General features: G+C 39.9%; 15 protein-coding genes and 1 pseudogene across 19 annotated transcripts in view; 8 read left to right on the top strand and 8 right to left on the bottom strand.

Annotated features, from left to right (window-relative positions):
- Positions 1-20,609: 20,609 nt before the first annotated feature.
- Positions 20,610-27,894, top strand: LOC102706206 (cadmium/zinc-transporting ATPase HMA2). The gene is made up of 10 exons (XM_006656379.3): positions 20,610-20,782; positions 20,923-21,137; positions 22,062-22,325; positions 23,689-23,786; positions 24,283-24,538; positions 24,645-24,782; positions 24,881-25,208; positions 25,279-25,481; positions 25,748-25,944; positions 26,038-27,894. The coding sequence occupies exons 2-10, from the start codon at positions 20,942-20,944 to the stop codon at positions 27,490-27,492; spliced, it is 3,135 nt and encodes a 1,044-aa protein (XP_006656442.1). The 5' UTR covers positions 20,610-20,782; positions 20,923-20,941; the 3' UTR covers positions 27,493-27,894.
- A 2,390-nt stretch (positions 27,895-30,284) lies between these two features.
- On the top strand, positions 30,285-35,532 carry LOC102705923 (glycosyltransferase BC10-like). The gene is made up of 11 exons (XM_006656378.3): positions 30,285-30,445; positions 31,612-32,024; positions 32,305-32,403; positions 33,022-33,122; positions 33,197-33,268; positions 33,388-33,478; positions 33,679-33,759; positions 34,277-34,336; positions 34,416-34,538; positions 34,658-34,696; positions 34,952-35,532. Exons 2-11 carry the CDS (start codon positions 31,701-31,703, stop codon positions 35,078-35,080), a joined length of 1,119 nt encoding a protein of 372 aa, XP_006656441.1. The 5' UTR covers positions 30,285-30,445; positions 31,612-31,700; the 3' UTR covers positions 35,081-35,532.
- Positions 35,533-43,695: 8,163 nt separating this feature from the next.
- Positions 43,696-44,665, top strand: LOC102704071. The gene has a single exon (XM_040525463.1). It carries the CDS (start codon positions 43,885-43,887, stop codon positions 44,488-44,490), a length of 606 nt encoding a protein of 201 aa, XP_040381397.1. The 5' UTR covers positions 43,696-43,884; the 3' UTR covers positions 44,491-44,665.
- Positions 44,666-48,576: 3,911 nt separating this feature from the next.
- On the bottom strand, positions 48,577-50,227 carry LOC102705639 (pentatricopeptide repeat-containing protein At4g38010-like). Its single transcript, XM_006656377.2, has one exon. The coding sequence runs from the start codon at positions 50,225-50,227 to the stop codon at positions 48,821-48,823; it is 1,407 nt and encodes a 468-aa protein (XP_006656440.1). The 3' UTR covers positions 48,577-48,820.
- Positions 50,228-50,952: 725 nt separating this feature from the next.
- Positions 50,953-56,759, bottom strand: LOC102705354 (subtilisin-like protease SBT2.6). Its single transcript, XM_040525530.1, has 11 exons — positions 56,542-56,759; positions 55,523-55,730; positions 54,924-55,068; positions 54,445-54,839; positions 54,162-54,257; positions 53,853-53,925; positions 53,336-53,621; positions 52,736-53,061; positions 52,124-52,391; positions 51,676-51,957; positions 50,953-51,570 (listed from the first exon to the last, which is right to left on the bottom strand). The coding sequence occupies exons 2-11, from the start codon at positions 55,696-55,698 to the stop codon at positions 51,155-51,157; spliced, it is 2,463 nt and encodes an 820-aa protein (XP_040381464.1). The 5' UTR covers positions 55,699-55,730; positions 56,542-56,759; the 3' UTR covers positions 50,953-51,154.
- Positions 56,760-59,973: 3,214 nt separating this feature from the next.
- Positions 59,974-68,183, top strand: LOC102705083 (26S proteasome non-ATPase regulatory subunit 2 homolog A-like). Its single transcript, XM_006656376.3, has 25 exons — positions 59,974-60,259; positions 60,392-60,492; positions 61,053-61,173; positions 61,259-61,318; positions 61,540-61,607; positions 62,115-62,157; positions 62,573-62,638; positions 62,805-62,843; positions 62,957-63,039; positions 63,142-63,253; positions 63,327-63,404; positions 63,554-63,712; positions 63,817-63,924; positions 63,989-64,093; positions 64,179-64,319; positions 64,403-64,507; positions 64,604-64,825; positions 66,019-66,132; positions 66,227-66,442; positions 66,797-66,856; positions 66,938-67,051; positions 67,155-67,240; positions 67,327-67,435; positions 67,519-67,697; positions 67,776-68,183. The coding sequence occupies exons 1-25, from the start codon at positions 60,119-60,121 to the stop codon at positions 67,846-67,848; spliced, it is 2,703 nt and encodes a 900-aa protein (XP_006656439.2). The 5' UTR covers positions 59,974-60,118; the 3' UTR covers positions 67,849-68,183.
- A 646-nt stretch (positions 68,184-68,829) lies between these two features.
- On the bottom strand, positions 68,830-72,485 carry LOC102703790 (putative clathrin assembly protein At5g57200). Its single transcript, XM_006657238.2, has 14 exons — positions 72,323-72,485; positions 72,125-72,222; positions 71,914-72,058; positions 71,563-71,687; positions 71,327-71,419; positions 71,205-71,255; positions 71,031-71,096; positions 70,863-70,928; positions 70,668-70,748; positions 70,503-70,583; positions 69,863-70,033; positions 69,693-69,768; positions 69,470-69,597; positions 68,830-69,341 (listed from the first exon to the last, which is right to left on the bottom strand). Exons 1-14 carry the CDS (start codon positions 72,483-72,485, stop codon positions 69,042-69,044), a joined length of 1,644 nt encoding a protein of 547 aa, XP_006657301.1. The 3' UTR covers positions 68,830-69,041.
- A 1,551-nt stretch (positions 72,486-74,036) lies between these two features.
- LOC102703505 (probable aminodeoxychorismate synthase, chloroplastic) lies at positions 74,037-80,303 on the bottom strand. Its single transcript, XM_006657237.3, has 13 exons — positions 79,849-80,303; positions 79,585-79,716; positions 79,406-79,473; positions 79,213-79,277; positions 78,974-79,040; positions 78,603-78,872; positions 78,378-78,518; positions 78,025-78,276; positions 77,518-77,597; positions 77,319-77,412; positions 76,800-76,882; positions 75,213-75,881; positions 74,037-75,116 (listed from the first exon to the last, which is right to left on the bottom strand). The coding sequence occupies exons 1-13, from the start codon at positions 80,078-80,080 to the stop codon at positions 74,585-74,587; spliced, it is 2,685 nt and encodes an 894-aa protein (XP_006657300.3). The 5' UTR covers positions 80,081-80,303; the 3' UTR covers positions 74,037-74,584.
- Positions 80,304-82,884: 2,581 nt separating this feature from the next.
- LOC107304503 (protein CHLOROPLAST IMPORT APPARATUS 2-like) lies at positions 82,885-91,021 on the bottom strand. Of its 5 annotated transcripts, none has more exons than XM_040525012.1 (7): positions 90,754-91,021; positions 89,348-89,466; positions 89,122-89,262; positions 88,923-89,003; positions 84,385-86,903; positions 83,299-83,472; positions 82,885-83,185 (listed from the first exon to the last, which is right to left on the bottom strand). In XM_040525012.1, exons 5-7 carry the CDS (start codon positions 85,546-85,548, stop codon positions 83,114-83,116), a joined length of 1,410 nt encoding a protein of 469 aa, XP_040380946.1. In that variant the 5' UTR covers positions 85,549-86,903; positions 88,923-89,003; positions 89,122-89,262; positions 89,348-89,466; positions 90,754-91,021; the 3' UTR covers positions 82,885-83,113. The 5 variants fall into 5 exon arrangements, with proteins under 5 accessions (XP_040380946.1, XP_040380942.1, XP_040380944.1 ...); XM_040525008.1 differs by having other exon boundaries at positions 88,923-88,993; XM_040525010.1 differs by having other exon boundaries at positions 84,385-86,371; positions 88,923-88,993.
- Positions 91,022-91,888: 867 nt separating this feature from the next.
- LOC102704815 (macrophage migration inhibitory factor homolog) lies at positions 91,889-92,965 on the top strand. The gene is made up of 3 exons (XM_006656375.2): positions 91,889-92,120; positions 92,269-92,469; positions 92,674-92,965. The coding sequence occupies exons 1-3, from the start codon at positions 92,010-92,012 to the stop codon at positions 92,707-92,709; spliced, it is 348 nt and encodes a 115-aa protein (XP_006656438.1). The 5' UTR covers positions 91,889-92,009; the 3' UTR covers positions 92,710-92,965.
- A 168-nt stretch (positions 92,966-93,133) lies between these two features.
- On the bottom strand, positions 93,134-97,063 carry LOC102704530 (mitogen-activated protein kinase 4). The gene is made up of 3 exons (XM_006656374.3): positions 96,723-97,063; positions 95,425-95,853; positions 93,134-94,154 (listed from the first exon to the last, which is right to left on the bottom strand). Exons 2-3 carry the CDS (start codon positions 95,845-95,847, stop codon positions 93,468-93,470), a joined length of 1,110 nt encoding a protein of 369 aa, XP_006656437.1. The 5' UTR covers positions 95,848-95,853; positions 96,723-97,063; the 3' UTR covers positions 93,134-93,467.
- A 4,757-nt stretch (positions 97,064-101,820) lies between these two features.
- LOC102702951 lies at positions 101,821-103,935 on the bottom strand (annotated as a pseudogene).
- A 2,648-nt stretch (positions 103,936-106,583) lies between these two features.
- LOC102704253 (probable inactive purple acid phosphatase 28) lies at positions 106,584-109,228 on the top strand. The gene is made up of 4 exons (XM_006656373.3): positions 106,584-106,897; positions 106,996-107,146; positions 107,817-108,208; positions 108,498-109,228. Exons 1-4 carry the CDS (start codon positions 106,694-106,696, stop codon positions 108,918-108,920), a joined length of 1,170 nt encoding a protein of 389 aa, XP_006656436.2. The 5' UTR covers positions 106,584-106,693; the 3' UTR covers positions 108,921-109,228.
- A 903-nt stretch (positions 109,229-110,131) lies between these two features.
- Positions 110,132-111,430, bottom strand: LOC102702671 (acyl transferase 15-like). The gene has a single exon (XM_006657234.1). The coding sequence runs from the start codon at positions 111,428-111,430 to the stop codon at positions 110,132-110,134; it is 1,299 nt and encodes a 432-aa protein (XP_006657297.1).
- Positions 111,431-115,016: 3,586 nt separating this feature from the next.
- On the top strand, positions 115,017-119,475 carry LOC102702390 (GATA transcription factor 20-like). Its single transcript, XM_015837911.2, has 7 exons — positions 115,017-115,560; positions 115,668-115,754; positions 115,866-115,978; positions 116,426-116,554; positions 116,920-117,025; positions 117,943-118,011; positions 119,069-119,475. Exons 1-7 carry the CDS (start codon positions 115,111-115,113, stop codon positions 119,147-119,149), a joined length of 1,035 nt encoding a protein of 344 aa, XP_015693397.2. The 5' UTR covers positions 115,017-115,110; the 3' UTR covers positions 119,150-119,475.
- Positions 119,476-121,058: 1,583 nt separating this feature from the next.
- The window catches only part of LOC102702110 (serrate RNA effector molecule-like), a 7,173-nt gene continuing 5,905 nt past the window's right edge, over positions 121,059-122,326 (top strand). Inside the window, exons 1-2 of the mRNA XM_015838208.2 lie at positions 121,059-121,567; positions 121,680-121,765. Of these exons, the coding sequence (XP_015693694.2) occupies positions 121,164-121,567; positions 121,680-121,765 (490 nt within the window). The 5' untranslated portion in view covers positions 121,059-121,163. The remainder of the gene's footprint in view (positions 121,568-121,679; positions 121,766-122,326) is intronic.

Below are 122,326 nucleotides of genomic sequence, written 5' to 3'. Positions count from 1 at the left end.
GCACATATAGATTAACATTATTACATAGATAAATCATGACATGAAAGATGTACAACTAACAAACCATCTCGTATGGATATCATTTATACGAAAACACTAAAATCGAAACCACAAAACATAATTGAAACGTAGTGATGACTCTGAATTGGGTTCTGAACTAGATCATGCATTGAAGTATATGCATCGTTGTTGCCCGAAGAGTTCTACATAAACCTAGTGATTTATATTAGCATTTGCGCATGTACGAAGAGCCCAATTTGATAGACCATTTAAGCATACATCGTGTGCGTGCACCCTCCGTCATAGTTAAAAAAAAAAAACGGACTGAAGCGGTGGTTGGACTGAAAAAAAACCAAAACCGATGATCGGTTATGCTCAAGGATCGTCACTGTAATTGAACCAGTAAAAAAAAAACTAGTGAACCAACGTGTTTTTGGGTGAACCACACGCCACCCCAACTTCCCATGTGTTATCCTCACGTAGAGTCTTGATCAGATATAGAGAGCCACTGCTTTGCAGTAGTTGCTGCCACCACAATGTCTCATTCCTCCCCAAAACTAACCCTACTTACATATGGGCTCCGGTAGCCCATAATGCATATTATTGCGAATGCACCACTACATAATATAAACACATGCATGCATGATCACAAGTGCATGTGTAGTGTGCCTGCATGATTTTGACTGATCTAGTGACTGACTGACTGACTGATTGATTGATATAATTTTCAGGTGTTCCTTGCTCTAGGTAGATCATGGCAGATAGAACCAAACCATCTCTGTGTTCACTGTTCCCTTCCCTGTCGATGCCGTCGATGATCCATGATCTCCACTTCCTTCTCCTCGTCATCGTCGCTTTCCCCCTTTTTCTTTTTCTCCTTCTTTTCCTAGTTCATCTTTTTTGATTTCTTCTTTGCCCAACTAGCTTGCTTGCTTCAGTATTCATTGAACCATTCACATTTGTTCTAGTGTAGACACATAAAAGGCTCTCTCTTTTCTTTCCTCTTTTTTGATCAATTCTTCTTTGAGAGATGCATACATAAAGCTCTCTCTATTCTATCTAGATCTAGTACCTGTTATTAATCTAAGTATGCAGTCTCCATCACTTTTATCTTGCACAAACGTCTTGTACTAACCATTCTACCATTCTGATCTTCTTACATATTTTGCATGCGTGTGATTAATTAACCTGCCGACTAGTTATTCTCATGATGTAAACAGACTAGATAATCACTAGCAGCTAGCAGCACTAAGAATATTATGTCACCAATCTGTTTATTTGCTGGAGGATGTATGTATGTAGTAATAATGCATGCATGGATGCAGATGTGTGCCTTCCATATATATGACAACAAAACCCAGGAATTCTGGAAATTGGTTTGTTTTTCCTTTTGCCGGTAATGCTGGAAAATTTGTCAAACACTCAAAAAGCTTTCAGCATGCTCACCACAAGTTCACATCTAATAGGTACAGATTCCCAACCGACCACAGGCTACAAAAGGGCCCAGAGAAATCTCATCTCCTAAGATTCACTGCTGAAAGCTAATATGCAAAACTGTAAAAATCTGAATTTTATTGGCAATCGCATGAATGCTTTTCACAAGGGAATAAAAAGCTGAATTTTATTGGCACCAGAATTAGTTGCAGGGCAGTCAGCATTAAGCCCCACTGCAGATTGGAATCAAGGAGAGGGGTAGCTATAGCTTACAGATGAGCCCACCCTGAATCACATCCAAATCTCACAGTGCTTTCACCAGCACAATGAGATTATTCTTCCATCGATTTCTTCGCATTAGTGTAATTAATTGCTCCGGGATGGTGAACAACATAGATATAGAGGTTTTACTCATAAATTAATTATTTTGGGTTGGCTCATTCGTTTTACTACGGTTTATATCAGCCATAACTCAAATGACTAGAATAGATGGTAATTTACCATGGTTTGCATTTTTGTGATTAAACTTTAGTATATTCTCATATATGAGGGCTAATCCATTTTGTACCTATAGAGTATTGTAGTTGTGCACGTTGTAAACGATGTTCTATCTTTTTAGTGAGGTTTTAAAGTTCATGTCTGCTAGCCTCTGCATGCATCTATATATGTACTATGTACTGTGTATATATATATATATGCAGGGCAGTTAGTGCGATCTGTTATTTGATTGATATGATGGAGACCTTTCACACCATAGTTAACAATTTTAATTAATTACTATATATATATATTAACTTTTTTGTCTGATCTCACAAAGTAGCAGATTACCAAGCATATGAAAGCAGCTTCGACCAATGTATCCTTCTCCTTTGGGAACATGGAAAAATGGGGAAGAAATGAGTGGTGGAAGCATGAACTTTTTAAGGCAGCTGATATAAAGATTAATTTCACTAATAATCTATTGCATACTGTTGTGAGTGCAGACCACTTTTGATCCTGCAGTTAGCACTATACTCTGAAAGTGGTCACCATTAGCTGATACTCAATCTCTTCTGCTTGTTAGCATTAGCTCATTGGACTGAGATATATCTAGTACTACTCATGTACTAGCACTAATCGAATGATAATAATCTTTATTACTAATTTGCTTCCAGTGAGATCGACTCATCTGATGTCACATCAGATGGCCATTGGTCAATGCAATATTTCCCAAAATGCATGCCTTCAATGTGCTAGGACCTAATTAGTCCATTGTCTGAATATATAGGAGATTAGGCTCCTATCATGTCAAATTACTTAAATTAAGATAAAGAAAAAGTACTTGGATCCACTGAACTCTTCAGAAAGTTTGATTATTTCATCCATGCATCAAATTGTGGGAAACATTCAATTAAGCCTCAACTTTCAATGCCGTTTGCTTTACAGCATGAGACGAAAACCACTCTTTCTGAAGCTTGCAGGGATGGACAATGGAATTTATCTGATAATGCAGAATAAAGCAGGCTTAAGTCAAAGAACAATTTTTCTTCAAAATGAAAGAATAATGCTATACGGAATAAAAAGTTCTTACTAAACTCTTTAGATCCTGAAAGCTTTATTAAACTCAGTCAATTACATCAGAGTGATAAAACAAATTAACTGAGCTCACCCTTGGCATGTGCATACATGATGCGCACAGCCAAAAATGGGTACACTACAACAAAACATTGCATGGGCGTAAAGATCGATGATTATCAATGACTAAAACCGCCCCCTGCTCGTGCGTAAGACTGTAAAACATTCAAAAGTCACCCAATCCAAACGTTGAGACACCATTGCAATGGTGCCCCGCAACCCCTGTCTATAAAGAATTTGTGGATAAAACTCTTAACTCTTACAAACAAAAAGATCTTAGCCATTTGATATAGGTGCCCGTCTTTTGGCTTTTCAAGGAATAAGCGAAACAATATATCTACAAATGAAAAAATAATATATGAATAAAAGTTATATATATATATATATACACAGAGAGAGACTAGCTACGGTAAGTTGCAATTTACGGGGTGGCTCCGTGAGTCGGGGTCTAAAAACATATCAAATCATCTCTAAATTTTGATTTATATGGCTCACTAGATTATTTGTATCAAAATCTTGTAGCACACATATTTTTTTATTTTTGGAGGTTTTTAAGTATTTTTTTGAGATTTTTAAAAGTGACTGTACTTTATTAATAAAATAATCAATGTGTTACGTATCACTTTTAAAAATCTCAAATCAATGTGTTATATATGTTCTTAGCAATCTAAAATAAAAATTTGAAAAACAAATTATGTTAAAACCCCCAAAATTAACTCCAAAATTTAGGATTAAAAATTTAAATTTTGGCATATGAGTATAAGCATAAGTGAAAAGATGAGTACGCTAGTCAGATGATACTTATTGAAAATCAAGATGCAACCGCAATTTGCCACATTAAATTTTTAAAGAGTTTGTACGATTTTTTTGCATGTGTGTCATTTTGCGAAACAAAACATGTACTGAACATTTTATAATGCAAATTAATCTAATTTCGTGCAAATTATCGGCAGCTTTCTGACAAGAACTAGAGGTGATAATTAGGCCACATGCATGTGCATGGTTGGTCCTTTCAGATTACCTGACGGTGGATTTGCCGGCCTAACTGAATAAGTATATATGCATAAGGCAGATGGAGATGATGCCTCCAATCAAATTAAATCCAACTTAAGAAGAAAAAGTTAGCTAGTACTAGTCCAACACACACTCCACTTAATCTGTACGTTCATATCATCATGTGAAATTATCCTTGTCATTTGGATCTTGTCACACTCTGTCAGACTTCCACCATGATCCATGTCTGAATATTGGATGCCCTTTTATATAGCTCAAGCTGTCACCCTGATTGTCCATTTATGCTTAGCTAGCTACCTAGATCAAAATATCAGATTCATTTCCTTTACTGATATACGAGTATATCTCATCTAGCCATGATTAATTTTTGTATTTTGCATTGACAGAAAGGCACTGGGTCGATCGAGCCCATGTCTGAATGATCGAATGCAACGCTCAAATCATCCTGCACTGACACCTGCTCTTCTTTCTGTTTATGTCGTGGCAAAATGCTTGCCGATTAAAGTGTAGTGGAATGGATGATTGGGTTAATTATTGATAGTTAATCTTGATGTGTATTGCGTGATGAGCAATTGACCTCAGTGATCGATCGATTGGCCGCTGAAATCTCTGAACAATATTATTGTCTCTGTTCAATGAACCTCGAAAGAAAAACTGCTAGTATTAGTTAATGAGAAACTTTAAGTTTTTCCATTGATACAGGCAATAATTAACCTTCTCTTATCATACAGGCAATAATTAACAAAGAGTACATAACTTGGATTTCATCAGGTCTTATTTAAGAAAAAAGTTGAAGCAAATGGGATGCAGGTATGCACAGATCATGGAGAGTATCTCCCAACTACTCTTAGCAACATGCAAATCTGATTGTCCACGTGCACACGATCATGTATGCTGCACTTTTTTTTAATTGATTATTATTATTGGAGCTGCCTAGAGCTTTGGAGATCAATAAATTATTGTCTGGCCAGCAGTTTTAGTTACTAGTTAATTAGCACAGTATGTACTAATTAATGTACGATCAAATCTCTTTGATTAGTTGTTGCCTGTCCTGGCAGAATCGTCGACAGCTCGACGCTTTATTCCTTGGACAGAACAACCAAGCAAATGTTTTGATATTTTTCTATATATTTTCAAAAATGTAGGGGATGTTTTAATAGACTGATAATACGATACTCCTTCCGTTTTTCTTAATACAACTTCTTTGGATCGATAGAAATGATATGAAAAATGATTGTTAAAGGAGAAGTAATCAATCTTTCTCCTAAAAATCATATATATCATTTGTAACAATCCAAAGATTCCATCTAACAGCAGCAAGCAGGGCAACTCTAATTCCTACTTGTTTGTTACCAGCTCTTCTTAGCACTAACCAATGAAAATGTTCAACATTAGAAGGAATCATACTCCAAGGAAACTAAATCAATAGATACAAGGATATGTAAAGTAGTACGGGACTGAAGAAATTAACAAAAGGGGAATTAATTAACTCTCCTTATAACTAATTAGCCAGTGCTACCAAATTTATAAAGTGCAAGTGCATAAAAAGACTAAAAAAAGATCAGAGATGTACCTTCGTAACTGTTTGCGAGTTCAACTTTTTTTCTATTAGTTTAACTATTCATCTTAATCAAAATACTTATGTAATTATGGTTCATTTTTATTGTAATTAATGTTTCATTAAATATATTTTAATTATAACCTATTATATATATACATATTTAAAAAAGAATAAGAAGAAATGTCAAACGTTTAGAGAAAAAAAGATCAATGGCATTATCTATTAAAAAGATCAACGACATTATCTATTAAAATACACAGATAAAGTACGTGCAACGACCCACAAATCATCAACTTAAAAATTCGCTGTACACGTGGAGAAACAAAATACAAATCTCCGGTGAATAATAGTAATATACATAGACCTGCTGTTTGAACACTAATCTGAGCACGCGTTTGTCGTCTTCGTTTCTCCACGTAATATATGTATAGATCAAATTTCGAGCTGATATTTTTATGGTAAAACATATATATTACGATATTTCACGTACGCCTTAGAATCTTTCCATCATTTTTTTTGGTCTTTTGTTCGGATGTACTCTTTGAGTTTGATAACACTACTTGAGATTCTCTTCTTGTGAGTTCAAAAAAAAAAAAAGAGATTCTCTTCTTAGGTGGCATGCATATGCATACTTGTGGCACGTACAAATGTACACGTCGTTTTCTTCAGGTCTCAGACTCCTCCAGAGATGAATATACGTGTAGACCACACCCAGAATATTTTATTAGTCAAATATTTTAGGTTAATTAATAACTTATGCAACTTTATATATGTACCATGCATGTGTCACTCATGCAGAGAGCTAGCTATCAACTCTGTAAGTAATTAGTACGTGGCCACAGCAAAATGCTTCCGGTGAAAAGTTGCACCGGCCACCGCGGCGTGTACGTACTTACGGCGTCGTGTCACCGGAGCTAGCTAGCTGAAAGCATTCGCAGCGCCTTATCCGAATTTAATTATTCATATTATTATTTAAATGACCAAAAAATATTTTTTTTATTCATATCAGTTATCGTCCCAACAAAACCTCCGTATTACGTGCTCTCAATATATTTTATTAATATGCAGTAACGATTCTGACCCCTCGATGATTTTGCAAACCCTGGACTAAACACATATTTTGAGGGTTATGTTCTTATAAAGAGAAATTTTACTGAAAAATTGTAGAGATGTCAATCTTTTCGATATAAAATTTTGATATCTTTATTATATATCTAGTATTTGAAAAATTCTTAGATTACTGCATTCTTAGACTATTGAGCTAGATTATTTGTATTATCTGAAAAACATGTTAGCCCTCTATACCTTTTAGACCGTGTTTTTTCCACTTTGGGTTACTGTATTATTAGATTATTGAGTTATAAAGTCAAAATTTAATTTTACTTTAGATTTGATTTTAATGTTTTTTCGCTAAAGTTTATTTCCAGCACTGGTTTTTATATCACTAGGAATACATATATAAATTTTTTATTCATAAGTTATTTTTTATTTATAAATATACCGTTTATATTATTACGAGATGACGGTGGATAGGGGATATCATGGTGACGGGTAATTATTTTAAAGTATATAAGGGGTATAGGTATTTCGCCACACCATAGTCTAAAATGATACTATTTAAAAAACCTTAAAATCAATTTTAAACTTAAGAATAAAAATTAAAATTTTACTCGCTTATAAGTATAAAGCGAAATAAAAAACATGCGACGTGAGTCTATGGCCCACCACCTTTATTGAAACCAGGGATCAGCACGGCGAAACCCCCAGGGCATTGCTCACGTCGCGATCAAGTGCACTCTTCCAGCTGCTCACCGGAGACGACGACGACGATTCTTCAGCCGGCCGGAAACTTCCATCCTCGTGCCCAGCTCACGGTCGTCGTTCCGGCAGGAAATCCAGCAGCTGAGAGAGCTAGACGCAGACAGGCGCAGCTCCGGCGACATGGCGGCGGCCGACCTTGAAGATCAGAGGAATCTAACTGACTGAATGGTCAATAATAATCCATGCAAGCGTTCATCGGATCGGATAGAGCTTAATTTAATTTAATTCCGACAGGTAGCGTGCGTGCGTTCGTGCTCTGACCGATGACCGTCAACATCACCGGGGTCTGGTGCAGCTCTACGACTGTGTTATTTAGCTCAGCTTATTATCAACTTTGTCCTTAGATTTTTGTGTGCGCCTTTTCTGCGTAGTTACGAACCATCTTTTCGTTTATGTTCTTTTCTTGTAATCTAAAATTTAAATTTAAATTTTAAATTTAGAGTTTATTTGAGGACTTTTTTATTGCAGTTTGTTTTTGAGTCTTAGATTTTAGCTCGCTAAGAACACATATATACATTTGCAAGCACGGTTACTATTTCATTTTGGCAATAACTAACATGCATGCACATATATGGTGATAATTAAAATCGAGCAATCAGACAGCTAGTTCGTCAGATTAGGCTTGAAAGCGTGCAGCTGCAGCTGTAGACAAACCGAAAACGAAGAAAGCGAAACAATTAATTAGCATCGTCGTCGTCCGTCCAAAGTACTCAAAGCCATCAGAATAGCAGGTCAAGGACTCAAGTCTGAACAAATTACGTCCTTGTCAGTTCTGAACACAAATTTAGTTCCATCTCCCGACAGCATCTAAGAGCTAGTCTAGCATAAGACATCACAAAATATGCCGGCTGCGATCGGAGTCTGATCTCCGGTTAATTATATATTCCGTAAGTCTTCTCGTTCTTTTCGTTTGTGATTATACTCATAAAATTTCGAGTTTTTAGATTTTAGGGGGGTTTAACTTATTTTATTTTCTATCATTGGCTTTCAGATAGCTAAGATAAGAGCAGTTTTACTTAAAAATAACATTATATTTACAACGTAAGCCAAACAGTCACCCACTGATTTCAGCAATTTTTCTTATAATAGGTTAAAAACCCGGTCGGTCTCTATTCAACATCAATGTATTACAGAGTTAACATTTCAACATCTAGGTTGATACATCTAGATTTTGTTTGGAAGAACAGCATGGGATGCATGCATTCGGCTAGCCCATGTATCGATCGAGCTCCAGTGCTCCATAGAAATTGATCACTACGTTCTACGTCGATCGGTCCAAGAGAATCAGGCAGCAGCAGCTAGTCAAATTAGGCTTGAAATTTAGCCAAACTGAAAACAAAGAAAGTGACTATATAATATTGCCTGCTTTCAGGATTCGTTCAAAACAGAGCTTCAGATGGCCTGTTGTCTAAAGGAGGATTTAATTAGACGTAAAATGGTACTCACCTTTTCGCTTTTCGCTTCTGCTTCTGCTTATAATCTAAAATCTAAAATTTTAAATTTAGAACTGATTTTGAGATTTTCTTATTTATTTTTCACCATTTGCTTTTACTCGCTAAGAGCACGTATATAAATGACTTTAATCGCTAAGAGCACGTATATAAATGATTTTTCACAAATTATTTATTATCTATACATATGTTGTTTCTTTTTTCGTTTGAAAAACCAAGTGACGACCCTGAAGTATATATAGCTCGTCAAACCACACTTAGCTTTTGAGGCTTGTATACAAGTAGAATTAATTTTCCCCAGCTTTGTCGTATCTTATACTCCGTACCACATTTGCATCTAAACTCTTTCAAAAAATTTTGTTTACTCCGTCTAATATATTTCAGCCGGCCGGCCTTGTGCCGTCGTTATTTCTAAAAGAAAAAAACAAAGCAAAGCAAAGCAAAACAATTAACATAGTCGTCGTCGTCGTCAGTCCAACGCGAAGTCATCAAAGAGAATAGCAAGTCTCGAGTCTGAGCAAGGCTCCGTTTAGTTCCAAAATTTTTTGGGAGACGATTACATCGGACATTTGACCGGCTGCCAGAAAGAGTTTTTGGATATGAACGAAAAAGCGAATTTTACAGCTCGGCTGGAAACCGGGAGACGAATCTTTTAAACCTAATTAAGCCGTCATTAGCACATGTTGGTTACTGTAGCACCTATGACAAATCATGGACTAATTAGGCTCAACAGATTCGTCTCAAGATTTTTCTCATAACTGTGCAATTAGTTTTTTCTTTTATTTATACTTAATGCTTCATTTAAATGTAAAAAATTTGATGCGATGATTTTAAGAAAACTTTTTGGGAAATAAAAAATGGCCCAAATTACGTGTCCCTGTCAGCCCTGAAGACGAATTTAATTAATTCTTTATTGCCACGTGTGCTTCGCCGGAGTCTCCAAAACATTTCAGCAATTTTTCTCATAGTAGGTTAAAACCCGGTCTATGTTCAACATATACATAGCCAACATTTCAATCCCTAGATTGATACATCTAGCTACCGCGCTGGAGAAAACTTTATATTCTCTTTTTTTTACTTAACACTGTTGATTTTTATACGAATGATCGTTGTCTTGTTCAAATTTTCTGTGGAAATATATAAAATTATAAGTTATGTTTAAAGTGTCTTTAGTAATAAATCAAATCATAACAAAATAATTAATAACAATATATTATTTTTATAAGACGAATGAATGATAAAAAGAGAGGAGGGAGTATTAATTAATTCTGGGTGGCACAAACTAAATCTTTCCAAGATATTATATATTATATAATATAGATAGTTGCATCCAAGCAAAATCAACAAAACGAATTATTGATGACATCGAACCATAGGGGTTTATTTATATATGCGATTAGTCTTGTCGAGAATTTTCTTACAAAATAAGAACATGAAAAATGCTATAATGTTAAAACAATATTAATCTAGCCAATCTTAATTATCTATGCTTGCAATATGGTTGAAATATAATATAAGTGTTTCAGGATGGTTTCTATTGGTGATAGTAATCAATTCTAGATCGTATTACGTAATCCAAAAATATAAGAAAATACGAATTATTTTCGAGATATTATGATTGAGGTGATGGATCAAGGAAAGTACCATATGTGTCAAACGATTAATGTCCTCGACCACCATCCTAGGATATCCGTCTGAATAATAATCCTAAAATAAGTTTTCTATGATCTATTTAGGATATTAAAAAACTTATTTTAGGAATGAACCCCTTGAAGGCGCCAACCCTAACGGCGCCCCAGTTGGACATGACGGTCCCGTTGCTAGTATTTTTTAGACGCCGTATACTCACCTTTGGGGCCCATTTAGCACAACTCTAGCTCTTAACTTTAACTTGGAGCTAGAGTCATGCCAAACGGTATATATTCCTTTTTTTAAGCAGAGTTAGCATAATTGCTCCAAAAAAAATAAACTATAAGTGCGGAGCTGGATTTTTATTGCTCCACTGCATCTCAATAGACCTACTACTTTCTAATTTATTGATATAATTACATAAAACTATTACTCACCTACCAATAAAACCACATGTATTACTGTCAACCTACCTCCTATCATCTATTTTAGAAGTTTTGTAATTGCATGCACAATTATTTTACTTAGAAGATAAAAAGATCATCAATGACAATACCACTAGCGAATGCAAATTGAATGAAATATCATCAAAAAAGAGCCTTTTTCTTTAAAATATCATCGTCATTAGGTTTCCGTCAATTCCGCCCAGTTAGCCCAATCAAAATACATAGAATAACGTCAAGCCTTATTTGTAATAACAAATTTGCAAGCCTCGATCGATGGCTAACCAAGTGGCTCAATGGTTCCAGCATCGATCCCGGGTGACGATGGCAGGAGAGGGCAAATCCAATATCCTTTACATAGTTCAGAGGGGTATTGTCTTTTGACAAAACTTAACGGATGGTTTTTAACGGAAACCTAATATAATTGGTATTTCTATGACAAAGTTCATGTAAGATGATATTTTATGAAACTCGCACTGATCAATGTTATTTTTTGGAATATTGGTACGTGTCAATGACATTTAATTTCTTAAGTTCTCTCTATTTCATTTGGGAAGAACAACATGGATGCGTGCAATCATTCACCTAGATCATGTATCAATCGAGCTTCATTGCTCCATGGAAACTGAATTATTAGATTTTTATGTCCTCTCATGAATTATAAAAGCATCTAGCTAGCTTAGCATATGACATCATAACTATACTGGCTGCGTCGGAGTCTCTCCAATTAACCATGCATTTCAGCATTTCGATCTTTATTATAAATCCGGTCAATATACTCAAAATAAATGTACCACATGGCTAACATTTCAGCATCTAGATTGATACATCTAGCTACCCCTTCGTCAGAGAAAGATAATTTTAATTCTGAGTTGCATCCAAGTAAAGCAACAAAATGAATTGGGCATGGCATCCAACCAAGGGTTTGTTTATGCGATGTTTTCTCGCGAGTCGTTTATAAAATGAGAATATAAAAAAGGTCATAGTGTTAAAAAAAATATTAAGCTAGCTAGTCCTATCTACAAATGCATATGGTTGTAATATGGTTGAATAGAAGCTTTTTACAATGGTCTATATAGGTGGTATATGAATGAGTTTAGACTGTTTGTCTTTTCGAAATATATAGATTGTACCCCCTCAATCCAAAATGTGAGAACATATGAAGTATTTGGAAGACATTAAGGTTGAAGTAATGGATAGTTCTGATTAATTTGATGAGATAGTAAAGTACCTGGAGACACTAATAAGGATGACTATGATTGGTTGAGCTAATGAGTGTGTGATTATGTGTTTACATTTTTCAACAAATTTTAAACACTGGATCTCCTTATATTTCCGGCCGGACACAGTGAGTATCTATTTACACTATAACGTACCTTAACTTTTGGTAATAGGATTTTTTTTCTATATAATGATAGTTCAACTCAAACCAACGATAGTTCAACAACGCCCTTCGGCGATCTGGTGACCCTGAGACGAGGGTTCATTTCTACGATTACTTTCCTAAAGAGTTTATTTGTGAAATACAAATATAAAATGTACATATAGTTGTAACTATGGTTGTAATAGAAGTGTGTTAAAGACGTTTGAGTTTATCATAAATTAATTATTTGAAGATTTTACTCAAATATCTAGAAATACATAATAACATCTGCAACATTAAAATAGTCATGTTAAATTCATCATTCAATAAATCTTCACTTATTATCGTTGGCGGCACACTAAGAAACCCATATATGACCCGCTTGCGAAAATTAAATTTCAAACTAATACATATGTACATCTAACTTTTTATATGAAATTGGATATATAAAGATAAAAAGTTATATAAAAATTGCAGGTCTTGACGAGATTTAAAACTTTGTAGTCGATAGATTTTTCATTTTTGAGATTTATTGTATACATGACCAAAAATTCACTATAACATTTTTCACAAATATGAAATCTAGGTTTCAAATAACCTCTAATGAAGATGTGCTCTATATGAGCTCAACCAAATCTACAACTTTATAATTGATTATATTTTTATTTAAAATCATTTACAAGCATTGAGCCGCAGCTTCCATGAGCTCACCTTGGTCATCCCTCATGCAGCACATGCAGCACTTCTCTGTTCCTTCGATTAAAAAAACGCCATCTACATTTAGTTTATGAGTCACTTTCTAATATGAAATTAAAAAATAGTTATATAAATTATGCATTTTACATGCACAATTAATTATTTCATTTGGGAAGAACAACGACATGGATCGATGCATCATTCGATCAGCTTGTTCATGTATCGATCAAGCTCCAGTGCTCCATGGAAAATGATGAAGTAGGTCGATTGGTCCAAACTCAAAAGAGACTTGAATCAGGAAAGCACATGCATGCAGAGAGCCATAGCCAAATCGGAAACAAACGCTCGTCTATTTTCGATCTTAAATTTAGAATTAATTTTAATTTTTAATTATAGTTTATTTTATCATTGTCTTTTAGATCAATAAGAGCAGTTTTATATAAATTTTATTTACAAATTATATTTTTCAATATATTTTTTGTTTTTTTTTTCTAAATAAGCCAAACATCGCCGTCGGTATAGTAGTCAAACGCAAATTAAGTCTGATGACTTAACGAATTGCTAACTACGTACGTGTCGTTGTCGTCAGCCCTGAAAGATGTATTAATTGATCTTTTATTAAGTTTTTATTATTCCCTCTCGTGAGTCTCGACAGAATCTAGGTAGGTACGTAGCTTAATTAGCATATGACTTCATAAACTAACACACCGGCTTCGTTCGTCGGAGATTTCGTCTTACCTCTGCATTTCAGCATCTCTGATTCGTCAAATTAAACAAAGCATAAAATAATTACGAGTTGTTATAAACAAAAGATTATATATATATGTAGTATGCAGCTAGTTAATTTCATCCAAGCGAAACAACAAAATAAATCAGGGGCTCAATTAATCAAACACACTGATCAGCAATAGGATGCTGCTGAGTCAAGAGCACGTTCTTTGTTGTAATTAGTTTTCTTAGGAATTTCTTCATAAAATGAGAATATAGAAATGGCAATATGGCTGCACTGTAGTTATAATTGAGATACGTGTATTACACTATGGTCTCTGCTAGTAAGTAATAATCAATCTAGCTATAATATGTTTTTTCTATTAATCCAATATGTCAGCATATATCTATTTCTGCTGTCACATAAAATGCTGTTAGCATAATAAGCACGAACACCTTATTAATATAAATCATTGACGGAGATATTGCTCCCACTAATAATGATATTAATATTAATAGTAAAATACTAATGAGTAGAGACCACCCTATATTTTTTTGTAAAAGTTATTATCTAGCCTTGACTTTTAGATCGCTAAGAATACATATATAAAATTTTTATTCACAAACTATTTTTCATTTGCAAAACTTTTTCCACGAAAAAGTCAAATAACCACCCCTTTATTTTCTTGAGATAAAGCTAAATCATTTGACTGAACTCTGGCACTTAAAAAAAAGATAAATCTCGGAGTTGACCCCCGACAAAAGAGGGTATGTACTGATCACTGTAGCTAGAGAGAATTATGCATGGAATTAAATTTCGTGTGTCCGGGAGGAGCGAAAGCGACTTTTAATTTCTTGCATCAAAAACTTCTTTTCATTACGGTAAAGGCACTATACACAAGTACTTACTGTTATGTACACTCAATGGAACCACTAATTTTTCTTTAGTCATGCAACTGTCATATATACCCACAATTTTATAGAAATTTTGTTATGTTTCAAATAGTACATCGATCAAGGAACTTAGGCCGCATTTGGCGGATGGACATCTCTCTTTATTTTTATTCGTACGAACACTCTTCAAACGGTTAAACGGTGTATTTTTAAAAACCTTTTATAGAAAAATTGTTTTAAAATTATATTAATCTATTTTATAATTTTTTATAATTAATAATTAATTAATCATATACTAATCCATTACATATATTTTGTGGGTTAATATCACCCTATACCCAACGCGGCCTTACTCGTGGACCGTAAAATCACTCCTGTTTTAAACCACAAAATATCAAACCTTGATTAAATTAATTTGATCAGATCCCTGGTGATTTCAGTCGAGCGAGGCAGGCAAAAGGCTCAGATTATTTGACATGACACGATGATATCCAATGCAGCAAGCAATAAGCATGTGCTGCAAATTTTATTATATTAAAATACCTCTCCAATTAATTAATTAAATGTGTGTGCTTGCTTGCATATAAAATAGTTGCATATATCTTGCATGTGTGCATGGGCAGTTTCAGGCGATGCAAGTGGTCAACACTGGATCGAACAGCCAATCTTGACCAGCTGTTAGTACTGTTAGATCCATGCATGCATATATCCATGCACCAACTTTATTTTCATATATCAATCAATCGATGTTTATACGATTAATCTGCATTGATCAACCTCTGTTATTTGATCATGCTAAATTTCTCTTGATCGAATCCTGCCTATATATGTGTCTCTATCCTATCTCTATCCTAGCACGTTGAATTAATTGGAATACATTTCTACGTTTAGGAAAGGGAAATGGTCTAACAACGTACTGATGATAACATTAGGAAAGGCGCGGCTTGCTACATTTTTGACACCGTTTAATTTTTTCAATATAGGTTGACCGCTCGTTTTATTTTTTTTAAAAAAATGGCCATTTGTGTAAAAATCTAGGTAACTATTAATTATGTTTTCACGATTTATTTATCGTCAAAAGTATTTAAACATGATTATGTAATTTTATATTTTTTAAAAAAAATTAAATAATACAAATGGATAAACGTAAATCGAAAAGCCACATGTGTTAAATAAGAAAAAAAATGAAGAGAATATTTCTCGAATGTCAAAATCGTAGGCTAGATATTACATATCCAAGAAGTAATCAACACCATATATATGACTCCTAGCCTCCAATAAAAAAATATTTTGTTAGAATTTACAGCAAAACCCCTACCGCATTTTATTGATTGATAGCAGTCACATACACGCATCACAATAAGCTTATGTAATTAAGGATGAACCAATGAAATTAAAGATGAACTCTATGGATCGATATAAAATTATTTTAATCAATAAATTGGTTTTTTCCTTTTAAGTTAATGGTTACATTGCTGACGGAGGAGTGAAGGGGATGGGGACATATTTATCCTTGTAAGCCGAAATTTATTTAAGATTTTTTTATTAGCTTATTTTTTATTTTTAGATCACTAAGGGAAGGTGCAAGGGTGATTATTAGCCGACTCTCTTCATTGCCACATAAGCAAATATAATGACACAAAGAAAAAAAGGTTGTTATGTATGAAAACGGATTAGAGTCGACTCTTAGCATTTATTTAAGAAAACTTTGTTGCAATGGGGTAAGCTAAAAGAAAATAAGAGTAATAAAAAATATTTTGTTATATTAATGAAGAAAACATACCTAATTCTATCTTTGTACATATATATAAGATAAGTTAGTATTGCTGATTGCGGACATTACTATGCTCATGTTTGAACCTGCCTAAAAACATGTACGTAGAAGTTTTTAAATTAATTAAGCGAAACGATGACATGGCGAGTTTTCCTTTTTTTTTACGGGACTGACAATTAATACACGTAGAGCCCAGAAAATAATACTCCCCTCTATTTGTTTTGTTAGAAGTTGGTTAGTTCAGCGTCGTATGGAGGGAGTAGTAACTCTGGGTGAAAACGCTCACCTAATTAATTTAATTATTAGTCTCTCACCAACTACGTAATTAAGGCTACGTACACAGATGCTGGAGTGGACGAAGGCGTCTCCAAGTTGGGCTCGTGCATGTTTGGTCCACGTTGGCGCATGCCATGCCATGCAGATGCAGATCGAGCGGCCCTCGCCTCTGACCGACCGGTCAAAGCGCATCACGCACCGTACGTGTGCGCACGTGGGAGAAAACCCAGCCGTCGGATCAGATCGATCGATCGATCGATTCTTCCCAGCTCCTTCGCGTTTCACTGTTGGATCGTGTCCTCTTCCGCTCGCTTCATTCTCGTCGCCTTCTCTGCTCTCGTGTGTGCCCCCGTACTCCTACGTCCTGCCTATCATTTCGTCGTTGCTGCCGTCGCCACCGCTCTCGTGAAATAAAATTAAACCGATTCATTATGTTATTTTATCTATTTTATATGTTTATTATTATCGTCGTTTTGTTTTTTTTTAAAATGAGTCTCCTCCAATGCACTACCCTCTCTGACGCAGATCGCTGACCTGTGGCCCCTGGATATATTTTTCTAATTCTCTTCGTAGTTGTTTTCTAGCAAGTCAAACTTATTTAAATTTAATTAACTTTATTTTTTACATAACAGATTTGTTTTACGGTTTAGCCTTGACTTGAGAAAAGGCACGGTCACTTATTACGAAGATAACATAGGTAAGATCTCCAACGCTAAAAAATATATATATTATAAAAATATATATATTGAACGTTACATTCAATGAAATTAATATGGTGATAGAGCGATGTTGGCTACCTTTTATTCAATAAACTTACATCATCATCTTTCTGCTTTTGTTTGTTTGTGCTCATAAACCATTTTTTTAAAAAATATTTAATCTTAAATTTAGAGTTGAATTTAGGTTTTTTTTCCATTGTGATTTATTTTTGAGCATTTAATTTTAGATTGCTAAGAATATATATATATATATAATATTTATTTCTAAATTATATTTATTTACAAATACGTTGTTTCACTTGTCCCCTCCAAAAGTCAAACGATCGATAACCAAACATTTAAAATGTTTCGACTACAGATGGAGTAGAGGTGTGTCTAACTGCTTTCATCATCTATTTATGGCTATCGCCGTTGTTCTTGTCCATCCGTGATCTACTGTAACAGTGGACAAATGTTAGTACGACCGTGAATTAAACAGTCACACTCAGATCCTAATTAAGTGTGAATGATTCATTCAAGAAGGATCCTATTGTTATGATTGAGTTGAAAAAAAAACAACTTGGTTAGAAGTTATTTTGTTTAATTTGGAAATATTTTTTTCTTCTGTGCGTGAATTATATGATTTTGTTTTCTCCCTTCATCCCTTGGATATAAATGAGTAAAGAAAGTTTCTTAGACTAAATGTCAAAATCCCTAGAAGTTTATGTGGAAAAATATAGGAATAATATATATAACAGAAACTAGGTTGACTATATATATATATATATATATATATATATATATATATATATATATATATATATATATGTATTAAGAAAAATATAAACATACAAATTCGTTTTGACGAAATTTTATATATAGTTAGTTTTGGTATACACTGACACGACGCCATAGAAAAAGGAAATGGACGGACAATAGATAGTCTGGTTGTACACACCGACACCATAGAAAAAGAAACAAACACATATATTCGTCTTGCCAAGAATTTAGACGTACTGGGGTAGTCTATACGTACACCCTAGATGGTCGACCAACTGAGCTAACGTCAGTTTTCAGAAACTTTGGAAGTGAAAGCACAGTGATAACTATATTAGATTTTACCATACAATTTAGAAACTAAGATCAAATTCCTAATATTGTGTAGTTTATAACTTGATCTACCATAGTTCCATCCCTATTTAGGCTGGTCGATGGTATACAAAATATAATAATTTTATTATGCTACATAGGATATGTGATATGTAGTACAAGGGTTGGCTAATTAGCGCGCGCAGATTTCAGTCCCAGAGGGCATACACATATGCACCGGATCTTTTAATTTCAGCTCAAAACTTTTAACCCAAAATTTAAAATTTCAATCTTAAATTCATAAATTTTAACCTAAATTCAAAATTCAAACTTTTAGCTCAAAATTAAAAATATTCACAAGTGAAACTTTCAACCGCCTTTACTTGAAATTTTCAACCCAAAATTTGAACTTTCAACTCAATTTATTATTATTAAATTAAATAATTAACCATATAGTGATTATGATTTGTATTAATGATGCTAACCAACACGTACACCTCTGCGTACACGACTTTATGAGCCGGCCTGCGTGTGCCCATCATCAGTCACCCGGCCGGGATAGTACGTATGCTAATTCTGAAACTAATTGCTTTGTATTAGAAGTGACATAGTAAGATAGGTACGCCTACGTTGACATCCTAAATACCTCTGCTAGCTGCTTGTTAAAGATTCTCTAAGAAAGTTATAAGAAATAAATATATTTCCAGTTGCAACCTTATTTGTGCTGGCCAAGGGCTTCTATACGATTTGTATGCCATCACAAAATTACGTGGGAAAAACCATTAGATACATGCAAAAAAAAATTTATTTCTAGACATACCTGGTTAAGAACTTTCATGTCAGTTTAAGAAATAGACATCTACGTCATAACGATAGAGATGATAAACTGCGCTGATTAATTACTTATGACGAGCCTGATAGGCATAGGATCTGTGTATTAAATTTAATTTTTTAGCTTGTGCAAAATTACGTGAGAAAATCCATTAATTAGGTGTAAAATCTATTTTGCCCCTAGATATGCATAGTTCAAAGAACAAATTATGCCAATGTATATGGACATAGTTATAGTACATTATGCATTATGCTTATAGTTAGCTTATAGCATACTATTTTATTTTGGTCTAAGCAAGTTATAAGAAACAAATATCCCCACTTACAACATTTGAGATAGCCACGGACGTCTATTACATACATGAGCCTAGGAGTTATATGATTTGTATGGAAATTAAAATTGGTCATCGCAAAATTACGCGGGAAAAACCGTTAGATACATACAAAACCTGTTTTTTATGTGCAGATATACGTTGTCAAGAACTTTTATGTCAAATATTCATGTCTAACACAAGAGGTGATAATAAATGTCGATTACTTATTACGAGCCATGTAGGCATACTACTCGTATATTAAATTTAAATTTTCAGCGTGCGCAAAATTACGTGGGAAAAACCGTTAGATACATGCAAAACCTTTTTTAATAACACAAGAGGGGATAATAAACGTTGATTACTTATTACGAGCCATGTAGGCATACTCGTATATTAAATATAAATTTTTAGCGTGCGCAAAATTACGCGGAAAAATCCGTTAGATATGTGTAAATTCTATTTTGCCTCCTAGATACTCATAATTAAAAGAGAAAACCAACTATGGCGATGTATGTGGACGTAGTTCCGGCATACGCGTGTACGTCTAACCGCGATTTTATCCCCATGATTCAGGGCCCAAAAAGAACCGAAAAAAAAGTAGGGTTAGCCTGCGACGTGTGCCTGACACGACACGTGGACGGGTGAGATGCGCCGTTGGCAAGAAGAAGAAACGCGTGTACAACAACACCATGAAAGGAGGAGAGGGGGTTAAACCGTGATCCCATCTCCGAATCCCCCTGCTAATCTATCGTGGAGTAATTTGGTTTCGTTTTAGCCAAAAAAAATACTAAATTGCTACTAATCAAGCACGCATCTTTTTTGGCGTTAATAATCTCTTGTGTATTAGTACTGTTGTTAAGATGGGTGAGGTGAGGTGTGGTGATGATCGCGGGTGAGGTGGTTTCCTCGTCACCGTCCACATCGCGCCGATGCGTGCCGAGTGTCACCCCGCCCCCGAATCCTCTCGATAAATACTCGGCCTCCTCCCCCCCTCCTCCTCCCGAATCCCGACGAGGACAACCCGTCATCCTCCTCCTCCTCCTCCTCCTCCTCCCTTCGCTCAGCTTCCTCCACTGATTCTTCAGAGAGACAGAGTGAGAGAGAGAGATTCTTGATCTTGATCTTATTTGAGTTGGGTTGGATTGGATTGGATCGATTTGATCTCGCAGTAGGTGAGTGAGGGTGGATGGGAGAACTGAATCAGTTGGCTGGCTGAGACACGCACGGAAAGATTGCTGCCCGGCGTCGTGTTGGTCGGTCGGTCACTTGTTGTTTGTTCTTGATGATGATGGCGATGGTGGTGGTGGTGCAGGTTTTTTGGGGCGGGAGAGATGGGGGACGCGACGGCGGGGGGCAAGTACCAGAAGAGCTACTTCGACGTGCTGGGGATTTGCTGCCCGTCGGAGGTGCCGCTCGTCGAGAAGCTGCTGCAGCCGCTGGAGGGGGTCCAGAAGGTCACCGTGATCGTGCCGTCGAGGACCGTCATCGTCGTCCACGACGCCGCCGCCGTCTCCCAAGCCCAAATCGGTGAGCACCCACACACACGCACACACGAAAAGAAAAAAAAAAGAACGCCCTTTTTTTTTACTGCTTTTCTTCTCCTCACACTCTTTTCTTGCTTTCCGTGCGGATTTTTCTCGCTTTTGTGGTTATAATTCTCCCCCATTTTCTGACGACTCCGGTGCCGTGTGATCAAATGATTTGACTGGGATTGGGGCCAGACGGATGGGGGAGTCTCGATCGCCTTCTTCATTGATTAGATTAGTATGAAAAAAAATCGATTTTTCCTCATCGAGAGGACTACTACTTGTTGTTCATTGAACCTTGATGATACTTGTCGGTCTTTCTGGTTTATAATTCTCTACAATTTTTTTTTTTGCTCACGGCAAGGAGGAACGTATATCAACATAACACGTTCACGCAAAGATCATTCCTTTTTTTCCCGTTCTGTTCTTGCAGTTTCTGACTTGTTATGATCCTATCTGTTTTTTTGTTCTTTGTCAATAAATTTCTAATCGATTATGCAACGAGCCAGCCAGCCCAGCAAAGCTGGTGTCATGCGTGCGTGCATTCGTTTGTTTTCTTGGTTCATGACTGGGGACCACTTTCCATATCAGAAATAAGTGCAAAAATTCATATTTTGTGAAAATATAGAACTTGCTAGCGACAAGAGAACCGTCTCCCGCCAGTCACTACAATGCTATGACAGCAGAGAGCCGTCACATACACCGCGATACGATTCGATGTATCTCTTGACTTATTACATGTGACCTCAGCATCCCGAAATCCTGCTAATTTTGCTGTACTCTATCACGGGAATTATGGAACGCCCTGTACACAAGCTGTTACAGTCAATGAAATTGTCGGTCTATCTCTGTTTCTTGCAGCTATATTTTAGTATTTTAGCATGGCAAGATATGGAAGCTTAATTTTGGTCTTTGCCGTTTTCAGTCAAGGCACTGAACCAGGCGCGGCTGGAGGCGTCGGTGCGGGCTTACGGGACTGGCTCGGAGAAGATCACCAACAAATGGCCAAGCCCGTATGTTCTTCTCTGTGGAGTTCTTCTGGTTGTGTCGCTGTTCGAGCATTTCTGGCACCCGCTCAAGTGGTTTGCGCTGGGAGCGGCGGCCGCCGGCTTGCCGCCGATCTTGCTGAGGAGCTTTGCTGCTATCCGGAGGCTCACCCTGGATGTCAACATACTCATGCTGATTGCTGGTAAGAACAAGCTGTTATTCATCTTGTGACATAAATGCATAATGATGCTAACAAGCTATCACTCATCTTGTGACATAAATACATAATGATGCTTCCTATTATTGCTACCTCTGACGATCGAAGAACGGTAGACCCTACCCTTCGGTCTTTCAGAGATAACCGAATTATGGAATTTTAAATAAGCTTCCTTCTGGTGGACTAATGCATTTCGGCTTGTAGCAGAACTTGCTTTCTCTCTTTAATGAAAAAGCATAGCTCCAGCCATACTTTTTGAAAAGAAATAAACTTTTTAATAATGTCCTATGGTAGCAAACATATATACAATTAAGTGTATCCTTCAATTGAATGTGTAATTGAAATAAGAGAAGATATCATTATCACAGCTTAATATTATTAGAGCAAACGGTTTTAGCTGTTGATGGTTTGAAGCACATTTCTTTCAGTATGCTTGTTCCTTTTTTTTTTGCCATATTATTCTTTTATGCATTAGAAGATATCAACGCAGCACCCACTTTGGGTTAAATTTTAAACCATGGATTGAAGTTGTAGGATTACTGATACTTGTTCTGCCAGTTTGACACTAATGGGTTGTGAAAAAAGGACAGAAACAAGTGGCTTCTCAAGGACCAATATAGTGGGTGATTAGTGGGAGGGTGGAAGCAGAAATCCATCTCTCAAAAGTTTATGTCTCACTTGCATAAGCTTTTCCCTTCATTTTTCTTTTCTAGAGGGACCCCCACTTTCCACTGCATCAAAAGGATATGTTTCTGTGATGCTAATATACGTGCTAAATGAACAATTCTGCTTCTTTTCCTCCATGTGGTGATGTCACTTCAGATAGGGCATCTGATTCCTTATAGAACAAGCAACACATTTCGAATCAAGTAGCCAAATATTTCGAATCATTCTTTCTAGACTAATTCCATGGCATTGAGATAGCTATGTTCCGATATGTATATGGGGTGCATAAGCGAATCATCATAAGAAAAAAGAAAATACCTTGTTTCAAAAAGAAGAAAAGAATAGGAAGATTTGGAAAATATAATTGGAAAGCGCATATAATGTTCTATATGAGATAGAAGTGAAGTGAAATCGTGGAGTTCTGTTGGTAGTAGTAAGAAAAAGGCAAGTCGCATATGTGAATATCTTTTTTTTTTTTACAAATATTGTCATGGGTCATGATTTTTCTATCTTTTTGGCACTACCTTCTTATCTTGGATGACCCATACTATCTTGCTAGCACCAATTTGTATATCCTCTCCTATGTGCTATTAAATTCAGGCAATTTTGGTAGGAGATGGATGACGACGCACAACTCAGAGTTCCATATGTTGATACCTACCAACTTTTTTTTTTGGTGCAGTTGCTGGAGCAATAGCTCTCAAGGACTATTCTGAGGCTGGCTTCATTGTCTTCCTCTTCACTACAGCTGAATGGCTTGAGACCAGAGCAAGCCACAAGGTATATGCCCAGCTCTTTGTGCTATTTTATTTTACTTCACAAGGCATGTTTGATTGCTGAGGTCATGACAAACCCACTGACAAGAGAAGGATCTATTGTTTTTGTGACGTGTCACATCTATGGGCACATATTCACGCATTGCAACATACAAGGTCTATAGATATGGATGTGCGCTAGCCCCACTGATTGATGGTAACTGGTTATATAAACAGAATCAGGCCCACGTTGCTGATTATATCACCAGTCATCACCATTTTTGCATACTTCCACCCCAAATTTGCCAAGGAAAAGACACATAAAACTTTTGTATCTAGTCGACTCAAAAACATGCATCTACACTCACACACTCACAGCGTGTATACTTATATGATCTAGAAAGAAAATTGTATCTACTAAAAGCAATATAGTCTTCAAAAGGCAATACTAATTAGCATGCATGTGTTACATTTGTTTTCTTTAATTAATCACTATAATTAAATGTTCATTTGGCATGCAGGCCACTGCTGGGATGTCGGCTCTAATGAGCATGACACCACAAAAGGCTGTTCTGGCAGAGACTGGGGAGGTGGTTGCGGCCCGGGATGTGAAGGTCAATACAATAATAGCTGTCAAGGCAGGGGAAGTCATTCCCATCGATGGTGTTGTTGTTGATGGGCGTAGTGAGGTCGACGAGAGCACCCTCACGGGCGAGTCCTTCCCAGTGTCCAAGCAGCCAGACTCCGAGGTCTGGGCTGGCACACTGAACATTGATGGTAATATATGATGAAATGTCACATGATTTGATCACCCTCATATATGCTTAAAAAGTTAAGGTGTGTTATTGATCCTGGTGGTAATTCTGTATTGGTGATGTCTCAGGTTACATTGCTGTGAGGACGACTGCTATGGCTGACAACTCTGCAGTGGCCAAAATGGCAAGGCTGGTTGAAGAAGCACAAAACAGTAGATCCAATACACAGAGGGTGATCGACACTTGTGCTAAGTACTACACACCTGGTAAGCTAAATAAAGGAGTAGGCTTTTTAGCAAATATTTAGACACTGAAAAATTCGATCAAGTGGGTTTCTTACTGTTCTGTTTGTTGGCATGTGTAGCGGTCGTTGTCATGTCAGGATCAGTAGCAGCAATCCCTGCAATAGTGAAAGTACATAACCTCAAACACTGGTTCCAGTTGGCTCTAGTTCTTCTTGTGAGCGCTTGTCCATGTGCATTGGTACTGTCCACACCCATTGCCACCTTCTGTGCGCTACTGAGGGCCGCAAGAACAGGGCTACTCATCAAAGGAGGGGATGTCCTGGAATCCTTGGCTAGCATCAAAGTTGCTGCTTTTGACAAAACTGGTACTATTACAAGAGGAGAGTTCAGTGTTGAGGAGTTCCAGGTAGTTGGTGAACATGTTACAATGCAACAACTTCTTTACTGGTGAGTGGTGTTGAAACTTTCACTTAAATTTTCTTCTTGTGTATTGCATCTAATTATATGAATATCACAGGGTCTCGAGCATTGAGAGTAGATCAAGTCACCCCATGGCAGCTGTCCTGGTTGATTATTCTCAATCAAAATCCGTGGAACCAAAGTCAGACAATGTTACTGAATTCCAAATTTATCCTGGTGAGGGGATATATGGTGAAATCGATGGGTCAGGCGTATATATTGGGAACAAAAGAATTTTGTCAAGAGCTTCCTGCGAAACAGGTTGGTGAAATCAAAAGGCTTCCAAAATGTGGTAGAACAATGTGTGATGGTTTATGGCTAGTTGCTGTAATTTGATGTTAAATAAGAAAAATGTCACTCCCACAGTAAATATTCCTTTTTCTGCCTCGTGAATGTTAAGTAGCAGTAGCCATTGTGAATTGATGTTTTGCTTCAAATTGTTTAGGCAAAAAATCGATTGTTGAAATATCCTTTTAAGCAGTCTTTTTTTTTTGAAGTCTTATGTTTTTCTTTTTAATTTGTTCTAGTTCCGGACATGAAAGATATGAAAGGAGTTACCGTTGGATATGTGGTCTGTAACAATGAGTTGATTGGGGTATTCACTCTCTCCGATTCCTGCCGGACTGGATCTGCTGAAGCCATCAAGGAGCTAAGATCACTGGGCATTAAGTCAGTGATGCTTACAGGTGATAGCACTGCCGCTGCCACATATGCACAGAACCAGGTAAACTAATTTCCAGAGTGAATGACGTTTTTTTAATTTTAGTGCGGTTTTGCATGTTACAGCTTCTAATTTTACTATTTTTCTTTCTGGCAGCTGGGAAATATCCTTTCTGAGGTTCATGCTGAACTTCTTCCTGAAGACAAAGTGAGACTTGTTGGTGAACTCAAGGAAAAAGATGGCCCTACACTGATGATTGGTGATGGCATGAATGATGCCCCAGCATTGGCTAAAGCTGATGTTGGAGTCTCTATGGGTGTATCTGGTTCAGCTGTTGCAATGGAGACAAGCCACATTACTCTGATGTCAAATGACATCCGCAGGATTCCAAAGGCTGTCCGGCTGGCAAGGAGGACACACCGGACAATCATCGTGAACATCGTATTCTCGGTGATTACGAAGCTTGCAATTGTTGGACTTGCATTTGCCGGACATCCTCTTATCTGGGCAGCTGTCCTTGCCGATGTTGGCACATGCTTGCTGGTGATCATGTACAGCATGCTGTTGCTGAGAGAGAAAGACAGTGGAAAGGCAAAGAAGGGCTGTGCTTCTCATCATGCATCTGCAAAGAAGTGCTGTTCTTCTTCTCATCATGGATCTCACGCAAAGAAAAATCACGGTACTTCCCACCACTGCTCAGATGGTCCGTGCAAATCAGCAGTCAGCTGCAAAGATTCGTCTGCTGCTAAGCATGCTTGCCATGATCACCACCATGAGCACAACCATTCTGAAGCGCCAGTCCACAAGCATTCTTCAAAGCAGCATGATTGCCATGACCATGACCATGACCATGGACATGGCCATGACCACTCCACAGAGACGAGCAATGTGCATGGCACCAAGAAACACGATTGCCATGGCCATGAGCATAGCCATGCTCTGCCTCCCACCAGTGATCATGCTTGCCATGGCCATGAACATAGCCACCATGAAGAACACGGTGTTTTGCACTCTACTGGCGAGCATGCTTGCCACGAGCATGAGCATGTCCATTGTGATGAGCCAATCGGCTCTCACTCTGCTGGTGAGCATGGTTGCCACGACCATGAGGTTCATGAGCATCATTGCTGCGATGAACAGCAAACTCAGCACACTGAAGATATGCACCCCTGCCATGACCATAAGCATGACAACGTGATCGAGGAAGTGAAGGACTGTCATGCTGAACTGCCCCACCACCACAGCCATTGCTGCCATGAACCCCATGACCAGGCCAAGAATGCTGCCGATTCAGTCCAAGAGCATAAGATATCAATCATTGAACCATCCGACCATCATGAGCATCATCAGCATGAGCATCAGCACAGCAAAGATCACAAAGAGGCCGGCGATTGTGGACATCATCAGAAGGCGAAAGACTGCGTTCCACACCCAACTGACTGCAGCATCAAGGGGTGCGGGAGCAAAGGTAAAGACACTGCTTGCTCAAGCTTGCAGAAGGATCATGCCAGACAGGCCAGCCAGTGCTGCAGGAGCTACGTGAAGTGCAACCGGCCCAGGAGATGCTGCAGCCACAACATTGTGAAGCTGCCTGAGATCGTAGTGGAGTAATAAATAGGATTGAGCTATATGCACAGGTATCAGCAACGATGGTAACCTCATCGGCATAAGGTAGAAAATCCGATGCTATGCGTTTTGCTGTTGCTTAAGAAATGCAGTAGAAGTATGGATTTTGACGGAGCAGGTGTTTGAATCAGTAATCGTAATCTGTTTTCTGTTTCTTTTTTTTTCTGTTTTGCCGGCTGATTGTGCATCTCATGTAAGATTATGAGAAGGTGCAGGTAATCTGCCATTTCTGGGAGTCATAGTTGGTTCTTGGACTAGTCTGCCTCTGAACTAAAAGATGTGCAGCTAATGCATACCAATTCCAAATTAGGGTTTAAAAGAGATTATGTGCTTGTATATTACCCGTGTTTTGAATCAATAGGGATTAAATTTTCCCACTTTGTTTCTTGTTCTGTGGCTGACATGGTACTTCTGCTGGTAGCTAGAGTTTTGCAGTTCCAGTCTAACCTGGGATTGTGATGCACTGATGTCAATACTAAACTACTTCCTATACTAGCTAGCTAAGAGCAATTTTGAGTACTAAGAGGCACCACCTTTCAGAAGATACTAATTTTATATAGAAAACAGTGGTACCTCGTATCTTCTCAAGGATTGGAAAAATGCTCACTAGCTAAATGTCTATACGCTGAAATGGGCAGGTTGAATATTATGTGTTTTTCCTTTTCATAGCTTACAAATGAACAGTATATGTTAGCTGATAGTTACATGTATCACTGTTAAGTTCAGAAGAAAAATGTATCTGTTTAATAGCCTTCATGTGTCAAACTTGATGGCCCCACATGTGCGTTGGTGAACGGTGACATATTCACTGTTTAACACCACTATTTGAGTTCTTTGAAGGAGTATAGAGGGGCATTGATCGATTTTGCTCTACTGGATAGAACACTTAAGGGTGTGATTGTTTGTTTCTTAAAAGCGAAACAATATATTTATAGATAAAAATAATTTGTTAATAAAAATTTTCTACATGTGTTTTTACTGATCGAAGAACCAAGAAAAAAAACCTATAATAGAAAAATCTAAAAGTCTAATTCAAATTTGGAGCCATGAGAAACGAAAATATACAGCTCGTGGGTAGAGGCGAAATTCTGTTTTGTACAGAGACTCCTTTTGACTATCTCTCAGCATGATGGCAACATCGAAGTCGACAGATTGTTCAAGAGAAGTTCGGTAGTATAACCAACTACTGGCTACCATTGATATTTATCAATAGTCAATTTATATCATAGTTATCTATAAAACAAAACATTAGTACATAGTCCTACATATCATACACTCTCTATTTTAAAATCCATTTTGAAATCCATGTACAGCTAACTATAAATTAGTAGTCAATCTCTCTTCTATCTAACTTATATATCTAACTTATAGCCTGCTACTGTACCTGCCAACAACATTCAGGTGGGGATTATCATCTGCAAAGAAGCAAGAATTTTCCGAGACATGGCGAAGGCTGGGCAACAGTACACCTTTCACCAAGATTATTATTTGTTCCCTCTAGCTTGGCGATAGGCCACATAGCAATATGTCCATGTGTCCCTGATCTTTGTACATTCTCTTTCAACCCTAGTGAGAATTCGGTTGACCTTCTTTGGCCGGGTCGGCAAAAAAATCGATAGTGAAAATATGTGCATTTTGCTTTGTGTCGTCAAAATTTGCATATATTTTTTTAAGAACCTTAAAAGGGATTTAACTAAACAAATCTAGACCCCATGTCCTATCAATATTAGAGTGATTACGCAAAACGAGTTATCTCATTTGTTAATTAAGTATCAGCTCACATTAATTTAAAAATTAAAGTAATATGATTTTCAGAGTAACGTTTAGATAGAATCTCTTTTAAACAAAACATACGGTTTAGCAGTCTAAAAAGTGGGTGAAGGGAAAATTTGAGTAATTTCATTCAATCGCTAGCTAATGAACGGTGCCTTGGTTGATATGCTGAGCAACCAGGCAGAAAATTGGTGTGAAGCAGCTAAAAATAAATTAAAGCCTAATAAGAATTAATACCTCCGTTGTAAAACATAAGGGTCTTTTCGGTTTGAGGATTTTCAAAAGGAAAAATAGAGAAATTGAACCGTTTTCTTTAAAAATCCTATAAAATTCTTGTGATCCGAAGAAACCCTAAGTATTTCTAAGCTTAGTAGAAGAAGGAGATGTCAACAGATTCTCTTTTAGTTACTTTAGTAGTCACTTTTTAAATTTAAATTGACATAATTTTCTTTCTAAGCATCTGATTGACACTGTAATTATCTAAATAATTAAAATCATAAAAACCATAAAAATACTTATATTATAGTAAAATTTGATTTCAATATATATATATATATATATATATATATATATATATATATATATATATATATATATATATATATATATCGATTACGGTAGAATCGTAGCAAGTGCATCTCGGTTTGCCAATACTAAGACAAAACAAAGAAAAAAAATACAAAACTGGTGAGGCGAGCAGCTTCAATGATTGCGCTGCTCCCTCACCTCAACTTGGCGAGCTGCACCTCCCATCAACCGACGCGTATACACTGCACCGGTGATGGCCGCCGGCCGGCAATGGACGCCGGCGGCGAGGTGCCGCTCCGACGAGGCCCTGAACGAGAGACGTGCCAGTCTGCAAAAGCTACCGATGCAAATTGGCAAAACTACTTACTGTACTTACTAAATTAGGGACTAAAATGAAAATGAAAAGGACAGCTGATACGAGCGGTAATTCGGGTGCTTAAGCGCAAAAGGTGTAGCTCCTGTCTCTTCTCCTTCACTACCTTTACACCTCACTCCTCGCATCATTCATTCAGTCTCGGTGCTCCTCCTCCAAATCTTTTTTTCTTTTTCTCACTCCTGTTCCTCCTGCACACCGGCTAGATCTCGCCAAGAACTCGGTAACCCGAAGCCTCGGCGAGATCCAGCATCCGCGACGAAGGTTAGAGTGATTCTTCTTGCTGTGTTTTGCTCTTGCTTGCTACCCATGTCAACAGTTCGGTTTCAGAAATGCTTTTGTCTCTTTTTTTTCCTTTCTTTCTTCTTTCTGGGATAGGTTTTTCGCTGGGTTTTGCTGGCCGCGGCGATGGAAAGGAGGGATTTTTAGCTTCCGTGTCTAGGGTTGTCGTGGCTTCATGTTCTTGTGGGGATTCGCGATTTGGAGTGTTGTTTATCTTTTGGGGCGGTTTGGTTTGACAGGAAGGGGAAAGAAGCGGTTTTTGTTCTGTTCTTGAAACTATTAGGTGTTGTAGTGGCGGATTCTTCCTTTTAAGTATTTCTTTCGGGTATTATTTGCACTTTAGCTGCTCAGAAGTACGGGAATTTAGTGTTTTCTCTGTAAATGCTTAGAATCATCAAGTGGTTTTAGAGCTTTGTTGCTATACATTCCAGAGTAAATAGGGGGAAAAAAGTGAGATTTTGGGTTTGCGTTCTGCTTAGATTGGATAGTTAGTTCGAACGAACCGGAGTTCGATTGGTGATAATTGGCGAGGTTTTAGGGGTTTAAGGGGTTGCTTGTCATGTGGGGACAGAAATGTGGGATAATTATCTGAACACGCAGGCAGCGTGCACACTATTATTCAAATGGGCAAGTTACATATGTTTTGTGAGGTCATGTCAACCAGCTAGAAACAAAACAAAGTTTGTTTGTTATATGGTATAATAAGATATAGCAACAACAAAAGATTTCGTCCTTGCTATGGTTAGTCTGTCAACTTTAGATCTTCAACTTTTCCTTCGGAGTTGTGAGTGCAATGCTCAGCTAGAGCATTAGTCGATTGTCATTGACAGTTTAGGCATATATTTTCTTCCTTTTCGCCTATGGAATATTATCTGGTCAGAAAACAATGGCTTGCATCCTAGTCATATATGAATCGCCTTAAGTGCTGTAAAATAACCTTATTGTTCCATTATCAAGCATTTGCCCATAATTTCCATTGGAAGAAAGATGGTGATGTTAACCAATTTCTGAGTTTGCATCATTTTAAGATTAAAACCATTTCACTATGTATATATTTCCCTTGTCATGTGGTCCAGATTGTCAACCAGAATATGAAACTGTTGATTGAAAGCATTAAACTGCAATTTCTCCGTCCCCATCTTTTTCAGGTTTGGGGGGTTCTTGAGCATTTCTGCCAGAAGAGTGACCCTGGATGATTGCATAAACGAAGCCTGCTGAATGCAGATTGCGAAGTATCATGGCACCGCGCAACAGGACTTCAACTAGAAGACCTCTCTGGATTGTCATCTTGATTGCTTTTGTTTGTGCAGTAGCCATTGGAGTCTACCTTTATACGCCCCAGAATTACACACCTTGTTACTTGGTATCATCAAATTCTTGTAGTTCCCGGCCTCCTCCAGAACCTGCTAGGGTTTACACTGATGATGAGATTGCTGCTCGTGTTGTCATAAGAGATATCATTTTGGCACAGCCAGTTCAGTCAAAGAATCCAAAAATTGCATTCATGTTCTTGACACCCAGTTCATTGCCTTTTGAGAAGCTTTGGGAAAAATTCTTCATGGTATGATATTTATGCTATTGTAACAATAGCTAAACGAATCTCTGGCCAATCTTAATTGCACTTTTTCTACATGTTTATGGTTGGCCTTGCATTATGTAATGATAAAAGTAATAATGAATATTAATTTCTTCTTGTCAGGAATTAATGGATTATTAATTTTTGTTCACATTTTATTTTCTGAAAGAACTTCATGCCAATCTCATGAAAGTTCTAGGATATGCTCACTTGCTGAGGTGCATGTGGAAGGATACTGAATCCAGATACTTGGGTGTACTTTCAGGGGCATGAAGACAGATACACCATATATGTACATGCATCAAGAGAAAGGCCTGTTCATGCAAGTCCAATATTCAATGGCAGGGATATTCGAAGTGAAAAGGTAATTTACCAGAATTAATTTATCTTTTTAGACAAATGAAGCTTTTGTTGATCTCATATGATTACAGGTGATACAACCACACCAAGACCACTCCCAACATTTGCATAGCTAAGATACACACAACCAAAAACACTAGACGCACAATTTGACATTTATTATAAATAAGAGCAGAACCTAGCTAAGAAAAAATCCTCAAACTAGACTGACATCCATGTTGCTGGGTAAAAAACTATATTTTCTCACATTCTCTATAGTACAATTTCCCCTGAAAAATAGTGGTGTTTTCTATGTGCTTCTGTTATTAGTTGTATCCTTAGTCTGCAAAAACTGCTTACTGGCTGATAGGATTAGTGTCAGATCCAGGCTTAGATATTCCTTCTGAATGGGTTTCCCTGGAAAACACCCGGTTGGTTCATTTCTGTTCCAGTCTGAAACCAAATTCAATTGTCTAACTTTCATTGTGATTTCGTGGAATCTTCATATAGGTATAATAAAACATCTAATAGCAAGTACGTTTTAAAGAGCACCAAAAGAATGCCAGAATAAGGAGCACTGAGCTCCTTTTATCCATTGGGGAGAACTGATTTCCAACAGTAACAGGAAAGACTTCTCTTGTAGGTAACCTGGGGCACCATTTCAATGATTGATGCAGAGAGGAGGCTCTTGGCTAATGCACTACAAGATCCTGATAATCAGCATTTTGTCTTGCTCTCTGAGAGGTCAATGATTTCCTTTTGTTCTTATCATTAATTGTATCTTAGATCCCTATCCTAATACTTTGTTCTCATTACAGCTGTGTACCACTTCATAACTTCGATTATGTATATAGTTATCTTATGGAAACAAACATCAGCTTTGTTGACTGGTAAGTGAACGCACTTAAGCCCTGAAGGTTATTTTACATGTACATAGATAGGGAATTTATTCATGATTGCTAACAAACCTCATACTTTCACCACCGACTTACCTACTATTTTTCTTCAGTTTTGATGATCCTGGTCCACATGGAGCTGGTAGATATTCTGACCATATGCTACCTGAAATTGTTAAGAAAGATTGGAGAAAAGGTGCACAGGTGATAATTTTATATGCATCATTTTTCCATAAATGGAATCATATGGTTGCAAGAATATTGTCTTGCCTTTTCATTTTCTTCCATTTTACAAAATTTTAAAGCGACTGCCATCAGTTTCTATAATCTCAGTACTACTTTCAAGAATTGTTATATTGTCATACAGTCAACCAAACGTTTTCTGATATGTTTTCCCCTTGCAGTGGTTCACTGTGAAACGTCAGCATGCAGTTCTTATTCTTTCTGACTTCCTTTACTATGCAAAGTTTAAGCGCTACTGTAAGGTAACAGAGCATTCTGATGGGTAAACTGAATTTAAAAGGTGCTGTTAGGTCTCAGACATAGTTATTGTTTTTCGTGAGAATTAGCTTGCTGTACGACCTTAGGAGTATAAGCTATTATGTATAGATTATTAACACATGCATCACTATATTGATTTAATACAAACGAGTGAATGCATTGTGCAAAATCTCCACCCTTCCATAGCAGCTGTGACTTTTACTAGGCCACTTGCTCTGTCCTTGTGATTTTTCCTCACCAAAAACTTGTAGAGAACCCCACTTTTTTTTTGCATACCATGCAGCACTGTGTGTGGTCTGGCACCGGTAAACCATAACGAGTGCAAATCCCCTTACAGCATTCTTACATTTACACAGGAGTTTGACTTGTACCATTATTATGTCTAATCAATTACGATGACCAATGGAATGCATTGATTCATTTTTCTATATGTTTATGGCCACTAAACTACTGTTGTTTCCTGATTTGTATTTCACTGATCTTGTGGTTGCACTTTGGCAGCCTGGAAATGAGTGGCATAACTGCTATTCTGATGAACACTATTTGCCAACCCTCTTTAACGTAAGCACTCAAATACTCCTAAATAATATTTCAGTTGTTTTTACATCCCAGCAATATCAGGCTATTGTTGTGCCTGCAGATGGTTGATCCAACTGGAATTGCAAATTGGTCAGTGACGCATGTTGATTGGTCTGAAGGAAAATGGCATCCTAAAGCTTACAGGGCTGTTGACACAAGCTTTGAACTGCTTAAGAATATCTCAGTGAGCTCTGATATACTTTTACACATAAAAGAGGGCATCATTTATGCTTATTTCATTTTAGTCGACTTGTGTAAAATCTGCGCTTGATATTTGTCTAATTAATTATGAAATTCTTGCAGTCCATTGATGAGAGTATTCATGTTTCAAGCAATGCAAAGGTAGAGTTATTTGATCATTTCCTCTCTTTGCTTTCTAATAAAAATTTCTTCAGATTCGTTGTATGAACATGTTTTTCTTCACCGCATATTTGATATTTCACATGTTCCTAGTTAGATTAACTTGAAATGCTCAGCTCAGGTTACTGAATGGCTTAATAAATTTCTTAGCCAACATTGTCTTCACAAATCAAATATATTGCTTCACATTTCGCAAGTTATTTGAGGAGAGGAATTTAACAAACTATGATCTTGCAGCACCACGTGCAGAGAAGACCATGCCTATGGAACGGCATGAAGAGGCCTTGCTACCTTTTCGCACGGAAGTTCTATCCCGAGGCCCTTGACAATCTGATGAACATCTTCTCGAACTTCACCATCATCTAAAGGGAATGAGCCATCAAGAATCATCCCCCTGATCGGTTGCATTTAACACTACTTGCTTCATTGCTGAGGAAAATCAGAAACCCAAAGGGACTTACACTTGCTGGAATTGTTTTTGTAAGCTCTCTTGGAAGCTGGAATGGCAAAATTGATTTTCCTCTTTTTGTGACGATGTTACATGCCTTGCTGCTGTTGAAAGAGCTGTCAGGTTCGTTCCCCAGTTTGCTGTTCAGAGCAATTGATGTTTTGTTCATAATGAACTGAGGAGAAGCTGAGAAATCATGAGCAATTCATGCATACGATTTCTCCGTTGACACCAGACAAGAGCGGGAAAACATTTTAGTGCTCTAGTATGCATTATTCTTCTGCTGTAATCCCTCTGTTTTATATTTCATATTATAAGGCACCATTCCTTGGCAAGGGAAAAAAAAAAAAGCTCCCTCAGTTTACTGTGAGCCTGCTTTGTAAATTGCTAAACATTAAATTTTATATCTAAAAGTTGCTTTAGAAAAATCATATTAATCCAGTTTTAAAGTTTATAATAACTTAATACTTAGGATAAACCTAAAATAACTTATAATATGAAACGAATTGAGTAGTACATATGTAAGCATTTTTTTACGCAATATAAAGAGTAGTTTGAAAGCATTATAATATAAATAGGTAGGATGATAGATTCACTGTAATAAAATGCATGTCGGCATTGTCCAATCTACAATATAATGTTGTCATCCTCATTTCCTGTCGCTGCCGGACTAACCAACAAGCTCTCCAAATGTTCGTGTAACTTGTATGTGTGTACTACACAAATTGGACAAGCAGTAGTACTGTACTAACATAGTTGGTATCAACAAGTTTCAGGTCAGAGAGATCGTTGCATACTTGCATTATATATATATATATACATACTTTCATGAATGTTAGTCAAGAACGAACGAATTGCAATTGTAGATTGAAAGGGACGTATGTACTGAACCTCCAAGGACTATGGCCCAGAGTGATTTTAGATTATCTAGCAAATTATTGACATGGATTATCTTTATGACTATAAGGATAAATTAAATATTTCGATGAATAAACAAAACAAATGATTAAACAAGTGTCTAATGCGGTAGAAAGAAAGTTTTTTCTTTGGAAAAAAACGTATTGTTCAAAGCATAGCATAAATAATATGTTTACCTGTATAATTCTTAAAAAACTCATGGGTGATCGTTTAACTTTTTTATGAAAGAAGTCAAATTACATATTTGTAAATGAAAAATATTTTATGAATAAAATGTTTATATATGTGTTCTTATCGATCTAAAAATCTAAAAGTCAAGGTTAAAAAATAAAATACGATAAAAAAACTCTAAATTTAACTTTAAATTTAAGACTTAAATTTTAAATTTTAGTTTATAAGCATAAAAAAAAGAATCAAACTGGCCCCAGTTGTGCTCTGCCGCTGATGGTTTTGAGCGGCACGTATACAAACTCGAAGGAATTGACGGACTCATTCCAATGATACGTCAAGAACACGCGGTTGCAGAAATTGTTTCAGGAAGATGAGATGAAATCAGTAGCAGCAGAAGTACTTACGGCATCCATTGCTTATCAGATTATCATTAACCACACATACGAAACAAGATACTAGTTCGTTAGTGTATGATTAGTTGAATATTAAAAATTACAAATTTGTTGAAAATCGACTAATATAATTTTATATAAGAAACTTCTATATGTTTCTTATTAGCTTCTAGCTGAAGCCTATTAGTCTCACGTGGAACTATAGATCAATTAAAAATTAACTGTTACAAATTTTATAAAATAGATTTATTTGAGTTCTTCGAAAAATATTTATACACATTTTTTTTACATAAACCATGTTGTTTAGCAGCTTGGAAAGAGTGGAAAACCAGTTCATCAGCATTGGAAGCTTTCAGTCAAGCCAACCCTGTGCAAGTGCGGTTAGTTTCCAAAATTTTTTGAAAAAGATGTCACATCGATGTGTATAATGACATATTTAAAGTATTAAACGTAGTCTAATTATAAAATAAATTTTAGATTCTGTCTTGAAACCGCGAGACAAATTTTTTTAAGTCTAATTAATTCATCATTAGCACATATTAGTTAGTATAGCACTTATGGCTAATCATATACTAATTAGGCTCAAAAGATTAGTCTCATGATTTTTTTATAACTGTGTAATTAGTTTTATGTTTATATATATTTAATGTTTTATTTAGATGTCTAAAGATTTGAGTTTGTATATTTTCACACAAGAGTTCAGCTGGTGCCACTGACTTCTCTTAATGAGTCAAAACTACCCCTCTTAGACAAAAGGCTCAAGTTTGTCAAAATTATACGCCCTGAGACAAAGACAAGTATTCATATATGAATGATGTGTCCAGTTAGCTATTCCGTAAAAAAATGATTTGTACGGAATGGGTAGCTGGACAATTAATGATTTGGGATAACTATTGAAGAATCAAAATGAATGAATTCATTATTATAAAACTAAAAGTTAGATTTAAAATTGTATTCCATAAATTTATAAGAAAAACGTTTTTTAAACAAAATCATATCATTTACAAGTTTACAAAGGGTATATAACAATTCATCCTTAAGCAGAGCAGAAAAGAACATAGAACCGCTCACGACGACGACGATGATGATATTTACGGGATATCTCCTATTAATACAACATCGGTCAAAAAGTTTGTCTGGCCGTTCAAAAAGATACACTGGTACGTCCGTAAAATATCTACTGTTTGTGGATCAGTTTATGTGTATACATGCCCGCGAAATTTTCCAATTATCTCCATGCCATCACCATCATTATTTCCCGTCCCGGCCTAATCTACAAATTCTCCGATATATATTCATGAATGTACATAAGCACTCGATGCAAGTTGGAACTGGCAATAGTACTGTACTGTTTGATATTATCAACGAGACTACTGAGGTGCCCACGGCATATTTACAAACAAAAAATTTTATATACGTGTTGTTAACGATCTAAAAGATCACACAAAAAATAAACTATGATGAAAAATCTTAAAATCAGCTCTAAATTTAAAGTTAAAAATTTAAATTTTAGCTTATTAGTATAAACATAAGCGAAAAGACGATGACGAATTTCTCTGCTGATTAAAGTGAGCTATTGGGCATCGTCGTGTACTATGATTTATTTAGATTTGGCCAAATTTTGTTTAAATTCCAAATTACTTCGTTCTAGAAATCACGAAGCTGGTAAATTAAACCTGACTATATACGAAGATAGATGTATAGCCTGAAACTGGCAGCAAGTTTCAGAAGGAAAAAGAAACTCTGAAACTGGCCGCTGTTTTGCTGTCTCGATCACAAGTGGTTTTTGAATCAATGGATTGCTTTCATGACAAAGCTAGAGAACACAGTTGCCACACGCATGTTTCAGAAAACTGTTTCAGATGAAATCAAAATGGGTAGCAAGAGTGAATGATCAAGCTGTTCGTCGTCAACGCGAGTTTTCAGACGAATATATATCTGCAGCACCTCTGCATCATTCTGCATATATACCGTTCATATGCTTGTCAGTAACACAGTACATGCATGCATATACACCATGCTGTTTCCAGATAATACAAATTAAACCATCTCTGTCTCTGCTGCAACTAGCTGAGTTCTCTGAAAGCATCAACCATGATGTCTTGAGAGAGAAAAAATTCAGATACAGCCAAATGTTTCCTCATAAGAACAAATGCATTCAGACAACGCCGGCCACGAAAGGTGTGACTGTGAATGGATGAATGAATCGCTGCCGAGCTACACTGTTAACTGAATCTCTTGCCTTTGGTCAGAGAGAAGAAAAAAACTGAAAACTTGTCGTCATGATCGATCTGTGTGGAATGAAGCTGACGAGCTCAAGAGCAAGCATGTATATTTAGTCAAATTCAATGGAGCACATATTATATATATCTTGATCTGATCAATATAATGTGTAGTGATAGATTAAACAATGAAAAAGTTGTGAGCTAATTTAAGACTTAATTACCACTTGTATGATCAGCACGTGTACTCTGTGCTGAGAGTTCCAACAAGCGTAGTCTCTGTTGCATTCGGATCCAGCTATACTGGGGACATCGATAATCTTGTTTTGAGTGAAAATTTAAAAGCTTTCGGCATGGAGATCATAAATTTGATGGTTTTCTTTTTAAAAAATAATTTATGATGATGAAAATTACGTACGGAGTATAAAAGTTCCATTGTGAAGACCGTACCAATATCCAAAACAACTTGCTTTCATAACCTCTCGACATCAAGATCATAAATTTGACAGATTTTTTTGAAGAAAATACTTTACGGTGAAAATTACAGATAAAGGTTACATTTTAAATACCGTACCAATATCGAAAACGACATGCCTACATACTGAGAGAATAGTACCTACACAATTAGATAAATACTATTGAAAAAAGAAACTATATAAGCTCACGAGTACGATGTTACGATTCATTGTGCTGCAGAAATAGGAGAAAATTCATGTGGTACAGCCCACAATTTTCGCAGCGGTTTTGGATAAATATATATGTGGCATACATATCCATATACTGAGCATACAAACTTTATATATCATATTTTGCAATATAGAAGTTTTGAACACTATATTAATTTCTAAAATTGTTGGCTCGATCTGATTGGTTGAGGGATTATGGCTCAAAGATAAAAGGAGCAAATAATAATCATACGGCTATCATAATTAAAAAAACCTCAAAATAAATGATTTATACCTTTTCAACTATCACAAAATTTCAATTTATGCCATTGACTTCTTAGGACAATCTGAGAAAAAAATGTTCAGGTATGTCAACATTATACCCCTACGACAAAGACATGTATATCTATTCAGAAAAAACATGATGATGATGATAACCTATTTATAGTACATAGTTGTTGTTTGTGAAGCATTTCTGAGCATATATGTCGGCATTACTTTCTCCTTTTTTCATAATATAAATCATTTTGTGTTTGCCCTAAAGTTCCTATGAAGTTTGATTGAGTTTATAGAAAAATATAGTAGTATTTTTAATATAAAACAAATATACTATGAAAAGTTATTCAATTGTAGATTTAATTAAATTAATTTGTTATTGTAGATATTTGCAGTGTTACTTTTATAAACTTGATTAAACTTAAGAAAATAACTTAGGACAAATCTAAAACTTATAAAGTCTATTTGGTTCATCGCCTCATTGGTCTTACCCTTTGTAGTCACATAAACAGTAGAAAGACAAATTTTGGTTTGGATCTAAACATTAGCCAGCCTATGAAAAGAAAAATTGGTAATGCCATTTATAAGAGCCAAAACAAGTTGGCAAGGTCAAATTTGACCCCCTTACCATATACAACTTGACCTTCCCAATATTAACCATGCTAAAATATGTATATATCCAATTTTTTAAATAAGCCTATTTTTATTACAACCCAAAATAGCCCAAATAATACGAAATGGAGGGACTACAGTATGTCTCAGCCGGCCTAACCAACAAGTTCCCCAATATTCATTCATGTACACGTGCTTACTTAACACAAGTTGGATAGGAAACAGTAATATATATCTGATAAAGTTGCAAGTCAGAAAGATGGTTGTATTATATTTCTCTGCAAATTAAAGTCAGTGAATGCGACTACCACCTTATTTCAGACTTTCAGGTAGCTCAAAAGTGGCTCACCATGAACATGGATGCATATTTTTTTTTTTAGATAATGACATGGATGTGTATAGTCAACAACGAACGAACTGCAATGACAGATTGAAAGGCACAAACATGCTGAACCCCCAACGACTATGTGCCTGTTTAGAGAGCTTCTGGTAGCTGCAGCTTCTCACGGAATCTTCAGAAGTTAAAATTCTCTTAAACAGTACTCAGTTTCTGAGAATTTGAAGTTACATAATCCAAATGAACTAGAAGCCAGAAGTTGAGAAACCTAGCTTTTTCAGATTCTAAAAAGTTTTCTCACCAATAGCTTCTCAGAATCTTAAACTCCCCAAATAAGCCTGAACAAACATGTATCGATATCTATACTAGATAAAGGAGTTTTTTTACAAAGGACTATGGGTGGCAGTCTAGATTGAGGATTTTTTTTAGCTAGGATTTGCTCAATTTTTTAATACTTGGTTACGTTTGTGTCTGGTTTTTTTTTTGTTGTGTGCATCTTAGTTATGCAGAGGCTGGAAGTGGTTTTTGAGTAATTATATCACTTGATGTAATCATCTGAGATCAATAAAAACTTTTTTTTAGATAAAAGTAGTGATGGTGGGCATGTGAATCATTAAGTAGGCTATTACATCAACATAATAGGTGTGAATGATTCAACTGCTTTTTGTACTCAATTTCCAAAGCATGGTATTTTTGTTTTTTTTTTCTCAGATGGTTATTTAACACAGTATAGCACACGCGATCTTGTTTAAACAATTAAAAAAAATTGACAAGACTTAATTTTGCTATTTTCAATAACCTATTGTAATGAATAGGCATTTAGCCAGTAACTCTGAATTTGTTGACAGAAGATTTTGACGTACCACCGTATTGGTTTAATTCGGTTATTAATTGAAAATTTAGCCGCATAAAAACTATTACTAGTGTATTAATCTAGTTTTCTTTACCGGTTTGCTTGAAAACCGGCCGTTCATCAGAAAGTGCAATAGTTATCTTTTTCATCAATATGTTCTTGCCGATCATGTGTTGGTGATTTTAGACGCCACCAAAGTTTCATTAAAAAGAAAAGGAAAGGGAAAACTCTGGTTGCTGACGAAATTGTTCCAGTGATCGAATCAGTAGCAGTACGTATAGTGTATGGTTAAACAAGGTCTGGCTGCCATTGCTTAACCTGTTCGTCAGCATCGAGAGCTTTCATCTGTGCTGCCTGTGCAAGCAAATTGACAAGCATCTGCACCTTTACCAATCATGCTGCCGTCCATGCTTTGTCACTTTGTCAGTAACAAATGCATACAGCCACTACCATGATGTTTCAGAGAGTACAAACCATCTCTACCTCTGTATCTCTGTTGCAGTTAACCGAGTTCTCTTCTCTGAAAGCATGTGTATCTCTGTTGCAGCTAAGCGAGTTATCTGAAAGCATCGACGATGATATCTTTAGCAGGACAAAAAAGAACACATACATAGTATATATTTGTCCACAGGAACTGACACCCATGACAAAAAAGAAACAGTCGATTTGGCGAACAACAAACACATATATACATTCAGATTTCAGACAACGCCGGCCGCGAAAGGTGTGTGAATGAAATGAATGCATCAGTCGAGCTACACTGAAAACTGAATTTCTTGCCTTTGGTCAGAGAGTAGAAAAAAATATCTGAACAAATGGATGAGAATTACAAGTCATGGTCGTCTACTCTGCAGTAAAGTGAATCAAGCTGATGAACTCATCAAGCCGTGTATGGTATACTGTGTTTAGTGTACTGTCTATATCTTGATCATGTCTGATCAATCTGCAGTGGACAGATAAACAAAGAAAAGTTGCCAGCTTATTTAAGACTTAGTTGCCACTTGTTGTATGATATATCACGCAGTAAACAATTACGAGTACTTTGTGTTGACTGTTAATCACATTTGAGAGTTTCAACCGACAAGTGACCATACCGAAGCTGGCCAGGTCGTTGGTTAGGTGAAACTTTCACTTGGTAGAAAGGATAACATTGGGGACATCGACAATATGGTTCCGAGAAAAAAAAACATAAGCACAGATGAAAAGATAAAGATGTACGAAACGATACGACCAAATCCCCATATACCAATGTTGACAAAATATACTTTAAAATGGTTTGTTGAATCTGTTCTGAGTAAAATTTCAAAAAGAAAATCTGTGAGCATTAATATCATGGCTTTATTTAAAATTTTGCGCTAAAAAATAGTGATCAAAGTTTACCTTTCATTATTTCAATAATGTCAACACAATACAAATAACAAGTGTATTTAGAGTTTCTCTATCTAGTATGGATAATGGGACGAAGTATCTGTTAGAAATAATCTTGGAGCAAAGAGGTGAAAACGTGCAACATTAAAAATAATTCATTGCACTGAAATACTTTTGCAACATAGTCGAGTTCTAATTGAAACATTCGCTTTATATACGTGAAACATGGAATTTCACTGGTTCACGCATATATGCATAGTCACACATGAATACATTAAATCACGATAAGTACACGTTTTAATATAGCGTGCATCTCACAAGTGTGTACTCCCCAATTTTTACCTTCCCGTCTCCCTTCCACATACGTGGTTTCTCTCTGTTTCTCTTTTCTCATACTAAATAAATAACTCACGAAAGTAATTCTACCATATTTATAGTAGGCACTACAAATATACCCTCTCCGTTTCACAAGTTAAGATGTTTAATTTTTTCACTTATAATATTTGACCATCTGTCTTATTTAAAAAATTATGAAAATATTATTTATTTTGCATGTGACTTACTTTATTATCAAAAAGAACTTTAAGTAAGACTAATCATTTTTTATATTTGTACTAAATTTTTAAATAACACGAATAGTCAAACGTTGTAACCAAAAAATCAAACATCTTATTACATTACGAAGCGGAGTTAGTATATCGGAGTAGGGTTTTTTTTCCCCTTTTGGATAAGCGCAATAGCCAAATCGGATAAAACATATATACGTACGTACACGGTGGATAGCGTAACTACAAATAGCAGCGCACGCCTATCCTTGACGGACTCGCTCTTCATTGCACCTCTCCACACGCACGCCACGCACTCCGTCGATCTCCTCCTCGTCGCCGTCGAGCAGCTGATCGATCGCCATGGGGTGCGGGTTTTCGTCGGCGGGGAGGCTGCGGCCGTTCGACGGGGTGAGGGTGATCCACATCAACGGCTACGTGGAGGACTTCGACGTGCCGGTCACGGTGGGGCAGGTCACCGGGAAGGAGGAGGACGACGAGGAGGAGGTGCAGCGGCGGCGGGAGAGGAGGTACGTGCTGTGCTCGTCGGCGCACCTGCTGCAGCCGGGGCGGGGGCCGTTCAGGCCGGACGACCCGCTGGAGCCCGGCACGGTGTACTTCCTCCTGCCGCAGTCCATCTTCCAGTCCGAGTCCTCCGCCGTCGACCTCGCCTGCCTCATGAACCGCCTCACCTCGCTCGCCCGCAAGGGCGGCTCCGGCGCCCCCGGCCCCAGCCCCGTCGAGGCGCTCTTCGCCGGCCTCCACCACGACGCCACGCCGCCGCCCTCCTCCTCCTGCACCTCCAGGCCTCAGCACGATCGGCCGGCGGCGACGTCGCAGCAGCCGGAGCGCTGCTACGGCGCCGCGGCGGCGAGGCCGGCGCCGTGGAAGCCGCGGCTCGACCGCATCGACGAGTCCATCGGCCGCGCCTCCATGCGGAGCTCGTCGAGCCGCAGCACCGAGGCCTGAACAATTCTCTCTCTTTCTCTCTTTTCTCTATAATCTTTAGTGTTTTGTTTTTCTTGTATTTTCTTAGTAGTGTAATAGATACTTTCTGGGATTTTTTGGCAAAATTTGTTTCCTGTTGAGTTCATCGAAAACGGTGTATATAATTTGTAATGGTGGTTTAGATTGGATTCAAGATCATCTAGTTTTCTGCAATACTCTAACTTATCTACAAACTCATTAGTTTGCTGATAAGCAAAATGATTTTTTTTCCTAATCTATATCATATTTGTAAAACTTTTTTGAATCTTTCTACAAAGAACACATAGTAGATGACATGTTCAACATAAAACCAAACCAGATCAACCACTGAATCGACTTTAGGCATAAGAATTTAATTTATGAACAGCCGGTAGGTTAGGTGCAGTTGCAACTTGCAACAGGTTTCCAGTCTTGGTGTGAATCTCTTTGGACTTTGATGTGCAAGTGGAGCCCTCCAACTTGCTTGACCTGGGTGACAAGATAATTTTTTTCTGAATTAATTTATCAAAGATGATGTTTTTTCCCCGAATTAATTAATCAAGACGATTGTGGTTATTAGACTTGACTAACATTAAAGGTAACTCTGCCTGAATTGATTATTACTTCATGTCAACAGCCTAATTGGATGAAACGGGCTCAAACAAGTACTAAACCTTTAATTCCTCTTTGTTTAGGAAATAAATTCCTCCTTTCAAGCAACCATGTGTGATTAAAAAAAATCCTCTCTTGTTTGATAAAATAAATTTCAATTATGAATGCGTGACGAAACAGTTAACTGAATCTAACTATATAAGGTACCCAAGTATGCAATATGCAGCTAATATTATTAAGTACAGCATCGACACCACAGTAGTCTCTGCAAATGGGACAAAAGAAATATCACTCGTATTTTCCTTCACGGCTTCGTCAGATGAATAGAATACAACGTTCTACAACGAGAATTCAGCGACAATTTCAACGATAAAAACGTACGTGTTCCAAATTCTTCTGGCAATTCCAAGATTGGTATCAGTAGTGAACAGCAAGTTGGATGAGTGGTCTCTTTCAGTATCTTTGCTGTTCAAACTTCAGATTCAGACAGCAATCTGTTTATCTGTATTTCATCAGGAAAAAAACTGTTAACCTGTCATGTATCCAGTACTAAGTTTGTGCAAATTAACCAACCTATCTCAAGAAAATATGGAAAGATATTTAATTTGGAGGATCCTTTTCTTGCATTGTCATCGATATTAGTTGACTCACCCTGGAAATATTGCGCCTTTGATGACCAATTTAACTCTGAACATGGATACTGCTTCTGCTTCTGCTGCAGTTCAGAAATCAGTGTCCATCTCAATCAATCTATTCCAAGTCTTTGCCAAGTCTTGTACGGTCATAGTGTGGCACCCAGAATGATCAAGAGTTTCAGCACTACATTAGACTGGTTAATGTGGCAAGTATTAATCGCTGACAGTGCAAAGTGAAGTCTGAACCTGAAAAGGCAGAAACAGATGTGAGTCTCTGGGGATTATCATGCCGTAACTTTGGCTTTGTGCACAATTTTTTTTTTTTTTTGACTTTTGGGGGTTATCAGAACAGTAATTGCAAGCAACACTGATCCATGATTGGGAAACGAATTTGAAAGGCTGGGACTTGGTCAGCAACTGACACGGATTTTTGACTGCTTTGTTAGCTAGAAGACGGCCAACTTGCGTAAGAAGAGTAAACAATACCGGATGCTAATTCTCAGTTCTGACTACTCGAAAGGAGCTATTGTAAGCAACATTGACAATTTGACATGCAGAATATATGCTAGGGTAAAATATAACTAGTCCTTCGGACATGAAGTTAGCACCAATATTACAATTGATGATAGATAAGTATCTCTTCTTTCTCGTTTTTAGGTAATGACAAGTGACTGAAAGGAAGAGTTCATTATCTAGATATTTGAACACATCATTTTGCTTATACAGTTACGCTTTATGCTAATCAAAAAATAATTTATAGGTAAAACTATTTTATACGTTTTTTTAGCGAAATTATGGTTAAAACATCTTAAAATCAACTCTAAAATTATCCAAAATTAAATTCTAGAATTTAAAATTTGGCTTATAACTAATTATAAAACTTTTATCAGGCCTCGTTTCTCTCTTTTCGTCTTCTAAATAAGTGATCGAGTTAGAGAAGTTACCGGTTCTGTATGCAACGAGACAAAGCCTTTTCTGGATCTTCTTTGCAGTTGACTCGAGACTTTCATAATTCAAAGTAGGATACAGCATGGCCACGTCTTGCAGTCTCCAATTAATCCTCATCCGAAAGCATACATATTTGACACTGTCTGCACATACGAGGGCGGATCCAGCGGGGGGCTAGGGGCTCTAGCCCCATTACACGTTAGATCTCTATAAAATAGGGGAGATGGGAGGAGAAGAAGAGGGGGCCGGAGGAGAAAGAAGATAAACAATCTCCAGTTTTTGGATCTTGGATTCACCACTGTGTGCATATGTCCTAATAAAATTAAGGGTCTGTTTGAGAAGCTTTAGATTCTAAGAAATAGTTGTTTGATAGCTAGCTTCTGAGAAACTAAAAAAACTCCTAAACCCAGGTTCTCCAGTTTCTAGCTTTTTAGTTTATTTTTCAGAATCTGTAACTACATATTCTTATAAAATATGAATCGTTTGGGGCTGTTTCTGGCAGAAGAAGCTTTTGGGAAAAGCTGCAGGTAAAAAAACTTCTAAACAGGCGCTAAGTGAGATGCGTCCCAATCAATCACCACCTCTGATCACGTGATCAGTCACCATCTTCCTCTCCTTAAATAACCGGCATTTCATCAGGTCGATACACGTCATAGTACAGACTTTCCCACACTTGTGATATGGGTGTTTATGATGGCTTTATATGTTATCGATTTGGGCTTTATTTTTTAAAAAAAAAAGCATCGATTTAATTTATCCAGTCAAACCAGTCAAATGATCACAAAAAATATTATCCAATGTTTTCAGTTTTGTTTCTTGGCCGGCAAAGTCCGAATCATTTTTTAAATCTAACTTTTATTCACATGAACTTACAGAAAATAAACCATTTTTTAAAAAAAACTCTGGCCAAAATATACTGGTTTCACGACATGAGACGCCGCCAGATTGTGTCATCACCACAGGATATTTCTACAAATTTATGAAAGAAAAAGGTGCATTTTTGTAAGGAAAAAAATATTTAGGGACAGCCTCGTGTAACGTCAATTTAAGCTAGTAAATGACTTCACATAACTCCACAAATCATGCAAATATCACTACTATACTTTGACATCGCAAGCTTATCAAATGCATGCATGCATGCTGCCACAAACTCCCGGTTGGCACCACTACAATAAACATCGCTATACGCCTATACATGCTAACATCTGTCACTCGTGGATAGTAATTAATTCCAGCTTTATTTGAGTGTGCCAAATAAGAAACAAAACTAATGTTGCAGAGAACAAAAAAACAAAAGCATTGATTGGTGGTAATCTACTGATGATACAGTCATGTCCTTATAAATCCCATGAAGAAGGCATTGTATTGTCGTTGTGGCAGTGACCTACAAGATTCTCCCCTCATGGCTGCTGTCAAGAACAACAGTGCCATGGTTTTGTGCTTTGCAACTCTGTTGGTTATGTCTGTTGTTTTCTTGTCTTGCAATGCAACAGGAAGGCATAAGGGTAAGTTTCTGTTCTGCCTGTCCATATCCATTTCTGCTCACTGTTACTGCCTATGTGTCTGCAATGTTTCGAGCTTATTCACATTTGCATAAAAGTGTTGTGCATCTGGCATGTTGATTGTTACTGGTATTTGGTTATCTTGCTTCATAATGTGCAGGTGTTATGGATGATACTGGTGTGTTGTGTTTCACTTGGCTGAACTGTACGAATGTTTCATGCCAAAAAGAATGTGCAGCTGGCAAATGGGACGCCAAGAAAAGCAGTTGTGGCGCAGCCGACGTTTGCTGTTGCCGAACTGCAAAGTTGTTGATGCTAGATGAGCAACCTATTTGATGAAATTTTGTGCCTAAATTCATCAAAATGAGAAAGCTATTGGATGCGATGGGGAATACATATATGTGTGCACTTATGATCTGATTTGTTTAACATGTCCAATAGACAAAGTTGTTTGATGAAATTTTGTGCCCGAAATCATCAAATAAAATTCTCAATAAGAGAAAGGAAGAAAATTCAATTTGACACCTTGAGGTTTGATGCTCTTTCTACCTAAAGTCCTAAATTACAAAATTGAATATACTGAGCCCAGAAACTGAAGATTTCAGTGTGACCATAGCTTGCTGAAAATAATCATGTTCATGCATCATTTATAGAAGGTAAACTTTCAGCATTTTCTTCAACATTGACTTCAACATAGGACATACCAGTAGTGTATCTTGAAGTCCCTTTCCACACTCCCATCTCCATCCTTACATCCACAACACGTCGCCAATCCTCATTGGCAGCATACAAGTTTGACGCTAGCACATAATTTCCCCCATGATGAGGTTCCACATCGATAACATGATCAATCACCTTCCTCGCGAGAACGGCATTTCCTTGATCCCGACAAGCTCCAGTCAATACACGCCATATTACAGGGTCAGGCCTCACTGGCATAGCCAGGACGAATTCAAATGCCTCTTCCAACATACCGGATTTGCACAGCAGGTCCACCATGCTCCCATAGTGCTCCATCCAAGGTGTGATGTGATACTCTTCAATCATGGACTTGAACAATTGGCGCGCTTCATTGACTAGCCTGGAGTGACCACAGGCATTGATCATGCTCAAGAACACAATTTCATCAGGCTGGAAACCCTGTCTGAGCATCTGCGAAAACCGGACAAGAGCAGCCATGCCATGGCCGTGCACGGCGAGGGCCTGTATTATGGCTGTCCATGAGACAATTGTCCTCACACTGATCGAGTCAAATATCTCACATGATCTCCTCACCCTTCCCATCTTACCGTGCATATGTATGAGCGCATGGGCGACACAGGTAGTCTCCAAGAATCCATTCTCGCGCGCATACTCCTCCACCCACTCTCCCAGCTCTGACCTGCAGTCCAACATTGTGCAAGCTGAAATGACTGCAAGAAGGGTGACCTCGTCGACCTTGACCCCAGCAAGCATCATCTCCTCAAACACTTTCAGTGCCTCTGCTGGGCATCCATTCTCGCAGCAAGCATTGATCATGCAAGTCCAAGAAACCATGCTCTTCATACTCCCTATGCCGATGAACACTCTCCTCGCATCCGCAAGCCGCTTGCATCTCCCATACATGATGACCAAAGCATTGAGCAAGGGCAAATCAAGAGCAGCGAGGTTTCTCACCGCGTAGCCATGGAGCTCTCTCCCGTGCACCGAGCTCCCCAGCCGCGCGCACGCGGACAAGAGGCTCGTGACGGAGACGTTGTTCGGCCGTGAACCCGCGCGCGCCATGGAGGAGGCCGCCAGCAGCGCGTGGTGGAGGCACCCGGAACGCGCGAGGCTGGACAGGAGGGTGTTCCACAGCGGGACGTCCGGGCTCGGGATTTCGTCGAACAGCTGGCGCGCGGCGGCGAGGCGGCCAGAGGCGGCGTACGCCCTGAGGAGCGCGGAGCAGAGGTGGAGGCCGGAGGGGAGGAGCCCGAGCTTCAGCGCCCGCGCGTGGACTCTGCGGGCGGAGGCGCCGGATACCTCGCCGAGGATGGCCGCGCCGGTGGCGGCGGCGGCGCTCATCGGTCATGGCGGGCGCGGCACGAGCAAGTTTGCAAATTGAATATTTTTGCGGGTCTTATTTGCAAAGTTGCCACCTCGCCCTCAATCCTGACCGCCCAAACTGGATCGCACGGTGCCCCGTGATCCCACGGCGGGTTGGATTAGTGGGCCTACGTATTCAGGGCATCACATGGGCTAATGGGCCTTTGAGTTGGAGCCCGCACTGCTTTTCTTTCTTTGTTTGGGCTCAAAAATAATTAATCAATATATTTATCAAGATTACTTAGAAATAACTCCTACTACCTCTGTTTCATAAATGTAAGACGTTCTGTTTCATAAATATAAGACGTTCTAGCGTATCCTAAATTCATACATAGAAATATCAATGAATCTAGACATATATATAAACAATATACATTGGTTAATAGATGAATCTAAACATAACTAAAACATCTTACATTATGAAACAAAGGGAGTATTTCACTAGCGTTCGATTCTTACATAAGCTAAAAGCTAAGTAAAAAACTTAGGGGGTAACTGAAAATAATTTATGATAAAACTTTTACATATGTGTTCTTAGCAATCTTAAAAACCATACTGAAAAATGAATTACGATAAAAAATTCCTAATTTAAGGTTAAAAATACAAATTTTGGTTTTATAAGCATAACCAGAAAAAAATAGGAATATTAGGTTGTTTAAAAAATAAGAAAATAGATATTATGAAAGAAGCTGCAGATGAGAAGCTCCCCAAACATGCACATAAAGGCTTCATTCAAAGCCCACGTATATTTTACAGGCAGTAGTAGCACAAGCATAACATGGAAATAAAACATCGTGCAGACTATTATTTTTTTTCCTACTAAGCTACAAAAAATTACAGCATTCCTCAGCTCGAAGCTTTCAGAAGCAACATGGCTCTAGCTCACTTAGGAGCACTTACATTGGTCTATTTGAATCCCATGGCTACCACTGGGATTCTCACAAGGTGACCTCGGTCCCCTTTCATGGTGATCTCTCCAAAACTGTAGGTGCCAGTCACTGACCTGACTGTGAGGGTCGCCATTATCTCCCTTGATGCGCCGGGGAGCACTGTCAGAGCTGGAGGTGAGACCTCCAGCGCGATCTCCGGTGACATTCTTGCCATGACGGTGTAGGTTTCGGTCTCGACGGCGACGCTTGTGACGGTCCGCTTCACCGTCTGCGTGCCTCTAAGCTGGGAGATGGTGATCGAGGGGATGTTGAGATCGTAGGGGCGCTGCTGCCCCTTGGAGCTGGAGTTGCAAGATGATCCAGTTATGTTTGATACTTCACTATGTTCGACGTCGGGAATCGAACACAGGAATGTGATATAATCTTGATGAGCTGCCAACACAAAAGGAGCAAGTTTGAAAAGGATTGTGACATTACAGTCTGAGCATCCATAAGGTTAGTTGACAAAAGAATTTCATACGGAAAAACTGAACTTACTTGCATCCAGAACAAGGCCAGGATCCAGAGCAGCTTTCGGGTTAACTGCGCCACTACCATAATCAAACGGTGTGGCTCGTGTAAGCGTCATAATTTCTGATTCAGAGTATTGTTGTGCTCTTAAAGGATGGCTCCCTTTGTCCAGTGTATTGGATGTAGTCATCAAGGCAGATTTAATTGCTGAGGGGCTCCACTTGGGGTTCTTCTGTTTTATTAGTGCTGCAATACCAGCAATATGTGGTGCAGCCATACTGGTTCCAGAAACCATTGCAAATCCTTCACCTGGAACACCATGAGAGGAATTCTTTTAGGTAAGCAACGTAATTCACAAATGTTATGAATTACCACAGAAAAATAAAATATGCAAGGAAAATTTCAATGCAACCATAACATGCACAAAAAGCTTTGTATGCTTCGAGGGTTATAAAAGTACAAGTAAAGCTTATACCAGCATAGTTGGCTTCATCTGTTCCATTAGGCGCCCATGCTGCCCATATCAGATTGCCAGGAGCGAGTATATCAGGCTTCAGAACATCAGCATCTTGAAAACTAAAATCTTTTACATCTGGTCCTCGAGAAGAGAACAAGGCAACCTGGGGGGCTGAGTTGTATAGCGTTGGTGCCAAACCATCAGCAATACCTGCTGTTGCTTGGAAGGTTGTGGCCCTTCCAGCCCAATCTCTTATTGTAGAGGAGTTGTAGTAATCTATAAGATCCTACAAATCAAAATTAATGTCATTTGACTATATAAAAAAATGTATTATCAAAGTAACATGCATAGGTTTTGCCCCACTAATCAACTATCACGCCATCCTACAATAGGAGCAGTTATATACAATTCATGTCATGTCACTGCTCTGGAAGAACTATGTTATTTATAGGGGACTTTCTGAGAGCAGCTTGCAGCCACTGGACAGACACCAATACTAGATGGATGATTCTAGTTTCCACTAGAACTATACAATCCAATACGCTACATAAATGCTAATAGTTTCTCTATTTCATGTTTACATAAGCAGACCTCAAAAAAATAGAATTTGCACTTTTGGGGATGCGATACCTTTGTTCTGCTGACATCTGTGATGAGAATACCAGGCATGCTGACAGGTACAGGATCAAATTTTGTTCCTGGATAACTGTTCTCCACAGCAACAACAAAACCTGCTGCACCAAGACTTCTAGCTGTCTCTGACACTTTCTTGATAGAAGCCGTCCCAGAAATATAGTTGAAAGAATATCCACACAACAGAATTTTGCCCTGAACTTTCCTCTTATTCAAGAGTTCTGGCCTTTGGCAATCTAATGCACTGTATTTGGTGGCAGATGAACCCAGCAGAGCATCAGCCGCAGAAATCACGTTAAATGACTTATTCTCATGTGTTGCAGCTGTAGCCAAATGAGAAAATTGTAAATTAACCACAAGTAGAAATTTCTATGTAACTGTCAGATTGCTTGCATTTGTTGACATTATTGCAAGCCAACATATTTGCAATGGGATGCAGTAACATATGACACTGGAATTACAGAGGAAGAAAAACAGAGGACGTCTCTTTCAAGCAAATTATTTTCACAATGAGATCAAAGAAAACACAATTTTGTATAAAGATGTACCTACATAACAAAAATTCAGGTGCAGCGGACATGAATGAACAGAACTTACGTGATACACCAAGTCCAGGAAGAAGTTTCCCATTTCCTAGCACCAAATGATTTTTGTATCTGCGGTCATCAACTCCAGCAGCAACAGTGGTTATCCATGGACTGAATGACACCAGCGTTTTCGGAAATGGTCCTCCATTTCCTGCTGCTTGGGCAACAAACACCCCAGCTTTCACAGCAGAAAGAAGTGCGGCATCAAAAGGATTCAAAAATGTAGTTCGTGTAGCTGTTGGTGGGCTATTTGGGCCAACAGAAAGGTTGAGAATGTCGACGCCATCCTGCACAGCCTGCAAAATGCAGATTGCAATCCGTGTATTAGTTCTGACATATTGAATGCTTATGATAGTGGCATGCATTACAGTTAACTGGCAAATGTTGTTTCACTCATTTGTACAATTGACTATGAAGAAAACAAGTAACAATAGCATATTCCAGAAATAATTGTTTTAAGTCACTATTGACAGGTACTAATAAGGCAGCACTTGTATTACAGTGGAAGAATAACTTGTATATCATACCTGATCAATGGCTGCAACAACATCAGATACATAACCACCAAAAAGCCTGTAGAGGACTTTGTACACGGCTATCCTGTCAACCACAAACTCAGGAAAATCACATACTGGCAGGTGGGCAAAAGCAAAAGGGAACCACAACTAGGCATGCCAAATTTTGGGTAACAATCATGACACTAATGGAAAGATAAGAAGAAGGAAGTGAATTCCACTATCTCCCCACTCACATTCATTGAGGTGATTTTTATGTATTGTTCTTGGTTGTTCAATGAGATCTTGAAATTAGAAAATGCTGAAGACATGGAAACTTACCTAGCACGTGGAGCCATACCACTTGCTTTGCCAAATTCATGACCATGCATTCGTACTGGTATCCCATTATTTCCAGCAGCAATTGCTGCTGTATGACTGTTGAGGGAAAAGCATATTTGCATCAGATAACTAGATATGGCATTCTTCTCAAGATGAAACACAAGCAGAATAGTTAATTCTAATACAGATACTTCAAACAGAGATTAACTTTGGGCAAAAAGATTTTCATGTATGGCATTTTTCTTGGTAAGAAAACAGAACATATAATAATTAGGAGCATGACCTTCCATGACCATCGCCGTCTAATGGAGATGCAAAATCGACATCAGGATTAAAAGCTCCAGCAGCAATTGCAGCTTTTGCAAAATGCTGGGCCCCAACTATCTTTCCATTACAGAAACTTCTTTTAGTTACTGGATCCATCTCACATTTCCCCTTGTAACGAGGAACAGGCCCATAAGGATCAGTTTTGTGGGCAGAGAAGCTTGGATGTTGGGGGTAGATTCCTGAATCCACAAAACCAATGACAACATCTTCACCGGCTCTATCAAATCCACCTCCTGTTGGCCACACCCCTGTTGGCAATCCAAGAAATTGTGGAGTGTGTGTTGTCAATTTCTCTATCTTCATATCTCTCTCTACATGCTTAACTCCTGGGGCTTTCTTTAGGAATTCAGCCTAACACAGTGAAGCATTGCTGTGCTCAGACAAGATAATAATCTTAACCAGGAAAGAAAAAAAAGATGCAAGAATGCTAAATACCTGCAAGGGTGACATGTGTACTGCAAAGCCATTAATAAGATGATGGTAGCTATAAAGCTTATCATAAGTTCCTTCTACAAAAAGTGAGTCCAGAAGCTTGTCGTGGTACATTCGGAGGTGGAGTGAGTATGAAGTCACAGCCTCACTGAAATCAGGAATTGGAACAGAAACCAAATTGTCATGATTCCACCACGACTACAAACAGGCTGTGATTCAAAACTTAAATGGGGGATAAAAAATTTCAATATAAAGGAGTCTAAAGGAAGTAATATTGGTGATGTATTCGAATAAAGCTTTCAAACAGATATTCTTAACATGTTGGAAGATTCTTAAAGAGTTCAAACCTTGCACGCTACATCTATCATAATTGGAAGAAAATGGAAAGCATTTCAAAAATCACTTTTGTAGGGGCGCTAGCTTCCTCGATAGTAAGCTCCAACTGCAATAATACTTGAACATGCAATTCAACAATAACAACTAACAAGTCCTGTGCTATGCAAACCAAGTTACCCAACATGGACTCACAAATTCACCAAGTGTCAGGTAACACAAAATAAATGTTCAAAGACACGGTGGAAACATCATCAAGAGAAAACTACCTTGTGATATCAATATCTTCATCCAAATCTGTGGCGGTTGCAGGGAATCCTTCGACCCCACCTCTGTAGCTGACAACCGGATCGCCTTCCATTGTGACAATGTACACATCATGTGTTCCAAGAACCACTTGCATCACGATGATAAGAAGCAAACACGCAAGCTGAAGCCCCGTCATCTTCAGCAAAACCCGAATAGCGACCACAGAACCTTCCAAAGAATGAAACTGTCAGGGACGTGCACTTACAAGTATGCATAACATTAGACATTAGTTTGATATGTGAAGAGTCAGAAGAGTACAGCAACTACAGTCCACAGTACAGCACTACTGGCTTTAGTAAATCACTCACTACACAAGTCACACTACTGGTCCCCGTCAGTGCCAGCCATTTCTTTGTGATACTGGAGTTCCCCACCTCACAAGCCTCTCATGGAGCTCGCATTTACGGAACCTTCATAAATTAGGGCGGCCGATGACATTAAATGGCTCTTCAGAACGATAATACTCCACTACTACTACAGTATATGGTGTAAACGGCTAGTCTGAATGTACTCCGTATACATTTCAATGAGCTGCATTTTTTGGGGGGTCTTGAACAGAATGATATTCAAATGAAGCTAGCATCTTATATAACATTGCTTAAGGATCACGCATGAATTAGAAGACCTATTTAGAAGAATAAATATTTAGCGCACTGTAGTCTGTAACCAATGGTGCAAGCTGCTCAAAAATGAAAAGGGTGAACTAACCAAAGCAACATCAATATGAATAATATGACCATTTGGTAAAAAAAAAAATACAGCATTTTTTTATAAAAAGAAGAACCATTTTTTTCTTCAAACCAAATCAAACACCTAAAAAAAGAAGACAAAAAATCTCTACATGGTACTTCATTGTACTTTATCACACTGTAGCTAGGTCTCTTAAAATCAAACAAGGAACAGCAAAAAAAAAAGCATTCCAAAGAAAAAAATCAAGCATCACACGAGAACGAAATGTAAAACGAGAAATGAAGCATACTCCGTCCGACGCGACCGTCTCAGCGTTCCCCGGCGGCGGCGGCGCTGCCACCGCTCCTCCCGCCCACGATCAGCCCCCGAAGCGGATCAGCCGCGGCGGCCTTCGATCGCCTCGCCCGGTGGCGGCGTCCGCATGCGCCGGCCTGGCAGAAGCAGCACCACCACCAGCACTCGAGAGGAGGGATCGAGGTCAGGGATGCGGCGCGCTAGGGTTTGCGCGCCTCGGGGAGGGAGTGGGGAGGCAGTGGAGTGGAGCGGAGTGGAGTGAGAGAGTGTGTGTGTGGAGGTGTGGGCTAATGGCGTTGCTTTTGTCTTTTAATGGAGGGGAGGGGAGGGGAGGGGAGGAGGCAAGCAACCTCAAATTCCTTCTCTTTTTTTTTCCTCTGTTTGCGCGAGATACGTGGCGCGTGCGGCTCACGTGGACCAGCCCTAGTGGGCCCACGGTGTCAGTGAGCTAGGCCTTTGTACTTGGACCCACGGCCAGTAGCCCGCCGACAGAATTCGATGGAATTCGAACGAATGTGATTAAAATTTAAAACTCAGTTTGTGTTATCGGGAAGTCCGGATTTTACTAAACGTGGACCGGTCTTTTTTTTCTTTTGCTTATATTATAAGTTAAATTTTGATTTTAAATTAGTTTGGAGTTGGTCATAGAGTCTTTCATCGTATATATAGAATTTTACTAAAACATATTTTTAAAATCGTTAATAAGTGATCTCGCTTATACGAGAGTCATTTTGCTTTACATGAAAAAATCAACCGTATATATGTAAATATATATGTTGTCTTAGAAATATAAAAACTAAGACTAAAAATATTTTTAAGATTAGAAAATTCAAATTTTAGCTCAGTGCTAAACAGCCAAAATACTGGCCCGCAGAAGTGGGGGGCCCACGTGACAGTTGCACTGTATCAAATGGGCCCTAGGGGTCTAGAGAGATGCGCCAATTTGTCCTGTTGCCATTGACGAGGAACAAGTGTCGGGCGGGGGACCAAAGAACTGGATGCTCCCATCCCATGGACCAACGCCGACGTGGGCGGCGGCCGCGTCGTCGTCTCCGGCGCCGGCGTGCGCAGCGACCGACGGGTGGGCGGAGGTGAACGTTGGTGGGTGTCAGGTGAGGTGAGGTCGCTTTGATGATGGATGGACTGACTGATCCTGACGACCAAGTGCTCGCTTTGCTTTTTACAGCTTCAGACATTCAGTGCCCAGCCACTGATGAGCTGAGGAGATGATCACCACCGACATGTCAGCGAGCGACCTCGCCGCAGGTGCAGCAACAACGGCATTGAAGAAGCAGCAGCACGTGAACGGCACTGCGCCGGTGAGGTTGTTTTCATGTGACTGTCTGACCAGTTCAGGCTTTCTTTTCAGGATAAAACTTGATCGGCGCGTTCCCATACACCAATGTGGCCAAATTCTTCAGGTGCACATATTTTCCGGATGATTAAAAGATGTAACATTTTTTTAAAAAAAATGATATGAAAGTTTCTTAACAAATCAGATTATTTTGTTTTAAGTATACCATAGCTAATACTTAATTATAATACTTAATTAATTATATGTTAATGGTTTTTCTCGTATTACGTAGCTAAACCGTCACATGCAGTTCGGAACGCACTAGTCGTTTTGCTAGCAACTTATAAACATAAACGGGAATTTAAATTTTAAAACTTACTTGATTTGGAGTTTGTTCTGTCACTAATAAGTTGTTATGCTTATAATATGTGAATCGATAAGCTCCACCGTTAACAAATTTTGAATCATAGTAGTAGAAGTTATATACATCATTCACTTTATCAAGTCGTATCATGTGTTCAGCCGCGTGAAAAATGAGAAAATCGTTATTGCATGATTATTAAGTATTGGTTATTACAAACTTAAAATAATAGATTTTTTGTTTCTTTTAAAATAAACTTCTATATAAAAACTATCTAAATAGAACACACTGTTCAACCATCTACCAAGCGTGCTTACAAAATGAATAACTAAGCCCAACAATAAAATCAAAGGATGTCTTAGTTTAACTGGCTAACTGGATCCATGTCATTGTAAGTTTACATGTTTTGAAAAAAAATATCATTGCTATTCGACTGATGGAAATAACGTCCTTACATTTTCATAACTATTCTAGAAACGTCGCTGTGTATTCTACGGTACACTTAGAAAACTTTTTTTTTTACCAAATTACCACCATCTTCTTCTAGCCCGGTGGCAAGCCAATGCTCAGCTCCACGGACAGCATGCTCGCGCTCATGGAGGAGACGAAGCTCACTTACAGCAGCAAGGGCGTGTGTGATGGAAGCTGCTGGATGCTTGCAATCGTCGTTGCTGCGAGCCGTACCCGCAGCACCCCATGCTCTCCTCCTGACTGTGAGCTCAGATCGGTCAGGGAGAGATGAGACCGGGTCCGACGCTCCCAGGCATCTTTGCCATCGGATCTGTCTCATTTGCCGCTGGATAGAGTGGTGAACCATCCCGAACATTACGAGTGTTTCGATGGGCAAGTATTTTCATATCTCGCTGTGAATTTATAATGATATCATTTAAATTAGTCGAATAGCCATGATATTTTTTAAAACATACAAGTTTATAATTGTATAGATCAAATTAACCATATTTTAATTTATAGTCATTTTTTTCCTTTGAAGTCTTTCTTGGTTTTTACATAGTTAATAACACTTATATAATTTATTTATCCATACTTTTTATTATTTGTATGTCTTATTAATTGTAGTTGGAGCAATACAGAAGGAAAGTTGACCGTGTACATGTTACTTAATCTTTCTTCCCAACATATATTCCTCATTTTACGCACGTATTTTTCTTAAACTGCTAATCTATGTGTTATTTAAAAACAATATAGAAAATTTCTTTAAAATCATATCAATCAAATTTTCAAGTTTTGTATATCAAATAATTAGTAAATTATATATTAATTTGTTTTGCTGCATTTTTTTTACCCGTTCCCAACCCAACATGGATTATACCGCGGTGGTTTGTTTAAGAAGATTGAGAATGCATGTAATGTATAACTCCATATGCTAAAGTTCTACCGATCTCACTATTAGGGCCTATTCGTTTCGAGTGAAAAACAAATGATTCAATTATAAGGATTAAATTCCTTTGAAAGCTATTCGATTCGTAGAAATAAACCATAGGAAAATCAAAGCAAATTTTTCTTTTTTGCAACATATAAAAAGAAAACATAGGAAAATTTTCATCCACTCAAATTTCTTGAAAAAAATTTCTATAGATTGCTGTTGCCATACATCCTTTTATTCCACCTTTTCTATTTTTTTGGATATAAATTTCTCCAAACCGAATAAGCGAAAGTTGAAATCGAAAATTTACCAAACTTTTTGGTCCATTTCTTGGACCGAAATGAATTCATCACTCCCATTCCCATACTCGCGGCGAGTTCTCCTCCAGGCGAACTCGATTACCGCAAGCAAACCTCTTCCCTTTCTTCCTCCTTACCCCGTCTCTCTCTCTCTCCCTCCCTACCTCTCGCCGCCTCCGCCGACCTCGATTCCTAAACCCTACCTCGCCGCCGCGGGGGGGATCGCCTCTCGCCATGCCGCCGCCGCGCGAGGACGCCAACGGCGCGAACGACTCCTCCGCCTCCGCTTCGGACCCCGCCCAGCCTCCGCCGCCGCAGCAGCAGCCGCCCAAGGGCAAGGCGAAGAAGAAGGATGAGAAGAAGGACGACGACCTGGTTAGCTAGTTGCTACTACTCCCTAGCCCCTCCCTACACACCGCCGCCGCTTCTCATCCGCGCGGTCCGATTCGGCCGGTCCCCTCGCCCTCTCCCTCTCTCTCTCTGACGGTTTTTTGGGTGGTGGTGCAGTCGGAGGAGGACCAGGCGCTCAAGGAGCAGCTCGAGCTCTACGTGGTGCGGGCGCAGGACCCCGATCCCGGCGTCCAGAAGCTCGCCCTCGAGAGCATGAGGTATTGAAGATTTCTGTATAATTCTGATAGTGTGATGCTTAGTTCAGGGCCTTCCTTTTTGTGTGATCTGGCCCGTCTGTTTGAGCGGATGCATCTATCAGACTACCGATTGATACATACCAGTTCCATAATTAGCATGGTTTGGATGAGAGAGTAGCTTAGCAAATCGAGGATGATCATGTCATCTAAACTATTATTAACTGCTAGAATTTTGGTTGCATTGCCTACTTAGCCTGCGGAAGGGGTTTGTTCTGCAAACTTACTGACATGATAATTCAAAACGCAAAAAAAAAAGTGCTTGAGCTATTGGTTTGTCTGGTTAGTTGCTGGTGTTGCAAGGACGACATAGAATTTTTGGCATACTGTTGGATGCTAGTTTATCCTTTTGCTCTTAAAGCTTGGGTGCAATACTACGAAATCACAGTTATTTCGACATCATGCTTTAATTGTTCATTTTCTGTACCATATCATGGTGAGATTGTTTGATCTGCTCAGCTGGAATATTGTCCTAGTTAGTGTATAACCATTTTTTCACATTGAATGGCGATTATGCTTAACAGGAAGGAGATTCGTAGTGCGACAAGTTCAATGACCTCTGTCCCAAAGCCTCTCAAATTCCTTCGCCCACACTATGGAACTCTCAAGGCTTACTTTGAGACAATGCCAAAATCTGATTTGAAGGTATCAATCGAATCTAGATTTCTCGGTTGATCCACAAATTAAATACTGCTTGATTCTTATGATATTCTTTGATTATATTTTGCAGAAGTATATGGCTGATATTCTTTCAGTACTGGCCCTCACAATGTCTGCTGAAGGAGAAAGAGTATGTGAAAAATACCGTTTCTTGATGTCTTTTCCTTCTATCAATTTCCCAGTGTTTTTATTTGTCCTGCATGCTTACTTCTGAGAATGATTTACTTCCATAAATAGTCATACATTTTTAGTGTGTTTTCATTGATAGACAGACAGTTAACTTTCTCATTTGTAACTGCACAACATCAATCCTTCAAGAACTGTCTAGCATGCTTTCTTTTCTCGTTTCAGGAGAGCCTCAAGTACCGAATGATAGGCTCTGAAGGTGATATTGGTTCATGGGGTCATGAATATGTGAGGTAGCATCAATTTCCAGGCTTCCTAAATTTTTTGGCTTGCACTTTGATTCCTGATATGGTTGCTGTTTATGAATCTTCATTGTAAAGATTTATTCCTGAGGTATTCCTGTGGTATATTACCAAACGATTATCTTCATATCCTGTTTGATATTATGTTACTTTATTCCTTTCATGTTATCAAATTAAATCCTTAGTCTTATTTTAGAATTTATGGTACAGTCAAACGTCTACCTGTTTCGGTGTACTAAATAAAATTGCAACTTTAAATCAGGAAAGCATAAATCAAGAAATTATTGTTTTCAGGTCCCTACGGAGTGCATGCTTATGTGTAGTTGATTGCATGAAAAGGAGTGATTGGGTAGTTATGCTGTGGATTTAGGTTGTATCTGGAAATAAGTTTGGAGTCTTCAGTTTTGCTGTTTCCCTTGTTTGTTATTGAGATTAAGATTGCTGCTGTTCAAATACATGTCTCTAACAATGTCAATGCCTCATTGTCTCAATTGCTAGAAATTTGGCTGGTGAAATTGCACAAGAATTCCAGAAGCGCCAGGTCAGACCATAATCCGTATCATCTTATGAATTGCACACATTTTTTCTTTACCCAAAAGAAAGAAAGTTTTGAACTTCTGTGTTTATCCCTAACAAAACTTTAATTTCCCATTAGCCAAAGAAAGTTTTGAACTTCTGTGTTTATCCCTAACAAAACTTTAATTTCCCATTAGCAAAAGATCATCAAGCCACAATATTGAATCTTATTTGTTTAATAACAAGTCTTTTAAATGATCACCTGGAAACCCTTGACTTTTGTGCCCCACATCTATACTGTACTGATTGATATTTATTTGGCAGGAATTAACATTTCTTGATTGCTATATTGCAATTTATTTTTGTTCTATTAGAAGATGCATTCATTTTTAACGCTAAGTTCTCTCTCTTCCCCCCCCCCTCCCCCCTCTTTTTGGCAGGATGATGAAACGCCAACTGATTCCCTGACGGAACTGGTGCAGCAAATTGTTTCATTCCACATGAAGGTCAATTTTGAGTAGAGTTCATGGATGTCATTTGTTTCTACTTTTTTTTACTTCATCATAAATATCTTGTTACACTACATGTAAATACATTAGTATTAGCCATTAAACTACCAGTAATCAATCAATTGATGGATTGAACTGAGTTCCATTGTTATTTATATTGCAGCACAACGCTGAACCTGAAGCTGTGGATCTTCTAATGGAGGTATGTGAAACTTCTATTTTTCAAATTATTAACAAATATTCCTTTGTTTGTATTAAGAATTTCCATTATTCGTTGGTTCATAACTGATGTGTGATATCAAATTTACTTCACAGGTTGAAAACCTTGATTTGCTAGTTAAGCATGTTGACTCCACGAATTACAAAAGGACCTGCTTGTACCTCACTAGTTCTTCTAAGTATGTCATTGAATTTGCTCCTTTTTGATTAAGGCTTAGTATTCTCTAATTTTACAGAATTGAACTTTCTTTACTCTTTTGTGTTGGGATGGAAACTTGCAGATATCTTCCTGCGCCTGATGACACGTTGGCACTTAGAATAGCTTATGACATTTACGTGAAATTTGGAGATTTTGCAAATGCTTTGCGTATTTCTCTTCTGCTTGACAACAAGGTGGGGTCAATGAATATTATCATGCCATATTTTTTTTCAGCATAATGGCACTGACAGATTTCATTGTTTCTAGTCCCTTGTGAAGGAGATTTTTACAGCAACCAATGATTTTCACCTGAAGGAGCAATTTGCGTATATCATAGCACGCCATGTGAGCCTCGTCTCATGCACACAAACATGCAACAGAAGCAATATTTCCATCTGTGCTGTTCTTGTCTATAACTCAGTGTTATGGATAGCCTGCATTGTTCACACACTCTTTGCTTATGTGGTCAATGATATTTTTCCCCTTTGCTGAAGGGTTTATGCACCGAGGTTGCTGATGACATAGCTGCAGATGAAAATGAGAAGGAAGCTTTGGAGGAAATAATTAATAATACTAAACTGAGTGAGGGTTACCTTACACTTGCACGAGATATTGAGGTCATGGAGCCAAAATCTCCAGAAGACATATATAAGGTTAAATTTTTTGAAATGCTATCTTCTGGTTTCATGTTTCTACATTTTTCTTTGTTCAGGAACTTGCTGCTAATGATTAAAAAAAATGCATGCTGATTTGTTAGGTTCATCTAATTGATGGCCGAGGGGCTACAAGCTCTAGTCTTGATTCAGCAAGACAGAATCTGGCGGCAACATTTGTCAATGCGTTCGTGAATGCTGGATTTGGCCAGGTTAGTTATGTGAATTTCATCAATGTTTCTTGGGCAGGCAAAATTCTCAATGTTCTAGTTGCAGGATAAACTCATGACCGCACCATCAGATTCTTCAGGCAGTGGTTCTTCTGGAAACTGGCTATTCAAGAACAAGGACCACGGGAAAGCTAGTGCAGCTGCTAGCCTGGTAATGCAACTGCTTGGTTTATTTCTCTATACATGGCATTTAGATTATTATGTGATCATGGTTCTGATGAAACAATCATTTTCAGGGAATGATTCTTCTATGGGATTCTGATTCAGGACTTGCTCAACTTGACAAGTACCTGCACAGCAATGATATCCATGTTGTTGCCGGGGCTTTGCTAGGTATTGGAATTGTTTCTTGTGGTGTGAAGAGTGAATGTGATCCGGTATGTCTATTTTTCCCCCTCTTTATCTTCTAAAACTGCTAATGCGCAAGTCTTGGTGAATGATGTTGTGACATATTTTCCAGGCATATGCTCTTATTTCTGAGTATTTCAGCAGGGATGATTCAATTATTCGAATTGGAGCAATCCTTGGTCTTGGTATCGCTTATGCTGGCTCCCAGAAAGAGGAGGTCAAATCCTTGGCCTTGTCTTGGTATCCCATTGGTTAAAAACTACTTTATATTAACAATATATTTATAATTAATATTGTTTCCAAAAATTTTCAGATTAGAGAGAAGCTCACACATTTTCTGAGTGACTCCCAAGTACCTCTGGAGGTCTTGGTCTTTTCTGCCATCTCCTTAGGTTTGGTGTTCGTTGGCTCCTGTAATGAAGAGGTTGCACAAACAATCATATGTGTCTTAATGGATCGTAGTGAAGCAGAGCTTGCAGAAGCAATTACACGCTTGCTTCCTGTTGCCCTTGGCCTTCTATATCTTGGAAAGCAGGTAATTTGGTTCTAGACTTATTCATACTCCCAAATTCTACATTTATATTTTTATTGAGGTCAAGGACCATATAGTACATATGAACATATTTACTATATGTTACTGCCTTTGTACTGCTCTGTACATTGTTTCATTATTATGTCTTACGACCAACATTTTGTTGTTTTTTCTTTTGTTTTTCAATTAATGAATTTAACAATCTGCTAATGCTTATAAGTGATTATAAGTTGGTTACCAATTTTATGTATGCTCATCCTTGTGCATTTTGTATTCATTGATCTTAAATTCTTACTGTGCTACAAGTTGTAAAATGCTCGAACCATTGCAACTGCTTGTGCAGAGCGTGCGGAGAGAATAGTCCGCATTTTGGGTAATCAAATCATTTTAGTGCTGACTAGGATGCCATATCAGCCAGCGTGTGAGCGTTTATAAGGCATGTGAACGTTGCGAATTTTACAGTAATATACCCTCCTCAAACTTGCTTCTTTCCTACTTGAGGCCACCTTCTCTTCAAATTATTTCATGCGACACGAGGGGCACACTCCTGCAGTGTGGCAGCTACAGTGCGACCAAGCTGCAAGTTGTGAGATGAGGGATTTGTTCAGTGAGGTGGGAGGTCAATTAGTACAAAGGAGATTGGAATTTCATTTTTCTGGGTGGGGGGCATGGGACGTTGGCAATCATGACAGCTCATGGGCGAGATGATGATGATTATCCAAATACAAGGCACACAAGCTCGTAGGTATGGACGTATGGTGAGTCGTTCTGCGCATCATTGTCAGGAATGAACAGGCACTGCTCTCAAATATTCTCCAGATTCCCATATCAAGATTTGATCAATGCTGCCAGATTTGCAAAAGACATATGAGTACTATCCCTATCTTTTCTAGTTCACAAGATTCATGATGCATTCATCAGCATAACACAGATTATTTCGGCATTGGTTCGCATGCACCTTGCAAGTAGTTGAACCAGCTGAAATGTTTATTTTTCTGTTGTTGCACTGAATTAATTGCACCTACCTTGTAGGTTCGTGCGTGCACGACAAGCACTGCTTTTTGATAGTTGCTACGCTCTCTGGATTAAGCATTGACTATTGTCCTGCATATGTTACACACTACCTTTTCATGAACTTACATTATGTTTTTAGCTGTTTTCCTGTTTATATGCTCATTATTGAGTACTATTCTCAGGAAAGTGTGGAGGCGACTGCAGAGGTTTCTAAAACCTTTGATGAGAAGATAAGAAATTATTGTGACGTGACACTGATGTCGCTGGCATATGCTGGGACAGGGAATGTGCTTAAGGTGATTCCCCATCTACAGAAGAATTGTGGATAGGCTGCAGGGTTACAAGTTTTTTCATAGTTCGTTTTGATGAGTCTTCCTGTTTGATTTGCAGGTTCAAAAACTCCTTGGCATTTGTTCTGAGCATCTTGAGAAAGGTGAAACCCACCAAGGGCCAGCAGTTCTTGGGATCTCTCTAATTGCCATGGCTGAAGAGTTAGGGGTGGAAATGGCTGTACGTTCCCTTGAGCGTCTTTTACAGTATGGTGAGCAGAATATTAGAAGGGCGGTTCCTCTAGCTCTGGGCTTGCTTTGCATATCCAATCCAAAGGTATGGTACATGACTTGTTCTTCTTTCTAGTAGTGTTAAATGCTTGGTATCTTTGTGCTGTCACACACAATCATCCAGTATATAGAATTGCTGAGAAAGAACTATTTAATAGCATGCCATGACAGTCAGTGTTGCACTCTTTTACACCATATATTTCAATTCAATACTCTTGAAGAGCGTGCTTAGTCAGAACAATATTATTTGATCTTGGTTATTGGATGAAAAGTAACATATTTCTTCCCTGTTTAATCCTAACTTGTCAATGTGCCCCAGATAGTCAAAATTACTAGATTGTATCATTTGGCTATCTAGTTTTTCTGATGTCTACATTCCTACAACTTGCCTGCCAATTAGGTAAATGTTATGGACACAATGAGCAGACTGAGCCATGATGCAGATGCGGAAGTTTCTATGGTTAGCAGCTTTGCCAACAAAACCTACCATATTAATTTATATGAGCGTTGATTTTTAATTTGATTAAATTGGTACATGCAGGCTGCAATCATCTCCCTGGGCTTGATAGGGGCTGGTACAAACAATGCCCGTTTAGCTGGGATGCTTCGGAACCTGTCAAGTTATTATTACAAAGAAGCAGGACATCTGTTTTGTGTAAGTTTTAAGTCTAAAATTAAACATTTTTTATCTTTGTTTTGTCTGTGATCTTATGTTGTTGCATTCAAGTTTCATATCAGTTCATTTCATTTGACTTCAGGTGAGGATTGCTCAAGGTCTAGTTCACCTTGGGAAGGGTTTGCTGACCCTCTCGCCGTACCACTCTGACCGCTTCCTTCTGTCCCCGTGAGTAACTTACAAGTTGAGTCTCCTTCAATCTTATTGCTACCACATTTTCAAAAAGTAAAACTCCATTGTTCTTGACTTCTCAGCATCGCACTTGCTGGTCTTGTGACTGTTCTGCATGCCTGTCTTGACATGAAATCCATCATTCTCGGGAAGTACCATTACGTGCTTTATATCCTTGCCCTAGCTATGCAGGTATATATCTTGTTCAAAGATCTTAAAAGTAGGCATAGAACTAAATTAGTCACATGGATTCTCAGTTTTCTGTACTGAAACAGCCTAGGATGCTATTGACCGTGGATGAGGATCTCAAGCTCCTCTCTGTCCCAGTTCGTGTTGGTCAAGCGGTTGACGTTGTTGGTCAGGCGGGTAGGCCGAAGACAATCACTGGATTCCAGACACATTCCACGCCCGTATTACTTGCTGCAGGGGAGCGAGCAGAGCTAGCAACTGAAAAGTAAACTAAACATGTGGAGAATAATTTTTGATTTGTCGGTTGATCCTTTCGTGTGCTTATTGTTACTTCATTGTGCAGATACCTTCCACTGACACCAGTTCTTGAGGGTTTTGTGATCCTAAGGAAGAACCCAGAGTATCATGAAGATTAAGGGATAGATGTGGCACAAACCAAGGCTGGAAGAACCTGGAGCACCATGAAGAGGCTTGGATCAATATCTAATTGTCACGCAAGCGAGATACAAATAGCACGGCGAAGAGGATGCATATATCAAATGCTTAGGGCTGAGTTGTAACAGAGTTCAGGTTGTAATGGACCAACATGACAGGAGAACTTTGTAAGAACTAGGAATACAATAGGTGGGGAGTGGGGTGTAATACTGTAATGCAATGGCCGAAAACGTTTTTGACTCGCTAGACCAGAATGAAATGACCCGATTTTCTTGCCACGAGCATGTATGTATTCTAGTGCCTTTATGCATGACTAGTCGGTTGTCTGACACTTCCTTCTTTCCTTTTATCATTTTTCTGTTGGGATAATGTATTACACGAAAAATGCTAGATAGAAGTGTATTACTGTTTTGGCGGCTAGGGATGCCAGATTGATCATTTGTATGTTTCTCCATCTTCCATGGCAGGTGATACCCAAAATACAATTTCGAAGAGGCTGTGGGGGTGTATCTTTTTGGGTCGGTGGGAAAAAAAAAAGAAAGCTAAATGACATATTTGCAAACGAAAAATAATTTATACATAAAACTTTTATATGTGTTCATATCAATCTAAAAACCATCTGTGATGAAAAAAATCTTAAAATTAAATTAAAATTTAAGATTGAAAATTTAAATTCTATAGCAGAAGGATAACCTAAAATATGGGGATGAGCTGTTTGGATATACTGTTTAGCCTAGCGTTTGGTTCATGCTACAATTGTGATGTGCCACACTTTTTCAAGAATTTGGTCTTACTTGCCATAGACTCGTTATCATGCCACATCTTGCCTAGCAAATTATAGATCGCGTAATGTGTGGCTTGCTACATTGCCAAAATTTTCGTGGCAAAGTTAGTGTCATCCAAACAGCCCCTTCATCTATGAACTGGTAGTAGTGTTGATCCACGTGTCACAGTTAAGAGGCATATATATACTGAGAAATCAACAAATGGTTTTCTGTTTTTCAGTCAGTCCATAGGTGGGCAGTGATCATGCCCAGAATAAGGCTCAAGACAATGGACAGGTGAGATCTGTTGAAGACTGAAGATACAGCGTTTTACAAACAAGAACAAACTGAATCAATTGCAGTTCTCAGATTTATCACATCAGAGCTACTCTAATCAGATCAGATCAAGCTCAGATCAAGCTGCCGCTTCCATGGAGAGTGCCAGCTGAATATGGATCACCGAAAAGATTCGCCTGAGGAACACCAGCATGCTGAACCTGGAATGGCTGTGGCATCCCTAACATCATTTGCTGCTGCTGCTGCCGCTCCTGCTGGAAATATTGCTGCTGCTGTGCCATCATCGACATCTGCACATTGGTCGGTGGCGCGAAACTTGTCGACATGGCGAACGGATCCGTCTGGGCTGGTTGTTGCCTCCTTGCTGCATCATCGTACAAGCTATCGAGCAGCAGCTTGTCGAACCCTCCAGCCTACAGGAGTCATGGAATGCAAAATTGAACAAAGGAAAAAAATGAGACAGTCACAGTGTGGTGAAAAGAATGGCATTGCTAGCCATAATGGAAGAGGAGTTATAGAGATTTGAGAGTTCTTGACTTACCAGCTTGCTCTCTGCCAGTAGTTGGTTGCTGCTGTTGTTGGTGGGTTCAGTGACCAACGCTAGCTCCCAACCTGAGGATCCAATCATGCCACTGAAGCCACCGCCTGCACTACCAGACGTGTTGCCACCTGTGCAATCGAGAAGGATGAGATTATGCGTAGATTTGGGAGAGATTGTTGAATGATCTAATTGGGGTTAGCGATGTACAATGCATGCTACTCACCTGGTGGTACAATGGCCAGAGCCAGTGCATTGCTCTCTTCAAGTTGGGTGGCAGCAAGGTTCACTTCATTTAAGCCCTGCAATTCCACCATAAATTGGATCAACTGCTGTCATTTGTTGCCGTAAATCATTAACTCAATATGAAGCCACTGTCAGACTGTCAGGAGTTACCAGTAAATCAGCGGTTGTGGTAGGTTCAGGTTCATCATCAACCTCAGCTGCAGGATGCTGGGGTTCTTCTGCAGGTTCTGGAAGAATTTCCTCTACAGGTTCTTCTAACACCTCAGGCAGAGGTTGTGGAGGTTCTTCCTGCTTAGGAATGGATTCCAATTGCCGATATTCCTGTACAGTTTCATCAAGCAACTGAATATTTTTGTTCATTTTTTTCCAAATTACTGCACGACAGTATCCAACAACCACTTGTAGTAAAGCAGTAGCAGGCAAAATAGAATGGAAAAGAAGGATACATCGGAATAAAAAAAATGAAGACATTACACTCCAATGAGATGTTTCGAAAAGCATCGTATTGGTAGTAATAGATTTTTTTATAGAGTGAGGGAACAAATCTGTTGTTAGGTAGGATCGTTTGAATTATTTTTTTTTTTTGCAGGAAATCATCAATCAGTCAGAAGGCAAAGGGAAACACACAAAATATTTCACAACTTCCGAGCTGAATGCTTATTCGCTAAAAGAACCTTTTTTGACATAGAACTAAAATAACTTCTGAGATGAGAACTTTATTGATTAAAAGACTACAATGTAGATTATCTCTCTAGTCTAAAGATAGAGATACACTAGCTTAAGGACTCACTACTGTCTTGTTTGCAACAGGAGCAGTTCGAGGGGCTTCTCTGATGTACTCTTCCATGGTTCCAAGAAATGATGGCGGCGGCTGAAGTACAGAAAAGATCCATTTGGGATCAGAATTACCAGCAATGAAAAGGAAACAATGATAGGCTAAGATAAAGGTAATTACCTCTCTTAGGATTGGAAATTGGAAGTTCCTGGCGAGTTCCAAACCCCTGCAGAGATCGTAGAAGTCGGATAGGTTTTTTGCCTGATGTTCTAAAGATCATTAGTTCTCCATATACATTTCTATAGAAGAAAAAATAACTGCAAAATGAATGCAACTCTACGGAAGAAAATGAAGCCACAACATGATAATGCATACCAGATGACCTGTTCTTCTGTAGATGTCAAAAGCTTTGATAGCATCAATTTTTGTCATGTCAAAGAACTACAACAGTTCAGAAATTTAATCTGATCAGGATCAAATCCAGTATATCCATCAATGATTCAACAGCAGAGAAAGCAGGTAAGCCGTAAATGATAAAAGTACCATTTCCACAAGATTAATGATACCATCATTGACTGCACAATAAATCTTGAAACTTTCCTTCAGCACCTGAGTAATCCCATTCCATCACCATTCATCAAACAATAGCAGTTCAGATAAATTGTTCTAACTAACATTACCCAAAGTTCAGAAATCAGAACCAAGGTCAAACCACACCAGAGCTAAGGCATACTGTATAAGATAGTTTCCAAATGCTGCTCCTTCAGGCTGCACACACAGTTAACACCCTTAGTAAAAGTGAATCAAAACTAATCAAGAGTATTTGATGTGCATACTACCTGACAGCCGACTAGCCGGTAGAGCAGCTGCTGCAGAGCAGGCAGCTGCTCCAAGAGCTCATCCTTACCCAAGCTTCTGGTCCTACTCTGACCCTGAAAATCATATTTCAGTTACATATTTATCACCAAATGGAGCAAACAATAGCTCAAGCAACAAGAACACTCGAGCAAAAATATCACCACCGAATCACTGATCAAATCATTCCTGCAATTTGGAAGCCACAATTCACACAAACCTTTGGAGCTCCCTCTGCTGGCCTCAGACGCTCTGCTTCAATGTCGTATCTTAGAACTTTGAAGCACTCGAGCCTCTCCTCCAAGAACAGCGCGTAGGTGCGCACCCACGCCGAGCAATCCCACGCTGAGAAAGTTGAAATTTTGAAGTTGGAAATCAAGAAGAAACGAGAATGATCAATTGGTCGGTGATAAAAATTTCGAATTCTGAGCTCATCACGCATTCGTGTGCTAATCCAGCTCAATCCAGGCAGGAATTCAGATTAGATTAGGTTAGATTAGATCATTTTAGTTCAAAAATTCAGACTAGAGTACGGTAGCGTGAGGAACTGAGGATTGGATTGGGAGCTGACCGAGTGGGGTGGAGTCGTCCTTGAAGCTGGACATCTGCAGGCAATGGCCGCCGCGGCCGCGCCGGTAGCTGAGCAGCTCCTCCCGGAACGCCGCGTCGCCTTCCCGCAGCGCCCGGTGTATCACCACCAGCGTCTTGAGCGCCACCTGCATCACCCGCGTGCATCAGAGCATGAAATGTGATGAGGCGCGACGGCGGCGGCGGCGGCGTACCACCCAGTTGTGCGTCTTGGAGAGACGGCGGTCGAGGGCGTGGACGCAGTAGGAGACGTCGGCGAGAGGGCGGGCGCCGGACGCGGCGGCGATGATCTCTGCGGCGACGGCGACAGGACAGAGGGCGGCGAGTCAGAGCAAGCGATGGATCATGGATGGGATTGGCCGGAGGCGAGGAAGAAGAGGAATGCGACGTACTGGCGAGGTGGCGCTCCTTGGGCGGGCGCTCGACGTGGTTGGTGGCCTTGACGACGGCGACGTCGAGGTCCTTGGAGTGTCCCCTGGCGAGCCCCACGGTGGTGGAGTCCTTGATCGCGCCGCACGCCTTCCGCCAGCTCTTCTGCATCGACACCGTGCCCATCGTCGACGCCGTCGTCTCCGCCGCCGCTACGTGCTCGTCGTTGCCGTCGTGGCGGCGAGGTCGGGTCGTGGCTCGCGAGTGGCCGGATTTTTAAATTTTCACCTCCATTATATTTCTCCTCTCCCCAGAATTACACAAAAGCCCCTCACCTTTTCATTATCCCCAAACTTAGAAATCATCATCTAGTAATATCATTTTTCATCATCTACTAGTATCATTTTCCATTTATCAAATCATAACACTCCCTCTGTTTCATATTATAAGATTTTTTGAATTTGCCTAGATTCATCCATACATCAATGTTTGTTTTATATATATGTCTAGATTTATTAGCACACATATGAATTTAGACAAGTTCAAAAGGTCTTATAATATAAAACGGAGGGAATACATTTTAATGTGCTCCCTATTTTTTCGAATGTGATGATATGTTTTGGCTTGTTAAGCCAAACTTCTTTAAAGCTGTGTTCAACAGCAGCGGTTTCCAACTTATACTCCATTGTTTTCCGTATGCGTGCTTTTCTAAACTGCTAAATGATATATTTTTTAAAAAAATTATTAGAAAAAATTGATTTAGAAAAATATTAATCTATTTTAAAGTTTTTTCTAATACTTATTTAACCATGCACTAATGGGCCACCAAATTTTGCATGTTTGGGAGATGGTTTTCCAACCCAATCCCGAACCCAGCCTAAATTTGACATAATTTATAGAAAAGCGTAGCACCATTTCTAACACCAAACAAATATATTGTAAAATATATTCAATGTTAGATTCCATAAAATTAATTTGGTGTTGTATAGTACACCGTTATATTTTTCAATACGCTTAGTCAAACCTAGTGAAGTTTAACTTAGGATAAAACTAAAACACATCATATTATGAAACATAGAGAGTATTAATGATTTAAAATTTATAAGTTTATCTACATTTTCTAGGACGTCCTCTGTTAGAGAGTAGGGCAGTAGAAGCCATCCAAAATTCTATAGCACATAAAAGCTACACTAATATGCGAATTTTGCAGGGATGTAATTGCATATGAGAATATAATCTGAAATGGCACGACACAGAATCCAATAATGCGACGTGCGAAATTGATTCATAAACACGATGAAATTATGGTGCCAAGCCGGCCATCATTGGGATTTGGAACTGGAAGCAGTTGAAAGCTGCAACCTTGACGATTTCTTTCAGTTCAGAAATCTGGTCTGGTTTTTGCAGTGCAGGCCTGCTTCCGTCTGCTGTTCAGTGTTCATGCCAGCCATGTCCAACCAATATTTTTTTATTGTTAAAACACTTTTAATAAACAATTACTACTATACTACTAAGATAAATATTTTCAATAGTCTCTAATGTGATAAGATAATACTATCACGCTGAGTAGTTGACGTGATAGAATATTACCACGCTAGCTAGCTTGGCATGACAACTTTTTTTGCCACGTCAGGAGGGGTGACGTGGCAAAAAAAAAAGATGGTAAAATTTTTGTATGAGAGGTTTAGAATAAAACTATTTATTAAAACTAGAAAATTCTCCAATCAAATACTGCCATTATCAAACAATCATCTTTGTGCTCAAACGTCAAGAGCAAAGATGGGGTAATCATCACAGGGAAAAAAAATACTCAGGTTGGGCCTGTGCAATTTTTGCCAATACATTCAAACATATATGAATCTGCTATGGAATACATTTCAGTATGGGTTTCTTTTATCTGTTTATTATTGCTATTACACAGTGCAATCACCACATGGGGGAATCAATCAATAAATAGAATCATGTGCACTGTTGCTTTCTGGATAAAGCATGTCAGCAGTAACCTAAACTAACACTAAACTGTATATGACACCATGAATTTAGCTCCAACATGCTTTTAACCACCTTGGCATAGGCAATTTTCTTTCAGTAAAAACTCCTGTTATTTTTACAAGTTTTCAATTGTAGAACAGGTATGATGTGGCTTCTTGTAGTTTAGCCATTAATGTGTCCACCAACAGTAGAGATCAAATTTGTCAGATCGAACTGATGGTGATTGTATACCAAACCTTTTGATGCTGGTTGTGTTTCCATAAGAAGAAAAATGCTTCTTTTCGCCCTCCATTCTAACTTAAAGTTGTCTGCATTGAATCTGAACGATCCGGATTGTACACTTGTTGACTGCACTCTTCAACCACTTTTGTAGGAGTTTTTGCTTTAAGCAGCATCTCATTGTACTCTGATTCTGGATCTGACAATGCTACAATAGCCCCACCTGCCCCAATCGAAGCTTCTCCATCATGCAAGACAACCGTTCTGATCACAATATTCAAATCAAAAGTCTTGTTATACGAAAAGAATCCAATTGAACCCGAGTATATTCCTCTTGGACTAGTTTCAAGTGAATCAAGAATCTCCATGGATCTAACTTTTGGGGCACCCGTCATCGAACCTCCTGGAAAGGCAGCCTTCACACAATCGACAGGGCTTAGGTTGGACATCTTGGTTCCACGAATGGTACTCACCATGGTATGTACAGTTTTATATGATTCCACGTCCATGAGACGAGGAACATGCACGCTCCCAGCTTCACAAACCTTACCAAGATCATTTCTTAGGAGGTCAACAATCATCAAGTTCTCAGCTTGATCTTTTTCACTGTTGAACACATAAGAGAATATCAGTATCAGGACTGTTAGAAAACATATTTCATAATGTTTGAACAGTGGAAAAAAGTATCTATCAGATACTTGCCTATATTTCAGCTGCAAACGTAGGCATTCATCTTCCTCTGGTGTTCTGCCACGTGCTATAGTACCTTTGATCGGTTTTGCCTCTAGAACTGCATTTTGATCTAGCCGCAGAAACCTTTCAGGAGAAGAGCAACATATGCTTAGGTTTTCTGAGGAGAAGTTAAGCCAGGCTGCATAAGGGGCTGGATTTTGTTTTCTCAATTTCAGGTAGAGTTGCAAAGCATTCATATAGTCCGTTCTCTTTTTCATCTGAGTAGTTAAGCACAATTCATAGCTTTCTCCATCTCTTATGTAATCCAGGCAACTCTGCACATCTCTGATATATTCATCTTTTGATTTCTCAATGACAAATCTTTGCTTATTCACATTGGATGATCTAGTAAATGAGTTCCCATTGATCGATGAGTTTCCATTGATCGATAATCTTGGGGCCATAGCATCCATCCTGAGAAGCTTTTTCTCAGTATTTGCTAACCATGAACTGTGTGCTGAGTTTTGGCAATTTCCATCTCCATTACAAGAAGAATATTCATCATGCAGTGATAAAAGATACACATCCCCATTGTTGTGATCAATCACAACTAGGTTATCAGCAAAGAAGAAGCATGCATCAGGCGTGCTTGATTTTGCATTATTAGATGATGCATCACATTCAACTTTAAGACCATACCTGGTACAAGCAGAAATGCAATTAACCATGTTAGACGAAGGTAAAAAAAATAATATAGAAGCAATCGTTTTCATCCGATGTCGATTTTATAGCTATTAACAATACTAGCTAAATACCCGTGCTTTGCTATGGATAAATATGAATTATATGCATGTTTGTATTGTTTGGAACAAAACAATTATGAGTTTTTTAGAACATTTTATCCCTGTAGATATCTTTGCATAATAAACTTATATTTTATATAGATGAAATAAAATAGAACCAATATGTAGAAGAGTTATTTTGTAAGATTAAAGTACATGAAGGGTAGTTGGTATTACAATGTATAGTTGAGTTGGTGGGGTGGCAGATTCATTGCTACCACCATTGCCTTCTTTTTGAATACTAGGTAAATACCCGTGCTTTCCTACTGGTACAGATAAAAAATGAACTATACACATGTTAAAGATGTTCCAAAATAGTTGTTTGTGAGGTTTTCGAAACAATTCCATCCATGTGGATGTCTTTGCATGATAAATTTGTATTCTGGAGGCAATATGTACAAGGATTATTTTGCAACATTAAAGGATATGGAGTAATTGGTTAAAATAAATACAACACAGAATGTGGGGTAGCAGATTCACTGCCACCACCATTACCTTCTTTTAAAGGAACATAGAAGTATTGAGTATACGTAGTGATAACTCAATGGTCAAAATTTAATTTTGAAAATCATGCTAATCACAATAAACCCTATAAAAGTGGATGGACGGAGTAACAAACTATGCATATTTTCCAGGAAAAACAATGAACACATTAATTTAAAGAAGTAATCCAACTGTGGATAAAACAAGACAATTCAACATATACCAATTAACTGTTCATCAATATCCAATACAATTAATGAAAGAATTTGAATTGCAAAAAAAAAATGCATACCCTATATAGCCAACAAATCCACCATGGAAGTCAAACGGAAGGCCTTCATAATCTTTTTCATTATATTGAATGGATTGCATCTCCTGTGGTGTAAATTAGTTGGAATTACAAAACTTTAAATAGCACGATCATGCATACACTTGTAGGTAGGTAATGTGCAGAATACAATTAAACTGATATGCCCAGAACAAAAAATATATATTTTCCCATATTTCCAATAATAGTCAAACACCTCATCATGCTGGAAAATGTGCACAGAACATAGTAATATAAATTTACTCCCTTTGCCTGAATAGACTGAGGATTCATATAGCGCTGGTGAGTGAATTGAAATCAGTCTTTGCATAACTGGCTTTCTTATAGCACAACAGTTGTTCTCCTACTTCTAAACGACATAAATTATGCACTAGCAAAATGAATCTGACTACATAATTGAATATAGTAGCAGAATACAAGGTTAGAGTAACACAAACAAAATGTGAAGTTCTATATCTAGGATACATAGATTTCAACCTATACCTTGTCAAGGAAATCCAAGAAACCACCCTTGAGAAAACTTCTGACAGTATGCCCATGAGCATCTCGAATAGTAAGGTTTCCTCCACAATTGACTCTGGAACAGAATTTGAGAAATCCAGAATAGTATGAAGGTTTATACACTCCACATACATATTCTACTAAAAATGTTATTTTCTGTTTTAAGAAGTGCCTTCCTTACCGTTGATTGGAGAGGTGAAATGTCATTTGCTTCCAAAGAGGCCCGCCCTTGCCACCCATGAACGAAAAACGTGCCCTATTCTGCAAGTAGCACTAGTTCACAATTTGGAAGGGAAAAAAAAATCCTGCCAGCTCATAAAAGTGGATGTACTGCCTTCACGAGGGGAGAAAATGACAGGATAACAATGATAAATTTTGACACATTTCCTACACCCAGGCAACTGAGTTTAACCCACTCAATTCATGTACAGAAAAAAAACTACTATCATCAACAACTTTCTCATTTAATTTCTGTACATTATATATGCATGGATATCAGAATGAAGAAATTAAGTAAACTGGATCAGGGGATTTTTTTTGGTTCTTAATGCAGTGAAGTTCCACATGTCCGTGATCATCAAGCAATTTTTACTATACTCAAATCATATTCCATCAATCATCATTTAACGACAGATGAAGTCTATACAGTAAAGAACATAACGATATTAATACTTAGCTGACTTCGCACCTGATCAACTGATGAGCTATCCAACCAAAATGTATCTTCAGCATTCTTGTGGCCAAAGAGCACTGAAAAAATGTTTTCAGAGCCACCTAAGCGGTTGAGGAATTTATCAAACTTCTTCCATCGCAACTGTAAGCATTTGCCCCCAGTGTTTTGCTTTGAAAGAACACAAGGCCCAAAAGAATCCCAAAGTTTGAGCCTTTCAGCATGTAACAAGTCAGTTGCAACAAAGCTCCTGAGATCTGCAGAATTGATCTGCAGGACAATAACAAAGTCAACAACGATAGAGTCTAAAGGAGATATGTGGAAAATGCTTATTCACATATAGTACTTGTAGTCTTCAAAGAATATAGTACTTGGGATCTTTCCAGTTTACCAATGCCGTGAACCTTTTTTTCCTGAAGCAATTGTGTCTGTAATCCAACTTCAGTAGTTATCTTCTTGAAATTCTGAAATATCTGTCTTCCATAATGAGTAGCAACACTCTCGGGATGAAACTGAACTTAAGAGGTAATCCAATATAAGAAATTAAGAATAGTGAAAATAAAATAAAATTAACATTGAAGATATAGACAGGATACCTGCACACCATAATGAGGCCTGGTAGAGTGCATGATGCCCATGAGAACCCTACAGCCATCTGGCTCACTTGTATTGTTACCACACTCCCTGAACTCTGACTGGTTTGTTATGAATAAGTTATCCAGTGATCCCCATAAGTTACTGCTAGTTATATCAGGCTTATCACTTTCAAGGAAGGAGAGCATTTTTGGCGAAGCAGTCCATGCAATTGATATAAGATCCTCAGATAGAGAGTCTGGTTCTATTACAAGTGAGTGATAGCGCACTACCTGAAAAACAACAACCGTAAATAGGTTGCTCTTTGCTGCGTATGTAGAAGCACAGGCTGACATCCCAATAATCTGGCTAGCAACATGAATGGCACACTAACCTTGAATCCAGAGTTTATACCTGATGGGATATGATTAAAGAGGTAGCATCCATTGTGTTCAAGTTCACTGACATAAGAAAGTGGAATGTCAAGGTCAAAACATGTGTTAACTGAAAGAACACCTAGAACTTAGAAGATCACGACAGACACTAACCCACAGTAACGGCACATGGAAAAAAAAAGGATGTACAGATCAGAAAGCTGAAAGTATTAGCATGTAATAGAGTTCAAGGCCTTACCTAAGCCGCCCATGTATAGCTTCAGGAGCATGAACAATTTTAGCACCATGGACAAATCCCAGGGCCTGCAGTGGTCAAACAAAACGGCCATTTCAGGTCAATCTTCCACCAAATTGTCCATCAACTTTCCATTTTACAGGACTGATCACTGATGCATGAGTTCACAAGGAGTTAAAACAAAAATGGAATCAACCTGGTGACCAAGGCAGACACCCAGGATGGGTATGTCTCCACACTCGCAAAGTATTCGCAGGCATACACCTGAAACGCAGATACTGATGAACAAGCACCATTCCATCCCCCATAGAATTGAACTGAAAGTTTCAGTTCAAAGAAGAGTATTGGACTGAAGTAGAGATGCCGCATGCTCACCTATGTCGCTAGGACAGGCCGGAGATCCCGGGCCAGGCGAGATGACGATGTTGTCGAAGGCCCTCTCCTTGTACACCCACCTGTACACGTCCCTCCACGTCCACTCGTCGTTGCGCACCACCACCGGCGGCACTGGAACCCACACCAAGACGGCCATGGAAACGCTGAGCAAAGCAAGCAGCGAGCGAACACGGGAGCGGCGGCGCTCGTGGCCGTCACAGCTCGAGGCGAGGGAGGCAGAGCCAGGGTGGGGGGTGGGCTCACCGCCGTTGACGACGGAGAGCTCCTGGAAGACGTTGTAGGTGTAGCTGTCGTAGTTGTCGATCAGGAGCGTCCTCACCGGTGGCGCATCCCCCTCCGGCGCGCCGCTCCGCGCCGAGACCCGCCGACGGGGCGAGGGCGGCGGCCGGCGGCGGGAGGAGAAGGAGCGGAGCCACCGCGTGGAGGCGCGCGATGACGTCCGCGGCGGGGGAGCGGGGAGGCGGAGCGCGGCCATCTCCACCGGCGGCGGCGTGGCCGTAGCCGTGGTGGTGGTGGTGGGATCAGAAAATTTTTTTGGGGCGGTGGTTGGTTTGATGGCGGAAAAATAAATAGAATAATAAAAAAGTGAGGGAATTCGGAATCGCGTCTTGGGTTGCGCTTTTCTGGCGAGCGCTCCTCCTATCGTCTCGGCGGCTGTGCCGTCGCCGTCGCCGTCACCGCCGCCCGCGCGTCGCCGTGGACGGATAAATGGCCATGATTTCGGTCGACGATTTCAAAATGTCTCTTGGTCGTGAATCTTGCAGAACTTTTATACACCATCTACTATAAAATGGATTACTCACTTTCTCGCAAAATATAACTGTTGTACTTCTGATAAGATTGATACCGTTTACTCCCTTCTCCGTTGATTTATTTATATATGTTTGACTATTCGTCTTATTCAAAAAATTTACATAATTATTAATTATTTTTATATCATTTCATTGGTAAATATACTTTTATACATACATATATATATATATATATAGTTTTATATAATTGTCAAACTTTTTTAAATAAGACGAATAGTCAAACGTTTATAAAAAATCAATGGCGATAAACATTTAGGATAGAGGTAATAATACTGAGTATTACTTATAATTAGAGTGATGTCTAATTCCACTATAGTTAGCTAAATTTTAGAGCATATAGAGCACTGGATTAATTAGACACGTTTTCTAAGTGATTTTTTTGGCAATTGTTTTCTAAGTAATAGACAGGGTCGGTTTAATGTGTAACATATATATAGAGAGAGAGCAGGAAACAATTAATTTCTTTAATTTTTATTTGAAAATCCTTGGAACTAAACATGTATTTAGTTTTCCAATAAAATTCTTCTAGTCATAAATATATGATTTTTAGAGTAAACTTTGACCCAACTTTAAAACTTTTCACATATGTTTGAATTAGAATAAAATTATCCGATATAATAAATATTGAAAATATAAAAATACCATTATATTTTTGTTTTAAAACCTAGAGTCTGGAAATTATTAATGGTTAAATTGCAAAACTTTAATTGGACACTATTATTAAAATTTTAATCAAATATTGTTATATAAGCTAGAAATGGCAAAAGCTCAAGATTTCACTTAAAAAATGGTAGGCCAACCGCAGTCTCCACCAAACCAATCTTCACCAAACAACCGCATTTTGGTTCCTTCCAAGTTGAAAGCCTGCAACTTGGGCAGGCCACTTGGTGTCTTCTCATGATAATTCCAGTTTAGACTTAAAAGAGGAAATTTTGATCGGGGGAATCTCCAAACGTAGACCTAAAACATTCCAGACTTAGACCCTGTTTGGATAAAAAAAAATCCTAGGACTTCTAGAAAAAAAGTCTCTCCTTCCAAACAGGAGAGACTTTTTAGAGACTTTTCTTATGTAGTCCCTAAAAAAACAGTAGTCCCTAAGAAGGGATTTTTAGGGACTTTTTCTCCTTCTTTCCACCCATTGCCCCTCTTCTTCCCTCTGCCGCCGCTCGCCCGCCTGCCTGCCCGTTGGTGCCCGCCCCCTCTCCGCCCCTGCGACGACGTCCGCCGCTCGCCGGCGTCGAGCGGCTACCTGGCCACCGACGCAATTTGTCGCCGCTTCCACCGACGCGATTTGCCTCCTCCATCGCTGCCGACGCGAGTCGCCGCTGAGGCCGTCCTCGCCCGCCGGCGCCGAGTGGGATCCCGACCGCCTGGCCGCCGACACGATTTGCTGCCGCCTCCACCGCCGCTGATGCGCGTCGCCGCCAAGGCTGTCCCCGTCTGCCAGCGCCGAGCGGGATCCTGACCGCCTGACCACGGACGTGATTTGTCGTCGCTTCCACCGACGTGATTTGACTCCTCCGCCGCTGCCGACGCGAGTCGCCGCTGAGGCCGTCCCCGCCCGTCGGCGCCGAGCGGGATCCCGACCACCTGGCCGCCAACACGATTTGCCGCCGCCTCCACCGCCGCTGACGCGCGTTGCTGCCAAGGCTGTCCCCGTCTGCCAGCGCCGAGCGGGATCCCGACCGCCTGGCCACTGACGTGATTTGTCGTCGCCTCCACCGACACGATTTGTCGTCGCCTCCGCCACCGCCGATGCACGTCGCCGTCGATGTCGTCCCCGGCCGCCGATGGATCTAGCGACGCAAGTGGATAGGGAGCCGGTGGGGAGGGGTGGCAAGGGTAGGATCTCAGGGGTAAAATAGTACTTGTACCCTATAATAAGTCATTTTTAGTCCCTCTCCCTAAACAGGAGGGACTACAGAAAAGTCCCAAGGACTATTAGGAAAAAGTCTAGAAAGTACTAAAAGTCTCTCGATCCAAACATGCCCTTAGCCCAGGAGCATCTCTAAGAGAATGTTTAAATTTTTACTCTCTAAATTTAAATTTAGCCATCCATATGCAACTCTAAATTTGACGTGCAATTCAACAAACTGTTCATCACTCACTTTTAAATTTGGGGTCCCGTCCACGTAAAGAATGACTTGCTAATTTAGTCATCGAGGAGCCACGTTTGTTTATCCATTTAAATGACATGACAAGTCAAATAGATAGTTTTTTAAAGGACAATTTTTATATAAAATTATCAAAATTTAGTATGGCAAGTAAGATAAATAATCACATGGAGATGCTCTAAACTAGTACTACTCCACTTGACAATTTTAGAGCATCAGAAGCAGAGTAGCAGCTGCTATTCTCCGACGGCCGACGGTTAACAAATTTCAGGTCAGCATTTCTCCATGTTTGGTTATCTTCTGTTCTTTCGCATTCAGAGTAAAACAAGATGAAAGCACAGAACAGAAAACACTTGGAATGAAACTGTACCGTTAACCGGTGGTGATAACCTCATCATTTATACTAGCTGGAGAACTTGACAAGCATATATGATCCCCATGGCAACATGCCACTCTACAGCCTACAGGCATCTCTACCCTTTACATGATTAAAGTGCAGAAATGAAAAAGGGAGAAGCTCATTTGCTTCTCTTTTGGAGGGGGGGAAGAGTGAAACCCCCAAAAATGTCCATGGGAGGACGTTCATCTTTCTCTACTGCCTCTCTCTTTCTCTGAGGCTTGTTGAAAAAGAGAAGCCTGGCTGACATATTTCACCTGCAAAGAACCAAATCACAATACAATTCGTAAGAAATTTTTGCCTTTGTTTGGAACAGATATCATTTTGCCTTGCAGAAATTGACAGCGCAGGACTGAGTTCTAGAACTTGCCTTGACCCGAGGACGGCATTCAGCATTCACCTTCCGCGGTTGGTAGCGGGTCTTATTGGAGAGGAGGGGAGTGCACTGCTTCTGCTTATGCCGCATTTTCAGAATGCTGCCTTCCCGAATAACACCACCGCTAGTACTGTTATCTAGAAATAGATCAATGTCTGCAAGTTTAGACTGCAATGAAGAAAGTTGACATTTGTCAGTAACAGCAGTTTTCTTCAGTAAAAGATGAACACGGCGATTTTCTTTGGCATGACAGTGCAGTTTTTGGTCAGAACATGTTCATCAAAATCAGTAATTATCAGTCTGATCAGGTGTTCATTTCGCATAAGGAATCACAAGGAGTATCGTTAGGTTCCCATGAAACAAGAAAACATAATTTGATTTTCTGTCCTGGTTTTTCCTTGTTATAAATATTTTCAGTGGTTAGTACCAACTGTAATAACTCATGATTGGATGAAAGATTCACTTCAAATAAACAAACAAAGGAGACATAAGACCGTACATAATGTACTCTAGTTGTTTGCTGTTCTTTATATAGAGCAAATTTTCCACTACAAACAAGAACATTGTCAAGTTTCAGATTCTGATTTTTATAGTACATTCTGAAAGTTTCACAACAAACATTAGAATCAAGGATAAGTTGGTTTCAAATCAGGCACAGATAGGATGATGGGAATTGAGGGTATATATTTCCTTGTTACATTTATATAGCAGAAACTTTAAAGAACAAAATCTACATATGGTCCCCTTTTCCTAAAGAATTGTATTGACCATTGAGACAAAATTCTGGTACACATGTAGATTACATAATTGAACTGCTCGTTGATTCAAAAGAAAATAATAATCCTGGAAGAGAGTAATACTAGCAGAATCATAAATGGAGTACACTAGAACCTGGACCACAATATAGTCAAGGTTTTTCAAGCACTTGTGCGGCATATATGATATATCACATGAAAGCCTAAAATTTTTAATAACCAAGCTGTATAAAACACAATTTTGAAATAGGGTGTAATACAGCACTTCAAAATCTCTTCCTATCATCTGGAGGAGATTTCATCTAATCAAGCTAGAAATACTTACATGTAAACCAGAGGAGGATCTTGGTGATTCAACTGCATCGCTGCCAGCAAAAACAGAACCTCTGTTACACCAAGCCTTTAGCACCTCCTCAGTATTCAGATTCAGGCCCAATCCTATCTTTGGTGCCTTCTGTGCCGAAATTCCAGCATCACCATTGGAAAACCTCAGAGCTCCTGCATCACCAAACTCAACAGCAGCGCCATTCTCCCGTTCCATTTCCTTCTCTACCTTCTTCTTACTCTTCTTCTTCTTATCTGATACCGGCACCGGCATAGACACCGATGGTGCAGGAGGCGCTGCGATGTCCTTCACTGGTATGGCAGGGCACATCCACCAATCACTCTCATCATCATGCCGCTTCAGTGCTTGGTTGGCGTTGAGCTGGCCTTGCCGGAACCCGAGACCGAGCACCATGAGGCTTCGGAGGTATGGGTGAATGGCGGCACTGGACAGGACGGCGTCTGTGCGGGACGCAGCTGCCGAGTTCTTCTCCATGCTCATGCTGAGTTTGCCCATGATGCTGTCGATGCCCTCGGCCGCGCCATCATCGACGGCCAGAAAAGAGTCGACGTCGAATCCGTCATCGTCTTCGAAGTCAAGCTCGCCGAGGTCGTCGGTGGTGTCGGCCTCCGGCGTTCCGGGAGACGGTGCCGCGTCGCGGAACTCCCTGAACACGCTGCTCACCGGCGCCGGCGACGAACAGTTCTTGATGGGGACGGGGCACCGCGGCGTCGGCGGCTGCGGCTGCCGCATGTCGCCAAGGAGGTGTGCGGCGCTGCCGTTGCTGAGGACGGGGAACGGCGGGAGGAGATCGGAGCAGGACGGATCGTCGGCGAGGGCGGAGGCGAGGCCGAGGAGCCGCGGCGGCGCCGTCTCGGGGCCCTTGCTGACGGCGAAGACGGACGGGTACATGGACGCCAGCAGCGCGGCCGCCTCGTTGTACGTCTGGTTGGGCCGCTTCCGCGGCGTGCGCGCCCGCTTCAGCGACAGCGACGCCACCGACGACGAGTTGGACGCCTCCGAGAGCGTCGAGGACGCCGAGGAGGGCGCCGCCCGCATCGGCGACCCAGCCGCCGCCGCTGCCGCCGCGCCCCCCGGCGGCGCCGCCGCCTTCACCATCTCCAGGTCCAGCCGGAGGCTGGTCGGGATGCACGACGACGCCATCGCCGCACCAAGATCGCAACTTTTCCCCCACAAAGAACACCAAAAGATCGCAACTTGGTGGATCAAATCGGAAAACACCAATCCGGCATCACGAGAAAAAGGCAATAAAACCACAGAAAATCGACGATACGCATCTATTCTAAACCCAAAACCCACCCAAATACCACAAAAACCAGCGAGATGATGAAAAGAAAAGGTAAAGAAAGAAGAAGCCAAAGCGCGCGTGGAAACCGAGGAATTTCTTGTTGAGAAAGACAGTGGCTGGCTGCTGCTCCCTCCCTGCTACCTAGAAGCCGGAGAAAAAAAAGAGAGAGAGCAGGCAAAAGAGTAGAAATATACTACAAATAAAAATGCAATCTTGGGAAAAGGCAATTAATTAAGGAGCCCTGCAAGCAACAGTGCGCTCATCAAAGAAGCATCAACAACACCAACCAGTTCACCACTATACCAACCTCGTCGAATGGGCAAACTCAAAAAGTAATCAAGAGCCCACGCTTCGCCATTTGCTTTTGTTGGAGGAGGTTCAGTTTCATCACAAGAACACGAGGAGCACGAAAAGGAAAACAACCAAATGCACTAGCGAGCTGTGAACCTTTTGTATTATTCCTGGAAGAAATCGAGAGCAGCTAGCAGCTCATGGACACAGCCAGACGAACTGACGAAACAGCTGAGGCTTAGTTGGAGAGTACTGATCGATCGGCGGATAAAGCAGAGCAAAAAACTGGTAACGCATGCGTTACAAATTTACAACTGGGATCCTGAACTGAAAATGAGAAACCTCTGAACCCAGCAGCGCCGATAAAAATCTCCTAACCACTGGATCCTGATTTTTCAAGATTCAGCAACCACAGAAAAAGAAAACCTTTATTAGTGGATTAAAACCCAAGAGGTTTAAGAAGAAGAAGAACTCAGAATCGAAAGGGTTCTAGAGTCTATAGGAGAGGAAGAAGGAGCCAAAGCATGGGGAGCCAGCCAGCCAATGCCTCTGAAGACATTTGCTACTGCCATCGGAAGGGACAAACTTCTCTTTCAGTTGTCATTGTCACACACCCTCCTCCTTCCTTCCTCCCCTGTGGACCCCTCCTCCTCTCACAACATTTCTCCTCCTCTTCTTCTTCCTCCTCTCTCTACCGTTCTCCTCCCTCTCTCACCTCATTCGTAGCATTAGCATCAACCCTACATATACATGTGTTCTTCTGGTCCAAAGCTGAGATACACGTGTGAGACGTTGTTCACTGCAAGTCTGGCTGGCTCTCACAGTCTCACACGTAGTACGTGTCTGTGTGACTGACCGTGACCTACTACACCAATCCATCGTCTCACTGCTGAAAGATGTTTTGGGTTTTGGCCGTGACCTGCTAACAAGGGAGATGGAATGGAACGGCATTATTCTTGGCTTTTTTTTCTTGACCTCGTCTTTTCCTTTTTTTTCCTTAAATTTTTAATCTTAAATTTATAGGTAATTTAGAAGTATTTTTTTAAGTTTATTTTCAGTATTTGTTTTAGACGCTAAGAACAAGTATATAGCATTATTCATAAATCATTTTTTATAAATATGCATTTGGTTTTTTATGAAAAGACCAAAAGATAACTTTGTTCAGTTTTTCACCGCAGAACTTTGCAAAAAGTTTTTATACAATAGTTTATCATCTCTAGATTTTTTTAACTTTATAATAGTTAGTTTCATTATTAACTAGCTATCACAAAAATCAGAAAAGTGTCTCTCTTATCTTCAACTGCTCAAAAGAACATAGCCATAGCCATAATTAACTCAAAATATTGTTTCGGTGGTGTGTTTTTTTAAGACATTAACAGTGTCATCTTTTTGCTTATGTTTATGCTTATAAGCTAAAATTAGTATTTTTATCTTAAATTTGAAGTTGATTTTAGGGATTATCGTAGTCTATTTTTTAGTCTTTGATTTTAGATCATTAAACACACATATATATATGTGTGTGTTTTATTCATAAATTTTATAAATATATCGTTTAGCTTTCTCACGCAAAATGCCAAAAGGTGAGGGCTTCACCTAGGTGTGGAAAAGAAGAAAGAAAAACGAGAACCCGTCGAACCAATTATTGATAAAAATACGTCAAAATGTATCAGAGAAAAATAATTTATAGTTAAATTCCTTTATATCTGTGTTGTGAGCGAGTTAACTGTTAATAGCAAAAGGAAACGACAAACCCTAAAAATAGTTCTAAGATTAGATTAGATTTTAAATTTTCCCAATAGCATGTTTTAGGGTAAAAGATGAGACCCTTGTTAAACTCTGAATCACAGGGTAGCATGAGTGCATGACTGCGACACCGCATCTAGATTAGATTAGTAGCACCAATACTCCATTAATCCTATTGACATTGATTGGTTTATTAATTAATTATGTTTTGGAAGTACTAGTTGCCTGGTGTCCTCTCCTCCTCCCCTGATGGGCTCATGGTGTCTCCATTCATTTAACCGTACTCGGCGAATGATCATGGAAACAATCATGGACACAGCACAAAACAGAAGGCACTCGTCTCTTCCATTGAATATTCTTTCCACCACCGGCTGATGTAGCAGCACGCAGGCTGCTGCTGAGATTAAACAAATTCAGGCAGGATGACTTGACGATTCTGAATAATCCATCCGTCCATACACCTTGGAGGCGACATTTTTGTCCTAGTCGCCTAGCAGCCGCTGGCGCTCAGCATCATCAAGTATTTTCTAGCATCTCCGTGGAGTCGAAGTTGTTGTGTTGCGGTGAATTTGGCAACGATAGTGTAGTTTTTATGAAATCAGAGCTTTGGTGTCGCCTCTACGGCAAACTAGACAATGAAGTCCGGTGTTGGGTTTTTGTCAAGCACTCAAGCTATGTGTTGTTGTGTGCTGTGAGTTGTTGTCGGTTACCTTTTTTCTTTTCCTATAACATTGTTACATATGTAAGGTTTTACGTATTTTTAATTGAATATAATTCACAGTACTCATGTCAGTTTAGCTTTAAAGAAAACATTTGTAGTATCTCATAAAACTATCCTAGGAATATTATTTCTGCTAATCCCCCAAATATCATTGGTGTCCCCCCCCTCCACGTCCGATAAACCTTGTACAAGAGCGGTAGAATAGCATGCTATAAATCAGTTATGAACATATTTTAAGGAGATAAGAGATAAGAGCAGTGAGCTACAGATTTATAGCCAGCTGCAACACAAACTCAAGACATAATATGTGTATGATCGGTGAGACATGTTAGTATATGTTTTATAAGTAACTATTGTATGAATTGGCTGTTAAATTAGCTATAGATGAATTAGAACCAGTAGTTAGTTAAACTATTAAACCTGCTCTAGTGAACAAATGCTGCAAGAAATTGTAGTGGAGATCAAAGTGTGTACCTTTTGATGAATACAAAGTTGTGCGACCTTTAAAATTGTTGTACCAAAGGGCACTCCTTTGACCCAAGCATCTGCACCATTCTAATTTTTCTTTTCAGAAATTTATTTTTCCAAAAGTATGAATATACTTGCTCGGCAATTAGCAGGTTGAGTAGTAATTCTTTTTCAGGATTTGCTGACAGTCTGACAGATTCCTTACCCTGATCCCAGATGCCAAAGCCATTTACTATAATCTCCAGGGAAGCAGATTTGAGGCCCAATTGACTCCGTGGTATTTAACTTCAATCATGTTCTTGCCACATAAATATAGACCTAAAATAGCCAGGTATCTTCAACGCCCCTATAGGAATCCTAAGCGATAATATATACTGCATATAAAAGTAACAGTTTTTTAGGCTAGATTGTGTCAGCAGTTCAGCACTAACCTGCCACCAACGGACAACATCTTGCCAACCACTAATAAAGTTTCTCCCCTTCTTTCTCTTCAACAGTCTTCCAAGGGCAATTGACTAATGTCCTATGGTGAAAAGGAATTCCAGGATAACTACAAGGCAAAGACTCAAATCAGGGAATTGCCCTCGATAATAGTAACAGCGGTACAGCATTTTTTTAGATAATAGCACAGTGAACATCGGGGACGACATGATATTAGCAGTTCCAGTAAGAACAGGATTACTAGGTTTGGAGCTCAACAGCTAAACCAAACTAGCATTGTAATGAAACACTCGACGCCATTGAAACTCCCACGCTCTGGCGTTAATTTTGCATCAACAAGTAGGGAAAAGCAAACATGTACTACATCCATCTTAAAATAAAACTACTTTTGTTTTATCATGTCTGTCTTAAAATAAATTTATTTTTAAGGTAATTATTGTATTAAAGTATGTGAAAGAGAAAATAAATACATTGAAAGTAGATAAAGAGGGGAATATTAGTATTGTGGTTTAACAAAGTGAAGATGTTTTAATTTTTTATTTTTATTGGTATATTGGCACGTGTGAGATAAATGGAAAATAAAATTATTTTAGACCGAATCACACATTTGGTAGATATATACAGGAGGGAATTAATGAGCAGGCAGACGCAGCAACTAATTGCCCAGAGGCAGAGCAAACTATCTGGTGACATATTCGTTGAGCAACTAGGTAGTACTGTACCTAACAATTAGAAGTACTTTGACACCACAGCAAACGACTTCTCATTCGTGTTTATACTTATAAGCTAAAATTTAAAATTTTCTAACATTAAATTTTAATTAATTTTGGGGTTTTTTAATCATAGTTTATTTCTTAGTCTTGACTTTTAGATCGCTAAGAACATATAAAAAATTCTATTTACAAAACATTTTTCGTAACATTTTTCGTTTGCAAATACGTACTCAAGCAATCGCTCATGGACTCAGATGCAGTATTAGGTGTCACATGGTCAATTTTCTCTAGTACTATGTGTTAGCTAATCTTTATTCTTTGCACACGCAGCTGGTAAAATAGAAGCACAAAGAAATTAATGGGCAGCCATCAGAATTCAGACGCACCAGCTTGCTACTGTAGCCCAAAGCAAGCAAGCAAGCAAGCAATTAGTCAAGACACATTCGTTGAGCAAAGTGTCGTACTGTTCTGCCTGACAAGTGCAACACCGTAGTACATTCGTTGAGCAAACAACTTGGACTGAGGCGATGCAGAATTAACTGAATCGTACCCCTGTGCTCCTGATCTTAGCTACGGATGCAATCATGCAAGCATATTTTCGTGATCTATCGATATTGTGGCACAAACAACAGCACAAATCACGCGATTAAAGGGGGAAAAAACAAGCAGCGTAGGAGTAGCACCTTGAGATGAAGCAGATGGATCCCCTGGAACCACACGAGCGCAGCAACCGCCCGACGCCGCCGTCGACAGCTGATTTAACCTCCTATAGGTGCGCCGGCGCCGGCCTCCGGGGCGGTGCAGCCTGCGGATGTGGGGGTTGAGGAGGCCGGAGGGGAGAAGGCGAGGGTTTTAGGGTTTGAGATGAGATGTAGTAGGGAGGTGCAGGAAGGAAGGAAGGAAGCTGGAACCATCGGGCGCGGCTGTCGCCGCCATGGTGTTCGACGAATTGCGCGAGCGAGGCGAAGCAGAGGGCTCACAAATTTACACCTCAATATAGCGAATAGCCGATTAGGATTTCAAAATGCTCATAAAATCTATTTTAAATTCTGGAGATTAGTTTTAAGATTAATTAGATGTTTTTATTTTCCAAGTTTTAACTCCTATAAGAACATCTCGATCTATTATTAATGTGAAGGAATAATCATAGTTGAGAGATATATTTTGTGACTTCTAATGTATTATGATATTATCATACGTTTGGGTAAAAAATAATATATGCCGATCATATATATCAGAATTTTCGAGTGTTAATAGTGAAAGAATGATACAGACTAATCACCATCGCTACTCTTACTTTCTCCTTTTTTATCATTTATTTTTTAAAATATTTTTAAATATGTAAAATTATAAGTAATGCTTACATTACCTTTAATGATAATACAAACCACAATAACATAATTAATAAATTATATAAATTTGTCATAAGGTGAATGATTAAACTTAGATTAAAAAGTTAACGACGTTAAATAAAAAGCAGAGAGAGAAACATTTCAAATTATAATGCTTTGTAACCTTGACAACTAAGCCTATACAAAATACTTTCTCTGATTTTTTTATTGACATTGTTGACCTTTAGATTATCGTTTATCTTATTTAAAAATTTTATGTAAATTTGTAAAATTATAAGTCATTTTTAAATTTTTTTAAGTATAATAAATTAAATCATAACAAAAATAATTAACAGCAAATGCTTAAATATATATCCAAAACATAGATTAAACCAAAAGGCCCACGGCCGTTTATTGGGCCGACATTCTCACCAAGTGGGCCGTTTGAATTTCTCTCTCTCTTTCTCTCTCCCATAAAATAATTCTTCCATTCCCCTTCATCTCTCCGGTTGCTATCCTGTCCAGTCTCCACCACCACCACCCAAGAAGCCAAGGCGGAGGAGGGGAGCCGGCCGGCCAACGCGCCACCAACCCCCCGCCCAGCAACGATGCCGCAGCTGAGCCTGACCACCAACGTGCCCGTCGACGCCGTCGTCGCCTCCGACATCATCAAGGACTGCTCCAAGGCGCTCGCCAGGGTCATCGGCAAGCCCGAGTCGGTACGCACGCGCCCCCCACCTGCTCGGCGGAATGCCGCCGCCGCCGCCGTCGCGTTCTGCTGCTGTTCTTCCTTCCTGCTGGCTGATGCCGAGGCCTCCGTTGCTCTCTGATGGAGACGATGATGATGCCTTTGCTTGTGCTGTGCAGTATGTCATGGTCTCGATCAACGGGTCGGTGCCCATGTCGTTCGCCGCCAGCGAGGAGCCGGCGGCCTACGGCGAGCTCATGTCCATCGGCGGCATCGGCCCCGGCGTCAACGGCAAGCTGAGCGCCGCTCTTGCCGAAATCCTCGAGACCAAGCTCTCCATCAGTAGGTCCAGGTTCTACATCAAATTTGACGATGTCAAGGTGCAATCTTTCTTCAGCCCGCATCTTCAAAGATTTTACCTTTTCTCCTGCTCAAACTCTGTTCTAGCCAAAATTTCCTTCCTTGATCACATTCCAACTGCTTGCTGCTGTGCTTTAAACAGTCTCCGATGCAATTTTTTGCCTTAAATTTTTGCCCTAAATAGTCTCCACTGCAATTAATTTCCTTAATTTTTATCCTGACAGGGATCCAATTTGGGATTCAACGGGTCGACATTCTGAAGCTAGGTGTGTCGGAGTGGATTACTGCGTTGGAACGGCCTCACACTCTTATGCAATAATAAATTTCTTAGGCTAAATGGTTCGTGTTATGTACTATGCCTTGCACTTTCAGAGCTGGATGAAATTCATGTTTCATCCATGAATGCTTTCGCCGATGTGAGACCGAACTGGTACTGTGTTTTGTTCCATCCAAACGCAGCACTCGATTGATCACATGTTCCCTGGAATTTCGATCTTCAATTGCCACATTGTAGCATACTAGTACTGAAATTTTTTTTTGCAGAATTCCAAATGGTTGAGATATTAGCAGTCTCTACTCTGTACACAGTACTCTGATTTAAAACTATTCAAACTGCAGTCTACTGCTCTTCAAAAAGAGAACAGGCTAAACTGCAAACCACCTTAAGCAAAGCATGCCTCAGCATGGCAAATATATGGAAGCAATGCCACTTGAAAGTTAGTAACACCTTACAGAGTAATATAGTAGCATCTAGCATTACAAGCCTCAATAATTCTGGCTGAATTCTGCTATACGTACTCATACAACACATTACTCCATATACTACAAGTAGAGATCCACGGGAAGAAAACTGCATGATGTTCTTATTTGCACATATTTACATAAGAGGTCACATGGGCGACACCGCCATAGCTTAGCTTGATAGGCGCGACAATCGGAATAGGATTTTATACAAAAAAAACCAACATGTGAAGATCTTTGCGTAGCACGCAGCCTTCACATGTTCGTTCCTGCCTTGTCACATATTCACTCCTGCAACAACCTCTGGGTGGTAATGGAGCATCTCCTGCCACATCATCTCACGGATCATGTCCACGCCATGATTTTCATCGATGTCAAGGTCGATGGGCACTTGAGCAGGAGGGTTTGCACTTGGATCATACAGTGGCGACATGTAGGGGTGCTCCAGAGCTTCAGTGACACTAATCCTTTTGGAAGGATCAAAGACAAGCATTTTCTGCAATAGATCAATAGCAAGAGGATGTGCTTGTGGGTACATACTAGCGAGGGGAATGCCCGGAGTGTATGGAAGGGTTTTGATATATTTGCGGGCCTTTGGGTTATCAATGAACTCGATGTCAGCTTCACTCATGGTGCCGAGAACATTGACTATGAGCTTGAGCTGATTGAGGCACTCAGTTCCTGGAAATATTGGCTTGCGGCCAAGAAGCTCAGCAAAGATGCAGCCAACAGACCATACATCTATGGAGGTTCCGTAGTTGTCGCAGCAGAGCAGCAGCTCAGGAGCCCTATACCACCGGGTCACAACATATTCAGTCATAAATTGGCCTTTAGTGTTGTTTGTGCGAGCCAAACCAAAGTCACAGATCTTCAAATCGCAGTTTGCATTAACCAGGAGGTTCCCCGGCTTCAGGTCTCGATGGAGTATCCCTGCTGAATGGAGGTACTTCAGACCTCGGAGTAGCTACAATCAACCCAAAAGAAAAATTGTTATATTTCAGAAAAAAAAGCACTTCAGAAATTGTAAAATGAATAAGCAGAAAATGTAAAGATATCATAATAGGATGGTTAAAAAAAATAATTCAAAGACAGACTGAGTAGGGAGCTTTTGGCCTACTACAATGTCTTAACGTCACTTTGCGTGCAGAAGCTTACCTCACATAAGAAGTTTAAATGCCAGCCCACATGCAATTATCCTTGCATACATAAAGCTTAGAGCATTGAATTGATTTCAGAATATTTTTTTCGGTATTCATAGGCATATTGAAGCTGATCAATGTTTTGTTCAAACTTCGTAATCATTATACTACATATTACAACAGCTTGTCAAGTAGTTTTCCAAAACAACATAGGATCCCTTATATTTGGGGAGGGAGGGAGTAGTAGCTAAAAAAATAATGAATATATATTGGAAAGCATTAGATTATAGCCAACACACTATAACAAGCACTAGAGTATGTTGGTATAAACATTTGACCTCGAAGACAAAGTGTTCCAATAGACGTACTAAAAAAATGGACATTGCTCTACTTAAATCATTATCTGGCAACGAAAAACAAAACTAAGCAGCATGCCAGTAGCTGTAACAAGTAATGGCAACCTAATGTAATACTAGAGGGGTTTGGAATATCAAAACAACTCATTTTCACTTCTCAGGAGCAATAAGTATAAAAAAAAACTCAAAACAGAATAGGACATCTAGATTGCCCGGAGTTTCTTTTCATTTCATAAATTAGCATATAGATTATTTACCTACTAAAGGGCTATAACTCGATAATAGAACCTCAGACCCCAGCATCACATAACTTGCATTGAAAATGACAAAATATTCCTTAAGCATGACCAGATTGCAAATCAGAACTTCACTGCGTATTGCCTACCACATGATTCAAATAAACCAAACCTTGCCTACCACATGATTCAATAAAACAAAAACCTTTCAACATAAGTTTAAACATGATTTTTCCTAGCACAACACCTAGACGTTGGTTATGTATGCCAAATACAGCATAGATTATGCTGCAACCTGCAATGTTCTCATGGGGCTGACTAGCAAACTGAAGCCATGATTTGCAGAAGAATCATAGCATGCAAACGAACTAAATCTAATGCAAGTTTACACTAACTAGATCACATTCATCAAAACATCATGAGTTGGAACAATTGATAAATGACATTATATGGGCAAGGAAATAAACAGGAGTAAGAATGAAAAACAATGATATGAACCTTACCTGAAAAAGGAAATATTGGCAGTGGTCATTTGAAAGAGGTTGGGATGATTTAATTATCTGATGTAGATCTGTGTCCATCAGTTCATAAACCAAGTATACGTCTTTGAAGCTCCTTCTATGTACTGGCATCATTATATCTTTCAAAGCAATAACATTTTCATGGCGCAAGTGTCGAAGGAGTTTCAGTTCTCGTAGGGTCCTCAGTGCATCCACGCGGTTGTCAAAGACATTGTTTATCTTCTTAATCGCAACTTTCTCATTGGTTTCACGGTTTATAGAGGAGCAAACTATTCCATAAGCCCCTCTTCCGATGGGCTTGATTGGCACATACTTGGTGTCAATCTCAAATAGTGTTTGCCACATGGTGTAGTAATGCTTTCCTTGGCTTCCCATGCCATTAGGAGGGTCCACCATCATCGCCATCTTGTACTGAGGAAAATAAACATTTAGATTACTCCGTATAAGGTAGTTTGTATCAACTGAAAGCTTCAATCTGGAAACAGAGTTTGTAAACAGGGGCAAATCATCTAAGGGGTGACATATGATGGAATATACATTGGATATTCCATATCAATTGCCAGTCCTAGCTGTACACCTGTGCTTCTATTCCATACCCAAAAAGCAGAGAGAGTGGGAAAATAAAAGTCAATTATCCAGCATCGCATCAGCTGATTTAGAAACGGTAACTAGTATTATAAGCATTATATTGCACTCTTCACCAGTGCATAATACACTTGGTAACAACAGAAACCGTAATAACTATGAGCTTTGTCCATAATATAACCGTTCGTTCATTCCTAATTATTTCCATCATAAACTCAGTTCAGCTCCATTGAAGCAACAGTTGCATGCTCGTACGGCCGCAGCTCCATTGAGCGCAACGAATTAGGCAGCAGGGCGAAGTCGATCCGCGGCGGAAATCGAGCTGAATTCACCACCCTGCAGATCACTCCCCCACCCACCCTAGACCTGACTCCCAAAATTGAGATCGAGTACGGAACAGTACGGAGCTGGAGCCCAACGACCTGGAATAACCACCACCTTGTGCATTGATTGCGCCCTCCCCTCCGCGCGCACGCGCGCAAATCCACCACCCGGGGGAAAGCGTAGAAACGGGGACAGAGCCGCGGCGCCGCCTCCCCGAAAGCGACGGACCGAGTCGTCCCGCCTCGCCGTCGCCGACCCAGCGACCGACGGCGAACCCGGCCGGGCGGGCGAGGGTGACGAAACTGGAGGAGGAGGAGGAGGAGGAGGAGGAGGAGGAGGAGGGAGAGATGAAGTCAAGTCGTCCCACTTACACGAAGAGGGAGGGAGGGGAGCGAGCCGAGCCAGGCGGCGCCTAGCGAGAGGAGCAGGCGCGGCGGTCGAACGCGGCGGCTCCCGTCCCGGCGGCCAGGGAGCGGCGCAGATCTGGAGGCGAGGCGAGGCGAGGCGAGGCCCGAGCAATTTTATTGGGAGGAGGGGGAGGAGGAGGAGGAGGAGGAGGGTGGAGGGGGGAAGGGAACCACGCGGCAGGCAGCGCGGCGCGTCGCGGCGGTTACATGTCACCGTGACCGAGAGAGGAGAGGAGAGGAGGCGGAGGAGGGGGTGCGCCTCCTCCCTTGTTTGGTGTCGCCTCTCCCACTTGCCCCTCGCCGTCGCTGGCCTACCTACTTAAAAAAGGGCGGCTTCTCTTATATTACAATTAATACTATTCGGTTCTCTTTATATAGCCTAGATTTTCGCTCGGATTATGAGAATCTGTATCTTAACTGTTTTTATTATAGATAAGCAATATCGTTTTTTATGAGCATGCTTTCTAAGAGTGGTACAATAGCATGTTATAAGTTAGCTATAAGCATATTTTAAAGAGATAAGAGAAGAGAGAAGAGAGATGGGTTACAAATTTGTAGCCAGCTGCGCGTGGACTTCAAGACACAGTGTGTATGACATGTGAGACCACCTCCTAATGTTTTGTAGATAACCATTGTATGAATTGGCTATTAGATTGACTATAGATGAATTGAAGCGAGTAGTTGGCGATACTATTGAACTTGCTCTAAGCTCAACAATGGTATATTTTTAAAAAATATACATTTTTCTACTCCTTGCGTTCTATAATCCAAGAGGTAATTTTAGGGTATTAATTTTAATACACACAAATCCATATATTTTTAGCCAATAAGTTTATTTCTATATAAACTTATCAAACTTTAAGGTGTTTAACTCAGAATAAACTTAAAGTAATATGTAATATGAAATTAGGCTAATGACATGTCGTGTTTTTCGTGCCGCTAGCCCAAACTCGCATCACGAGTGGAGTACTCTTCCATTTACAAAATAAAGTATTTCTAAAATTTAAATATTATACTTAAATATAAGCATTTATGATACTGTTCTTGTCTCATTAGATACTTCTTATTTAAAATTCTTCCTATTATATACCACGTACTCTTCACCATTCATTCTTCATTTCATTTATTATGATGTGTTATAGTCTTTTTTTAAGTAATCTATACTACTCCCTCCCTAAAAAAAGATTTCTAAGTTTTGTGTATGAAGCGTTCGACTGTACGTCTTATTTTAAAATTTATTAAAATATTAAAAAAAAGTTAGTCACATGTAAATACTTTTCATGGTTTATCATATAATAACATAAAAATACTAATTGTAAAAAAATTTAAATAAGACGAAGAGTTAAAAATTTTATCCAGAAACTCAGAAATTCGTTTATTTTAGGACGGAAGTTGTAGTAAATAATATAAAAATGATTATATTTTAAAAACAAACGCAATATATAAGTAGAATAGCGGGAGCAGGAGTAATATCCTCATCGGCAAATCGCCATGTGCAGCTTCAGCTGCTCTTATCCGCCCGGCCGCCGAATATGGAAAAGTCATCGTCGTCTTCCTCGCAGCTAACCCTTCTTCCTCGTGAATCTGATCGTTCTTTTAATTATGAGAAAATTTAACGAATCATTGACAAATAATTAACTTTAAGAAATATCATTGACAAATACAAGTTCTAAGAAATATCTTTATACAAATAAATTTGTCTAAAAAATATCATCGCCGTTAGGGTTTCAACAACTTTTTCCGTTAAGTGCTATAATATAAACAGTGTATTTAACGGCGAAAAATGCACGAAAACCTAACGGCAATGATATTTCTCAGACAAATTCATTTATACGATGATATTCTTAGAACTTGCATTCGTCAATGACATTTCTTAGACTAGACGTTCGTCAATGACATTTTTTAGATTTTCTCTTTAATTATTTGGATGCAACTCAAGCTTAACTACGTATTAGCGAGGGTGCCGTAGGAGGAGTACGTGTGGTGGCGCCGGCGATCGACAAACGAACGGAGATGACGATGACGGCGAGCTGGATTCTATATATCACCCTCCTCTTTTCATTATATTTATTTAAATTTAGATTTTTAACATTATAATTAAAGGTTTTTTTATCATAGACTATTTTTTAGTCTTGCCTTAAAACACATCTATAAAAGGTTTATATAAAAATTATTTTTAATCCGTAAATATGCCCCCGGCATGGAGAGCACGTTTCTGTGGAGATGGCAGGTGGTTTGGACGCTTTTCGGTCGTCTAGTTGATGAAGGAAGGACAGTACCCACTCCATGGATTTGCCTGCATACGTGTAATGTCCGTGCGTATATATAGGTGATGTCACCATGCATGCCGTGTTAGGCAGCCATGAACTGAACTGCCGACAGCTGGCTTCGTAGTTGTTCCGACTTCATTTGCTCTCTCGCCTCTCATCCTCGTCCCTAGGAGATTAACTCTTCTATGATTTTTAGAGAAAAAATAAAGAAATTAAACTGTTTTTTCTAAAATTTTTATAAAATTCATTTGATCCGGAGAAACCATAATTCTATTCTTATCTTTTGTCTGTCTCAGAGAAAAGAAATAGTTTTTAAGTCACCACCAGTGTATTGGAGTTTAGAAGGACAGTGAATAGGCACACTGATATCTATAAAAATAGGAAAACATATGTGTTGGGGTTTGAAAAATATAGGACATTTTAGTTGTTTTTCTTTTTACAGAGGGAGAATATTTGCCCATGCAACTGTGACCTAGGTACTGTACATCTTACAATGCAATGCTTGTTAATGGAAATGGAGACAGAGACAGGCAAGCGTATTGGATTTTTTGCTCCTTTTCGCCGTTGGCTTGTGGAAAATCCGCTGAATTGTAGCAGTCCGTATAGGCCGGCCGGCATCACGTTGGCCTGTGGTTTTGTGTCTCTGTCGGTTACCACGCACCACGTCAGTTCTCAGCTCTTTCCGTGTAAGAACAAAAGGCTTAATCCTTGGAGTAATTAAAAAAAAAGGCAAACAAGCCCCTGGACCATTTTCCACTGAAAAAGGAGGCCACCAAACATACGAAAAGCTCCAACTACAGTCTACGTTCTATTATAAACTATAATAGCAATAAAACTTATATATAATATATATTATGAACATCAAAATTAAGTTTTGAATATATTTTTCACTTATGTTTATAAAGCGAAGGGTAGAACGCATAATGGACATGTCTGCCAAAACCTCAAAAAAAAAAACTTTTTTCCGGCTCTTTTGCCACGCCATGCATGTGCCAAGTAACCAGGGATTAGCTTAAGTACAAGTGGCAAATGTACAGGTGAGTGAATAGATAGAGTGGACGGTTTGCTGATTCCATGTCCCAGCCACTACACCCTCTCTGAATGGCCAGTTTTTCAGGACCTGGTTAAGGCCCTATTTAGTTTCTAAATTTATTTTCTAAAAACATCATGTCGAATTTTTGGACATCTAAATAAAGCATTAAATATACACAAACATTAAAACTAATTACATAATTATGAAGGAAATCATGAGACGAATCTTTTGAGTCTAATTAGTACATGATTAGCCATAAGTGCTACAGTAACCAATATTTGTTAATGATGGATTAATTAGACTCAAAAGATTCGTCTCGAAGTTTCCAAGCGGAATCTGAAATTTGTTTTGTAATTAAACTACGTTTAATACTTCAAATATATAACTGTACGCGTCGACGTGACATGTCACCCAAATTTTTTTGCAACTAAATGCAGCCTAATTAATTAACTTAATTGTTTCCATCTCTACTCTGTAGTGCCTCCAAAGTCCAATCTGAAATCATCAAATATATTCTTAATGATTCTACTTGCCACACCCAAAAAAAGGTTCTCTTTCGGCTCCCCTCTTCAGAAAGGCAGGGAATGGAGTTCGCTTTCAGCCATAGGCACACTCCACTCCACTGCACCACTATCCTTTTCTTTTTCAGTGGTTAGTGCACTGCAATGCCGCATTTCCTATTTACATCTAGAGCTGAATTTTTTTTACAATGTTTTTAATATTTATTTCTCAACACAAACCATCCTGAAACGTACATTTAAAACAACACCGGTTTGATCACTCCACCCTCTCTAAATAGCCAGTTCTCAAACCCTGGCTAATTAACTTAATTGAATCCATCGGTACTATCTAGTGCCTGCAAAGCACCACTTCAATCAATGAAGGCTGAATCGGCCTCCAAACACTGTCACGCTTAAAGCTTTGGACGTGATAATGTTATCCAACCACGTCAGATGAGATGTCTATGACGCGTCGATTAACTGCTTTGTAATAATAGGGTTACTCTATCATGCCATACGAGACGGTTATGGCATATCGATGGTTAACCTTAATATTGGGCCTATTTGGGAGAGCTTTTCCTAGTTGTAGTTTTTTTTTTCAAAAGCTGCTTCTGTCAGAAACTGCCACAAACGGTCCACAGCTTCTGAGAATCTGTAGTTACAGATCCTAAAAAATGAATTAAGAATTCAAAAGCTGAAGAAGCTGGGCTTAGGAGTTTTTCTAGTGGCTACCAAGCAATAACTTCCTAGAATCTAAAGCTCCCCTAAACAGACCCTTAATAGCCTTTATAGCTTTCATGCAAATTTGGAAATAAATTTTATAGGTTTTTTTATAAAATTTTTTTATAGGTTTATTTCAAAACAGATATCACAAAGGTTCAATATAATTAATAAAATATCTAGAGTTTGCACTTCGATCTATGAAGGCCCAATGGATATGGGTCCCCAAATTGTAATGGGCCTCCAAGTTTGCAATATATGTGTCTTTAAGCCCGGCACAAAGTTTAGATTACATTCCTCAAACCGTAGGACGAATTTCACTTACCATAGACCAGCTTGTTCACGGGTGCACATGGCAGTTGGGCTAAACAATGCACATGAAAACGAAGAAAGCCATTAACACATAATTAATTAAAAATTAATTTTTTTAAACTTAAAAATGGATTAATCTTATTTTTAACTTTTATATTTTTTTTTACAAAAATACATCGTTTAGCAGCTTGGGAAGCAGAAAAAATAGACAATAAAAAGGGCCTATATGTTAATTGCACAAAAAACAATAGTACAGCGGGAACCACATATTTTAATTTTCTTACTATTTATTTTTTCTGTCACGTAATCATTATGTCAACGCCACACGGTATGAAGACCAAGTCAAACAATTCATGTAGATGTCACATAAGCCAAAACAACTCTAAATAGTGGCTCGAGACTTTATTTGCACTACTATTCTTAGGCATGTTCAAAACCGAGGTCAGGTTGGGCTTGGAGTCAAACCAAGAAAAGGTGAATCCAAAAACCCATGCTTGAGCCCAACAATTATAGAAAAATCAAAACCCAGGCTTGACCTCATCTCTGAGCTTTCTCAAGCCGAGCTGAACTTTTTTTTAGGTTTTTTTCATAAATTTTGTGCTTTCTTAGGTTTTTGGGCTTCAATATGTAAGCCTGGGCCTAGCTCGATGCATGGTTAGATCAAGACGGGCATGGGTTTAAATTTGTGACAGTTGGGAGTATCTGAAGTGGACTTTTGCCATAAGTCTGCAAGTATGGGCCTCTAATTTTTGCGATATTTGGGCCGAAGGAGGCTTGGGCCGCTACACAGCACGGCGAGGCGCCGGAGCTCAGCCGGCGGCGGCGGTGCTGAACGTGATGCTGTACCAGTGATCCATGTACAGCGTCTCCCTGCAGAGGTGGATGGTGAACCCTTCCTCCGACGCCGGCCCGCCGCCGGCGGTGGCGCTCAGCACGTCCTGCACCGTGAACTTGGGCGGGCTCCGGCAGTACCCGTACGACTGCAGCCTGCCGTGCACGGGGAGGAGTTCGAGCAGCACGCCGACGTGCAGCGGCCGGCGGGAGCAGCCGGCCATGGCGACGAGCACGCGGCGCCAGAATGCGGCGTCGAAGTTGGACTTGAGGAGAGTGCCGAGCACGCGGGCGTCGAGGAACGTGCGCTCCAGGTGCTCGGAGATCTGCCGCCCCACCGCCGCGATCCGCGGGTGATCCCGGGGGTCGGCGCCGCCGAACGCGAACGCCTTGAAGTAGTACCAGTACTCCTCCGGCGGGAGGTGGCGGAGCACCACCGGCTCCACCGTGCCGAGGCGGGCCAGGTCGGAGTCGCGGCAGGTGAAGAGAAGCTTCGTCCCGGCGGCGAGGGTGGTCGGGGTCGACGCGAGCGCGCTCCACGCCGCCTCGTCGATCGGCCAGGCGTCCTCGAAGACGAGCAGGGACCTCGTGGTGGAGAATCTCGGCTCGGCGACGATGCGGCGCACGCCGGCGAGGTACTCCGGCCCGTCGCTCTCCCACACGGTCTGGCCGGGGAGGCCGCCCTCCCTCACCACGTCCGGCGTCTCGAACCACTCGATGGGCGCGAAGTGGTCGCGCACGCGCTCGTCGTCGCAGGCGTGCTTCACGAGGGTGGTCTTCCCGACCTTCTTGCCGCCGACGACGGCGAGGACGCTCAGGTACGGCGCGCCGGCGGGCGGGCGCTGCAGGAGGAAGTCGACGATGCGCTCCTTCTCGACGTGGCGCCCGAACACGCACCTGTCCATGTACAGCGTCGTCTTCACCGGCCGGTGCACCTTCCGCGGGTAACCCTGCACCAGCAAGATGAACTCCCTCATGTAATTACTCTTCAGGAGCTCCAGCTCCTCGACGACGGCGGCGAGCCTCTCCGTTCCACCACCACCACCACCACGAAAGATCAAGCTCGTGACACGGGATCTCTCTTCGCCCGGTTGAGCGACGAGCACAGCGCGAACGAGGCGTCCGCTCCGGTAGCGTCGTCGTCGTCGCCGTCGCCGGCGTTCTTGACGTCGTCGAGGTCGGCGACCTCGAGGGCGAAGCGGCCGCGGAACATGCCCTCGGTGAGCGCCCTGAGGTGGGAGAGGAGCTGCAGGTTGGTGATGTGGCGCCCCTCCGCCTCCTCCACCGTGGTGCCGATGTTGCCCAGCAGCCGCTCCAGCCGCCGGCGGTGCACGTCCCTCGCCGCCGCCGGCCGGCTAAAGCTGTCGAGCAGGAAGGAGAGTATGCGTCCGAAAACCTCGGAAAGCGCGACAGGAAGAACAACTTCCTTTGTGAAGTCCATGTCTTTCTCTCCCTCCTTGTGTTGTTCGTCTCTCATACGTGTAGTCGTGCGTGATCGTCAGTGATCAGCTCTGCAGCTAGCCACTTATGTAGGGAAGCAGCAGCACACGGTGGATGTTCATGTCATATATAGACATTAAAAATATAAAAAAAATTGATAAATATAAGTTATATCACTCCATAAATATCTAAGTTTAAATTACAACTTCTAGCTATGTAGCTCCGGGACTTTGGCCAAATTCATATTTAAAATATGAATTCTCGAGGTTTTAAAATGAATAGTGATATGTCAATTGTCTAATAATGATGGGACTGTAGTATCTACGCTGCTTAAAAGTAGAATTGTTTTTTATAAGTATAATCATAAGCGAAAGAGTTTGTTTATCTTTTTAAAAAAGTATCTTAAGGTACATATTTTTTAGTGTAAAAAGTACGAAGGTAATTACACCGTTAGTTGAGATATTTTTTAAAAATGATAAAAAAGCCTCGAGTGAAAAGATGTCACACGTCTGGCTAAAAGTATAGCTACCAGTCAATGCCGTGAAGAAAACTGAACTGGTCCACAGTGCCGGTGATGCACGGTAAAGTGTTTCTATCAGTCTCACCATCATAGAGCGGCACGGTCTTAAAGGTTCGTCCACGGCAAACAAAACGTCTCGACCATACCGCCGTGACCTAGTGCATGTTCAGATATAGAGTCCGGTATCTGTCAGCAATAAGAATTTATTTTATAGCAATATATACAAAGTTAAAGTCAGACATAATTTTTTATTAATACAATAAAATATTTTTATTACGCTTGTTTTCCATTTATCCACCTCATGCAAGAAAATTTCCTTTAATAAATACTAAAAGTCGATTCTAAGCCGTTGCCATGCGCTTTTCTCTCTCCTCCTCTCTCTTCCATCCATGTCACTAAATTTGCTTACGTTGCGATTGAAAGTGTTAGCTAATAAATATCTTTGTATGTATCCTTAGGACTGCTAGCACACGCTTAGTCTCATCTCGTCTTCTTAGAGTGGTCGACTGCCTTACAAGTAGAGGAAAGACAAAAACTAAGTAATTAACCGAGGAAAAAAAAAAGAGCCAAAATGGAAATGAAATCAACGCATTATATTATGACCAAATTCAAAAACATTGTGCACCATTATATTGTTTCATAGGTCTTTTTTATTTGATGACGTTGAATTTATATCCACATTTGACTAATTGTCTTACTGGAATTTTTTATGCAAATATGCAAAATTAAAAGTTATGATTGAAATGACTTCTACAATTGAATCACAACAAAATAATTAATGATTATATAGTTTTTTAATAAGAAATGGTCAAACCTCCACCCATAAGTCAATTGCATTAATATATATATATATATATATATATATATATATATATGAAGCAGTAATTTGGAGTCTGCTCACTTTGTTACCAAAATAAACCTACCAAAATTCGACAAGGATAACAATTTAAACATGACCCAAACTGCCTCCACTACTATTACAGAATAATTAAGGCGACCTTCCAATGGCTCGACCTAGTTAAGGTCATGTGGCTTCACTAGAGCACAGAAAAATTGTATTAATTACAGTAAGTGGAGAATAATTGCACAGGTGCTGGGATTGCCCGATGGGCGAGGGAGAAAGCCCCCCATTGGTCTGCAATTCTGCAAAGAGTTTTAGCCCATTAAATCCGGTCGGTTTGCACAGGTGCTGGGATTGCCCGATGGGCGAGGGAGTAACTTTCGGCAAGTGCTTATTTTTGTTATATCTTTGACTTTATATATTATTAAGATAATATTTAAGAATCCATTTTGTTTCCCTTTATGAATGTAGAATTATATTTCCATTTTCAATTTAGAGACATATAGGTTTAATTAAGTTAGATTAGAGTGTAATTTTTTTTGCCATTTTTATTTTTAAAATAAATATAAAAGTACATAGTATTATGTGTGCAAATTTTATACATGGCTACCTATACGATATGTGCCGAAACTATATATAGTTTAATCATGCTTTACAAAACTATATATTTAAGGATATGTCCTGTAGATCTGCAGATTTAGCATACCTATCATCACAAAACTATAATTACTTTGCCCATTCTATACGAGTATGGACATAGTTTTGTGAAATTTGCATCTTAAAACAGATAATAGTGTATTAGTAGCGGGTGATAAATATTTAAAACCTAATGGAGCATCAGTGATACCATGAGCTAATGCCATACAAACGAAAGCAAACCTTTTGTATGCCATTGTCTTTATACTAATGCAATTATGCAAACCTTTGTAAAAAGTAAAAAAAAATGCAAACCTTCGTAAAAAGTGAAAAAAACAGTTCCTTTTTTATAGAAAAGGAAATCTGAGTTACGCAAAACTTATTGCATGTACAATAGTAGACTATAAAATAGTTATAAACTCCATTTATAAACATATTTTAGGGTGATAAGAGAGAAGAATAGTGTACTACAGATTTACAGCCAGTTATAACATGGACTCCAAGATACATGTGTGTATGATAGGTAGACTCAGATATTAATTATGTAGTATATAACTATTATATAAATATTATATGAATTGATAATTAAGTTGGCTATAGATAATTTATACCAGCCGTTGCAACTATATTAAACTTGCTCAAATGCGATCGTTGTTTTTCTCCGCTATATATAATCGAACCAACGAGTGCTTAAGATTATTTACGATTTGAAGACAAGTTGATAACTTGAGATTAGCTCTCATGGATGAAATTTCCAAGGGAGAAGTCGAAAAGATTCCGTGGAGAAGGTCGGGGTTGTTGGCTCTGAGCTGTGTTTGTTGAGTGGGATGCGATGCGATGCGCTGCGAGGTGGCTGGCGGCTACGATGAGCTCCTCCTCTCTCGTCTCCCTCCTCCTCCCCTGCCTCCTCTCCCTGCTCCTCCTCCGCCTCTCCACCATCCTGTACCCGGACCCCGCCGCGGCCCTGCCCCGCGTCAAGAGGAGCCCTCCCCTGCCCCTCCGCTTCCGCCATGACGGCGCCTTCAAGATCCTCCAGGTCGGTCCGGCTCACGAGCTCAGCTCTGTTGCTTTATGCTTGGTGTGTTTGGTGGCGACTGACCGGGGCGGCGGCGGGGATTTCCTGTGTGCTGCTAGGTGGCCGACATGCACTTCGGCAACGGAGCCGCCACGCGCTGCCGGGACGTGGCGCCGGAGGTCGGCGGCGCGCGCTGCTCCGACCTTAACACCACGCGGTTCCTGCGGCGGGTCATCGAGGCCGAGAGGCCCGACCTCATCGCGTTCACCGGTGCGCTCACTCGTCCTCCCCCTCTCTCTCTCTTAGCTCCAAAAGGTTGCGACTTTAGCTCACGCTCTCTCTCTTATCTCCAAAAGATTGCGACTTTAGCTCACGCGATCTGCTTCGCGCTTGCTCATCTGGTCCTTGCCATTGGTGGCGATCCTTCGCTAACAATGTGCAAACTTAGTGCAGCTGATATGTGATTATTGGTTGATTTTTCACTCAAGCCATGGAACTAGTACTTTAAAGAGTGCTAATTTACAAGTAACATCATATTAACTCACAACAAAAACAGATTAACTAGTGCCTGAATAGTCTTCATTTGCATTATGAGGGTACATATGGGTGGAATACTGGAATATCTAGTTAAGCAATGTGCTCTTATAGCGGGATGCCGGAATCACCCGTGATTTGGCAATGCTTGGCTGTTCTGGAAAAATGTCTCCTGCAAACCGTTCGTGCAAGTACTGGGATCCATACTTTGGGCTTTCCGCTGTGATGGCATTACACAGTTAGTTGCAGACTAGATTCACATGCAGTTTCCATAAAAGTTTGAGCATATGTTTTTGTAAAGAACTTGCCTTTTTTAAGCTCTGCATTATGTGTTCTTTTAAATTTACTTCATCAACAAAAGGGAACAATCTGGTTTGCATTGAATGCTTATGTTGTTTTTAACCAGGAGACAATATATTTGGGGGAAGTGCATCAGATGCAGCTGAATCACTACTCAAAGCAATTGGCCCTGCAATGGAGTATAAGGTACCATGGGCAGCTATTTTAGGAAATCATGACCAGGAGTCCACTATGACCAGAGAGGAACTGATGGTATTCATGTCTCTGATGGATTACTCGGTATCTCAAGTAAACCCACCTGGTTTTTTGGTACATGGGTTTGGCAACTATCATATTGGCATACATGGACCATTTGGTTCAGAGTCTGTTAATACTAGTCTACTTAACCTTTACTTCATGGATAGTGGTGATCGTGAAGTGGTCAACGGAGTAAGAACTTATGGATGGATCAAAGAATCTCAACTTTCTTGGCTTCATGCTACCTCCAATGAGCTTCAGGTACTACTGATTATAATTACTATCCTACTTACATCAAAAAGAATTTTATGGAATATATCTCTCATTGTGAAGGGGATGATGCCTTTGTTCATTACTTCTATGTTCGCCTTTTAGAGGTTTAGAACTTATGCCGTACTTGTAAAATTGCATTCAAATCATTCTCTCATTTAATATTTTATCATTTGTTTGAGCAAAAACACGAACATTAGTTTAGGCACAGATTATTGTCTTTCATATATCAGCATTATTTTTAATAACAGATGGTCCTAACAGATGACATTTTTGACAGGAGAACTCGCGTGCCCCTGAATTCGCATTCTTCCACATACCAATTCCGGAAGTCCGAGGACTGTGGTATACAGATTTCAAGGGCCAGTATCAGGAAGGTGTGGCTTGCTCAACTGTCAACTCTGGTGTTCTTGGCACCCTAACTTCCATGGGAGATGTGAAAGCCGTCTTTCTTGGCCATGACCATCTTAACGATTTTTGTGGCGACCTTAATGGGATATGGTTCTGTTATGGTGGCGGCTTTGGTTATCATGCCTATGGAAGACCTCACTGGCCAAGGAGAGCTCGGATAATTTACACCGAGCTCAACAAAGGACAGAAATCATGGATGGAAGTCGAGTCAATTCACACCTGGAAGCTGTTGGACGATGAACAACTTTCCAAAATTGATGAACAGGTTCTCTGGAGACGCAACAGCAGATGATTCTTATCAATATGTATGTGTATCTGTGAAAATTGTATGTTGTAACATTCTGTATGTTTACAAGCCCTTCATTTTTGTGGGCCAGTAGATTAATTATTGGCAAGCTGATTTGCCATGTATCAGAATATGTTTTTCACATTGGTGACATTGTATAATGGTCGATTCTTGTTGTATATCACCAAGTAAATGACATATTGGCCTATGACTTCTACCTAATGGCCACTGTTGTCTCTCAATTTCAAAAGGTTCTATCTGAATAATGTTTCCTTGTTTGGCTATGTTCATCCCCATATATTTTGTATTTTATTTGGTGAACTCAATGATATGATATCAAATATTATGACCAGAGAGAGTATTTATTTTCAATTTCTTGATTTTTTTTAAAATCTTAATACAACTTTGGTCATCATTATCTGCGTCATACAGTAAGGTGATGGTGAAGTGTCTTTTTTTGGCATCCAAGTTCATAGAGAATCACAGCATCGTCATTTGTCTTTTTCTTGAAAAAAATAAAACAACGTGTTTGCAAATAAAATTAGTTTATAAATAAGAATTTTATATAAGTGTTCGTACCGATAAAAACAAAGACCGAAAATTAAACTATAATAAAAAAACCTTAAAATTATCTTCAAATTTACGATAAAAATTTAAATTTTGGCTTATAAGCATCTTAGAAAAAAAATTCCTCTAACTTGATTCGGGGGAATTAGTGGCTGACACATAGATTCACTTTTGTTGAGGATCCACGTGGCATGAACTCAAAATCAGTTAACTTATAAATTAGAAGGTCGGCTGTGTACTTTTGGAGGTTTTTTTATGAAAGATCATCTGATTTTTTGATAATTAGTTAATGGTATAAATGCTATAATTAAATACTATAGAATTAAAAATATATCTTAGAAAGACAAGATAATAAACTCCTAGAAACAAACTTTTTTCAAAAAAAGATGCACCGTGTGATAGTTCTATGAAGCGTGAGCGTAAAAAAATAAAAAATAAATCTGGGAAAAATTTTGGGTAAAGAACACAGCAAAATTTTCTTAGATTTTTCTTCGATTTTATAGGTACAAGCTTTCTGAACTGATGAACGATATAGTTCATCATATTATTTTTTAAATAGGTTTTTATCTTTACAGTACATAAATAGATAGCATAACATTAAATAATCTTTTGTCTAATTGATGAAAAGAACACATCCCATGGCCCCAAGCTCATCGGAGCCTCGCCAACTCAGCCCGAAACACATCGACGTGTTCGTCCGTCACGCACCACGCCACCACGTTCACGCCGCCGTCGCCGTCGCCGTCCATCCTCGAGCACGGCAGGCACGGGAAGCAGGACGGCATCACCGTCACCTCCATGTTGGGGATCACCCTCGCGGGCCCCCCGCCGCCGAAGTCGACCATGTCGAGGCCGAGGCCACCCCAGCTCGCCACGTACAGGCGGCGGTGCGCGCCGACGAGGTGCCCGCCGCCGTCGGCGTCCTGATTGCTCCGGAGGAGCTCCTCCGGCACCCGCTCCTTGGCGTCGTTGATGAGCTTCACCACATCGACGATGCCGCCGCTCGCCACCGCGTCGGCCGTGGCGACCACCACCTGCCGCGTGATGCAGTTGCCGTAGTAGCCGTCCCTGGCTCCGACGAGCTTCCGCACGTTGACCGCGAAGAAGAGCGCTACGGGGGCATCGCCGCCGCTGCAGCGGCCGCGGATTGCGCGGGTCCGGCACTGCCATATCGCGGCGGTGACCACGTCGAACACGGAGCAGCGGCGCCGGCCGCCGCCGTGCTGGCTCACGAACTCCGCCTTGACGCGGTTGACGAAGCTCCATGGGATGGTAATGTCGCAGTAGGCGAAGTCGACGTGCTTCAAGACGGCGCCGCCGCCCGCCCGTAGCACGCCGGCGTCCAGCTGCAGCGGGATGTCAGGCATGGACGGGTCGTACCTGACCGGAACCACGGACGGCGACGGCGCCCCGGAGGCGAGCTCGCCGACGGCTCGCAGAAACTGCGCCACCCCGCAGGTGTCAGCGACGCCATGGTTCCACGTCACCCCGACGACGAACCCGCCGCACGCAAACTCGGTCACCTGCACCATCGCCAGCGGGTCAGACATCCCGCATTGCTCGCCGCCGTACCGGCCGGCGAGGTCGGCCGGTGGTATCACCAGCGGCGCTCGAAGGAAGCCGACGTCCTCCAGGGTGCAGCTCGCCGCCGCCGCAGCGACGAACAGCACACCCTCGGCGGTGCACGAGAACAGCACGTCGCCGCTGCCGTCGCCGGCGACGGCGAGGCGGCCGGCTAAAGGGTAGTAGAGAACGAGAGCACGCGACAGTGCGCGCCTTATGGTGTCAGCCGGCTCGTGGACATGGCGCTCGAAGACGAGCAACGCCGTGAATGACAGCCCGAGGCGAGACTTGTCCGTGGAGGTCGGACGGATGGTCACCGCCGGCGTCGGCTCCGATGGACTCACGAGCACCGGCGGCGAGGACTTGGTTACCACAAATTTCGTCATCTTTTTTAGACTGGGTTATGTGACTGGATAATCCATATAGCCTCTCTCTCTTTCACATGACCAGGGAAGTAATAGTGTTTGACACTGATGTAATCCTGGCGCATTTTGTTCATTTATAACATTCAGGCCATCGTCAATATTAGTTTCATGGACACAATTATCTAAAATGACATGCCATCTAAAAAATTAAAACTAGTATAAAACACCCATCTTTCAATACATAGTTTTATTTATTGTTATTTTCTAGGTTACATGCAATACACAAGCTGTCTAGATAATAGTGCATAGAAGATTTTATCTCCATAAAGCTTATTTCATATCTCTGTTCATTAATACTTTACCACATCATAAAAAATATCTACATGACATACTATTTATTGCTCATGAAATTTTCATTGAGATTGGCCTAGCGAGAGGAGCACGCGCGGCGGTCGAACGCGGCGGCTCCCATCCCGGCGGGCAGGGGGCGGCGCAAATCTGGAGGCGAGGCGAGACGAGGCCCGAGCAATTTTAGAGTAGGTATAATAGCAGGGAAGCCATCTATAAACATATTTTAAAGAGATAAGAGGGGAGAGAAGAGAGATGAACTATTAATTTTTTAAGCTAGCTACACACGTATTCCAAGACAAAATATATGTATGACATGTAGAAATATATATACTGATGTTTTGTAGTTAACTATTGTATGAATTGACTATAGATGAATTGGAGCTATACGTTGAAAAGCTGTTTAATTGAGACGCAAAAAATGAGGGAAGTCTTCCACCGGCGAAAATGAAATACCAAGTGGAAGAAGCCGCAAATCTCGAGGTCCCCATGAATCCATGTAATACAGGTTAATTTCTTCCTCCGTCATCTGCTCATCAAGATTCGAATGCGGCAGATCATCGAGGCAGGCGCGCAAGGCCGACCAGGTCGCCATGGCCGAGGTCGTCGTCGTCGGTGGTCGACCGGCCACCGCCGTCTATTAAGGCCCTGTTTGTTTGCACTTAAAATTTTTATAATCTGAATTATTAGAAATAATCTAAAGCAAATAGATGAATTATTGTAATAACTTATTATAATATATAAGCTAGATTACTATAATCTGATAACTACCTCCATATGTGTTTTTTTTCAGATTATTTGTTAGCTAAAGACCCACTGCCCTATGATATTTTGAAGTAATTACGCACCTTGCCACTGCTTACCCCAAAATAGTTAAGGGTATTCTGAACTTTACCATGCATACCCATTAATTTAGCATATCTAATAATCTGATAAACAAACAGATTATAACTTATTTTCCTCCAGCTTATTGTAATTTACCTTATAGTAATCTCGCTTAATAATCGAGCTTACAATAATCCTAATCCTAAGTGGAAACAAACATGGCCTAAGACTTATCTTTACTACTATAAAAGCCTTTAGTAGGGGTGACAGACTCCCATTGCATTTCTATAATTTATCCTCTTAACTTCGTAGTATTAAAAATTAATCGGATCTAGATGGATATCTACATAAAATTAAATTGATACGGATATTTTTCTATTTATTATAGGAAGAACATAATATTTTTTTCATCATTTGCAAAGCACAGGCATTCGCTAGTTACTTAAATATAATTATTAAATATTTTATTATAATTTGATTTATTACTTAATAAACTTTAAAATAACTTATAATCTTGTATATCTGCATAAAAATTTTAAATAAGGCGAACGATCAGAATTCAATGGTGTCAAATTAAAAGAACCGGAGGAGTACGCAGAATGTTTCTATACCCAAAGTCGAACACAATGTGTATATTTTTGAAATTTGGTGTCAAATTCACGTGAATGCATGAAGTTTCTACACTGATGATTTTCATTTTGAATGTTTTTATACTGAAAGTTTCAATCTAGCAAGCTGTATTTTTATTGTCTAAAGTCTGTATATAAGATTTTAAGTAAGACCTTTAAAACCGTTTTTTAACCTGGGCCAAATGCTTACACGTAAATGGGCTGGAAATGTGTGAATGCGGGTGGCCCACGGCCCAAGCCTGGCTGCGAGATCCATCCACCTTGAAGCTTCAACCATGGCGGCGGCGCAAAAAGGAGAGGCCCGAGACCCGCGCACACGTCGCCGGGATGGCGGCGGCGCAGGGCCGACCAGGTCGCCATGGCCGAGCCGCCGAGGTCGTCCATTCCTGCTCCGCCGTCAATGAGAGCAAGAGTCATAATATTTATATCCTACGACGTAAATACGGTTAATTTATATTTAAATTTAAATGTCAATATCTCTTATTACGTTATGAGTTTTTTTATTTAATCGCTTACCGTATTATCTTTTTATTCTATACCGTTAAGAGAAAATCTAACAAATGCCATTGATAAACACTTAATTCTAAGAAATGTCATCGATGGGTGCAAGTTTTAAGAAATGTCATCGTACAAATGAATTTGTCTAAGAAATGTTCTCGTCGTTAGGCTTCCGTCAGCGTTTCTCCGTTAAGCTCTATAGTGTGTGAACAGTGTATTTAACGACAAAAATGGACGGAGCTCTAACATCAATGATATTTTTTAGACAAATTCGTTTGTACAATAGCATTTTCTAGAACTCGCATTCGTCAATGACATTTCTTGGACTGAGATGTTTGTCAGTGACATTTTTTAGATTTTCTCGTACACTAAACTCATTTAATTTCATGAACGAAGAAATGTCATGATTTCAATATTCTTCCTATCAGAGATAAACTAGCACTAAACATCTTATAATGCAAGCACTGTTATTTCACGTATAAATTCAATATTACTCATCTTATAAATAATTACTATATCGGTTATAAATAGTTACTCACAAATATTTACTCTACCAGTTATAAATATTTGGTATCTAGGATAAAATCATGTCAAGCTTCTATTACTTTGATGATTCGATATTTTTAGGGCCAGCGCAATATATCTGATGCAGTTAAATGCCAAATATTTATGACCATATATATTTCACTATTCATTTCAACGCCATGAACAATTTGAATAAAACTGTTATTATCCTATTGTTTTCTTATTAGAAGAAAAACCAAAACAACTTATTAGCAACAGTAAAATAATTCATGAATACAAATTTTACACACTTGTCCACAATGTTTTAAAACAAAATGATATAAAATAAACTAAGATAAAAAATATAGAATCAATTTTAAATAAGTTTTAAAATTCAAATTTTAACTTATAAACCAGAAGTTTAAGTGAAAAGATGATTCAAATTTTAACGTACCCCATATTTTTGTTGATTATAAGCATAAGCAAAACAATTTATTACTAACAACTAAAAATAAATAATAAGCTAATTTATAATTGATAAGTGCAAACAATTTTTATAAACATGTTCTTATATATTAGAAAGAAAATATTAAAAAATAAACTACGACAAACCTTAAAATAAAAAAAGATAATTTTTAAAATTTAAATTTTGGCTTAAAATGGGGTTCGTTAACTCTTTGCAGCAGCAAGCAGATCGGACGGCTGGGATGATGCCACGTCGACCCGGATGGTCTCCCCCACCTCCGTCTCCCTCGTCGCGGCAGGGCATTCCCACCCACTTCCATTTCCAGGGGGGGATCGAAATCCTAGGGGCTAGGGTTCTCTCCCACCCCGCATACCCATCGTCCGATCCGATCCGATCCGATCCGATCCACCCAAACCCTCCCTCCCTCCGCCATGACCCACCACGACGGCTCCAAGCCCTACCAGCCACGCCGTGGCCCCGAGCGCCCCCCGCCGCCGCAGCCGCCGGAGGATGCGGCCGCGCCGACGGTCGACCACCTCGCCGCCGTGGCGGCCGAGGCCGAGGCGATGGCCCGGTACGAGGAGCACGCCCACGGGCACGGGCACGGGCACGAGGCGGAGGATGAGGACGATGAGGAGGAGGACGAGGAGGAGGTGGAGATGGAGGAGGACGAGGACGGGGAGGGCCGTCATCACGAGGGGGGCGGCAGCGCCGAGGAGGGCGTCCCCATGGACGCGGATGCCGCCGCCGCCACGCTGGGGGCGCAGATGGACCAGCACGGCGCGATGGTCGCCGCCGCTGTCCCGGCCATGGCGTCCAACCAGCTCACCCTCTCGTTCCAGGGCGAGGTCTACGTCTTCGACTCTGTCTCCCCTGACAAGGTCCTTGTCTCCCCTGTGATGATGTTGTTTGTTAATTCGTACTTAATCTGTGTGTTTTGGAGACTGTGATGATGTTGCAAAGTGGCTGTGTTTGACTTCATTCGCAGGTGCAAGCAGTGCTTCTGCTCCTCGGTGGAAGGGAGCTGAACCCAGGTTTGGGCTCTGGAGCATCGTCATCTGCGCCATACAGTAAGGTTGGCACGGGTGATGGTGAACTGTCTCTTTGTCATATCAATTGATCACTTCATTGTGTTTGGCGAGATTATGCGCTCTGAGTTCACTCTCTGTATTTTTCCTTGGATCAGAGGTTAAATTTTCCACACCGGGTGGCATCCTTGATGCGGTTCAGAGAAAAGCGGAAGGAGCGGAACTTTGATAAGAAGATCCGGTATTCTGTTCGGAAAGAAGTTGCACTTAGGTTGGTGCTAGCTTAACATTGGCTGGGAATGTTTATGAGTGCTGAAATGCTACAGAATTTTGTTCCTATTTGAACGCTGACTGACAGGAATTACGAACACTAAAGCGTGATTTATTTGATCTGTGAGTAATACACTCTACTAATAACGTACTCAATATCGTGAAAGTGACCTAAAGAATATGATATGACATATGCTCAGCAACTTAAACACTATCCCTCTGCTATATTGTATTTCTACCAAAACTGAGTTTCAGTTTTGAATTATCTGGTTGCTAAGCTATACCTTTTCAATTATCAGTATATTTCTCGTGGTTACTTTCAGTTTGGATATCACTGTGGCACCTATATAGGATTTATATTTTGCAGTTATGTCTGTTTTCTAAATTACATCGCATATGTTATGTACAGGAAATCTTTGTAATGAAAGCATTTTCTTTCTTTGTGTAGGATGCAGCGTAATAGAGGCCAGTTTACATCTTCAAAACCAAAGGGAGATGAAGCGACATCAGAATTGACAGCTCCAGATGGCTCCCCAAACTGGGGATCAGTGGAAGGTCGGCCTCCTTCTGCTGCTGAGTAAGTAGAGAAAAATGTTCTTTTGGTTCTTGGTTTATGACTTCTCCAGCACTATTTCTTGTTGTGTGAAACATCTTTTGCATATTTATTAGCATATTAGCAAGGTTTTGACAATTGTTCCATCCTTTGAACCGGTTGCTCGACCATATTGCATTGTAGTTGCCATGAGCTGTGGACCAATGTTATTTTTTTACTTGGCTACCTTTTGGTGACCTGGCACAGATATATTTCTGATGCTTAACATACATACAAAGATGCTTCTTTTTGTATAGTATTTACCAGGTTTTTACTACCTTTTTGTCATTGAGGTTTCTTTACACATGAAACATCATTTGTAAAATTTGGTGATTGCTATTTACTTTCAGATGCCACCACTGTGGTATAAGTGCAAAGGCTACACCTATGATGCGCCGTGGACCTGATGGGCCAAGAACATTATGCAATGCTTGTGGCCTCATGTGGGCAAACAAGGTACCTTTAAATGTTTGGTAATACAAGGTACCTTTGAATGTTTGGTAGTACAAGGTACCTTTAAATGTTTGCTAGTACACCACTACAATTGCATAGTTAGATTTAAGTGCATAGAAACATAAGAGTTCTAGGTCAAACTATGTGATAGATGTAGCAAAATATTGTAACTTCTGAGAACTTAAGACCAACTTAATGTTAAGATTATGTCCACAAATTTTTGGTAGTTTCATTTTTGTTGCGACTGTAAGTTGCCTTGTTAATTTACACTTAAAAGTTATAATAGTGCCATATTCAAAGCACCATCACCCGCGCAACCGTGCTCATCCTATCTATTTATGCAATTCAAGGTTAAAATGCGAAGTGCAAGGTGTCATACCAACTTGGTATGCAGCTTGTTGTTTGCATGTGGGTTGTTGGGATGAATTTTGTTGAAATTTCTAGTATACAAGTCAATGCAATGAAGTTAGATGCATGGTGCTTATGTTTTTCTATGTAATCTCTGTTTAGTGAGTTCAGTGACAATCTGATGTATTTCCTGGTGCATTCCTTTAAGAGTATCATACTTCGGCACTTTGTCTGTCTGTTGAAGTAACAATTGGCAAATAGAGTTTTAAACACTATGTGTTGAAAAATACAGAAAATTCTTGGTAATCCTAATCCATAAATGATCTGTTCCGCTGAAAGTATGAGTCTTTTAAACTATGCTTCTCATTTTTTTTGTGTTTGGTTTTGGTGATCCATACATCAAATGATCAAAGTACTTGGATCTTAACCTTAAACTTTTGACACCTGAACTCATAAATGTGGAATCTCTGTATGTTTATTTAAAAAAAGCTATATGATCCTTCTATCCAAATTAGATGAAGTATTACACTGAATCTAGAAATATTACCAGCATTCTGTTCTTTCTTTTGTAGGGCATGTTGAGGGACCTATCAAAAGCTCCTCCTACACCTATTCAAGCTATCCCATCAGCTAATGATGGTGTAAGTTATTTTCCCTATTAGCTGCACATCTATTTATGTGCTTTTGGATGAATCTAATTTTCACAATAAATTGGAAATGAAAAGTACCTTTGGCTCAGCGAATTGAACCTCCTTGTTTCACTATCTAGCATACTGATGATGACAACCTTTTTTAAGCAATTGCAGAAACTTTTGGAGAAATTAAGGTAGATGTTGGTCCATTATGTCTTCTAAATCATTTTTTAAACTTTTATTAAGTACTGTAAATCAAGTTATGGTTCATCGCCAGGGAATAAAAAGCACTAGTTATTTTATTCTGAATTTGAGTATATTAGATTGTGTATTGCTTCCAGTTATACTGGTCACTGGTGTGAGTGTGACTGGTCCACTTTCAATCCATAGCAGCAAACTTAAAACCATGACACATAGTTGGTTAGCACTTTAGCTATCAGAAGATTTAATGGCCACGTGTGGCTGGGTGGGCATCTTTGCATGTAACTTTCTTCTCTCCTGAGTAGTCTATGGAAGCAGTGCTTATTAACTGTGACTTTTGTCTACCGCCGGTTAAATATTAATTTGTTTTCCTTTATTTGCACTGGCAGCCTCAGACTAGCTTTCAGTGACAGATATAGTAGTTAAGATTGTTTCTGATGGCAGTATGACTTACAGTGATATATAAGAAGTGTAGGGGCTGTTTGGTTTGAGGAATGGATGGTCAATGGACCATAAGATCCTTGCTCAGAACCTCACTTTTCTGTTCGGTTCGAGGAAAGGAATGTGTTGGTCCATCACCACCTCACCACCCCTCAAAAGCGTATGAATAGTAGGAAAATTAGGACTCGATAACGAGGTGATTCCTCAAAAGAAACAGCCTAAGTTATGCCCCATCTCAGGCAGCACGTATAATGTCCAAAAATGTAGTTTTGTTGTAAGCAGCAAATTCTCCTCGCCAGTATCTATAGATTATTCAATATGTGCCTTGATATTTCAAATTAATCAATACCTATCAGAGTTACTCCAATATGCTCCCAGTCTCTGTCACACCAAGCTTGAGTTACTCTTTACTTTTCCTCCACAGAATGGAAGTGCTGGAGCACCTACCACCGAGCAAGAAATTCCTACACCAGCCACTGCAAATGGTCATGAATCATCAACGTGAGCGTAGTGATGTTTGTCTTGTGGAGGATCATGAACATCATCCCGGCGTTATCTCCGTGTAGTTAACTGGCTGTACTATAACTTGAGTGAGAACCTGTTAGGTACCTAGGCATTTTCCTTACCATCATTTAGGGTTTGAATGTTTGTTCTGCGATATGTTGTAAGCCATGAAAAATCATGCTTTCGGCCATTATGGGCCATAGCAATTTTTATTTCTTGTTGACTCTTGGGTGGAAGTGAGAACTGACAAGGTGATGAAGTGAGCATTTGACATATGTCTTGTAGTTATTATTATTTTTTAATCTCAGAGCTGATGATTTTATACCATATGCAGCTGTTCCTTTGTTGCTCTTTTGCAGCGGGTGGTCACTGGCCAAGTGATCATCTGTTGGAAGTTTCCGAAAGGACAAGTGCTCCTTTGGAAATAGCACCATCATTCATCCTTTTATTTTTTGTTTTTCTTATGCTTATAAAGCAAAATTTTAATTTTCGACATTAACTTTAGAGTTGTTTTTTAAGTTTTTCTATCATAGTTTATATTTTTAGCATACTTCAAGAACGCTATGAACACATATAAAAGTTTAACATTGATTAGTTTTTGTTTGTAAATATGCTGTTTGGCTTTTTTTTTCTCACCAAGGTAGCCAAGAGAATTTTCAAAGGGGCGTAAAAGAGAAGAAAAAAGTCGATTAAATGATACAAGTTTACGGGAGAAAATTATTCTCTTTGACGAGCACCTGCTTGTTAAATTTTATCTCACTTCATTTACATAAAAGAAAAGGTTAGGGGTGAGTGTTTTGTGCCTCGGCTCTTACCGGCCAGCTGGTAAATTGATGACAATTCAATATACTTCTATATCGCGCTTTTGGCCAGATTTTACATTAGATTACCCTTAAAATATTCTTTTCACTGTAGACTAGATATCGTTGACAGAAATTGCACTTTGGACCAGATGGTTAACACGTAAATAAAAACATGGAGAGGACAGGCTGTTTGTCTCGATGATATAGCTAAGTCAAAAATAAAACTTGCTAGATCATTTGATTAAACTAAGCTGGTTATGTGGGCGACCATGTCTGAACCGTAGCTTTTGCCAATAACAATAAATATTTAGTCCAAAATGAAATACGGTCCAAAGTTCATTTTGTAAAAATATGTGGTACAAAACTAAAATTTACTCAAAAAACAAAGTAAAGCTGCCTTTTAAAATCAAAGCAGTGAGTAAGGCTATTCCCAATAGCAAGTTTTATTTTGTTGTTTCTAAAATGTCACATCAGCTTAAGTGATATGAAACCATTGATGAAATTATGAACAACTTTTTTAATGGTCATTTTTATTTTTGTTATTTTCTAGACAAACCTATATTTAATTTACCATAAGAACTATGGTTGGATTGGATGGAGACAAGTTGAAATAAAACCGGATGTGCTCCACATTGGTTTCAATCAGTTTCAAAGTGTTAAGAATGACCTAACACCTGTTTCATCTAAATAAAACTGCTTTTATTTCTCTTTTCATAAATCTTATGCTATATCACCAGTTTTCCTGATATAACATCTAATTTATTAAAAGTTAAACTAGCACTGTCAGTAGCACAAGTAGAGTTTGAAATTTTCAGGACTTGTGTTGGAATAATTAACTTTTTGACATTTATATTTGGTTATAACAGATTTGTCACTGAACCCATATATTATAGACACATAAGATCTCACGTGTTATAAATAACGAGTGACTAAGAGTGTAAGAGTGTCAGAAAGTTAAATGCCCCTTTTGTGTTTGATCCGTTGGTGCCCAAACAAAGAAATTACAAGACGGCGTTTAAGGGGGAAATCAATCGGGAGCCGTACACGTGTCCTCGCATAGTGCCACTTCACGTTGGATTTCTAGACGCTTCTTGGGCGAACCGGCACGTGCGCCGCCCTCCTCCCTATCTCTCTCTCCTCCCCTTCCGACTCCGAAGCCGCGCGATTCGCCTCCCTCCCACCTCCAAACCCTAACCCCGCCGCGCCGCTCCAATGGCCGACGTCATCGACCCCGCCTTCGAGGCGCCCCGCGCGCGCCGCCCGCCGCCCGACAGCCCGGAGGACCGCTCCCCGCCCCTCCCGCCCCCGCCGCCCGGTGGACCGCCGGCCGCGGCCACCCGCAAGCGGAGCCGCTCGCCGCCGCCGCCGCCGCCTCCCTCCTCTCTCCCGCCGCCGCCTCCGCTCGGGTCGTCGCGCCCCGAGCGCTACCGCGACAGCCACCACCGCGCCCGGGGTGGGGGAAGCTCCAGCCCGCCGCCGTCTTACCGGGGTGGCCGCCGCCACTCTCCGTCCAGGAGATCCCCCTCGCCGCCGTTCAAGAGGTCGCGGCGGGACGACGGGTACGACCGCCGTGGGGGCCGTGGGAGCCCGCCACGGTACGGATACGGTGACAGGAGGTGAGGGGGTTCCTGCTCACTCATTTGTCAAAATTTGTAATTTTTACTGGATTGGTGCTCAGTCGTCGAAGTGCTGAGGCTTCATCGTGTGCTTGGGTGCTGTGTTGTGCAGGTATGGGTATGATTACGAGCGAGGCGGAGGAAGGGGTGGGTATGATGACGACCGATACCATGGCAGGTATCAGAATCGTGCTGCAGGTGCGGATTCTCCCCCTTGGTTATAATTTATTCATAGTGATATCGAAATTAAGCTGTTTGAGTAGCACAGCATGGGGGAACGGTAAAGGGAAAATTGATCGTTTCAAGTGTAGTTCCCCACCTTATTAGTTTGGTTTTGATGATCGGCGACATTTTTTTAGTGATAACTATCACATCCTTTGCTCCATGTTAAGTATGATTTTCTTCTGAGTGAAAGGCCACTGGAAGGGGCTGCAAAAATGACACTCCCAATCGTGTGTTTCGCAGATTTGACACTGGGTCCACATTTCATAGACATAGATGGACCCACATGTCATCCACTCTGAGTGTCAAAATTGCAAATGCCACATGTTTGGAGTGTCATGTTTGCAAATCTCCCCACATGGTATTAGCTCTTTGTTTGTTTAGTGTAATCTAGTTGTAGCTATAGTTTTATCACTGTCTGCTACTTTGGTCCTGCTTCCCACACATCCTCGTCTCAATGAAGACAAAGTGTATGCACGGCTGCTGTTTTGTACTTCCGTTGGCACTCAACACTCCTTATTTAGAAAATAAATTCTT

Source organism: Oryza brachyantha, chromosome 6, assembly GCF_000231095.2.
Source record: "Oryza brachyantha chromosome 6, ObraRS2, whole genome shotgun sequence".
NCBI classification, from domain to species: Eukaryota; Viridiplantae; Streptophyta; class Magnoliopsida; order Poales; family Poaceae; genus Oryza; species Oryza brachyantha.
Note: the sequence above shows the minus strand (reverse complement) of the source record. Positions and strands in the feature narration are given on the sequence as shown.

Coding starts and splice junctions, on each gene's coding strand:
- LOC102706206 (XM_006656379.3), top strand. CDS start 20,942: ATGGGGGACGCGACGGCGGGGGGCAAGTACCAGAAGAGCTACTTCGAC. Junction 25,482..25,747: donor AAGAGCTTCCTGCGAAACAG/GTTGGTGAAATC, acceptor AATTTGTTCTAG/TTCCGGACATGAAAGATATG. Junction 25,945..26,037: donor CCACATATGCACAGAACCAG/GTAAACTAATTT, acceptor TCTTTCTGGCAG/CTGGGAAATATCCTTTCTGA.
- LOC102705923 (XM_006656378.3), top strand. CDS start 31,701: ATGGCACCGCGCAACAGGACTTCAACTAGAAGACCTCTCTGGATTGTC. Junction 32,404..33,021: donor GGGATATTCGAAGTGAAAAG/GTAATTTACCAG, acceptor CTTCTCTTGTAG/GTAACCTGGGGCACCATTTC. Junction 33,269..33,387: donor AACATCAGCTTTGTTGACTG/GTAAGTGAACGC, acceptor ATTTTTCTTCAG/TTTTGATGATCCTGGTCCAC.
- LOC102704071 (XM_040525463.1), top strand. CDS start 43,885: ATGGGGTGCGGGTTTTCGTCGGCGGGGAGGCTGCGGCCGTTCGACGGG.
- LOC102705639 (XM_006656377.2), bottom strand. CDS start 50,227: ATGAGCGCCGCCGCCGCCACCGGCGCGGCCATCCTCGGCGAGGTATCC.
- LOC102705354 (XM_040525530.1), bottom strand. CDS start 55,698: ATGACGGGGCTTCAGCTTGCGTGTTTGCTTCTTATCATCGTGATGCAA. Junction 55,069..55,522: donor GAAGATATTGATATCACAAG/GTAGTTTTCTCT, acceptor TCCTGATTTCAG/TGAGGCTGTGACTTCATACT. Junction 53,062..53,335: donor TCCTGGACTTGGTGTATCAC/GTAAGTTCTGTT, acceptor ATTTGGCTACAG/CTGCAACACATGAGAATAAG.
- LOC102705083 (XM_006656376.3), top strand. CDS start 60,119: ATGCCGCCGCCGCGCGAGGACGCCAACGGCGCGAACGACTCCTCCGCC. Junction 61,608..62,114: donor TGGGGTCATGAATATGTGAG/GTAGCATCAATT, acceptor CTCAATTGCTAG/AAATTTGGCTGGTGAAATTG. Junction 62,158..62,572: donor AAGAATTCCAGAAGCGCCAG/GTCAGACCATAA, acceptor TCTTTTTGGCAG/GATGATGAAACGCCAACTGA.
- LOC102703790 (XM_006657238.2), bottom strand. CDS start 72,485: ATGGGCACGGTGTCGATGCAGAAGAGCTGGCGGAAGGCGTGCGGCGCG. Junction 72,059..72,124: donor CCAAGACGCACAACTGGGTG/GTACGCCGCCGC, acceptor CGGGTGATGCAG/GTGGCGCTCAAGACGCTGGT. Junction 70,749..70,862: donor ACAGAAGAACAGGTCATCTG/GTATGCATTATC, acceptor TTAGAACATCAG/GCAAAAAACCTATCCGACTT.
- LOC102703505 (XM_006657237.3), bottom strand. CDS start 80,080: ATGGCCGCGCTCCGCCTCCCCGCTCCCCCGCCGCGGACGTCATCGCGC. Junction 79,041..79,212: donor GCTATACATGGGCGGCTTAG/GTAAGGCCTTGA, acceptor TTCTTATGTCAG/TGAACTTGAACACAATGGAT. Junction 78,519..78,602: donor GGCCTCATTATGGTGTGCAG/GTATCCTGTCTA, acceptor TCTTAAGTTCAG/TTTCATCCCGAGAGTGTTGC.
- LOC107304503 (XM_040525012.1), bottom strand. CDS start 85,548: ATGGCGTCGTCGTGCATCCCGACCAGCCTCCGGCTGGACCTGGAGATG. Junction 83,473..84,384: donor GATCCTCCTCTGGTTTACAT/GTAAGTATTTCT, acceptor TCTTCATTGCAG/TCTAAACTTGCAGACATTGA. Junction 83,186..83,298: donor AATGCCGTCCTCGGGTCAAG/GCAAGTTCTAGA, acceptor GGTTCTTTGCAG/GTGAAATATGTCAGCCAGGC.
- LOC102704815 (XM_006656375.2), top strand. CDS start 92,010: ATGCCGCAGCTGAGCCTGACCACCAACGTGCCCGTCGACGCCGTCGTC. Junction 92,121..92,268: donor TCATCGGCAAGCCCGAGTCG/GTACGCACGCGC, acceptor TGTGCTGTGCAG/TATGTCATGGTCTCGATCAA. Junction 92,470..92,673: donor TCAAATTTGACGATGTCAAG/GTGCAATCTTTC, acceptor TTATCCTGACAG/GGATCCAATTTGGGATTCAA.
- LOC102704530 (XM_006656374.3), bottom strand. CDS start 95,847: ATGGCGATGATGGTGGACCCTCCTAATGGCATGGGAAGCCAAGGAAAG. Junction 94,155..95,424: donor GCCAATATTTCCTTTTTCAG/GTAAGGTTCATA, acceptor GGTTGATTGTAG/CTACTCCGAGGTCTGAAGTA.
- LOC102704253 (XM_006656373.3), top strand. CDS start 106,694: ATGCGATGCGCTGCGAGGTGGCTGGCGGCTACGATGAGCTCCTCCTCT. Junction 107,147..107,816: donor CGACCTCATCGCGTTCACCG/GTGCGCTCACTC, acceptor GTTTTTAACCAG/GAGACAATATATTTGGGGGA. Junction 108,209..108,497: donor CTACCTCCAATGAGCTTCAG/GTACTACTGATT, acceptor CATTTTTGACAG/GAGAACTCGCGTGCCCCTGA.
- LOC102702671 (XM_006657234.1), bottom strand. CDS start 111,430: ATGACGAAATTTGTGGTAACCAAGTCCTCGCCGCCGGTGCTCGTGAGT.
- LOC102702390 (XM_015837911.2), top strand. CDS start 115,111: ATGACCCACCACGACGGCTCCAAGCCCTACCAGCCACGCCGTGGCCCC. Junction 116,555..116,919: donor CGGCCTCCTTCTGCTGCTGA/GTAAGTAGAGAA, acceptor ATTTACTTTCAG/ATGCCACCACTGTGGTATAA. Junction 117,026..117,942: donor GCCTCATGTGGGCAAACAAG/GTACCTTTAAAT, acceptor TTTCTTTTGTAG/GGCATGTTGAGGGACCTATC.